General features: G+C 39.0%; 1 protein-coding gene across 6 annotated transcripts; it reads left to right on the forward strand.

The window, feature by feature from the left end:
* The first annotated feature begins 7,678 nt into the window (after positions 1-7,678).
* Lin28b (lin-28 homolog B) lies at positions 7,679-110,241 on the forward strand. Of its 6 annotated transcripts, none has more exons than XM_036169227.1 (6): positions 7,679-7,750; positions 18,817-18,865; positions 25,885-26,066; positions 78,499-78,683; positions 80,504-80,575; positions 105,230-110,241. In XM_036169227.1, the coding sequence occupies exons 2-6, from the start codon at positions 18,832-18,834 to the stop codon at positions 105,594-105,596; spliced, it is 840 nt and encodes a 279-aa protein (XP_036025120.1). In that variant the 5' UTR covers positions 7,679-7,750; positions 18,817-18,831; the 3' UTR covers positions 105,597-110,241. The 6 variants fall into 6 exon arrangements, with proteins under 6 accessions (XP_036025120.1, XP_036025119.1, XP_036025118.1 ...); XM_036169226.1 differs by lacking the exon at positions 7,679-7,750 and adding an exon at positions 8,157-8,510 and having other exon boundaries at positions 18,750-18,865; XM_036169225.1 differs by lacking the exon at positions 7,679-7,750 and having other exon boundaries at positions 18,553-18,865.
* Positions 110,242-117,817: the final 7,576 nt, after the last annotated feature.

Genomic DNA, 117,817 nt, shown 5'->3' on the forward strand with positions numbered 1-117,817 from the left:
TTTTCCAGAGTGTATTTCTGGACTCTTTACCAAAAATCAGGTGTCCACATATGTATGGATTTATGTCTGGGTCTCTAATTCAATACTATATATCCATGTATCTGTTTTTATGCCACACGATAAGGTTTTTATTGCTATAGCTCTGTAGTACAACATGTAATCAGGAATGGCGAAACCTTCAGCAGTTCCTTTATTGTTCAGGATTGTTTTAGATACCCTGGGTATTTTGTTTTTCCATATGAAGTTGAGAATTGTCCTTTCAAGGTCCATGAAGAATTGTGTTGGAATTTTGATGTGGTTTGTGTTGAATCTGTAGATTGCTTTTGGTAGGATGTCCATTTTTCTCAAGTTAATCCTACCAATCCATGAGTATGGTTGGTAAGTTTTTCATTTTTTGATACCTTCTTCAATTTATTTCTTCAAAGATTTGAAGTTTTTTGGGTTTGTTTGTTTGTTTGTTTTTCAAGAAAGGGTTTCTCTGTGTAGCTTTGCGCCTTTCCTGGATCTTGCTCTGTAGAACAAGCTGGCCTTGAACTCACAAAGATCCACCTGCCTCTGCCTTCTGAGTGCTGGGATTAAAGGCGTGTGCCACTACCACCCAGCCCAAGATTTGAAATTTTTATAATACAAACATTTTACTTGCTTGGTCAGAGTTACCTGAAGATATTTTATATTATTCTAGGCTATTGTTGAAAGGTGTTATTTCCCTGATTAATTTCTCAGTCTGTTTGTCATTTGTATATAAGAGAGTTATTGATTTTCATGAGTTAATTTTGTATCCAACTACTTAGAGAAATTTTCTCGTGTAATATTGTTGAAAACATTTTCTGGGCTTTGGAGCTGGGTTTTCTTCTCCTTCCTCTGTTCCTATTATTCTGTGGTTTGGTCTTTTCATAGTGTCACAGATTTTCTGAATGTTTTGGGTTAGGAGCTTTTTAGATTCAACATTTTCTTTATGGATGTATCTATTTATTTATTTATTTTTTTTTAAAATCTTATCGTTAGTGCCTGAGATTCTTCTTTTCCATCTCTTCCACTCTGCTGGGGAAGCTTCCCTCTGCAGTTCCTGTTTAAGCTCCCTCAGCTTGTGTTTTCCCTGTTGCTTTTGTTTCTTTGTTCAGGTCTTAGAGCAGTCGGCTTCCACTGTTGCTTGTGTCTTCCTGTATCTCTCTAAGGGATTCACTCATTTCCTCCCATTGTTTGTGTCTTCCTGTATCTCTCTAAGGAAGTCACTCATTTCCTCCCATTGTTTGTGTCTTCCTGCATCTCTCTAAGGGATTCACTCATTTCCTCCCATTGTTTGTGTCTTCCTGCATCTCTCTAAGGGATTCACTCATTTCCTCCCATTGTTTGTGTCTTCCTGTATCTCTCTAAGGGATTCACTCATTTCCTCCCATTGTTTGTTTGTGTCTTCCTGTATCTCTCTAAGGGATTCACTCATTTCCTCCCATTGTTTGTTTGTGTTTTCCTGTATCTCTCTAAGGGATTCACTCATTTCCTCCCATTGTTTGTGTCTTCCTGCATCTCTCTAAGGGATTCACTCATTTCCTCCCATTGTTTGTGTCTTCCTGTATCTCTCTAAGGGATTCACTCATTTCCTCTTTAAGAACCTCCATCATCATCATATAGTTTGTTTTATTTATTTACTTCAGTCCTGAGTGAATATTCAGGGTCTGCTGTGGTGGGAAAGCTGGGCTTTGGTGGAGATATATTGCCCTGGCTGTTTTGACTGTGTTCTTACCCTGGCATCTAGGCATCTGGATTTGGGATGGTTATAGATCTAGGTGTTGGTTTCTGGATTTGTCTTTGTTGGGTTTCTGTTTCCTCTCTGGAGTTTTGGAGTGTGCTGTGTGCTTTTTGGCTGTGTGCTGCCTGGTAGGAAAATTTCTTTGGACTTGATAGTTGTGGCCACTGGAGGTTCCAGGTAAGATGTGTTTCTGGGTATTTGGAGCTGACACTTAGGAATGGGAATAGGCTAGAGGTCTGAAGGGGTTCACAGGAGGGAAGAGGATGGAGTGTTCAACAGGATCTGCTTACTTCATCTCTTTGAAATGGAGGCATACTGTAAAGAGGGATCACCACAGAAAATCCATTGTAGCGGGGATAAGACTGGGCATTGGATGTAGAGGAAGAGAAGGAGAAGGGATCTCTATACACAGCCTACCTGCTCCCCTGGCAGGAGTGGTCTGGAGATTAGCAGAGAGAGCCTGTGGAGTTGGAGGCTGGGATATAGTAACAAGTGGAGAGGAGATGAGGGGGAGAAGGTCTGCGGAGTCTACAGAAGGGGAAAGGAGGGCTGCAGCAGGTGTTCTGCAGAAATAGGATGAGGATGGGAGATTAAGTTTGGAGAAGAGGAGGGAGTGGTGAAGGTCTTCAGTTAGCTTACCTGTTTTCTTAGCCTGTGCAGCTGTGTGTTCCCAGGGAATGCCTGCTGGTGCTGGGGGCTGGGATTCTGGGATGAGCTGCGGGGAAGGAAGGTTGGAAGAGAAGGTCTTTTGATCCATTGCGATGGAGTCAGAAAGGAAAGGGAGACCACAGTAGGTGTTCTGCTACTGAGCTGGGGACGAAGCTGGGGGATTGGAGCTGGAGGAGCAGAAGGAGAGGTGTGGGTCCACCTTCAGTCCACTTGTTGCCCTTGGAGGAGTGGCCCTTGGGTTAGCAGGGGGTGCCTGCTGGAGCAGGGGCTGGGACAAAGCAATGCATGAGGGGGAGTGAGTTTAGAAGGGGAAAATCTGTGGGATCCAGAGGAGACAGGACAGGGAAGGTAGCCCAGGTGTTCTGCTGCAGAGCTGGTGATGAGTCTGGGGGGTTGGATCTGGGAGAACAGAGGGAGAAGGGAAGATCTGCAGGCAGCCTCTTTAAAACACTATCTTAAAAAGTTATAGGGGTGGCTGTCAGTCTATATAACACTATGAACTACAGTAATATCCTTTCTGTGGAATAGTCTCTTTTCCTTGGTTAGCTTACTTGACCAAACTAACTGTTCAAAAGAGGCTTCACTAACTTCCAGCTAACTACCATACAGTACCATGAACCATGTTTTGTGTTGCTTTGTTTTGAGATTCTCTCTATAACGCAGACTGGCCCTCAAATCTTGATTCCCCCTGCCTCAGCCTCCTGAGGGCTGGGTTCACAGGTACACACGATCACAGGCAGCTATGTAGTTGTTTTAAATTGTGTGTTGTTGAGCATTCAAGTACATATAGTGCATTTGTACATGCATGTATATGTGTATATGTGGAAGCCAAAGAGCGGCCTTGGGTAGTGTGCTGGTTGGCTTTTGTCAACTTGATTCAATGCCTGGGAGGGAGAAATCTCATTTGGAATTGTCTCCATCAGATCGGCGTGTGGGGTATCTCCCTGATTGCTGATCGATGTGGGAGGGGCTAGCCCGCTGTGGGAGGGGCCATCCACAGGCAGGTGGGCTTAGGCTGTGTAAGAAAGATATCCAGGAGGAGGTAAAGCCAGGAAGCAGCCTACCCTCTCTGCTTCAGACCCTGACTCAGGTTCCTTCCTTGAGCTTCTAACTCAGTTCCCTTGATGATGGGCTAGACTGTAAGCCACATGGACTCTTTTCTCTCCAGGTTGTCTTTGCTCAGTGTTTTATTACAGTAGCAAACAGCTTAACGAGAGCAGGTCATCTCAGTAGCTCTGTCTACCTTTCGTCCATCTGGATACGTTCTCCCTGGCCTGGAGCTCTTCAAGTAGATCCATCTGGCTGGCCAGAGAGCCCCAGGCATCCATTTGTCTTCCCGGAAGCACAGGCACCGTGCCTGGCTTTTTCCCGTGTGGGGAAGGGAGAAGAAGAAGGAGTGCCACAAAATCAAGGCCATCCAGAGCCACATGGGGAGCAACTTTTCTGTTGCAGTGATAAAACACCGTGACCTGGGCTACAGCGTGAGTCGCTGTCTCTAAAACCAAACAAAACCAAAAAGCAAGTTTTCGAAATATATGATTAAAGAAAATACCTCCCAAGACTGGGGAAGATGGCTCAGTGGATAGAGTGGATAGGTTGCACATGTGTGATGACAAGAGTTCCGATCCTCAAAACCTATGTAAAAAGCCAGTGGGCACACCAGACTGCCAGTAACCAGGACTCACGAGGCAGAAACTGGATCTTGGGGGCCTGCTGGATATCTCCAGTAGCTTGCAGCAGCAGTGAGCTCCAGGTTTATCCAGAGATGCTGCTGTGATTGAAGAAGACGTCCAACCTCAATTTCAGGGCTCCACATTCATGTGCACATGCGTGAGTGCACGTGTGTGTGTGTGTGTGTGTGTGTGTGTGTGTGTATAACACACACGTGTAAACATGGATATACACATGTACACACACCATATATACATACTGTGTTTGTTTAAATGTTAATGTTCCCCATAGGTCCAGATGTTTCAAGACTCGGTCCCCGGTTGCTGGCTCTGGGTAGGTTCAGGAGGTGTGGCCTTGCTGGAGAGAAGAAGAAGTCACAGAGTGGGCTTTGAGATTTCAAAGTCAGGCATCATTCCCAGTTTACTCTCTGCTGCTTTCTTTCTGGTCGAGATGTGAGCTCTCACCTTGCTGTTCCTGTTGCCCTGCCCACTGGCTCCCCACCACAGTGGACTTATTTCTCTAAAACCATACGCCCAAATTAACCCTTCCTTCTTTCTTTGGTCATGCTATCTTATCACTGCAATAGAAAAGTAACTCATATATGCGAAAACATTTTCCATAGAAGTAGCACTAATCATTTATCATACTGTTATTTTTTTACAAAAAACTGATCATTTTTAAAAAACCAAAACTACGTAAAAAGCATATAATGTTCCCACCCCTATACCCATCTACTCTGATTTCCTGTTCTCATCCCAACATACTCTTTTAGTTTCTTAAGTATCTTTCTGAGTGTTTTATATGTAAATAAAAACATACATGCATATTCTCATTGTCCCTACTTTCCTCCTACAAAAGTAGCAATATGGTGTTTGGTATTTGACTTCCTTTTAATTTTAATTTTAATTTTTCTTTTTCGAGACAGGGTTTCTCCATGTAACTCACAGAGATCCACCTGTCTCTGCCTCCGGAGCACTGGGATTAAAGGCTTGTGCCACCATGCCCATCTGGCGTTCAGCTTCTTATACTTAAATATTCTCTTCTTTCCTACTAGGACACAGGAGATTTATATCCACTGAACTAATGTACAACTGCTTTAAGATTTTTGCCAGTTCCATAAGTAAACACAAGTTTATAGTATTTTTATGACTGTTAAATGTCTTGCCAATTCCTCATTTTTCTCTTTTATATGTGCAGGGACACTAACCAAAAACCTTAGTTTGTGTAGCTTTTAACTTGTAAGTTTGAAAATAGGGTCACTTATATTAGTTGATAGTTACATAGATTAAAATAAAACTTCTGTGGTTTGAGTTCCTCCTTTCACTATGATAAATGGAAAATAATCTATATAAATATAATCAGTTCTTTGTAGAAAAGATGCTCATTTTTAAACTAAGAAGCAAAACTATCCAGTTAAAACAGCAGTGTTTGTGATAGGTTGCATTTTGTTGTGCCAAAGTATGTTGCTGTCTTAATCCTAGTAACTTTGGTAGCTTATTTGGTTATGGAATCTTTGCAGGGGAAGTCGACCCATTAAGATGGGTCATACTCTAACATGCTGCGTCTGTATTGAAAGGGGAAATATGGACAACAGAGGGTCGGTGTGGTGACAGCAGAAAAAGCAAGCTAGGAGAGGCTGGGGAACGGAGCCCTCTTCACAGCCCTGGGAGAGGACTGACCGGCATGCACCTTTATTCCCCACCGATAGCTTCCACGGCTGCGAGACAATAATAGATCTCTGCTGTCTCGGCAACCTTGTTTATAGCACTTGGTACGGCACTCTCAACCAACAAAATATTATCCAAAACCCTCCTTTCAATACTGTCTAGAGGAGGGAAAACACGTGAAAAGTCTAGCTTTTCAACATTAAAGCAACACTTGTAATTCATTAGTGAAATGATATGTTGTCTGGGAGTCTCTGTTTGCCAGTCATAGAAAGTTAAGGGCAGGAGAGATGTAACATGCTACATTTTCTAGTTCCTAGATGTCTTGCTGAGGTTTGAGGTTTATTTGCTTGTTTTTATGTAGTCCAAGTGAATCTGTAACTTAAACATATTTTACTTTTGCACTCGTATATAAACTGTTGTAGGCATGCAATGCTAAGGCTAAGAGAGAGCCTGTCGACAACCTTTGGGAACGATTATTAGATGTCATTCTATGATCAAAGCATATTATCACCAGGACTCCAATTAGAAATATTCTTTTTAGAAAGAAATCGCCAGAGTCCTATCTTCCTACTTTTTTTTTTTTTTTTTAAATCTACTTTGGTATTGTTAAAGTATTTGTAAGTTTTATACTAAAGTCTATCATCATTTCCTCATACCCAACATGAAATAATACCTTAAAATTTTAATTGTTCAGTTTTCACTTCTGTTTTGGCCATGTGATGCCATGATTTAATTTGAGATAAAAAAAAATGATGACTTGTTGGCTGCTTAAGATGTCAACTCTGGGTTACATTTTAATGTTTTTTTTGGTTCATGTCAGAATCCTCTTAGGACTAAATAGATATTACATACATATCTAACACACCTAAATTATACTGAAAGTGTTATACTTTAAAAGTTATTTTAAAACAAATTTATATATGTATATATATGAATAATTTGTAGACACCACATATAAATAAAGATTACTCTAGTGCTAAGTCAGCATGTCACATTTCATACGGTAATACATAACAGCTTTGTTTTCCACTTTTAGCAATTAATGTCTGCATCCCTTCCTCTAAATTATATTTAAGGTCCTACTGCAATTATTGATACAGTGATTTTAAGTATCTAAAAGAATCCTTTCAGGCAGGTGAGATGGCTCCGAGGATGACGGTGCTTTCGGCCAACTCTCATCACCAGAGTTGGATTTCAAGTGCACACACACACACACACACACACACACACACACACACACACACACACACACAGCCTCATTTCTGGCCACGGACGTTACGGCTTTTCATGGGACCATCAGTGAGTCTACCGATTTGGGGGTCGAGCACACATTTTACTGGGCACAGCGAACGCCAGGTCCCCGCGGGGAGTCACACGCGCTTTCTCCCGACTTGCGGTGCGCTGCGCGGCCCAGCATCCCTCGCCGCCGCCGCAGCGGCTCGCCGCTGGCCAAGCCCGCTCCGTCCTTCACGGCCCCGAGTGAGCGCGGCGCTGCGGGGGCGAGCGCCGAGCCGCCGCCGCCACCGCGCGTGCTCCGAGCCAGCCGCGGGGCGCGCGACCGACGCCAGGAGGAAGGCGGGGCCGCGGCCCGGGCGCGCCCACAGACAGGCCTCGGGGGCGCGCCCCGGAGGGGGGCGGGCCGGCGGGGAGGGAGGCGCGCGGCCGCGGCCGGGGGCGCGCGCGGGGGCGGGGGAGAGTCCCCTTGCGGCGGCGGCGGCGCGCGCGCGCCCGGGCCGGGAATGAATGGAAGGTTCAATCTCGCGCGCTGGGCGCGGGCAGCCAATGACGCGGCTCGGGGAGCGGCGCGGGCAGGTGTGTGCGAGCCTCCGCCGGACGCAGGGCTCGGCTCCAGCCGCTGGGGCCCACGCCGCCCGGCAAACCCCACCCGCCCCCGGGGACCCCGCGTGCCCTCCGGCTCGCCATGTGCGGGCGCTCGCGGCCCGGCTCCCTCAGGAAGTGACAGGCTTCGGGGCGGCGCGACCATGAAGCCGCGGAGGTGAGCGGCCGGCCGCGCGGGCGCGGGCGCGGGGCGGGGCGGGGGTGCGCGCGGGTGCGGGTCTCGCACGTGAGCGACGTCGAGCGCGGCCCGGCGCGGAGGCGCGAGCGCGGCCAGGGCGATGCGGCGCGGCGCGGCGCGGCGGGGCGGCCGTGACGGGTCCCGCGACCAGTGGCCGCGGAGGGAGCCCCGCAGCCCTCCGCCCGCGGGCGGGCGAGCGGGCGGGCGGCCCATGTACTTCCGGGTTCACACCTCCGAGGCCCGGCTCGGCGCGCGGGTGGGCGCGGTGCAGCCAGCGCGGCCGCCCAGGCTCGCCGTCCGCGGCTCGGGCGGGCTCGGAGCGGGCGGCGCGGGGCCCTCTCGGCTCGCTCGCTGGCCCGCGCCGCGGCGGTGCGGGCGCCGGGAATGCGGGCTGCCCGCCAGGGGGCGACCGCACCTGCCCCTCGCGCCGGCCGCACACCCGGCCGCTTTGTGCCTGCGGCGTCGGGGAGCCCAGCCGTGCCGCACGGTCTCGGGTGGCATCAGTTCATGCATTCGGTTTCAGGATTTGAAGAGAGCCGAGAAAACCAGATGTCGGTGGTGTTGGAGAAAGGATAAAACGCGGGAAGAAATGCAGCAGCGTTAACTGGCTGCGGGCTCTTTATGAGGATTTGTAGTCCGAAAACTTTTTTTTTTAATTGAACGTTGATAAATACTGAGAATTTCCGAGTAACAGCTTGCAATATGTATTTAGTTCCCTTATTGCGCAAATATCTTAAATGTAAGTAATAGTAAGTCCGCCATTTTGGATTGTTTCATGTAACAGGGTGAAATCTTAGGTGCCAGCGTTTCTTTGAGTTCTTTTCTATGATTTTTTATATGTAGGTTTTTAAGGTTGTCGTGTAATATTGCTGTTCACAGACGTAATTTCTCCTGTAAAGATTTTTATGCTTAGAATTGTAAACGCAAGAGAGGAATACATCGTGATCCTCTTTTATTGTAGGTCTTATTTCTTGGTCAAAAATACTGTGGCAGTGAAGGGGACGTAGTATCACAACGATATAAAACATTTTACAGTATTGCCGGAAAACAAAAAGTTATTTTTTTCACTGATCAGAAAGTTATCTTTTATTTTCTTATGTGTGCAGATTAACATTTAGTTGAACAATAATGAAAAACAGCCTTTTAAAACAAAATTTTAAAGCCCACCAGTAAATTATAAAATACCACGATTTTATCACATCTTTCAAAGAAACCTTTTAGAATTAAAATTGAGTTATTGGAAATTGTGTCACTTTTTGTAAATTTGTGAGATGACATCTTCTTATTGTGTGCATCTGAGTAGATCTGATAGTGGACCTGAATTAATCTAAGTTAACAAAAGAATATGCTGTAACAATCACTTCTCCATTTAAATTAGTAATATGATCCTGTTCATCTTGAGGACAGTTGTCAAAGAAATACTTTTTTTTTAAAATCAGATATTAAATTGACTTATCTTTATGTGTGGGAACTACTGAAGTCTAAGTGCCTGGTTTCTGAAAGACCTTTAGGAATTAAACTGCCACGGGCTTTTTTTCTAGCACAAGAGGAAGGGGAAGATTCTCATGAGTAAGGAGTTTTAGACCTTCCAAATTTGCAAGTAGGATCAGCTGATTTTGTTTTGATAATAAAATAGCTTAAGTGTTTAGGAATTAAATATATTTAGTGCACATTGCTGATACGAACGATCTGTTTATATATACTTTGCAATAGATTTGAAACCACATGATCTGGTGATTATATTACTACTTACCCTTTTCAAATAATAGAGTATATTTTTATATATGTTCTGTGACCAAATTTCTTTGAAAAAGAATGAAAATTTGTTCTGAAATTAAACATGAGTTCAGTACACAAAAAATTTACTGGGCTGGGGTCTTTGTAAATGAAGTGAACTGAGATTTAAAACGCTTATGTTTAGTTTTCAGAAGAACTTATTTTAAAAGGTGTTGCACATGTTAAGTTCCCAAACCCACCAAACTTTGAGTAAATATAGTGGGTAGAAAGTTTTATTTTTGTGTTGATCCTAATGAAAGAAGAGGTAGGTGTATCTTATCCGTTTGAAACCTTAATAATGATTAGTATCTGATCTTGTCATTGTAACACATTGCTATAATACTTTACAGTTCCTAGAGGAGAAAATGTGCTCCCAAATAAAAGAGATGTCCAAGGCATTCTTTAGGTACAGGGACTGGTGTCTTTAAAATAATTGAAGTGATACCACATTTTCCCCAAGCTCTGGTCAGGGGATGATTTATAAACATTGTAATTTATAGTTGATTACGATAAAAGAAAAATAAGAATATGGAGATGGTCAACTTAGAAGTAATTAAAGCTACTGATCATGAAAGGAACATTAAACTATTTCCTTAGGTAAAGGCTTATTTACCTAATGAAAGGTAGGTAATTTTGTCTATTTAAAATTTCTTTTTTGTTTTAAAATTGCCAAATGGTTAAAGATGTTGTATTTAAATGCTTTAGAACCAGTCCTGATTTTCTTGCCCATCAAAAGTAATCTTAATTTCTTTATAAACATTGTTTTTGATGAATTACAAGGTAAACAAGAATGTCTAGCTTGCCCAGCAGAACAATGGAAATTATTTTTACCCAGATACTTAAAGTTGATTTGTTCATACATATCTGGAAATATGATTTATAGGATTACATTGGCTTGAGAACTTACCATGTATATGCTTAATGGTATGCTGAATTTTCTGGCAGGTTGGCTCCAGGTCGCTGACCACAGTGCTGAATCAAGACAGCCATGTTGGTCCCTAGTCAGTCTAACTGAAAGCTGTACACAGAAACTGTGTGGAGATTTAAGTAGAATTTAGTATGTATGTCTTCTATATGTAATTTCATTTAATTAATTTTTCATCCAGTTGTATTGTACTCATCCAGAAGATGTGATAAAGAAATGTTATCCCCAAAGTATATTAATTTACTGTTCAGCATTGATTTTGAGTAATATGTGTGAACTCAATAGGATCAAAGCTAGAGGTTTTCTCATTCTTTGAAAGCTGCGGCTTCCTGTGACAGAAATAAGCCAGTGAATTAGCTAAAAAAAATTGTGATTCTAGTTGATGGAAGTGCAAGATTATATATGAATTTTTATTTACAAGTTTTGATTGAGGTTTACATTTTAACACCATCAAATAAGTATCAGAATGTATAGTTACCAAATACCAAATTATAAACTACATGTGAAATAAATTCTACTTAAAAATAGTAATATGGGCAGTTTCCAAAAGAATAAAAATTTTGAAATAGTCTTAAATTAGCACTTTGAAGAAATTAATTTTCTGTTGTTTGACAAGCATCAGGGGCTGAGAGCTTACAGTGATTGATGCATTGTGTGGCAGAGGAAACGATGTAAACAGTCAGAGGGAATGGACTGTAGAAAGTATCTGAAGAGGAGTGTGTTCGTGAACACACTGACTGTTTTAGCAAGAGAAGTACTATTTTAAGTATAGAACTTTGACACTAGTTTCTAAAAACAGAATGGATTGATATGCAGGGTGATCAAATGCAGGGCCAGAGGTGACAAGCCAGGACAAAGGGCGTGCAGCTCTTTTTAAGCAATTCAATTTCTAGTTTTTCCCCCATGTTTAAACAAAAGCTTACTTATATAGAAAGAAGATCTAGTGTTGAATGACTAGTTCCAGTGATGGAAGAATGTGGCTCAAATTGTTCAGATATTTCAAATCTATGTTGATGTTGTTGTTTTGTTTTGTTTTTTACATGTTAATGAACGCCAGAGCTGCAATGTTACTTTTTTGTTTTTCAGATAATCCCTTTATGCAACAATAGCTTAAATTCTTTCAAAACATTTCAATTACAATATTTTAGACTACATGTGAGGGTTAAAAATATTTTTTGGGTAGATTTAAAATTTTAGAAAAGAAATCTATAAATGAAGAAAATAGTCCTGGTTTCACCCTCTTAAGTAAAATGCTGTTGATTTTTATATAACATGACATTATTACATTAGGTCATTGTCAGTCTCGTAATTGTAAGCATTGTTTTTGTTATATTAGAATGTTTTTAAAAATGTGTATTCAAACCATTTGGAATGTGCTCAAAGTTCTGGTATTTGTTTAATTCTGTCTCTGGCAATATAAAAATTTAAGCATTAACAGTGTATTAAAACTAAAAATATGTCAAATAAAATGTTGTTAACATTGTAATTAAGTAGAACCATTTAGTTTTTGTTGTTGTTGTTGTTTGTTTGTTTGTTTTCGAGACAGGGTTTCTTTGTGTAGCTTTGCGCCTTTCCCAGATCTTGCTTGGTAGACCTGGCTGGCCTCGAACTCACAAATATCCGCCTGCCTCTGCCTCCCCAGTGCTGGGATTACAGGCGTGCGCCACCACCGCCCGGCAAGAACCATTTGGCTTTACTTGGAATCACTTTGTTGACTCCATAAGAAGCTATTTTAAAGTTATGCTGGGGCCTTCAGAAATCTGTGGTTAGCTTTATAAAATGGAGAGTTTGCCACTGTTTGATTTTTCTCTTTGATCTACAACAAATTTTACCAATATTTCTACTCTTCAATGTGACTGAGTTTAGTTATATGAAACTGTTATTTCATCTGTTAGAAAGTAAACATTTGCATTAGAAAAACCATTATGCTATATCTTATTTGCATTGTAACTCAACTGTATTGTTTAAAGAGTTGTGTTTAGCAGCTAACATTTGTTTCATGAGCTTTACCTTCACATAGTCCTGACAGTATGCTGCCTGACTGAAGTTTTTGTTTTCTAGAATGAATTATTTATTTACAGCATATAAAGAATTGGTAGACATGAAGCCAGTAAAATTTCAGATTGCAAATTGACTCAAAAGTTAAATTAATCTTTCTGATTCAGCAATATTGTGAATATTGCCCCCTTATAATGTATTATAAGTTAACTCGGATACTTTGTACATAAAAATAATAACAACAATTATATATATATTTTTGGTTTTTCAAGACAGGGTTTCTCTGTGTTGTTTTGGTGCCTGTCCTGGATCTCACTCTGTAGACCAGGCTGGCCTCGAACTCACAGAGATCCATCTGGCTCTACCTCCCGAGTGTTGGGATTAAAAGCGTGTGCCACTGCCGCCTGGCAATAATTAATTTTTGACTGATTTTTTTTTCAAAGGTAACATAAATTTTTGTTTTTGTTTTTGTTTTTTGAGACAGGGTTTCTCTGTTTAACAGCTCTGGCTGTCCTGGAACTCTTTTTGTAGACCAGGTTGGCCCCAAACTCATTGAGATCCACTTGCCTCTGCCTCCTAAGTGCCTGGCTTCTCTGTTCTTATCTTAATTTTTAATGTTTCATAACATTCTCATCTTAAAATTTCAGTAACCTAAGATTTTTCTAAACTGTAAAACTGCATGTATTTGTGTTTCATTTTTACAAAGTTATTTGAAGTCTTTACTGGATAAATAATTTGTCCAGTTATTGCTAAAATTATGGTAGGATATTTAGTTGAGTTACAAGGTAATTTATTCTGATTTTAGGTAAGATTTGAATTTAGTCAGCTAACTAAATTTGTAACAAATGATTACAATATGATTTTATCAAACATTTTTTAGAGCATAGTTTAAGATAAAATTCATCATTCTACATCTAATATTGTACTTATATGTGTATGTTATATTTTAAGTTATTGTTAGTGAAAGTAAGTATTATGCTTTATTTAGGCAGGTGGGTCTCTCTTGAGTTCCAGGCCAGCCTGGTCTACAGAGCTATTTCCAGGCCAGCCCAGGCCAGAGCTGTTACACAGGGAAACCCTGTATCAAAAAACCAAAAAAGAAAAAAAAAAGAATACATTGTACATTGTTGTCTATTTTGCTTTCCAGAAATGTATTTGATATAGTAAATTGGAGATGTATTGTAAATAGACTAATTTTTGCTGTAAGCTGTAGGTTGAATATTTACTAAGTCATTATCTTTATATCAGTTTAGTTAGTACCGATAATTAAAAATATCTAATATCTCTAAAAAGGTTGGGGAATTATGGAGTAATTCTTCTATGGTGAATATTATTCTTGATTCCTAAATTGCTTTTTGCTGACATAAAGCTAGCTTCCGTTTTATTAATATTAGAAATAAAAGTTAAACAAAATTTGGAATAATATATTATATACTAGTATTTTTTAAATTCATGACTCAGTTTTGTAGGCTTAACAGTTTGTCAGTGTTTGAATGAAGACTTAATTCAAAATAAGAATCATTTTCCTATGCAGTTAATTACCATAGTGGATTTTAAAATATAAATATTTTTCTATATTTTAATGAAAAACATAGAATTTAGGAATAATTGTAATGCATAGTGATTGTAAGTAAGATAGTTCTAAATCACAAGTGATGTGTGTTTGTGCATATATGTGTGTATGTCTGTCTGTGGATTGAACTCAGGAGCTCATACATGCTAGGCAAAGTCTACCATCTAAGCTACATTCTCAGGCCCTATATATTTAAAACAAACTAAAATTGAAATTATATATGTATTTTATAGGTTCAATACTCAATAATCAACTCACTTTCTTATGAAAATATATTTTTTTCCCTGTCATAAAAGCTTGGAGAATTCTTTTTCTTTTTTTAGCTTTTTGAGACAGGTTTCTTTGGGTAGCTGTGGCTGTTCTGGAACTAGCTCTGTACATGAGGCTGGCCTCAAACTCATAGAAATCTAACTGCCTCTGTCTCCCAAGAGCTGGGATTAAAAGCATGGGGCCACCGCCACCTGGCCACGGGAATTATTTTTTAAAATATGTTTCAAAGCTGAGTAGTATTGGGACATGCCTTTAATCCCATCGTTTGGAAGGCAAGGCAAGCAGATATCAATGAGTTTGAGGTTAGCCTGGTCTACAGAGTAAGTTCCAGGCCATCTAGCCAAGCCATGGCTACAGAGAAACCCTGTCTCAAAAAAACTAAGAAAAGGAGAAAGGAAAGAAAAGGAAAGGAGAAAGGAGAAAGGAAGGGAAGAAAGAAAGAAGAGAAAAAATAAATACAGGATAATCATAATGATCTAAGTGCACTACCATCTCTGCTGCCATAGAACCCAGTGAAGTTGGGAGAAGGAACATCTTTTCACAAGGCTATTCCAGTAGATTACAATCCATTATTACTGTAGAAGCATTGTACCCGGTAAAAAGTATAAAGAAGAGCTGCAAGTGGAACTCTAAATGATGAACAGAGTGTAGTCCAGAGAAACGGCAGAGAAATAAATTCCAAGATTTTGGTTTTAACTTAATTTTAATAAAAATTAATGAGTGTTACATGAAGTATTTTAGGAAAACCAGAATAATATTAAATAAAAATGCCCATATATAAAATATAAGTAGCTGTTTTTGGTACTACTAATATATGTATATAGTTAAATACTTATTTTCTTTTGAAAATGAATTTTATTTATTTATTTATTTTTGATTTTTCAAGACAGGTTGTTGCCCTGGCTTTCCTCGAACTTGTTCTGTAGACCAGGCTGGCCTTCAACTCAGAGATCCACCTGCCTCTGCCTTGTGAGTGCTGGGATTAAAGGCGTGCGCCACCACCGCCCTGCTGGGAATATATTTTAAATAATTGCATATAACATTTACCTATCTAATTCCAACAGTAGTCATTAAGTAAACAGTATATGGATTGATTATAATCCATTTTTAAACTTAATTCTATTTAATAACTTTTGTTTTTTATTGTGCATTAATATTTTGCCATGGGAAGTTTTGGGTCCCCTGAAACTCGAGTTGCAGACAGTTGTGAGCTGCCATACGGGTGCTGGGAGTTGAACCCTGGATCCTCTGGAAGAGCAGCCAGTGCTCTTGACTGCTGAGCCATCTCTCCAGCCCCCTATTTACTAACTTTTAATTTGGAAAAATGGTATGACATATTTGTAATCCCAGCAGCCTGGCTGAGTCAAGAGGATAGCAAGTTCAGAGCTAGCCTGAACTACAGAGTGATATCCTGTCTTCAAAAATAAGAGGAAAGAAAGGAAAATAGAAAATTGAAGACATGTAAACCTCTGTGAGCATGTAGGTTCATGCAGTGCCTTGTTCAAGGTCCTGGTTGTAGTACAGCAGACAAACAATACCCAAGCATTAGTCAAATATATGAATTTTGTGTAAGAATTGCATTTTATTTTTCTGTTGAAAGGAATGCTAATGTAAGAACCTAATAATCCAAAGTATCTTATATGAGTTTGTGTAATTGAAAATTATTATGAAATTCAATTGATAATTGAATTATCTGAGTATTATTCAAGTTGCTTGGCTCCCCCCCCCCCCCCTTCTTGGATACTTTGAACTCTGGATCTTCCCTTTATAATAAAGAATTTTTGAGCCAGGCAGTGGTGGCACACATCTTTAATTCCAGCACTCACAAGGCAGTGGCAGGCAGAACTCTGAGTTTAAGACCAGCCTGGTCTACAGAGCAAGTTCCAGGATGGCCAGGGCTACACAGAGAAACCCAATCTTAGGGAAAAAAGGAAGGAAGGAAGGAAGGAAGGAAGGAAGGAAGGAAGGAAGGAAGGGAGGGAAAATTTGTTATTGACACAGTCTCAGTATGTAACCTTGACTAGCCTGGAGCTAGCTGTGTAGACCAGGCTGGCCTTAAATTTACAGAGATCTCCTAGCCTCCGCATTCTAAGTGCTGAGATTAAGGCATTGGGCACCATCCCTGGTGCTCTGGTTCTCTCTCTCTCTCTCTCTCTCTCTCTCTCTCTCTCTCTCTCTCTCTCTCTCTCTCTTTCTCTCTCTCTCTCTCTCTCATGTCTGGCAGTTCATAACTGCCTGTAACTCTAGCTCCAGGAGCCTGACACCCTCTTCTGCCACTTTGGGATCCTGCATGCAAATGTGCATACCTACATGCAGACACATACATAAAAAGGAAAGTATGGTCTTGTTCGAGGCTGGCCTCGAAATCAAAATCAAGGTTCTCCCAGGTCAGCATCCTGAGGGCCTGGCTATTGTTACAACTTCTGAATTAAAGAACAGTGTCTAGCCAGTTCTGTGATAATGATTTTGACTTTATTAAACCTGACATTTATAATTTCCTCAAATTATTTGAAAGTTTAAAAAAATTAACCTCATTCATTGTATTTGCACATTGTTAACTATGCTGATTTGACTTTTTATGAGTATAAGCAAATAGAGGGGCTAAGTACAGGCTGTGGTTTTTAAAGGCGTGAGCCGAGGTCTTACCGAGATAGTGATTGACAATAGACACATGTAACTCAGCTGAGCAAAACAAAGACTTGAGATATACCCAAAGTAAAAGAGAGCTTATTTGAATAATATTTACTGAAGTTTGCTAAAGTTATAGCCTGTCATTATCTTATTTTTGTTGTAAACACAGGATAACTGAAGGAGTAATGTACAGAAGTTCATGAGCTTTTTGTTTGTGTTCTTTTATTATTTTCAAATGTTATTTGGCTTGTTCTTAAACACCCCCCCCACACACACACACCACACAAATAAATAAAAACAAACAAACAAACAAATAAATAAATAAACCCCAAAGTCAACACAGTGGAACTCACTACCTGGGAAAGCCTTCTTACCTTTTGAGAAAACATTAGATTGCAGCTAAATTATTTGCACCTAATAGGGTGTGTGTGTGTGTGTGTGTGTGTGTGTGTGTGTGTGTGTGTGTGTCTGTCTGTCTGTCTGTGTGTGAATATATAGCAGATACAGAGTCTAAAACTTAGGTAAGGAAAGACAAACATTGAATGTATTAGGTGACTAGATGCATGTTTAAACCAAGCTGTTGTTCAAACTTTAGTAACTACATGCCAACTCAGTGGCCAACAGGATTTTCTCTTCTGAGTGCTATTACTTGTGTGGCCTGTTCATTACAAATTTCATTGTGTCGTAGCATATGTTAACAACTATGCTAGAAGCACCAACACTTAGATTTTTATTTCCATCTATCCATTTATCCGTCCGTCCATGTATCTATCCATTGGTGTTTCAAGGCAGGGTTTCTCTGTGTAGCCCGGGCTGTCTTAGAAATTGTTCTGTTCTACAGACCAGGCTGGCCTCAAACTCAGATCTGCCAGCCTCTGCATCTGGAGTCCTGCAATTACAGGTGTGCGCCACCACACCTGGTTTAATACTTAGATTCTTAAAATGAAGTGTGGGGTTTATGTATTTGATGTCTTTAACTGTAGTTAATTATTAATTAAAATATATTGTTATTCAAGTAATTTTATCTTTAAAATGTATTTGAAAGCTGGGTGTGTTGGCACACAATACTCCAGAGGCAGACAGATCTCTGAGTACAAGTGAAGCCTAGTCTACAAGGGCAAAGACAGCTGTGGCTATAGAGACCTTGCTGCCCCCACCCAGAAGTATTTGAAGCTAGGCACAGTGGGTCATACCTATAATCCCAGAATTTGCCTGCAATCCTAGGATTTGAGAGACTGAGGTAAAAAGATTGCTCTGCATTTAAGCCTATCCTGGGCTACATAGTTGAGACCCTATCTCAAAAAATGAGAAAAAACAGTGTTTGAGTGTAACAGCAGATCTAGTAGTAAGTGGTGTAGGGTTACAATTAGTTTCTGGAACATGATTACTTTCTTATGATTATCTTCTAAAATATATCTAAATAGTCGTATTGTAGTTTAGGTAGATTTTTGACTGAGTAATTGTGAGTGCTTACACCTTTAATCCCAGCACCTGGGAGGCAGAGGCAGGTGGATCTCTGTGAGTTTGATGTCAGCCTGGTCTACAAAGAGAATGTCAGGATGGCCAGGGAAACCCTGTCTCAGAAAACCAAAACCAAACAGACAAAAAATTTAAAGCTACATTAATTAAATTGTGATTATTACAACTGAATGTTCTTGTTTTATTTTTTTAAGCAAGTGTCCCTTGATAGACATTTACAGATAAGTTTATGGCAAGTGGTTATCTAACTCAGCGAGGTGATTTTGTAAAGACCAGTTTGTAGGTGAGCTCACAAAGTTACAATACTGTCATTTATTCTTTTCTAGTGAGTCGTTAGTTGCGGACGCAGAAAAGGCGGCTCCTGTAGTACTGACTTGAGCTCTCTGATTTTAGGGACTTCAGAAGACGATGAGGTCGTTCAACCGGGTTTCGGCAGCCCCAGGTCAGTTTGTTTTTAAGTTAAATGTTTTATTTAACTTAATGCCTTGAACGATCAGTAGAGGAGGATGAGAGGGCTTGACCAACCCTAAGGATTTTTCTACTTGGGCAAAGCTGGCATCATATCATGTGTACTCTATCCAGAATATTCCGTCTTTCAGACTGTTCTTCCTGCCACGGTTGTGTGGGCTGTGTTTTCTGTGGACCCTACCTTCTGTTTGACAGTGCTTGGTTTGGGGATTTTTTTCTCCATAACTTGAGCAAGACAGATAACACTTATGAAGACAAATCCATTGCTTATTCTTTTCTGTGATTTCCAATAGGTGCTAACAAATATCTATTGAATTAAAGTTCAGCTATGGTGGTGTTTTCAAATAATTCATTGTATGTAAAGTGGACTTTCAGAGGAAGTTTCATTTCATTAATCCAGGGAGCTTCATTTATTTTGCTCTTTATGTATAGCTACTAAAATCTGCTTATTATCCTATTGTAAAATGAAATTGGTTGAAGTTAAACCCAGACTTAAGACATGGAATTTTATTTTCTTATATTATGGGGTTTTTTTTTCAGTAATATTTTTTGATAATTGTGTGGTACTTTGGCATTTTCTCTAATGAATTAAAAACCTGTCTTGTTTTTCTTGTCTTGTTTTTGAGGGAGGGTCTTACTATGTGGCTCTGCCTGGCCTGAAACTTGCCTAGCAGACAAGGCTGACCTGGAGCGTACAGAAATGTTTGTGCTGCACACCTGGCTCTGACTGAGTCCTAGATTAGTGTATCTTTGAAGGCACTCCATAAGAGTTGTGATATACAAAATTCATAATGATTCATAATAAAATGATCGTCTTATTAAGTTTACTAATAAGGATTGTATAACCAGAGAAAGAAAAGATCAGATATTTAATGGAGAAGCCATAGCCAGTGCTGCCTTTGGCAAACACTACTTTTGTGGAATAAAACTTAACATGTTGATGATGCGCTAAGTGAGTTTCATGAAAAAGAACACTGTTAAAATTTGCTACAAAATGTTAATATATCATTTCCTTTCTTCTTACTATTGATTGTGGCATTTTTTTCTGGATGTAAACTAGTGTTTTCTGTTTGGAAAAACTGTTCACACCAGTGTGGTAAATGACTGCAATAAAGTTTCTTGTCTGTTTCCTCTTGATGAAAAGGGAGTTGGAGACGAAGGGAGGCTAGGCTTTAAACAGAGAGGCTTGACTGTCAGGGGACCCTGACTTCACACTGTTGGTGGGGAGACTGAAGCCCCAACTATGTAGTGAGAGACCAGCGGCTGCCAGCTTGGTGGGGCTGGGCGGTTGGTGTTTCTCTAGGATTTGCTTCCCACCTCGCTCCTCCTATCTTTTACTCCCTGCCTTTCTCCAGCTTCCTGTTTCTGCTATGCTAGGTGAACTCCCCAGAGGAAATATTGAAATCATCCTAAGACGCAGACCATACTCTTTTCAGCTGATTGTTTGTTTTTGTGAGGTGAGGTTTTGAATAATTAACCTGTAAGTGATTTTAGGGAGGGAGAATGCACATGTGCACACTGTGTTTCATCTTGTGGACTCAGGCATTTCCATTGACTCTAAAATGCTCTTTGAATTCTGAAGTATATATGTACAAGTAAAAGACATGGAAAATAGTGCCTATCAGTTTTTTTCAAATTAAAGTTCTTTTGTGCTATTCTGAATAATTATGGAAAGCTTATTTACTACTAGAGGATTGTTCACAAAGTTACCATTTTAACTAACATAGTTTAGGGAAGTGTTGAACGTAGCTTGCAAAATGGGACAAAAGCAATACTCAATTTTTATTTCTTTTTATGGAAAGAGAAAAATGTTACTATAGTGGAATTTTGCTAGTTTTTCAAAATAACATTTTATAAAATATAACTTTAAAATAATACCCTGCTTATGAATTTTATTGTTCTAAATTTTGTTTTCCAGCAAAAGAACCTGACAAAAACCTTTACAAATACCTTGTTTTTGAAATATAAAAGTACTTTGAACAAAAAAATCTTAAGATTTATGGTAACGAGTTCCTCTGTTTCTACAATAGTCCCCTAGCACTATAGTTCAAAGGGCATTTAAGAAAAATTTTAAGAGATTTTTGACAACTGTGAGTAACTCTAAAAAGAAAAATTGCATTTTTGTTTTCCAGTTTGAAAAAAAAAAAGAAAAGAAAAAAACTGAATGAGACCGGAATTTTGCTTTTGGAAACAAAAACAAACACGCTCGGGTTCTGGGGTGCCTTTGCTGACTAGCTCAGTCGGGGCTGGTTTCAACTCTGCCTCCGGGTTTAAACCCGCTGGAGTTACTCCCGGCACTTCGGGGAAATGCAGGGAGTGGGTGGAATTGGATCGATTTTCTGAGACCCGCAGGTCGGTAGCCTTTGCCCAAGCTGTCCGGGAAAGATCACGCGGATCAGATGGGCTCCCCAAATCCACAGGCCTGGAGTACCCTCCCGCCCTCCGCTTTCCAAAGGAGAAAGGCACTGCGGATGTGTTCCCAACTGCAAGCTTCGCAGTTTGCTCATTTTAAGCGTGGCCGGTGGGGGCAGGGGCGGGGGCGGGGGCAGTCCCTTTCCGAGTTTCTCTTGAGTCTCCGCTGGACCTTGCTTAGATTTACAGTGTTCTGGCATCTCATAGATAAAGAAGTCAAATTATAAATGATACCTGCATAAATTAAGTAAAAAGTCTAGATTGGACTAATGTTTGTCCTAGTGGAGAAGACAAGGGTTTTGTTTTGAAGAGCACAGTGACAAGTGTTGAAAAGTGCCTTCCTAAGACAGCAACAGCTTTGGAGTGACTGGATCTCTCGAGGGAAGTTGGTGGAATAAGGATAACGAGTAAAGGGCTAGGAGAATCAAAGGTGGTGAGCAGGTTGCTGGAAGAAGAAAGAAAGGGCAGATGGGCTTGGGGACCCTGGGGGCAGGAGCCGCCCAGGAAGGTGCTAGCTGCTGAGACTAGGACTGGAGACCTCTCCTTACTTGCTAGAGAACAAGACAAAGTCTCAGCTGTGCCACAGCCCCTCACAGTTTTCAAAACAACCAAAGCACTGTTCATGATTTAATAGAAGTCACACAGGAACTAAAAGTGAGCAAGGATGGAGGTCCTTGCATTGTGGTGTTGGGGAGTGGCTCAGATGAGAAAATGTGTACCACCTTTAAAAGTTGGAAAACCTAAGTGTGATAACCAAAGGACACATGATAGATTGCTTTTCATCTGCTCCCTCCTGTCTTGAGTTGAGGAGTTAGTGTAGGACTTGAGCTAATTTTAAAGACATTTTGGAAGAGCTATGATAAATCAAGCTGTGAAACATTTGGCTTTTGAAGGTTTAAAACATGCATTTTAGTCAAACGCAGGTCTTTCTGGCACTAAAAACAAGTAGGAAATGAGAAAAAAATTAAAACCAGAAGACTTGCGAAGGTGACAAATTGAAAAGCATTGTAGGAGACTCATAAGAACCATTTTATGTGAAAGAAGCATTCTGAGCCTTAAGAGCTTATGGTCAGTTTATAAAAAGGCTCAAAAGATTTGGGGACGGGGCAGGCAAGAATAATCTACTTAAAAGACAGTGCCATAGTCCTGAGTTGATGAGGTTGTGTGTCTCCTTCTCCCCCTTCCCAGCTTCCTTCCTGCTTCTTTCTAGCCTTCTCTTCCCTCTCTTTCCCCCTCTATTCCCCAGCCCCAAGGTGTGTAAATGGTTGTGCCTTAAATTCTTTGTGAATGAATTTTAGAGATTTTCTCAGGGTTCCCAGTTGGAAAAGCCTTCTACATAACTTGAAAGGCTGATGTCCCTTTCAGGAAATGAATGGATTGATAACCTCTGACACCAGTGACCAGTCTGGTGAACCCTACCTTAATGCTTTGAATACTGGAGGCCTCTAATCAGGCACAACTGAATCCCATAACTGTACTATCCAATGTAGTTCAGCAGTGGTGTTCCTACTTTATACATACTATGAATATATCTGAAATTTGTCAAATTTAAGAAGGCAAGGACTCAGAATCCACTTATTGTTCTTTGATTCTTACTAGTAAACACTTACAAATAAAGCAAACTTGTAGATACAATGTAATTAACCATAAACAACCCAAAATTTACAAGCCTGTTAATTTTATGATACTTTTGCACTATCCCAATTTTCATGAATACATACATATTCAGGTTATTTGATAGTAGATTTTTTTAAAAGTAATTCCTTAAATTACAAAACAAATACATTCAGAATTATATATTGTAACAACTTTTGTAGTAATCCATTTCTATTATTAAAATAGAGTTTAGTAAATCCTTTAGCAAACAACCTCTTCAGAATGTGGGACTTGTTACACTTGGAAAATGGTTTGGACTTTTAGGTTTTTTTTTCCTCTCCACCAGCTGGCACATTGTTATCCTTCTCAAAATAAATAAAAGCTTGCCTCTTTCCCCAGAACAATAAAAGAAAGAAACAGATGAAAAAAAAAAAAAAACTTTCCAAATTGATCAGTTTTGATTGACACCATTTATCACTAACAGCTGAAAATAATTTCTTTATGCACTGATTATTTTCAGATCTGAGCCAATTAGTTTAAATTTGTTTTTAGTTTTTCAGTATGAGAAGGGATTTTAATAGGTGTATGTGGATTTTTCATAATCCTAACATTTTAGTTTGTGTGAAGCACTGTTAGAGTGTGGGCTTGCTTGAGAGATGGGGTGAGGGGTGCCGGCATGGGGGAGGGTCAGCTGTAGCTTTGAAGAAGGGAAGTGGTATCTACAGTTTTTCTGTAAACTGCTTGTTTAAGAAAATGGGGGGATGGGGCAGCAAAAGACTGGTGGGAGCCTTATAATGTTTCAAAACAGGTAACATTTTGTATTTTAAAGAAATGAGACATTTCTAGTTAATATATAATATGTAATATTTTAAAACATTCAATAAGGTAGTTAATATTGTTATAAACACGATAAATCCAGTTTGAAAAGCAAGAAGTGTTTTGATGCAGGGGGCCGACAGGAAGGGACGAGGAGCCCACCTCGTTGCAGTTTCGTGTATTTGACCGTTCTCCTTGCTGGCAGTAGACTTGTAAGATGTCAGGGTCCAGTTCATCTTACACCGAATTACCTTTCCCCATGTGCCTTCTCCCTAGGCCAGCAATGCAGGCTTTCTTCCAAGGCAGCCTCTCCCGCATTCTCTTCACCTCCTCACGCCTCCCCTCCCCCTCCGCCCTGAGTCCCCTGCTCTTGGGGAACAATCACCACTGATTGAGGTTCACTCTATGTTAGACTGGAAAACTGGGCTGTTATTTAGGAAGTCATTAATCACATCTCCTCCCCCGGAAAGAGATGGCGGAGAAACCTGTGAAGTACAATTTCTTACTATACCTCTCAAAAATATTCTGAAATGAGCAGCATTATTTGATAGAAAATTAATAGCGGATTTTTTTTCCAGTAGGATTTTATTTTAAATTTGAAAAAATTTCAAATTGGAATTAGGAGTGCTTTTGCCTTTTAGTAGGTTTATGTTACCAATATCTGAAATTAGTGGTTAATTAAATTTAAATTTGGGCTTAGGAATTACATATTTTCCTCCACGAATTAAATATTAAGTTAACGTCCCTAAGGTAGTTTGGTGCTGTGGAATAGCAGATTGCCTGTGGGGTGTGTGAGTGGGGGAATCATAACGTCAGTTGCTTTATTTAAATGGCTCCCCCTATGAGATTAGAGAGGCTTGTGTGTGGAGCACGCGTGTGCACAAATACCGACTGTCGCTTTTCTAAACAAGGACCCTTCGTTGTGTTTAAACAGTACAAAATTAGCATTCTGATTAATCATGAAGAAGCCTCCCAAGTTGTCTTTAAGATAACATGTTTGAGTTTTCCGTGTTCATTCATAAATTATTTTGATGTCAGCACAGATGAAATGGCGATTGGTTATCTCTTCCTCTTGCCAGCCCCTTAAGGATCCGAGGTGAAATTAGTAGCAAGAAAGCATGTAATTGACAAAGTCACGTGTGCTCAGGGGGCCAGAAACTGGAGAGAGAAGAGAAAAAAATCAAAAGAAGGAAAGCACATTAGACCATGCGAACTAAATTTGTGATCGCACAAAATCAAGATGTTAGACGGATGCTGAAGATCACTCCGGTCCAAAGGGAAAGTTTTCATCTCTCGAGTTGGAAGCCGAGGGCCGGTGGGGCAACATGGCCGAAGGTTAATTTTCTTTTCTATTGTTTTACTGTGATTTCTTTCTTCTTTTCTCCCTAGCTTCTCCCCACTACCCAGTTTCTCACCCCTTCTCGCCTGTCCCCCTTTACCCTAATAACTGGGCATTGCTTCCCCACCCCCTCATAGTGCCATGGGGCTTCGGCAAAAACCTATTGTTACAGATCTCCAAAATGTTTTGTACCGCCCACACCGATTCACAACTTGAAAAGCTTTCAGGGGGCTATTGTTTGAATTGTGTGCGTGTGATTACGCGTAGTTTCAGTTAGTGAGACCAAGAAAACTTTTATACACCTGCCCCCTCCCCCATTCTACCCTAACTTTAATTGAAAGTTAGGGGGAGGGGAATGAATGCACATTGCAAATAACCCGGGATTCCCGTCTGCCGCATGTGCATTAACCAGTAGCCAGCCCTCCTCAGCATTTCTATTTTCTCTTCCTGCTTGCTAGAAAAGCCAGTCTCGCTGGAAAATTACTCTGTGTAAATTGGAATAGTATTAGGTCAGCACTATGAGAGTGGAGTGTCACAGGCTGTAGCTGTAGAACGTTAAGGAGCAACGGAGATACATGAAAAAGTATGCGGATGTGCAGAAACGTGCAAGCTGGTGTGAGTGATGCAGCACTGTGGCTTCCTCTCCCTGGCTTTGCTTTTAACCCTTTTGTTTTAGATATTTTTTAAAGCAGGAAAACATTAACCACCTTTTTGTTTTCTAGCTTCTCTTCCTCTTCCCACAAGCAAAAAAATACATATATTTTTTTTTCTTCCGTTGAGCACAATGTAGAAATGCAGGCTAACCGACTTTTTGTCCTATTCCATGTCAGGCGGGGCAAGCAAAGGTGAAGAGCCAGAAAAGCTGCCTGAGCTGGCCGAGGAGGAATCCCAGGTTCTGCACGGAAAGGGCCACTGTAAGTGGTTCAATGTGCGCATGGGTTTCGGATTCATCTCCATGATAAACCGAGAGGGAAACCCCTTGGATATCCCAGTGGATGTATTTGTACACCAAGTAAGCCAGACTTCTTAATCCCCTCTTTGCCTGGTTCAATGTGTGGGAGTTGGTCTGTAATAATAAAAAATGCACTCTTAAGTATATTGAAAAATGAAAATATTAGTTAAAATCAGGCGATTGTCCAGTTTTTAGGGCATGTGTACGAATTCCTTCTAGGATATGTTTTTCTAAATAGGAAGTAGAGCCTGGTATTTTGCTGATTGGGCTTGGGTTGATGTTGTTTAATAAATCTTCCCTTCATTGGACAATGAAATTTAGCATCCAGTATTATTGACTTCATATTGCCTATGCCTAATGAATGAATGGGAAATACAAGAAGAGGCACCCGTGGATCCTTGAAAGTTTTTAAAAAGCCAAACAATTTGCTTGTCGTAAGAAAGTATAGCTACTCTCTGTTCAGATACCTGTAATGACAGTATCACCTGTACTGTTTTAACATCTATAGTCACTTGCAGGTTTATGTCAAAATAATTTAGTTTTATAGTAAAATGAAATAGGAAATTGATAATGAAGAGTGGATTTAAAGAAATGCCAGAAAAGATTCTTGGTAACCACACCTTTAAGAACTGTTCCCTCGTGCTGGAGAGATGGCTCAGTGGTTAAGAACTGTTCCTTCTTAGGTTATTGATCCAGGAATACTGTCTCTTTAAAAAGAGACTGAACTTAAAAAAAGAAAAAAAAGTAGCCAAAGGCTGTTTAAAACCTGATAGTTGGTTACATGGTAAATTTCTACAATTGCATTATAGTTTTTTAAAATGCTTAAATACCAAAGGGAAGATCTTTGTTTCCCATTAAAAAAAATTCCCCAGGAAACAATAAATACCTTTTTCTCATAAATCCATTTCTATTAACTAATTGCTTCAGAGTTGAGAAGAGTTTACAGTTTGCAAGTAAAGGAAATAAAAATTCTCTGCTGAGGTCACGGATAGAAAGGCTTATGAGGAAAGAGGTTTATGTGGTTTACTATCTAAGTTAAAAGGAACTGAATGAATTGTACACTGCGTGTTGACTGGCATGGATCCATGTCTGGAATACTAAAGTTACTCTGCTAAAAGTTGGATACTGTGTTATTTGTTCTTAGTAACGTTTATGCGGCACTCCCCAAAGAAGACCATTTTCAATCCACCTATAACCAGGCGGAGCCTAGGAGACCATGCTGTTTAACCTGTTGTGCTCCAGTGCTTTGGCTGGCAGCCTTTGCTGGGGGATTTGTTTTTTCCTTTCCCAAAGGCCTGGCTGTTCACTGTGGAAGGATAGGCATACTCTGTGAAATGGAACAATTTAAATAGGAAATAGGTGCCTGGATAGAGCCTATTAAGTTTGTATTGCATATTCTGTTGTATTTTTTTTTCTTTTTGAAAATTTCTTAGATTGAATAACTAAAATTGATAAATTATTTTCTTGGGCTCTTCTTCCCCTTTCAACCTTTTTTAGGTTGTTAAATTGTTTTTTATGATGTCATAAATTTGTTTTATAGATGATAAATGAAAAAATAGCACTTTTTTCTTTGCTTGATCACACCTTGTTATAATTTGGTTTTATTTGTTTTGGTTTTAAAATATATTTTAAAAAGAAATAGAAATATATTAAAATACTAGCCTTTTTATTAAGCAGTGTGAGCACTTAGACCTGTGAAGCATCCACTTTAAGCTATTTGCTAGATATGAGATTAACATTCCTGTGTACATTGAATTAAAAATATATTGCTGGGAAACTTCAAATTCTATTGCAGTTTCTATAGTATAAACATTGCTTTTTAGTACCCCTCATATACCTCTGTACATGTGAAAGCACAGTGCTTAAATGAGGACTCTTAGCTTTTAAAATTGAGATTGACAAATAAAATTGAGATGCACAAATAAATTATACATTTGTGAAGTATTACATTGAAGAAGGCAGAATTCTTGCTCATTTTAGTGAGACAAAGTAAAAGTTAGATGGTTGTAAATGAAGTATTTAGGGAACTGTGAACATCCCTATACAATCAGGTTGTGATTCCAGACTATAACATTTTAAAAATGCTTTTTAATCTAGTTATTAGTTTTACTATATAAACATTTTCAAAATGCATGACAACTTTTTAGGTTAAATTTCCTTCATTATATTTTTATACTAGTTTGCTATATAAGAATAGGTATAAATCATAATTAGAAATTTTAAATGTTCAGCTAGACCAGTGTCTGTGAAGTATTTATGTCAGGTTGGCTTTTACGATAGTTTATTATTTTTGTGTGTCTGTAGGTGATGTGTGTGTGTGGTTGTGTGTGTTGAAGTGCTGTTGTGGAGATCAGAGGACAACTTTGTGGAGTTGACTCTCTCACTCTAGCTTGAAGGTGTTGAGCTCAGTGTCCTTGGCTTCCTGATACTTGGCTTGTTTGTACCCTAAAGTACATGTACCATAGTATTCCGAGCACATTTCTAATATTACACATTTGAGGAATCAAAATAAATGGTTTTAAGGGTCCTTAATCTTTAAAATTGATGCCAAGGGACCCAAGAATTTTTTATTTCTTAAAGATATTTCCTACAAAGAACTGCATATCCTCTTTATTTCATAGCAAGTGAGTTGTTTTGATAGGCAGTTCTTTGTAGTAAATTTTGTATGTAGCTCTGTAAATTAGGTATATGATTATATTTAAAATCTGTTGACATTAATGTAATTAAACTTGGAGTTCTTGTGATATCTAAATCCTGAAGTTGGACATGTACATAGGGGTGTGCTTCCCCTGTCTTTAGATAACATAGGTAAAGGGAGTTAGATTCAAGTGTTGATAGATAGTGACCACTGGTGATTTAAAATGACAATCTTCATGTGATTTCTACTGTGAATGTGTTTTAAGTGATCATGTTTTTGTGGTTAGAAAATTGACCTATGAGGTTGGGCAGTGGTGGCGCATGCCTTTAATCCCAGCACTCCGGAGGCAGAGTCAGGCAGATCTCTGTGAGTTTGAGGCTAGCCTGGTCTACAGAGTGAGATCCAGGATAGCCTCCAAAACTACACAGAGAAACCCTGTCTCAAAATCAAAAAAAAAAAAAAAGAAAGAAAGAAAGAAAGGAAGGAAGAAAATTGGCCTATGTATTCTGGCTCATTTTAATAATGAATCATTCATTGATGATGTTCAGTAACACATTTTATGAAGAACTAACAATGGATAACTATTAAATTTGTGAATTTTGTTACATTTCATTTCTTTTAGTTATGCATGCTTGGCAAGCATTTTGTTACTGAGCTCTGTATGTCCCCATCTAATAGGAACTGCTCAAGAATCCAGTGCAGAGCACAAAGTACAAGTATTCCTGGTCAAGGGTCTTGCCAAGAAAATTGATCAAACTAGAATACAATTATTGTGTGAGTGCCAATAACTAATACTCCTATCAGCTTCTTTATATCAGTAAGTTAAAAAACCACCTCTAAGATCAGATTGTAGGTAGAAATATGTTTTAGTTGCCCGGGCAGGGTCACTGGTGTTTTTTGTTTTTTTTGTTTTTTGAAATACAAGGTTTTAATAAGATTGAACATTTTAGAGGAATTACATGGTAAGTAATTTGATATTGATGTGTACATTTTTCTTTATATAGATTTTGATACTGATTTCCCAAGTCTTTATCTCACTCATGAAAATAAGATCAATTGCATGTGATAGATAGTTCTTCCTGACCTCTTCGCAGCCTATATCCCTGGTGAGGCTTTTCACATGTTACATGGTAGTGTGTTTGGGATTCTTTGCCATTGAATATGTCATAAAAATTTTAATATAAACTTTTTTTTTTTTTAAGCCTGAGACGTGGCTGAAGGGTTAAGAACATTTTTGCTTCTTACAGAGAACCTAGGTTCTGTTCCCAGCACCTACATCAGGCAGCTCACAACTGCCTGTAAGTCTATTCCAAGAGACTTGGACACTCTTGCAAAGACAGAACCAAAACACAGCAAAAGACATTTTCTGGGCTGGAGAGATGGCTCAGCAGTGGAGAGCACTGCCTGCTCCAGAGGTCCTGAGTTCTTCTCAGTTACTAGTATTTTCTTTTTATAGTCTTTAAGTTATATTTTCATCTTCACAAATAATATAAATATTTGCATTACAGAGGTTTCATATGTTTCATGTTCCTCTTATTACTTGGCTTAGGAAACACCTCACTAATGGAAATTAAAGAATTAAAAGTAATTATGGCTGAGTATACTCATGCATGCCTGAAATCCCAGTTCCAGGGGAGTGGAAGCAGGGGCATCGTTTAATGTCGATAGCTAGTTTGTGCTACAGCCTGTCCAAAACAAACAAGGAAACAGAAAAAAAAAAAAAAAATTATAGTAACCAAAAGTGTTATTAAGTCTTATTAGCTATTTAGAGATGACTGACATTTAAACACATGAAACATTTAAGTGCTATGCCCAGGTTAGTCAACATTGTATTTAATGTTAAACTGTTGGAGAGCATGCTCAGATGATAAAAGAACTTGCTGTTCATGTTCAGTTACCAGTACCCATGTGGGTAGCTTACAACCCATTTTTGACTGCAGCTTCAGGGGATCAGACATTCTCTTCTGGCCTCCTGGCCTCTGTGTATTTTGCATGCACACATAAAGAAAAATAAATAACTACATCTTTTTTAAAACCTCAAACATTTGAAAGGATTAAAAATATTTAAACCTGACAGGATGACACACACCTTTGATCTCAGGAGCAAGAGGATCTCTGAATTTGACCCCAGCTAACAATGTAGAGTGAGATCTTGTTTCAAAACAAACAAACATAGTTCATCTTAATAATATATGAAGACATTTACTTCAGTGTTTTCTCATTTCAGGGCCTTTTCCTAATATTATGTTGCTAATGAATCACATCTAACTTTTGTCATATATACATTGGCATGATTATATTTTTCACATGCTGAATATATGTGATTATTGTTTTCAAGGCTGTTTAACATGCCTCTTCCCCTTCCTGATGTGAAGAGTTTAAAAAAATTGGCCATTAGTCATACTTGTTTTAAATTGAGAAGTAAGTTGGGCACCTGTTTAAAATGTACCTGTATTTCATTTTAATTGAGAAGTAAGTTGAGTACCTTTTTAAAATGTACCTGCATTTCTTACATTTCCCACTCTGTTTCCTGCCTTTCTGCTCTCCCTTCTCCTGTTCTTTCCCCTTTTAATGAGCCCAGAGCCTTGTGCATGCCTTTTAAATGACTGTTCAAAACACATTAAAAAAAAAAAACAAACAAAAAACCAAAAAAACAACTAACTAAATAGGTAACAACCCACTTTATCTAGTGATATCTAATATGCCTTTCAGTTACCTCTGAGCTTTTGGATTTCATGAAAATTTAAACACTTCTTAGCTCATATTCAATATAGTAGGGAAAAACAAGTCTTTTGCAGAGCATAGAGATTCATGCCTGTTGACCCTATTTTGAGGGGACAAAGGTGTGAAGAGCCATCTCTCCCCAGCTTCCGAATTGGTCTTCTTTAAGCATTCATTAAAGTTTGGTAAAATACGTTGCATAATATTGATAGCTTAATTTTTATTACAGTGAACTTTAAAATTTTTAATCATAGTTTACAATAACTAATATTGTTTAATGTGTAACAGTTTTATGATAAGTAATCTTGTTTCATATATAGCACACCTATAGTCCCAACAGCTTGAGAGGCTAAGGTAGGAAGATCATTGGGACCTAGCTGTTCCACCTAGCTAGGCCACAGAGTGAGACCTTATCCAAAATGTTCCAACAGTATGAACTGTTGGAAGTATCAGGTGGAAACAGGTTTGGAAACAACTTGACATGTAGATATTTTTGTTTGAATAATTTGTTGTTCTGTGGGATTTTTACCTGGTTTTTAGGTGTTTATATTGAGATTATTTTTCACTATGCTGTTAATTATTTAATTATGTGTGTGACAAGAACATAGGCTAATAGAATGATATAGACTGATTAAATAAACAAATATTTAGTCTTAGTTTATTGGATATTTGGGTAGGAAGGAAGGTATTTGTCAATATAAGATAATTTGGGACACTAATATAATACTTTGTATAGGGATATTGTGCAGATTCAATGTTACCATATATGAGACTTAATAGTTTTGCGGATGAAAGGACTTAGCATTTATTGTTTACTGTGTGGTGTTAGTGAGGGAACCTGTGGGTTTGGGAGTCCTGGGTGCCATGTGGTGCCTTCAGTCTTTTGGTTAGTCACTCTAGTAGCTTCAGTGCTCACATGCATAAAACGTGGTTGGGGCAATCTCCTATTTTAGAGAGGTAAGGTTAATTCCATTGACGATGACATCATATCTGTGAAAGTAATTTAAAGCTTTTAAACAATATCAGATTATAGTTTTAATCTTTATTGGAATACTATGTTTTTCAAAAGACATTACACTTGTGTCATGAATTTTTTATTTTTGTTTCATCACTGTTTTTGAACCACAGTTTATATATTCACTAACATTTATGGATCCTTTGCACGTACACATGTTTAAATGAGCTTTGACAAATTGTATAACCACTACTCTCCTCATAGTGTGGAACCTTGTCATCATTTCAGGGAGTCCTCTTTTGCCCATTTATAGTCACTGGACTCTTCAATTGACCAACTATTCATCTCTGGTGTCTTTTTAAAAAAATAACTGATTTGTTTTTATTTTATGTGTATTGGTGTTTTGCCTGCATGTATGTCTGTGAGGATGTTGGATCCTGGAGTTACAGACAGTTGTGCGCTGCCATGTGGGTGGTGGGAATTGAACCCAGGTCCTCTGGAAGAGCAGTCACTGTTCTCAACCTCTGACCCATCTCTCTAGCCCTCTCTATGTTGTCTTAACTGGTTGACTGGCCAGGTTCCTTTAACCTGTCTCATGTAAGAATATATATCTTTTGTCAAATAAAGTCCATATAGACTTCCATTTTTTTTTGTAGGTATTTTTCTTTAGTAATCTCAACCTGCCTGAAAATTACCATCACATGAGGGAAAGGCGAGATCAGTTTGTATGTATTTTACTGAATTTACTCTTAACTGACTTATAATCCTTTTCCATACAGTATAAACTCATGGTGTACCTCATTAACATGACTCAGGTTATGATTAGGATTATTCATACTGAATTAAGAAGATTATGTTTCCTTGTCACAGATACATATTTAATTTAAGAAAATGAGTACTCTGTGTGATGGTTTGAATAAGAATGGCCCCACAGGCTCAGATATTTGAATGCTTAGTCCTCAGGGAGTGGCATGATTTGAAAGAATTTGAAGGATTAGGAGGTGTGGTCTTGCTGGAGGAAGTGTGTCACTGGGGGTCAGCTTTGAGGTTTCAAAAGCCCATGCCCAGTCCACTGTTTCTCTTTCTCAGCCCTCGGATCAGGATGTGTCTCCCCAGAGCCATGTGTTTTCCATGTTGCCAACCATGATGATAGTGAACTAATTCTGAACTGTAAGCAAGCCTCTAGTTAAATGCTCTATTCTTTATGAGTTGCTTTGGTCATGGTGTCAATTCATAGCAATACTACAGTGAATAGAACGCTAAAAAATGGTGGTTCTTTAGTTTTTCTGTTTCCATAGTCTTTGCTAGTCACTTATTGTAAAGCACTCACTGTTGAGTGATATATTAGAGGATTCTCCTCCCTCCCTCCCTCCCTCCCTCCCTCCCTCCCTCCCTCCTTATCTATCTATATCTATCTATCTATCTATCTATCTATCTATCTATCTATCTATCTATCTACCTACCTACCTACCTACCTACCTACCTAAAGTTTTGGCATACTTGGGGCTGGAGAGGTGGGTTAGTAGATGCAAGCATGAGGACCTGAATTCTGATCCCAGCACTTACTTAACAAGCCAGGCAAGGGCCTGTGCACCTGTAAGCACAGTGCTGTGGGAAGTAGAGGATCACACTGAGGCTTACTGGCCACCAGCCTAGCTCCAGATTCAGAGAAAGACTCTGTCCCTAATAATGGGGTCATTGACATAGCAGGACACCTCAGATCCTTTTCTGGCCTCCGCATGTTCACACATATTCCACATATTTACTACATCTACACACATACATTTGGCACACTTTTCAATAACATTTTTTATTATTTCTCATAAAAGGAAGAGTTTATTTTTTCTTGTTTACCATTCATTTTGTTATTTACAAAGTCAGATTAAGAGGCTCTTCACCGCTGAGTCATCTCTCCTCGGGCTGGAGAGATGTGTTGGTGGTTTAGAGCATGCACTGCACTTCCAGAGGAGATGATTTCAGTTCCCAGCACCCACATCAGGCAGCTACCTCTAACTCCAGCTCTAAGGGATCTGATGTTGTTGGCCTACATGAGCACCTATACACACTTACACATATACATAATTAAAAAATAATAAAACTATCTTTTAAAAAAGGGCTCTACTAATTTTATTTGGGAATAACTGATAGAAAACAAATCTTAGGACTGGCGTATTAATTCATGCCTATAATCCCAGCACTTGCGAAGCTGAGGCAGGAAGATCACCAAGTTCCAGGCCTGCCTTGGATACATAATGAGTTTCTGGCCATCCTGAGATGGTACATAGTGAGTTCCAGGCTAGTCTGGGTTACATAGTAAAACCCTGCTTCAAAAGCAAAAACAACAAAAAAGTAAACCTTAAAAAAATTTTTTTAAGCTAGATTCAGAGGCTGGAGAGATGAGATAGCTCAGTGGTTAGGAACCCTTGTTGATCTTCCAAAGGACTCAGATTCGTTCCTAGCACCCACGTGGCAGCTCACAACTTCTTACAGTTTCAGGAGCTCTGATGGATTTGGACTCCAGGCAAGTGGAATCAAGTGTACACACACATACACACACACACACACACACACACACACACACACACACACACCACTCTTAAAAAATATTGAGTTAAATACACTGTTCTTAATAGTCTTCTAAAGTGTAGTTTTTAGATTTCATGCAGAAAAACTTGCTCTTGCCAATTTATTTTCGGCACTAACAATATACCCTGTTTTTTACTGGGTTGTCTTTTTAAGTGTTTTATTAGGATTTTTTTCTTTTAAATATCAAATTTAGCATAAATCTTTGACTTTTGACTTTTGTTAATCTTAAAGTAGTACTCTATTTTAAAATACCATTAATTTTCTATTCACTGTAAGATTTTTATTTATATTTATAGTTTGTGCTACAGGATATAAAGATTTCATGTAAAATTTCAAATGGCTTTGACTTTGGCCAGACTTTTCTTTCCTTCACTTAGCAATGAATTCCTTCAATTAGTAACAATAATGACTATGATGTTTATAGATCCTACAATGCCTAAATTCTTTCATCTTAACATGCATCAAATGCCTTTTCTTTAGGTCAGTCAGTAATGAAGGTGTGGCAGCATAGTTGTATCTATCACTTTAAATACTTAGGCCAGTGATAAAAAGTTTATATAAGCTTTTTCCTAAGTATGCTTTCATTGCAATATAGAAAAACTGGTGCTTGCAAAGTAATTATGCTTTTCCACACTACCTTACCTTAATTAGATTCAATCTTACAGACACATGCCTGACACAGTTGGTTCACTGGAAATTGTAAATCTTAAAGTGAATGAGTCTTTTTCATTTTTTAAAAAAATTCCTTTTTTTTAGGATTGGTTAAAACTACAGCCAAAATTCTTTGGTAGTGTTGACTTCATTTTTATCAGGTATTTGGTGAAAAGAGCTTAGTTGGCTACTGAATCTAGGAACTTGCACATTTCTCCCTTTTATCTGTTTCCTCCCTCACACCCTTGAAGGTTTGAGTGGTGAGGAGGAGTTTGTGCCCTTTGGCTCAGGTTGCAGGCCCTCTTGATTGAGTCAGAGAAGCCTCTGTCTTGGGCTCTTCTTTGCTTATCTTTTTTTGCACTTACTTGTAAATCCTACTTTCTGTTCTAGGAAAAATAAAAGTAAAAACAAACATAAAACACATTCTTTCTGTTGGATTTTTAGAAAGCCTTTAGTATTAAATAGTAGTTGATGCTTGATTGTGATATCATGTGAATTAATTTTGCTGTCTTGTTTCATTAAGTTGCAGTTTGTGATTTATATAATTTTATTTAAATAACTCCTGTTGGCAGTAAAAACATGTTGTAGGATATTTGCACCTTTGAAATGTAGTGACAACTTCTAAGGAAATTGAATTAGTTAATTTGGATTATAAAAATGTCCCAAAATATTTTTGTGATGTATTTAATTTATCCTGACTTTGAACTTTACCTAGTCAATGAGTTTATGAACTATGCCAATAATGGTGCAAAGATTTTACATCTAGACTCAGATTTAAACAAACACAAAACACTTTGTTCTTATCTTAGTATCCCCTAAAAGTATACAGCTCTGGTTCCAGACCTCAGGACCACCCATCACCCTGGACATTGGATACTCCTATTTACTCAAGAGGTTTGTGAAGTGGCTGTGTGCAGTGGGGGATGGGTGTGTGTCTGTGCCGGGAACCACAGTTAGATGATTTTATTCTAGCAGAAGCATCAACATTGCATGGACTGCAGAATTTATATTAGATACTTGCTGTTTCATGGCAGTACTGCTTGTGTTCATTTTTTGTGCTTTCAAAGCTTTTAGTGGACTACTTGTAACCTCAGTCCTTACAGCTGTCTAGCTTGTAGGCCCCGTCCATTGGCCTTGAGTTAATACCCAGCTTTTGTTTCTTCCTGCAGAAAAACAAGAAAGCTTTGCTTTCTCTTTGATTGCTTAAGTTTAGTGACTTCTTTATCCAGTCACTGATTATACTGAAGTGAATCTCAGAATGAATGAAATGTCAGGGTTTTAATTTGATAGGAAATGTTTATTGAAATGTACCTTTTAATTTACTTGATATTTATATTGATTTGTACTTTTTTAGGAGGCCAAAATATTTATTATTGAATAGAGTCCTTAAAAACAACACTTAAAAATATTATGTGTGTGTGTGTGTGTGTGTGTGTGTGTGTGTAGTGTGAGAGAGAGTGTGTGTGTGTGTGTGTGTGTGTGTGTGTGTGTAGTGTGAGTGGGTGAGCCAGTGTGTGTGGAGGGCAGAGAACGAATTTGACTCTGTTTTCTTCTTCCACGTTTATGTAGATTCCTGGGATCAAACTCAGATAGCCAGGTTTGTGTGGCAAGGATCTTTACCTACTGAGCGATCTTCTTGAGCCCTAAAATAATAGTTTTTAATTGGTATTAGCATATTCACTTTTCTGTCAGTTATCTTTTGGCATTATTTGAGGTTTCTAAATTGTAACTAATTTCTCAGAACTTAAAATATAAGAAGATAAATGGAAAAAAAGACAACTTGATACAAACATACAAATGTGTTAACCATGTCTGTATTTCTCACTCTCCTTTCATCACTGTAAGACAGTGTAGCCAGGGTTAGAGAAATACATCTATTTCAACCATCATTTGATTTTGGAATTAAAAGAGAATAACTGCCAATCCTGATGTGGTGGCTTACTGAAAGCCATTAAATATTTAGACTTTGAAGCTGTTTTGGTTTGTATTTAGAGTTCAGATACTTGATTTGTATTTTAAACAGTATCACTATCACCAAATAATAAATGAAATTTGTGAAACAATAATTTCCTTTTTTGTTTTGTTTTGTCTCTTCAAGACAGGGTTTCTCTTTGTAGCCCTGGCTCTCCTGGAACTCACTTTGTAGACCAACTCACTCACAACCAGCTCTAGTGGCTCTGATGACACATAAAACCACCTTAAAAAAAGGAAGTTAACATTTTCTAGTAAGTGCTGTTAAAAGGTTTAGTCAAGGGACGAGGTATATGGGCAAAGAATATGAGTATGAGGATGAGTGAGTTTGGTAGAGACAGGCTCTGAGTTGGATTGTCATGTGAAACAGGTCCTTTAACTGCAGTAGTTGCTATAGAAAGGATTGGACTCCAGGTTTCAGCTGATGAGGGCATCAGGAACCTTGGAATTTCTTACTTTTTTATCTTTCCCCAGGTGGGTAAGTGTGCCAAGATAATACATGGTTTTACGATGGAGAATTCATGAGTTGGAGCAAGGGATGTTTGGGAGATTGTTTTGTTAGGTGATGACTACATTTCCATTCTTTCTTCTTCTAGTCACTATCACACCATTGTGTTCCTGCAAATAATTTAGAATTTGTGAGATTCAATGTTAAATATATATTCAAAATCTCATAATGGAATAATGCTTTCAGAGTAGAATTTAATGGTTTAAAATAAAGTTATGGGTTGTATGTGTTTGTGCCTGCATGAATTTATATGCTCCACATGCATGTAAAGAGCCTGCCGAAACCAAAGGCTACAATGAGCCTGTCGAAGTGGAATTATAAGTGGTTGTGAGCTATATGATGTGGGTGCTAAAATCTGAAATTGGGGCCTTTACAAGGGTCCAGAGTAGATTTTATACAGAAGAGTTGATTATTTTAATTTATTTTTCAGTTTTAAATTGTAGGTTAAAGGAATTATCCCAATTATTAATTCATTTTCTGTTTCCCAGTTGTTCTTCACTGTGTCATTATGATGTGGTCTGCCATCAGGAATCATTGCAGCCCTGAGTGTGTCTTTGTTAGGCTGCTCTTTTCTCTACTCTTAGTCCATTTTGAGAAGGAAGCCTGAGGTCCCGACTCTAAGAGAGACTGGGAAAAAGCAGTCTCTCAGCTGCAACCGTATGTCTTCAGCACGGGTGTGCCATTCCTTAGAGAAGGAGTTAACAGCAGGTGATGAGGAATGTAGAATTCTAAAGTAATGTAGAATTGACTTACTTATTTGTTTATTGGTTTTTTGAGACAGGGTTTCTCTGGGTAGCCTTAGCTATTCTGGAACTCTGTATGTAGACCAGGCTGGCCTCAAACTCAGAGACCCGTCTCCTGATTGCTGGGATTTATAATTTATTTTTGATATAACTTCTTATTGCTGTTGGGAAAAAAGGAATCTATTTTTTATTTTTAAGCCCTGTGAACTCAAATCTGGTCCTTCTTAAGTTTAGTTAAACATTTGGTTTCTTTTTTAAAGGTCATTGTCAGTGATTTCCTTAACGTTAAAGAGAAGAGTTTGTTCTAAATAAGTTCATTGGATAATCGGGTACTTTTATAATTTTTATCCTTTGCTATTTCCTAAATTCTCAAAGGAGAGAGATAGTGAATGCTTTACTCTGCACCTTGTCATTGGTCCTTTAAAGGTAATGTTGATGGGTTTAGCATGTTCTTACCAGCAAGGCTCTGAAAACATAGGCTTATAATACACAGATATGGATGGACTGCTCCCTTTGAGAGACTGTTTATGACACACAGTGATGACCATGGTGTAAGACTTCTGAAAGGCCCTTGCTTCTTCTGTTGTGCGGGAGATAGTTCTGCTAAGCATGTCTTCTCACAGACAGCCATGTACGTTTAGTTAGGTCTGTTGTCCTTGTGTACAGTAGTTTGAAGAATTTAAGCAGTATGATTCTATGATACTGTAATCTTACAATTAGCTGAAACAAGATTTTAGATGTCATAATTTATATATGAAAAATAAATGATTATATAATACTTATTTTGTTACCAAGGAAATTGGGATTTTTCTCTCTTGTTTTGGTTCTTAGTCTTGTTAATAAAGAATTTAGAAACTGACTTGAAAAATCTGAGGACAATTTTATTAGAATTGGAGAGAAAAACAACAGGGCAGGCAAGCTATAAATCTTGACAGCTGCCAGGAAAAGGGAAATGGATAACAGAAGAGAGAAAGCTATGCCTTTTATTTTAGAGTCCTAGAAATGAGACAGGTTCAGTAATGGAGGTCAGCAAGTAGCCACATGATTGAAGGTGAAGGAGAGCTTCAGAGAAGAGTGAGAAAGTCCAAAGAATCAAGGGAAGCATGACCTTATTCAAAAGGAAAAGATACAAAGAAGAAAAAGAGAAAGCTAGATTTGTGTGTGTGTGTGTGTGTGTGTGTGTGTGTGTGTGTGTGTCAGAAAAGTGAGTAGGCTGTGAAGTGCTTGGTGGAAGCTTTGCAGGGCTTGCGAGGCAGAAGGGAGCAGTAAGCACACTCTCTCAAAAGGGGTAACTGTTCCTCCCCTCTCCTTAGCATGTCTTTAGGTAAACCACCATTCCTAAGGGGAGTAGACTCTTGTCCAGGCAATTGACCGGCCTAGCTGAAGTACTCTTAGGAGGAGACCATCGTATGCCATCTTCTAATCAGATTCTCATGTCTCCCCAGGACCATCGGCATCTCCTGCATAAGGAGAGGTAAAGCTGGTGTTCACCTTTCTAGTATCACCAGAGAAACAGGAGACAGAGTCTTGAGATGACATGAGGAAGGTGTTCATCCTGAACAGTCTGTATGGCTGCTAAAACACTTAAAAGAATTAAACATAATCTGCTTATAGGCAAATAAAAGTAACAGTTAGCTAAGTAGATTTAAGGTAATGTAAAGGTTATAACTGTACATGTAATCTTCTAATAGAATCATAAATAAAAAGCAGATTGTAATCTAGCATTTTTCACTTTCAGTCCCAAACCTTGACCATACTGACATTTATATTTATTTGTCTTAGCTATTTAAATTTTTTTTTGTCTGTGGCAGATTATAGGTGTGCTTGTACCACAGCAGCTGTGTGGAGGCCAGAGAACCACTTTCAGGAAGTTAGAGCTGCAATTCTTGTTAACCTCAGTTCTTTGTCTTCCACCATGTTGATTCTGGGTTTCCAACTCAGGTTGTCAGGCTTGGCAGCAAGTGCCGCCCATCACCTGTGGGTTGGTTGTTTATTTGACGATGGGGTCTCATTCGTGGCTAAGGTTGGTGGGAACTTTTTATGTACACTAGGCTTGCCTTGAGCTCACAGAGGTCCATTTGCCTATGTCCCCCAATAACCTGAGGCTCATTTTTGCTGCTTGTTAACACTAAATTGTTACAACTATTGATCTCTAGGCATAGACCCCACTTTGCCACCAAATAGTAAGTGCTTCCTAACTAACTACCCCAAACCACATGTGTAACCTGATCTCACGTCTGTTCTGTCAGTTGACACCCTTAAGCTACATCCAGTCTGTATTGGAGTAATGTTGATAATCTTGATGTCACTGATGATAGGATAACAGTGAGCCATGTAACTTTTTTGTTTGTTTGTTTGTTTGTTTGTTTGTTTTTCGAGACAGGGTTTCTCTGTGTAGCTTTGTGCCTTTCGTGGATCTCACTCTGTAGCCCAGGCTGGCCTCGAACTCACAGAGATCCGCCTGCCTCTGCCTCCCAAGTGCTGGGATTAAAGGTGTGAGCCACCACCCCCTGACCTGAGCCATGTAACTTTTATAGAGAGCTTAGGTATACAAGTACCATGTATTTTTTTTTTTTTTTTTTAAGATTTATTATGTACACAGTGTTCTGTCCACATGTATCCCTGCATGCCAGAAGAGGACACCTGATCTCATTCTAGATGGTTATGAGTCACGATGAGGTTGCTGGGAATTGAATTTAGAGCCTCTGGAAGAGCAGCCAGTGTTCTTAGCACTTTTTTGTTTTTTGTTTTTGTTTTTGTTGTTTGTTTTTTTTTTTGGTTTTTCGAGACAGGGTTTCTCTGTGTAGCTTTGTGCCTTTCCTGGAACTCACTTGGTAGACCAGGCTGGCCTTGAACTCACAAAGATACGCCCGCCTGCCTCTGCCTCCCGAGTGCTGAGATTAAAGCATGAGCCAACCCTGCCCAGCAAGTACCATGTATTTTATCGTTAATAAAGTTTTTTAACTCTGAAGCATAGTCGTAATTATTATCCATTTTTGCCAATAAAGAAAGTAATCATAGAATTGCTAATTGCCTAATTTCATACAATTGGGTCAGTGGTATGATTTCAGATCAAAGCTCTTACATCTCTGGATTCCCATCATATTTAGCAGTTTTAATTTTATGTTAATGTGCTCCTTTTGTGCCAGGTTTGGAGGTTCAATTGTGAGCACAAAGCAGGGAGGGAACTGGGGAGATGGCTCAGTAGATAAAATGTTGGCTATGCTGTAAGGTCTGATTTTTGGATCCCTACCCCAGCAGAAAAAGTCAATGGTGGCACGTGCCCCTGTAATGCCAGCAGGGGGCCAGGAGAGGCGCAGACCCCAAGAGCTCACTGCCAGCATCTCGCTGCCTGTGCGTTCTGGATTTGATGACTATTTCAAAACATGGTAGAGAGCTACGGAGGAAGACATTCATGTTGACCTGCATGCATGCTTGCTCGTCCCTCCCCTGTAGTTTCTTATGGATCGCAAAGAACAGAGAGATAATTCAGTCACAATAAAATAAAATTAATACTGCTATAGCTTGATGAAGAAAAATTATCCTTTGAGAATAGGATGGTGAGGGACCTAAACTAGTCTTTGCTAAGAAAGACTTTTTTGTTGTTCTTTGTTTATTTGTTGAGATAGAGGCTCACTATAGCTCTGGCTGGCATGGAACTCATGGAGATCAGGCTGGCTTTGAACTCTGCCTCCTGAGTGCTGGGTTTAAAGACATGTGCCAGAATACTCAGCAAGAAAGCTTTTTGGGGGGCATAATATTTGTGATGAGGAATGAAGAAAAAGAGAAAACAAGCAAAGGAAAGAGTTCAGTAGATGCCTTTTGAAGATTAGCTTTACAAGGTATTAAGTTCTGTAAGTTGGTAGTAGCTAGTCCCTGTCTTCAGACTAAGCATTACGTCTTGGTTGCCTGTATTCTTAGTAGCAGGGAAGGCTATTTTACAAGGGAAGCTAATCTTTTTGAGATGATTGATGAAATTTCTAGGATGTGTCTCTGGAAGAGGATTCTACATTGTTAGTGTGCCATGGTGTGAGGGTGGGAAATCCTCCAAGAGGGCTAGTGTGTGTCCAGGGCAGCTCAGGCTGGGTGGGTGAGTGTGAGAGGGCATGGTGGAAAATGGAGTTTAAGTAATGGAGGCTAGTTTGTGAGCAGCTTTCTTCTCCTTCTAGGCCTTCACTCTGAGTGTTTGCTATATGTGGATTTCCGTAAAGGATTCATTATTCCCAAAGCATCATTGGCCACTTGTGTCTTGAATAAAATCTAGACTTAGACAGCCATGCTGTTTGTACTCTGATTCAGTCTTTTGCTTTATTTATGTGCTTATCAGGTCCAAAGGAAACTCCACTCCCCCAAATTCTGGCACCAGTTCCCCTCTACCAAAGGAGACATTTCCTTATCACTGTCGGAAGGGACAGATGGCTATCTGTGGTGCCTGTTATTATACCGGAGTGCATGCTGGCCTCAGGCTCCTTCAGTGTCACCGGTGTCTAGGTGTCCCCTACTCTCTACTCTCTGGCTCAGACGCTTCCCTTCACCCTGGGGTTTCTGCTATGCTCTCCCTTTTTTGTCTTCCTCTCTTGGCTCTCTCTTACCCTTCTCTCTTAGGCTCCTTTGCCCTCCTTCTGTCTGTCTTCCTCCCTTCCTCCCTCCTCCAGTCCCTCTCATGTTCCTCCCCTCTGCTCTGGACTCTTCCAGACGCCTCTGGCTGTCCTCTCCCTCATATCTACAATGAAAACCTCCCCATCACCCATGCCTTAGAGTGGTCATGGGTCATGTTCTCAGTCTATACGATGCTCCTCCCCCATAGTTTTTATTTAAATTGCTTTTATTGTTGAAATAAGATCTGCCACCTTGTGACCTAGTCTTCTGTTTGTGTCAAGCAGCACTACGTCAGCCCCCAGTTTATTCCTGAATGAGTCATCCCTATCCTTCGGAGCCAGCACGAGCTGGGGCACGAGCTGGGCCCTTTCTTCAAGACATTTGTCTGGAACTTCATGCTTTCTTCTTACAAACTCAAAACTCTGTAAATATTGTGTCATTTGTTCTAACTTCCTCGTGTTTTGTTTTCTTGTTTCTTTTTTACATAGTTGACTGTTTCAGTTTCTCTTTTTTTTATTTTTATTTATCTTTTAATAAAATTTATTTGTTTTAAATTTTAAATTTTTTAAAATTTATTTTATATGTATTGGTATCTTGCCATGGGTGTGGGGTTCCCTGGAGCTGGAGTTACAGACAGTTGTGAGCTGCCAAGTGGTTGCTGGGAATGGAACCTGGGTCCTCTGGAAGAACAGTCAGTACTCTTAACCACTGAGCCATCTCTGCAACCCTGAATGTATTGTTTAAAGATTATTCTTTAAATAAAAATAGTGCAAGTTTTTTTTTTCATATACATCAGAGGATTGGAAAGTGGGATTTTAATTTTGAAATTTTCTTACATTCTTTTTAAAAATTTTTTTATTTTCTATTTTTTGAGATTCTAGTCACATTTCTCCTTTGTCTTTCCTCCCTCCAAATCTTTCCATATACCCCTCTTTGCTCTTTCATTCAAATTCATGGCCTCTGCCTTTCTTTTTTTCTTTTTCTTTTTTGAGGGGTGGTGTTCTAGATAGGGTTTCTTTGCCAGCCTGGTCTAGAAAGAGAGTTCCAGGACAGACAGGGCTACACAAAGAAATCCTGTCTATCCTGGAACTCTCTTTGTAGACCAGGCTGGCCTTCAACTCACAGAGATCCAGCTGCCTCTGGCTCCTGAGTCCTGAGATTAAAGGTGTGTGCCACTACCGCCCAGCATATGGTCTCTTTCTTTCCCTTGTTTTTGCATGCTTAAATGGATATGGATATACACACAGATTCCTAAATAGAACCTACTCAGTCAGTTTCTGTGTGAGACATGGTTTGCTCTGTAGCCCAGGCTGGTCTTGAAGTAGTAATCTTCCTTTTTCTACATTCCCAGACCTGACCTATCCATGTCCTGAGATTATAGGAGTGTGCTACCACATCTGGCCTAAATTTTATCTTTCAAATAGTGAATTATGTGTATGTGTTTATGTCTGAGTATGTGATGTGAGTACAGCAGCCACAGAGGCCAGAGACATTTGATCCTTGGAGTTAGAGTTATTTGTGAGCTGAAGAACATAGATTTAGGGAACTGAATTCAGATCCTATTTAAGAGCAGTCTGTTCTCTTTGACCCCTTTTTTTCAGGCTTTTAATTGGAAATTATCACATCAAGTTTCATGTTCTGAAATAGGCAGGTGTGTGTGTTTTCTTGTAATTCCTACTCAGAACATTGCTCTCATTGTTCTGGCTAGGGGATTTGTTGGTGTTGTTTCTTTGTTTTGTTTTGTGACAGAGGCTTACTGTTTAGCCCAGGTTGGCCTTAAACTCAGTCCTTCTGCGTATTGGGATTACAGTTATGTTTCATCATGCCCAGCTTCTCAAAAGTTTCTTGAACCAATAAAAACTACATTAGGAACCCTTATATGCTATCCTTGCCTTTCTCTGGATTAATGATGTACATTTTGGGAAGACAGCTAGACTGATATCTCAGAGAAAAGTGTGGACTCTTACTTAAGAAAGCCTGGTATTTGACTTCCTTTTAACATTTCTCTAGCATGTTCATTTTAATTATGTACTGAGTAATAGAGAAAAAAACCTTCCATTCAGGACATGTTGATTTCTGTTCTTTTTAAAAAAAAAAAACAAAACATGAAAATTGGTGGCTTCTGTGTTAGCATTATTATTGTTTACCAAGTAGCATTATTATTGTTTACTAAGTCTAAATTATCTGCAGATTATTGGAGGTGAAGAATCTATCTTTCTCTTTGTTTCTCTCTCTTTCTCTCTCTCTCTCTCTTTCTTTCTTTCTTTCTTTTTTTTTTTTCAGTTTTTGAGACAGGGTTTCTCTGTGTATCAGCCCTGGCTGTTCTTGAACTCGCTCTGTAGACTAAGCTGGACTCAAACTCACAGAGATCCACCTGCCTCTGCCTCCGAGTTATGGAATTAAAGGTGTGCACTGCCATGTTCAAGCAACCACCTATTTTTTTTAGTACTAATTGTAAAATCAGAGAGCATCTAGGTAGATGTTCAATAGTGGTTGTAAGTAGGATTTTCACTGGGAAGCTATGATGTAACATAAATGTAACAGTGGAGATTATAGACTTTGAGATCCTGGATTTGAATTCAGACTGGTGTTTTACTAGCTGCTTGAAGTTTACCAAATTACCTTACCTAAGTTCTCCTATCTATGGAAATTAGATAGCAATATCCATTTTATAGGGTTGTGAATAATCAGAGCAAATATACTTTGGGTTTTTAGTCCAGTGTCTTAAAAGGGGAATAAAAGATATCCTGCCTTTCTTTTAATTATACAAATGTGTGTGTGCTGCAGTTGATGTAACAGAGATGTGTGTGGTGAAGGAATGGCTGAGCCAAGACTTAGTAGCAGATAGGTACAATCTCACCACACCTACAAAATTAAATTTAATGAACACAATTGTGTTTGGGGCTGAGGCCTGGTGCTGATGGTATCACGTGGCGTTCTCCTCGTGACTGTTGTAATACAGGAGTGGGAATGAGACTCGAATGTTTCTGGTTCGTCTGAAGGCAGCAGCCATGTACTCTATTTTTAACAGAATAACCTTTCACTCTTACGATTCTTAATTTTATCTGCTTTGTTCTATTCCTACTAACTGTCAACTTTATCTTCCTAAATTGGTTTCAAAGATACACAGACATATGTGATCTTTTCCATAGTGGAGAGATCCTATGCTGGTCTGGATGTAAGTGTTTTTATAATGTGCCCTGCAATATAGAATTTCAAAATCTGTTGAAAGAATAGCTTCCTTGGTATTAAAGGAAACCACCTTTATACTGTTTTTAAATCTTTCTTTTACCACAGTGATTAATTCATGATGTGTTCATCCAATCCATGTGTATTTGTCACCTGTTAGACTTGTATCTTCTCTACTCCACACTGATGTTTCCTGCTCTGCACATGGACTGGACTGATCTCTTCATAATGCTGTCCACCTTGATGTTTATTTTCTTAACACAGCCTCTGGGAGCAATCTATAACCTACGATTCTTAATTTTGTTCTTACCGTATATTCAAATGCATGTTAAAATTTGTCAATTTTTTGCTATATGTTTTATGCTATGTATTTCCTTTCCTCTCCTGTGGAGATAATGCCAGATAGGCTTGAGGCTGGATGGAACAGCAGGCTCTGGAGCAGTTATTTTCCTAGTAAACTATGGCATCACACAGGGAAGAAGACAGAGCATCCACATTGTAAGCGTAGCCCAGTGTGGTTTGCTCCGTGCTGTCATTTCCCATCTCTTCTGAAACACTGCTATTTAACAGTTATTCCCTTCATACCATCAGCCCCAACCCCCCAACATCCCCTCCATGCTTAATGACACCCCTGTTCCCTCTTCCTGCTGTAAAGAGCTTCTGTAGGAAATCGGTCATCAGTGTCTTTCTGCTTTCAAGTCTTTTAACACTGGTGCTGCCTGCTAAGAGGAATTGACCAGGTTTCTGCGATCCTTGTTAGATTCTCTGATTAATCAATTTTTCTTTGAACAAACGATCACTAACCTGAAATTCTGTCATTTTCCCAGAGCTTCTTAGCTTGTATCTGCCTGGCTTCTGGCCCTTTTGTTATAAACTTTAACTTTGGCTTTTACTTAATCTCATGTAGAGAATGAAAAACTATTTCACTGTAAGTCATGTATGCTTAGTGGTTCTAGCTAATTTGAATAGTTGCATTATTCAGTTTATAAAGCTGTTACCTATTCAAATAAACGTAAGTGCAAATTAAAATGAGTATAATTTTTTTTTGTAATTCCTATTTACTTTCCAGATAAAACCAAGGGAAAGTAATTCCAACATGCTTGAAAGAGACTGTGCTGCCAGAGAAGAGTACAAAGGCCTCCAGAAAACTGGAGGTGTGTTGTTTCTCTAGAAAGGTGATTGTTGCAAGTTAAGGCCAGTTTCTGCTAGAATAGAACAGTCTGGCTATGAGGTGAGACCCTGACTCAACAGGTCAAGTCAAAGGGCCAGAGAGACAGCTGTGGGTGAAGGTACTTGCTGTCAAGCATGGTTATAGGAGCTTGATCCCGGGAGCTACACCCGGGTGGAAGGAGGGAATCAGCTGTACAGCTGTCTTTTGACCTCCCCATGTGAGCTGTGGCACGAGTATGCACACAATAGTGTACGAATATACGCATATATAATAAGTAAATAATTTTTAAAAATCCAGAACGAAAGAGGTATAAACCAGAGATGGTGAGTATTGCAGGCTACATCTGTGAACCCAGCACTAGGAAGGCTGGATGAGGAGGACTGCAAGTTCAAAGGCAGCCTGAGATTAAAAAGACAGTTTCTGAAGAAGAAAGAAAATTTATGGACTAACAAGACTATGTAAAGTACTATTGAAAATCAATAAAGACCAGTCAATTAAAATACAGTGAAAAGCATCAAAACAGCCCATGCTGAGTTTTCCTAGATTACTGTATTTGACTAAATTCCCCTTTTCCTATAATTGGTTTCACAGCTTTTTACTTTTTATCAAACCTAGTATAAAAATAGTTAGGCTTAACTATTTCTCATTTTCTTGTCAAAGCTTGTATATCATACAAGCTTTATTCTAAACAGAATTCTATGTTTTTCTATTTTTCAGCTTGTCTTTTTTAGTCTAAGAAGTTTTTTCTTTACATCTACAGTTTATCACTATGGAGTGGTATCTAATGACATCACATTGTTAACACTGGCTGTGATTGAAATGCACTACAAATCATGGCTTGATGCATTGTCTTGTTTATTGTCTAGATACTTAGAAAGTCATTGTTGCAGACTAAATTTAATAATGTATGTTGTCAACAGCCCTTGCATTATAAGTAGCATATATTTAATTTTTATATTTTATATATTTTTATGTGTATTAGTGTTTCCCTATGTGTATGTCTGTGCACCATGTACATGCCCTGCCTGAGGAGGCCAGAAGAGGGCATTGGACCCCTGAAACTCAAGTCACAGACAGTTGTGATCCACCACTGGGGTGCTGGCAATTGGCCCTGAGTCCTCTGGAAGAGCAGTCTTTAGAGTGTTCTTAACCACTGAGCCATCTCTCCAGTCTCTAAGTAGCACAAAATTATAGAGAATAATTTTACATTATTCAAAAACCGATAACCACTTTAGCAAAGAAATTGTGTGGAACATTCTCAAGCAAATAAAATTGTGACATGTCTTCAGTTTTGTTACTTTACTTTTGTCATTAGTATCAAATATGCCATTAAACATTCATGGGAGAATCATTACTTGCTTATCAGTAGGGTTGGAGATAGAAAAAATTTAAAAGCATCTGATGAGAATCAATGTACCACATGAGATTTACATATAGAGTTTTGCACATTTATCATTCCCTGTTAATTGTGTGCTGTCTACTTTATATCACTAAAATTTAAAAGTAGGTTTTATTTTTGGATATTTGCCAAATTGCTCTTTTAAAAGATATATTTTATTTTTATTTATATGCATTTGGGTATGTGTGTGTATGTGCACACATGTGCAGATACCTGAAAAGGCCAGAAGATGCCAGAATCCCTTGGACTTCTTCAAGTTGCAGGTTGTCATGAGTAGCCCAATGTGGGTCCTGGGAACTGAAGTTGGTTCTTCTGCAAGAGCAACAAGCACTCTTAACCACTGAGCCATCTCTCCAAGCTCCTAAATCACCTTAAAATTTTGTTTTAGAGAAGGGAACTATTGAGAATCCTTGGACACAGAAGTCCCTCATAGCTTTAATTAAAATTTTCAGGTTCTTCGAGGAAATTCATCCTATGTGTTTTGAACATTTTCACCCCCTTAAACTGCTCTTACCACCTTCTTAGTTTTCCGTCGCTGCCCTCCTGCTTTGACTGCTTCTTTTCTTCTCCCAGCTTTCTCCATCGAGTCCAGTTGTGGTTTGCAGCTAGGCTTGGGACTGGGGACTGCTCTGCTGTGTCATCAGCTAACAGGTTACACCATTCAGTACAAGACAAAACTGACTCTTGCTGTTGCAGCAGCTGTCCAGATGCTAACAGCTCCTCGGCCAATGGTGGGATTACATATTGTCCTTCCTACCCTCTGCATTGTGCATGCCATCACAATTGCTGTTACTTGTATGTACACATGTTCTGTTGTGTCTGGGACTAAACAGTGTTTCCATGAGGTTATCCACGACCTCTGGTTCTTATAGTCTTTATACCTTTCTTCTGCAAAGGTCTGGAGCCTTAGGGGAAGTTAGGCATGTCTGATTTGGGGCCGAGGACTCTATAGTCTCTTGTTCTCGCACACCTTTGAAAATTTAATGGTACATCAGTAACTAAAATTACAATCATTTGTGTACAAGTGTTTGTATTTTAAATCACCATGTTCTTTAATTGTAGAATAAAAAGTAGATAACAAATTCAATAGTTTGTAGCATTTTTAGCTTACAAGTTGAACAGAGGAAGTGATAGCCAGGACCATGCTAGTGTGATACTTGGTGCAGTGCTTCTGGTCAATAAGCCGAGAATAAACATTTATAGAAAAGTGTTTGGTACGCAGAAGAGAAAGAGAAGGAGAGGGAGAGAGAAGAGAAGAAAGCAAAGATGGATACTTAGGATCACTGCTTCAGAATACAAATTTACTCTGAGACTATCATTGACTCTATCCTGTTATATATCTGGGGAAGTGTCACTGGCTATAGCTGGATCCAAGAAACTGCTAATGAAACCAAGTATTTCCCCTATTTTTCCTCACCTGTTTTTCTTTGTTAACCTACTCTAACCAAACCCCAGCTTCCCTCACCACCACAGTGCATCAAACCCCAGTGAGGTTTACAAAGGCAAAATATATGTTTAAAATTATTTAGATGTTTATAATGCACTTACTTTTTTTTAAAGTGTAGAGGCACTTTTTTTAAAAAAGATTTATTTATTTATTATGTATACAGAAGAGGGCGCCAGATCTCATTACAGGTAGTTGTGAGCCACCATGTGGGTGCTGGGAATTTAACTCAGGACCTCGGAAGAGCAGTCAGTGCTCTTAACCTCTGAGCCATCTCTCCAGCCCCCAGTACACTTAATTTTTAAGTTACTGATTTAACTATATGCTAAATAGTAAAGATTGATAAATAAATAAAACATTGGCCATCAGCCAGAAATTACCCAGTGTTTTAACCAAAAGAAGCAGGTTCCATGAAATAACTTTTAAAGGGTGAGGGAGAAGCAAGAGACTAATATTCAGTAAATGTGCAAAATACATCCCATGTCCTTAATTTAGAGATTAATAGTAGAATGTATTATATATGAAATGAAGAAATATGTTTATTTTTGCACAGTCAAAAGTTTCCCACATTTATTAAATTAGAAATACTTCTTTTTTCAAAGTGTGCTTAATAATATCCACAGAGCTCCTTGCTTAGGGAATATGCTGTGGGGCATTAGCCACCACCATTCAGCCTTAGCACTGCGGTAAAGAGTGTTCGAATTAGTTCACTTTTCCTGTGCTAACCCTGTCTATTTCTACCAACACTATGTACAGATGCCTTTATGTAACGTCTATGTATTTGACCTTTTTGGTGAAGTTGTACTTTAAATGTCTTACATCCTATTTAATATTAAGAAAAAGACAAATTTTAAAATATTGTCCCTATGTTTGACAACCTTCTTAACTTTTCTTATTCTTATGTATAGATTTAAAAAATACATGTATGGTTATTCCATGTTCAGAAAATAGTGTTTTAATTTTCCATCTCAATATCTTTATTGTCCTTCCTTCTTTCCTTCTCCCTCCACTCTTCCTCCTGTTTTTCTCTCCTTCTCCTCCTTCTCTGACTTCGCCATTTTCTCTCCTTTCCCAGTGTACCCCTACCTTTCTTCTGTTCCATTGCACTTTAGTGCTGAGCTGTATTCTTGGCCCCATTTTGTGTTATTGTTGCTGCTTATTAAGACATTGACTAAAGCCAGATGTGCTGGCATAGACTTTCAATCTGGCACTTTAGACACGGAGACAGGTGGATCTCTGGTGTGTCTGAGGCCAGCCTAGTCTTCTTAGTGAGTTCCAGGCCAGCCAAAGCTCTCTAGTAAGACCTTGTCTCAGAAACAAAAGCAAGCATACAAACAAACCAACCCTTCTGTGCTGGCTAGTTATATGTTAGCTTGACACAAGCTAAAGTTGTTTGAAAGGAGGAACCTCAATGAAGAAAATGCTGCCAATAAGAGCAGGTTGTAGGCAGACCTGTAAGGTGTTCCCTTAATTAGTAATTTGTGGGAGAGGACCTAGGCCATTGTGGGTGGTGTCATCCCTGGACTGGTGGTCCTCGATTCTATAGGTTCCATAAGAAAGCAGGCTGAGCAAGCTGTGAGGAATAAGCCAGTAAGCAGCACTTCTCCACAGTTTCTGCATCAGCTCCTGCCTCCAGGTTCCTACCCTGCTTAAGTTCCTGTCCTGACTTCCTTCAGGGATGACTATGATGTGGAAGTGTAAGCCAAATAAACCCTTTCCTCCCCAACTTGCTTTTTGGTCCTGGTGTTTCATTGCTGCAAGAGAAACCCTAACTAAGACTCCCCCCCACACACACACCAAAAACAAACAAACAAACAAAACCAATGCAAGACCAAACAAAAAAAACCCTCACATTGAGTAAAAATGGTTTATTATGGACATTTTTGCCTGGTTCTCAACTTAGGGATAAAATGTTTAGTAACTGATCAAGATACTAGCCACAGTTTTTTTAAGTTACTAAGTTATGACATTTCCCTTTTATTCATAGTTTACCAGTAGTTTTGGGGTTTTTTAAAATTTTTTTCTTTATTAAGAAATTTTCTACTCATTCCACATACCATCCACAGATTCCCCCCTTCCCTCCCCCTTGCCAGTAGTTTTTATGAGCAAATATTTTTAAATGCCTTTCTGTATTTACAGAGATCACAGTATATCTCTTATTACTGTGTTAGTAAGTGTTTCTCTTATTACAAGTAGGTTGGTTTCTGAATGTATAACTTTCTTTACTGAATAATTGCAAGTGGTTATGGTCTATTCTCATGTATCACTGTAACTAATTTGCCAGTATTCTGCTTAGAATTTTTATATATTGTATTACTTATTTTCTTTTTTGTGTCAACTTTGATACCAAGGTAAAACCTGAATTTGTTAGAATGCCTTTTCTGATTCTTGAAGGAATCTTTTGAATACTTGCTTTGTCCTTGGGTTGGAGGGACTCACATGGTACTTGGCCTGGAATGTACCTCTCCCATCCACTCCTCCTGGTTTTGAAACAGGGATGCTCTGTGTAGCCCTGACTGGCCTGTAACTTGCTCTGTAGAGCAGCCTGGCCTCAAATGCAGAGACTCAGCCTGCCTCTGCCTCCTGAGTGCTGAAATTAAAGGTATGTACTGCCACCACCTCCTGGTGAGCTTTCTTTCTTTGTAGGAAGGTTTTTAATTAGTGGTCCAACTTTTAACTAGATACAGCATTATTTAGATTTTCTGTTTATTTGTAAGTTGTAGTTTTTCAAGGGAATTATCTATTGAATATTAATTTTCAAATTTTCGTTATGAAGTATTGCCTAAAGTACATAAGGGGTGACTTATTCTTTCCTTGTTCTGTCTTCCGCAGCACTCGCCATGCTCTCATGCTCACTATTGGAAATTTCAGTTATTTTTTGTTGCTGTGATGAACACCATGGCCGAGTCAGCTTACAGAAGGCAGGTTTACTTGGAACTTACAGCTCTAGACGGCTAGTCTGCTACTGTCATGGCGGGTAGCACGGTAGCAGGCAGGCGTGGGGATGAAGCAGCAGCTGAGAGCAAGCATCCTGACCCACCAGACAGGAAGCACAGGACAGTGACTATATGAAGAGGCTTTAAAAGCCCACCCCTAGGGACACACCTCTCTCACCAGGGGCACGCCTCCTTATCCTCCACAAACAGTTGCAACAGTTGGAGACCAAGTGTTCTAACATGAGCCTGTGGGGGCCATTCTCACTCAGAACCACACATTGCTTTCCTCCTTCTCTCTCCTCCACTCCTTTTCCATCTTTGTTCTCCCACTCCATCCCACTCAGAGGTGAAGGAGCACACCCTGGGACTTGTGCATGCCCAGATGGTGTTCTGCCACTTCGCTATGTTCCTGTTCCCTCTCTTTTTATCTTGATAGATCTTCTAAGTGGAAGTTTGTAAATTTTGTTTTGAGTCTGTTGACTTCTTCTTGTTGTATGTGTCCTTTCGAATCCACTGATTTCAGTTCTTTCTGCTTTTACTTGCCTACTGTTAAATTTGTTATTTCTTAGCCTTTTATTGAACAACAACCTTAGATTGAATTTTAGACTTTTTTATTGAAAGTGCTTTAATGATACATCTTTCTGGACTGGAGAGATGTCTCAGAGGTTAAGAGTACTGGCTGCTCTTCAGAAGTTCTGAGTTCAGTTCCCAGCAACCACATGGTGGCTTACAACATCTCTGATGAGATCTAGTGCCCTCTTCTGGCCTGCAGTCATATATGCACACAGAACACTGTACACATAATACATAAATCTTAAAAAACCCTAAGACACACCTTTTCACTAAGCTACTCTAGCGCTCCCCACCACTCACTTTGCTGTGCTGTTTTCAGTACCATTCACTTTAAAGTACATTCTAATTTTCATTGTGATTGCTTCCTTTGACTCATAGGTTTTATTTTGCTAAATTTGCAAGTATTTGAGGATATTTTAGCTATTACTTGTGTAGTTGATTTACATTTAATTCTGCAGAGGTCAGAGGGTATGCACTCTATATTTGTATATGTATAATTTTAATCCCTTCAGATTTATTGACACTGGGTACATGTTTCAGAATGTAGTCTTGTATGTACTTGAAAAGGGTATAGTTGTTTCAGTGAAAGCTGGTTACTCACATAGTTCAAATATGCATTCTTACATATTTTTGTTTGCTTTAAAAAATGTTAACTAAGAAGCTCATTTGAATATTCACAAATAGTTGAAGGTCTACTATTCCTTTTCAATTCTGTCAACTTCTGTTTATGTTTTTAAACTATGTTATTGGGTAAGTGGAATTATAATTAACTTTTTTCTGTTCAATTAGCTTTTATTGTGAAATACTACATTTCTTGCACTTTATTTTTATTTTATGTATGGGCGTGTTTTCCTTGCATGTGTGTCTGTGCATCATTTGTGTGTCTGGTGCTGTGGAGACCGCATGAGGTTGTCAAATCCTCTGGAATTGGAGTTACATACAGGTGGTTGTGAGCTGCCATGTAGATGCTGAGAATTGAACCTGGCTGTGGGAAAGAGCAGCCAGTGCTCTTAACCACTGCATCATGTCTCCACCCCTCTTAATAGTTGTTGCTTTAAAAGTCCATATTTCTCATGTTAATGTAATTATATTGGCATTGTTTTGATTGATATTTTGTATGTTATATCTTTGTATTTGGGGGTGAGGTCTCAGATATGCCACAGCAGGGCTATGGAGATCAGAGGATAACTTTCTGAGTGTATTCTATTCTTTCACCATGGTGTGGGGTACAGGAATTGAACTTGGCCCATCAGGTTTACCAAAATTGATGGAGCATTTCTGCCTGCTAAGTCGTCATGCCGGCCCTTGGTTGGTAGGTCGGTCCTTCCTTCCTTCCTTCCTCCCTCCCTCCCTCCCTCCCTCCCTCCCTCCCTCCTTCCCTCCTTCCCTGCTGACATTGTCGGCCAAATGAAGGTATAAGACTCTTGGAGCTTGAGTTATTGATGTTCGTGAGCATGTGTGCTGAGGCAGTATGTGCTCTTAACTCTTGAGCCCTCTCTCCAGTACTTGGGAGGCAGGCACAGGCAGCTGTCTGTGAGTTTGAGGCCAGCCTTGTCTGAGGAAAACAAAAAGCAAAGCAAACAAACACACCCCAAAGACTAATAAAATAATTATCAATAGTTCTTAAATTATTTGTTTTTAGCATTTGTTGACCTTGGGGCAGGAGCTCAGCAGCATGGGCTGCTCTTACCTGGGTTTGACCCACAGCACCCACATGGCAGCTCAAAACTTGTTATAACTTCAGTCCCAGGAGATCCAGTGCCCTCTACTGGCCTCCAAGGGCACGAGTACTCACCTGTAAGCAAAACACCCATACACATACATAAAATAAAATAAAAATAAATTTTGACAGTTACCAGTTATAAAATAATTGCTTTGTTTTTCTTTTGCCTGTTGTGTCATGTTATGACTGTTTATAAAATTAGTTTCTTCTTATGTGTTCATTTCCTCTTAGAAGCTAGTATCACTAATCATTCACTGGTACTGACACTTAGAGCCACCTCATTTAGATGACTATTTATGAAAGTGTTGATGGCTGTTGGTGTAATTTGTAAAATATTTTATTCCAAATATATTTTGTTTCATAAGAGTACTTTATCTGCATTTTGGAGTCTTACATATGAATAATGAGTAAGTTATGTATAAGCTGGAAATGAATGTATCTATGTTGGATGTTGTGCATGATCATGGTTCTCTTATCATTTTAATTATATTTTTATCATTAGTTGAACTTAAGTAGAAAATTGATAGACTATTGGAAAGGTAAATGCAAAACAGGAAAATTTGTAATACATAGACCAATGTGTTAACATTCTTTGAGTAAAAATATTTATTCCTACAAATTAAATAGAAGAGCTGGAAACATTGCTCAACTTTTAAAAATTAAAAGGATTTGGAAAGTGAAATTTTAACTTGTTTTGATGTTAATCCCTAATAATGCAATGATGCAGGGAATTAAGTCTCATACCTCCTTACAAGTATGTATACTAACTTGCTACTTGATTACTTTGTCAAAGTATGTAAATAAGGATAGAGGTACATAAAGGTAGTTACTGTGGTACCTTTTATAATAGCTAGGACTTAGAAATAAGTAAAGACTCATGAACATCAGTTAAATGGAAGACTGGGTAGCCAGTTTAAACATATGAAGTTCTTAAACAGATTTTTAAATGGTTCATTAGTCTCCTTATTTTCCTTTGTATTATGTTGAAGGCCTCTGAGAAAGAAGAGAGTTAACTGATCACTTCTCCATTCTTCATCCATTATGGCTTTGTCTCATTGTGTACATGTGCATATATGTACATTTGGATGCATGTGCACATGTGTGCCCACACAACAGTGGGTATTATATCCTGTTGCTCTCTACCTTCTTTTCTGCTTACAGATTCCTTGTGTTAAAAGCCTGAGTTACAGTTGCTGTATTACTCTTCGCTGTCATGATATACTTGAGAAGCATTTGTTTATTATGACTAAAATGAAATACCTAGAGCCAAATAACTTTCTAAAGAACATGACTTAACTAACAATTCTGGGAGCTTAAGGGCGTGGTGCTGATGGCTGCTTGGTTCTGGTACAGGCTTCATGGCCTGTGACACCACAGGGGCAGGGTATGCAGAAGCAAGAGACACATCTCCAGACAGGAACTCAGAACAGAGAGGACCAGGTTTGTGTCAGTGTTCCATGAGAACTCCCTACCTGGCTTTATGCTGTCAGGTCTCAGCTCCCTTCTTGGAGCCATCGTGTGAACTCTTTGTTAGAGGACAAACCACATCCGAGCCAAAGCAGATAGTAAACAAGAGCAGTGATCGAAGTTGACCAGATGTCCACTGTTAACATGTGTAGATCTGCTAGTAGGCAACCCTAGCCTTGAGTTACTCCGAATTTTTAAAGCGGCTACTGCTGCACTTCTGCTGCTTGTCCCGTGTCTTCCTGCTTTACCCATGGAGGCTGTATAAGTCATTTGTCTTTAGAATGCACTAATCAGGTTTTATACTGGAAAATAGAATCTTTTTTTTGTTGTTGTTGTTTTGTTTTGTTTTGTTTTTGAGCTGAGGATCGAACCCTTGCTAGGCAAGTGCTCTACCACTGAGCTAAATCCCCAACCCTCGAATCTTTTTATAATACATCCTAATCCAGACTTCCTCCTGTCCATGATGTTTGTGGTTGATTTTTTTATTGTGGTAACTGATTACTGTTGAACCATCCATATACTGTTCCACTTACATCTCTGTGAGAAAGCCAGAAGTCTGAGTTGCATTCATAGTTGCATGCATAGATTTCTGTGCCTAGTCTTTGTTTCAGTAACAGGTAGTGCAAACCTAAACTATTGTTTACATTTGATGGATGGCAAAAAACAGTACTCTAGGGGAAGGGACAATGTGCAAGAGAAAGGAAGGGGTATTAACAAAGTTCCCACATGAAAGAATGGTTATAGAGGACAAGGAAATGTAAGCGCAGGGAAGCATGCTCCCCTAAGTGTCCAAGGTGTGGGAGCTACTGGAGGGGGTATTCTGATAGACATCAGTCTTGAAGGGAAATCAGGGCAGGATTGAGGCAGGAGCAGAATCTATGGAGGGGTGCTGCTTACTGGCTTACTCCCCCTGGCCTGCTCAGTTTGCTTTCTTACAGATCCCAGGACCAGGGACAGCACAGCCCACACTAGACAGGGCCCATTCACACTACTCAGCAATGAAGAAAGTGCCCTACTAGCCCGTCCCCCAGGGTGAGTGAGGCCATGGGAGTCATAGGAGAACCTGCTGCTGCCACTTTATTAAACCATTACAGTTCTCAGCTGAGTTCTAAATGCCTTAACCACATGGAACTGTACCTCTCACTTCTTAACAGAGAACCTTCTTTTTGCAAAAAAGGGGAGCATTACAAAAAAATCTAAACTAGTTAAAATGTTCAGAACAAGTGATCGTGGTGCTCAGCCCTGATTGGTACATTCCCCACACAACTCCTGCACCTAAGGCTGGTGGAAGAGGAAGCAGAAGGATTGTAAGAGCTGGAAGAATAGGGACTTTACTGTGAGATTGTATCTCCTGAAAATGACTGTGAAGCTTCATCCATGCTATGGCAAAAATATGGGTGTCTTAACAAGACCTGAAGAAATATACCACCAATAGACAAGCTAAAAATGAAGGGGGAAATCCCCCCCCATATACACACCCATGGGCAAAGAACTGTAAGCAACTAAACAGTGCTGCTGAAATCAGGAGAAGGAATCTTCCCCAGGGAGGAGCCCCTCATTGGTTATCAAATACTAAGTGGTCAAACCTAAAATCATACAAGTAACACTAAGCAGACTGAACAGGGGTGTGTCTGTGTGTCTGTATGTGTAACAGTAACAAGTAAGGAAATATAGGGCTATAGGGAGGGCTCATAAAAAGCACTGGCTGATCTTCCCTATACAACACGGCAGCATACACTAGTCTGTAACTTCAGAAGATCATACACCTTTTTCTGGCCTGTGAGTATGAGGCATGCATACATACCTATATGTACATGCAGACAAAACACCCATAAACAAAATAGTAGTATTCCAGTGTATGTATATATGTTTATGCATTTACATACACACACACACACACACAAGTGTTTATTATCTATTCATCTGTTGATGGACAACTAGGTTAATCCCAATTACTTGCTATAATAAATAAAGCAGCAACAAACACAAGACTGCACCTCTCTCCCCCCCTCCCTCCTTCCCTCTCTCCCCCCCTCCCTCCCTCTCTCCTTCTCCCCTCTCTTTGGTAGAGTATGCGGTTCTCTGAATATATGCCCAGGGGTGAAATAGCTAGATCCTATGGTAGTTCTGTTTAATTTTTTTGAGAACTCTCCAAACTGGTTTCCACATTTTCTGTATTAACTTGCACTCCCCCAGCAGTGAATAAGGGTCCTCGTTCTCCATGTCTCCAATAGCTGTCAGTGTTGTTGGTGATGCCATTCTGATCTGAGTGAATGGCATCTTCTAATAGTTTTAATGTGCCTTTACCTGATATCTAGGGATATTGAACACTTTTAAAACATACTTGTCTGTACTCCCTAATTTGAAAACTGCCTACTTAGTATTTTGCCTATTTGTTGATTTGAAGTTTTATGTCTTTGTAAGTTCAATTTAAGCCCTTTCTCAGAAGTGTAGCCAGCTGGTAAAGTCTCCTCCCATTCTGTGGGCTGTGAACTCTGTTGTTTGTTTCTTATTTCCATGTAGTCTCACCTGTTGATACTTGGGGTTGGAGCCTGTGCTGCTGATGCTCTTTAAAAAGTTCTTGCCTACTCCAAACACCTTGAAGGATAGCCTCGTGGTTTCTTCTAGAAGTTTCTGTTTTTAAATTAAGGTCTTTGATCCATTAATTGATTTTTGTACAAAGTGAAAAGTAAGAATCTAACTTCATTTTTCTGCAGATAGAAGTCCAGTTTTGCCCCATTTATCGAACAGACTATTTTGTTTCCAAATTATGTTTGTATCCTTTATCAAAAATTAACTGGGCGTAGCCTTGCCATTTTGTTTCTGGGTCCTCGGCTCTGTCCCATTGGTCTTCCTGTCTGTCTTCTGCCTGGCGTAGGCTGTCTTTGTCACGATCGCTCTGTAGTCTAGCTTGAGGCTGGGTCTCTCTATCGTTGTTACTGCTCCTTAGGGTTGCTTTTTTGTGATTCTGCATGTAATCTTAGGTTATTTTTTCTAAGCCTGTGAAATATGACATGGGAATTTTAATATATAATGCATTAATTTGATATGTATACAAGATTAAATACTCCTCACTCCAAAAGAAAAATGAAGCTAAAATTTTGCAGGACAATGGATGGACTTAGAATGTATAATATTAGGCGAGGTCACACAAGCTGAAAAGAAACTAAATGTTCTCTAATATGTAGAATCTAGCCAATAATTTATATAAACAAATTACATGTAGGTACAGTATAACATGAAGAAAAAGATCAAGAAAGGCTAAATATAAGGAGATAAGTAAGGTCTGAATGCAGGTAATGAGCATGAGTTATGAGAGAGGACGTAAGGCTAATTGTTCTCTAGTTCTAATTCTGTTAGGGATTTTTTTGTTATTGGTGATCAAGTTCATGAAATATATTTGATACTGAAAGTGTAAAATTTAATGTGAAGTGTCACAGCTTCTGTTCTGTATGCCTATTCTAGGTAGATGTAGTGGAGCATGCTTTTAACCCTAGCACTTTCGAGATAGAGGCAGGTAGATATTGCTAAGTACAAAGCCAGGTTAGTCTACAAAGTGAATTCCAGTCCTGTCAGGGTTATCTAGTAATAATCCGTCTCAAAGCAAAACAAAACAGAAAAACAAACAAAGTCCAAAGCCTATTTTTAATTGTATGGAAGTTAATTGTATAGACTTTGAATTAATTTTGATATGTGTATTTTTTTTATTTTTTTACAAGTTGTTTTATTTTGTATTTAAGTGTAAAAAAATTAAAGAAAAGGGACCATGATCGAGAGGGAGAAAGGTGAGATGGGTTAGTAAAATTAAAAAATATTTTAATTTTAATATGTATTGAAAATAATTAAAAAGAAAATGCCCTGGAGACTTGCCTACAGGCCATCTGATAGAGGCATTTTTTCAATTGAAGTACCTCTTCCCAGATAACTCTAGCTTATGTTAAGCTGATAAAAAAGTAACCAGTACATACAGTGAGCAGTAGATATGTTAGCTGGTAATAGTGAGGGTATGAGCTCTCTTAATATTTAGATCAAGTAACAAAGTCAGTGTGGAAGTCTGTCGTTGGATGTATAAAGCAGAGCTCAGCAGAGAAGTGTAAGCTGGATATGCTATGATGGATGTTATCACATAAGTAGTATATGAAACCAAGGAATATAATGTACATAGATATTTAAATATATAAAATATATCTATTGAAGACAGCATGGAACATTTGCACACTGATAATTTCACAAGTATGTGGCTACAGCAAAGGGGAATGACCACATGCATAACAAGGAAAATTAGGCCTGAGAATAAGAATACCAAATTCACCTGGCAGTGGTACACACCTTTAATCCCAGCATTTGGGAGGCAGAGGCAGGCAGATGTCTGAGTTTGAGGCTAGCCTGGTCTACAAAGCACATTCCAGGAAAGCCAGGGCTACAAGTTATTTGAAACTCTGTCTCAAAAAACAAAACAAAACAACAAAGAGCCAAATTCCACATGAGTAGGCTGAAGATTGAAGATCTCACTGGGTTGACCCTAGTGAGAACGTTCTCCTAGGTGGAGATTTGAGAACAAAGGTCACTTTACCAAGGGCAGAGGAGTAGATAGATGAAGAGGCTGTAGAGACCATGTTTTTAGGGATCTCTCACCATTGCTATGGTTTTAATGTTAAATTTAACTTTACAATGTGTTCTTTCCTAGACAGGGTCTCACTATGTAGCTCTGGCTGTTCTATAACTCAATATTTGGAACAGGCTGGCTTCTAACTCACAGACATCCATCTGCCTCTGCCTCCCAACTACTCAGATTAAAGGTATGTGCCACTATGCCTGGCTGTGCAAAAAATTATTTAAACATCAAATAGTTCTTCAAAGCATGGACAAAAATAAAGCAGAGGGGCTGGAAAGCTGTCTCTGATTAAGGACACTAACAGCTCCTGCAGAGGACTCCATGGTTTCTAGCACCCATGTGGAGGCTCAAACTGTAACTCTACCCTCTAGTTTCAGGGGTCTGGCACTCTCTGGTCTCTTTGATGCCAGGCATGCACAGGTGTGCATACATACATACTGAGAAACACTCACACATATGAAACCCAAACCAAACCAACCACCACCAAGGAAGAGCACTTCTCTGCCCTTCACTGCTCAGCCTCACTGCCTTGCCTGTCCTGCCAGCAAGTGTACATTCTGTAGGTGCTGCTTTTGGAATTTGCTGTCGGGGCTTTTACTCAGTCTTCCGTATCATCCACAGGTTTCCTACTGCAAAAGGCCATCTCTTCAAATAGTCATCCCAACAAGCACCAAGAGCAGAAGTTTGGCTAAGGAAACATTTAAGGGGCTAGAGAGATGGCTCCATAGCTCTTATGGAGGACCTGAACTCAGTTCCCCATATCCATGTTGGGCCATTCACAACCATCTGTAACTCCAGCTAAAGGGGTGTCTCATACCTCTGGCCTTTGGACACCTTCAACACACACACACACAGAGACTATATGTATTTAAAATATATTTAAAAGTAACATTTCATATTTACTTATTTTAGCTGCAGAAATATTCTTCACAGCATAATTATAATATATTGTAATGGATTTTCTTTTTCAAATAGCTTTTAGGAATGAACATAACCCTAACATGTTTGTGGCCTTGGGTTTGGCCCTTGTGTTGGCTATTTTTATGTCAACTTGACACAAGTTGAACTTATCAGAGCAGAGAGAACCACATAGACATTGAACATTAGTGTCATTGACTGATCTAGAAGGATCCTTCATGTTCCTCTTGAAGTTAACCCATCACTGGACTATCTCTATAAGAAACAACTGGTCTTTTTATTTTTCTCATTCAAATAACTATTCATTTTTCCCTTTATTCCTTTCTTCCTTTTTTCATTCATTTGTTCCTTCTTTCATTTCTTTCCTTTTAAATATTTCATTCATTTATTTATTTTTTGAGACAGGGTCTCACTATGTAGCCCTGGCCATCCTAGAACTCACTATGTAGATCAGACTGGCTCCACACTCACAGATATCCACCTATCTTTGCTTTTGGGATTAGAAACATGCACCACCGTGCCTGCCGGCTTTTACCATTTTTTTTTTTTTTTAAATTAAACCCATAAGTCAGTTTCTTCCCTTTTAAAACTCGAAATAAATGAGGCAACACATTCTCTACTTGTTTTTAATGAAGCGTCTTTTACTAGGTAATACGAACTGTCAATTTCCCTGTATGCTTAACTGAAAAACCTGAGTTCAATTACCTGTGTCCACATGGTGGCACACAACAATTTGAGACTCTAGTTCCAGGGAAGCCAACACCTTCTTCTAACTTCTGTGGGCACATGGTGCACATATATGCATACAAGCAAGACATTTGCACACATAAATAAGTCTAAAAAATAGACTTCTGTTTCAGTGTTCATTCGCAATATCATTTTGGAAAAAAAACAATTGCTGTACATGTGTTTGCTTACTTCTATGATCTCTGTTCTTTCCATTTTTGGTCATGCTCATTCCTGTCGGTTTTGATTGTTACAAATTTATATTATTATATTTTGAAGTCTGGTACCATCATGTCTTCTTTCCTGTTGTTTTGACAAGACTGGTTTAGCTACTTGGAGTTTTTTGTGGTTCCATGCAATGTTTAGGATCTGCATATACTCAAGATAGACAAAATCCTATCCCTTGCCAGGAGGCTGATCATAACTGATAGCTATTGTGAGAGGGGAAATCAAGTTTTTATTTTTGTTTTCAATGAAGTGACATGCTATATTAGTCACACTCCAGAGCAGGTCCCATGCACAAGATAGTTCAGCTAGCATGAAGTAGATGCCTAACAGAAAGAGCATGAAGTTGGGTGGGTAGGGAAGTAGGGGAGGGCCTGGGATGAGTTGAGGGAGGGGAAAGAAAATGACCAAAACATTGTGTAATTTTCTTAAAATAATTAAAGACATTATTAAAAATGTCATTGATATTTTGATAGAAATCCTATCAAATGTATAGGTCATTTTTTTGTCAGTATGGACATTTTAATACTATTACTTCTTCTAACCTGTGAAAATGAGTATCTCTTCATAATTTGTGTATCATCTCTAGTTTCTTTTTCAGTGCCCTATAGTTTTATAGAGCGCTTTCACCACTTTGTTCTTTGATATTATATTTTTATTTGAGCTTTGTTTATCTGTACATTAAATAATTTGCTGTTGGCACACAGCAGTACCAATTTTCATGACTTACAACTTTGTTCGTTTAGTATTCTTATGTAATGTTTTTCATAGACTCTTTCTTTGGAGATTTTCATATGTAAGATCATGTCATCAACAAAAAGAGGTGATTTCATTTTCTCTTCCTTCTGACTTTGCGTTCTCTTGTTGAATTGTTCTGGCTAGCACTCTCAGTATTTAATCAAAGTGGTAGTAGATATCCTGATCTTGGTCTGTTTCTCACCAAGGACATGGCAGCTTTTCCCAGTTTGATGTGATGTTAACTGTTGGCTTATTAGAAATGACTTTTACTGTGTTTAAGTATGTTTCTTGTATAGTTTTGTTCTTATCATGTTGAATTTAGTCAGTTGCCTTTTCTGCATTTTATTAAGAAGATGTTTGTTTTTTTTTTCTTCTGTTGATATGGTCCATTGTGTTTATTGATTTGGCTATGTTGAGCCCTTCTTGCATACTAGTGTTTGTAGCTGGAGTTTTCTCTGGTCCTGCCCAGCCTCACAGACCCCGCAGCTGCTTATAAAATAATCACGCAGAAGCTTATATTAATTAAAACTGTTCAGCCATTAGCGAAGGCCTAATACTGACTAGCTCTTATAACTAAACTCAGCCCATTTCTGTTAATCTATATCTTGCCACGTGTTCCATGGCTTTACCTGTGTGCATTACATGTTGCTCCCTTATGGCTTGCTATTAGCTCTGACTCCCAGGTAACTTTATTTATTAACATACAAATAAAATCACATTTCAGTACAAATGAAATATCACCATATCCCTGGACAGCAGGCTGGCGTCTACTGACTCAGCCTTCCACTTCCCAGAATTCCTCTTGTCTGTTTATCCTGCCTATATTTCCTGCCTGGCTACTGGACAATCAGTGTTTTATTTATCAACCAAACAGAGCAATACATTCACAGCATACAGGACATCCCATAGCAGGTGTTGGATCTTGTTTTATTGTGGTGAGTCTATAATGTGTTGTTTTGCTAGAATTTTGTTGCAGATTTTTACATCTGTATTCATCAAGGATATTGGCTAGTAGTTCCCTTTTTAAATTGTATGCTTGTTTAGTTTGCAGATTTTACATTTGTGTTCATCAAGGATATTGCCTAGTAGTATCCTTTTTAAATTGTATTTTTGTTTGGTTGGGTATCAGGATAGCCACACTTTGTAGAGTATGTTAAGACAAATTGGTATTGGTTCTTCTTTTTTAAAATATTTGATAGAGTTAGTATTAGAATCATTTGGCTTTAGAGTTTCCTCTGATGGGAGACTTCTTATTGCTGAATCATTTTCATTATTTGTTATTGGTCTGTTAGGTTTTCTGTTTCTTTGGTAAGCTATCTAGGAATTTTTTCTTTTCTTCTGAGTTGGTATTTTATAGTTCAAACTAACGACAGTTAACAGCTTAATATTGTTGTATATATATTCACAAACATTAGGTAGAGTATTTTGTTGTTGTTGTTTTGAGAAAAGGTCTCCCTGTGTAGGCTTGGCTGCCCTGTAACTTACCTGTATGCCAGACTGACCTCTAACTTCATCCTTCCTGGCTCAGTTACCTGAGTGCTGAGATTATAGGCATATGCCACCATGCCTGGCAAATGATAATACTGTTTCTAATTCATTCCTCCATGTATTTTCTTAAGTTGTTAGTTCTGCTGTAGCACTGTTATTATTATTTCTTTTACTGTAAGACATCTTTGATATAATACTTTCTAAATTATTTTGCAGTTTTGATAGAAATGGCTCATTAAAAAAAATTAAATTTGTTAGTTGTATTTGTTAGTATATAAACCAGTAGATTTTTATATGTTTATCTTGATTCATCATACCTGATGAGTTATTTATTAATTCTTAATAGTTGCTTTGCAGGTTCCATGGGATATTCTACACAATCATATTATGTATAAAATAGAAACACATTGCCTTCCTTTCTAAATGTTGCTGCCATTTTGTTGTTGTGATGAAGTCAGAGCCCCCAACACACGGCTGCAGAGAAAAGGGGATAGTGGGCACTGCCTGCCCTCCTCTCCACTCAAGGCAGGTGTGCGGTCCTCCATTATTAAGTCTGAGTCGCTGTTGAGTTTTCAGAGAGTTCCTCTAGCGTGTTGGGGATGTTTCCTTCTGTTGTAGGTTGCTGGTAGTTTTTATTGAACTGTACTGTACTGCAATTTTGATTTTCTATTTCATCTTGTGTTAATTTTAGAAATTCAAAAACATCAGTTCTTGTTTAGCTTTTGTAAGTTTCCATGTGTTCAACTCTTTCAAACCCTGCCCATTCTTTGGAGGTTTTTTGTTTTTGTTTTTGTTTTTGTTTTTTTGAGGACTGTGTTGCATAAACATAATTGAAGAATGGGCAATGGTACAGAATATTACTGGACCAGAGGATGTAATAAAGTTTCCAGACTACAGTGAGAAAACCTACCAATTCAGAGTCTTAACAGTTTCCCTCCTTTGAGATAGGGCCATTTCTGAATGGACTTCCTGTGAACTACTGCCAGACAAGATAGATCAGAGACTTTCTTAATGGTTGGAAGCTCCAAGGCAAATAGAGAGTAAAATGTTTTAAATCTCTATGATCTTCCTTGTGGAAAATAAGACAACAGGTCACTGGAGACATGAGGAGGTCAGAGGGGAAGAGTTTGGGGGTTCTAAGGCCCCCAGACACCACAATATCATTCTCTTCACATAGGAGATAACAAGGGCTGTGGGGATCATGAGCCAGGGACCATAGATGAAAACCATAAAACCTGTCACATTGTCAAATTTTCAACGAATTAACCATTTCTTCTGAGTTGTTGATTTTACTGGCATTTATTTTTTTTTAATCCATCATGTTTTTGGTATACTTTTTAATGTAGGATTGGTGGTGATAAACCCACCTTGATTCCTGACTTATGTGGCTTGTGTTTTCTTCCCTTTCTGTTTTTCTTTCCAGAGTCTTATGTATTCTAGGCTGATGAGGAAGATGTTGAACTTCTGATCTGCACGCCTTTCCCTCTAACCCTTGAATTATTTCAGAATGTAAGGAAAAGTTAACCCAAAATGGGATAAGCAGAAAATTAAGTGGTTATATATAAACCTGATCACAAAAGTAATTACATTATAAGTGAATTTAACATTATAATTAAAACTCAAGACTATTCTAATGGATAAAAAAGAGACCAGATTTTTTGTTCTTTTCTTTTTTGAGATAGGGTTTTACTTGTTCTGGCTGACCTGGAATACATTGTTTCTGAGGATGACTTTGAACTCCTGATCTTCCTTTTTCTACTTTGCAGGTGCTGGGATTGATGGTGTGCACCACCACTGTCTGGATTCTGTATTTATTAAATTCCTTTTCAATTCATCCATTATTTTTTTTTCTGTTTCATTTTGGCTCTATTTTGGGCTTGTTGTTATGTAGCTCAAGTTGGCTTGGAATTCATTCTGTGTCCTATGCTTGCTTTGAAATTAGGATCCTCCTGCCTCGGCCTCCCAATACTGGGACTAGAGTTTGGGTCAGCACTCTGTCCCATTGTGTTCTTTATTGAACCTTTTTGATTGTTCACATATTCTAAATGAGGTAATATTATAAGGGGTGAAAACTGGTTTTTATGTGGGTAATACTGTCTATTTTATTAGGTTTATAGTTCCTCAAAGAGCCATTGTAGAAAAATAAATATTCAGTATACTTATGCTAGTAAAATTCTTGTGTGGGGGCAAAAGAGAGAAATTGCTCTTAAAACCATGTTCATTCACAATATGCATCCTTAAACTGTAAACGTGAATTTACTTACTTTATGGGAAGCCAGAAGGGTATGTATGTACATATAAACCTTTTTTCCCAGGAAAATTTTGTCTGTGCTTCTGACATTCATCATATCAAACTTTGGGGCTCTTGAAGTCTTTCCTAAAAGAGAAAAAAAGATGCCTCTAGTTTTTATTCGCTTTTTTTCCTTTTGTTACAACCAGCCTGGTTCTGTCCTTTCTGTCTCAAGCATATATTGAGCCCATTGGAAGCATAAATTGGAAGCCCGTATTCTAGGTGGGTAAAGGTGCTTCCATGTAGCCTGATAACTTGACCTCTATGCCCAAAACCCACACGGTGGAAGGAGAGAACTAATTTCCAACAAGCAAGTTGTCCTTGGACAGCCTCATGAGAACTGTTTCATGCATGTGCCCACACTTCACTCACACACACACACACACACACACACACATAAATAAATGTAATTTAAAAATTAAAAATTGGACCAAAAGAAGTGGGAGAAAACCAACCTTGATTGGAGGAAGAGGGATGCAAGTTAATGGTGCTGGCTAGGCTAACTGATACGCAAATTGACAATTAATGTGCCCTTATACACATGAAATTTTTGTTATAGGCAGGTTAGCATTTTGTTCTAAATTATCTTCATTCCTTTGTTCATTTATTAACTCAATAGTTGTGATTCTCTCTTATATAAAGTATTTTTGTTTTATCAAAGAAATGGTATAGATAAAAATGTAAGCACAAACACCAAAACTTTTGCTTTATATAACTCTTATGTATAGATTTAAAAATTGTTACACTATATTTTTATAAAGATTTATTTGTTCATATCTTGGATGGTCTTAAAAAAAAAAAAAAAAAAAAACCCAGTCAGATATCAGGGTGAAAGCTGAAAGATCAGAGAAGCAGAACAGCCAGCCACTAGTTATTACCTCTACAAAAAAACTCAGTCTAAAGAGAGTGAGTTCCTGTTTCCTCACATCTTATATACTTTCTCTGGCCCGGTCTATTACTTCCTGGGATTAAAGGTGTGTGTGTGCTTCCCGAGCAAAGGCATGAGATCTCAAGTGCTGGGATTAAAGATGTGTGCTACTACTGCCTGACCTCTATGTCTAATCTAGTGGCTGACTCTGTCCTCTGATCCTCAGGCAAGTTTATTAGAGTATACAATACATTACCACATTTCCCCCTTTTGTCTAAAATAATAAAAGAAGGTTATAACTAATACAAGAAAAACCATATCCAATAAGTACAATAAATATACACAATATATACAACCAAGAATTACATTAACAACGTGTAGTCCATTAACATTTGACAGATTCAGAAAAAAATACTCCATTGTTTATTCTATTTTGGTGAGCTGGGCGGTAGTGGCGACCGCCTTTAATCCCAACACTTGGGAGGCAGAGACAGGCAGATCTCTGAGTTCAAGGCCAGCCTGGACTACAGAGGGAGTTCCAGGAAAGACGCAAAACTACACAGAGAAACCCTGTCTCAGAAAAAAAAGAAAAAAATGTTATGCCTATTTCACTCTGTACCATAACTTTTATTACCAACCAAAAACTATCTTCTGATGTCTTTCAAACTTGCCCACTTTACACTTCTGTAGTCAGTTTCTTTATGAACTTGTTAACAAGGAGAACTATTACTACTAGTCTTCAACTCCCTGAGACCCAAGAAGGAAGTACTATTAACTGAATGAGCAGGAAGTGCAAACGAGTGACTTCCAAAAATTGTGAGGGACAGTCACTCAATATTTCTCTGCAATGTTGGGGCATCCATCTCCGGCCTACAGGTCTAGTATATCGGACAGACTTATCTGTGAAGCAAGATTTTTCTAATGGGCTTTCCTACTTTGTCTTGGCAAAGTTTCCAATGCTTTTTTTTTTTTTTTTGGTGTCTTGCTTGTCCATTTGGACAGTATACTGTCAACAATCGATGTATGGGCACTTTCTTGCTCGGTGGCTAACTTTTGCCACAAAGAAAGTAAGGAATTTCTTCAATGCCCATCGCCCATCATCTTCTCTGAAGTAGATTGGTGCTGCCAGGAGCAGATATGCCTCATTTTCATAAAAATAAACCTTTGTTATTAAAATATCTTAGATGCCATATTCTGTAGATCTCTGAAGTGTTTGAAGATGACCTATCTAAAATATCTGTTTGACCTTAAAAACATACCTAACCTGACTACTTGTTCAATTGTAATAGGTGACTAAATACTAACTTGCATTTCTTTATATCCTAATTAGTTGGTAATAACTTTCAAGGACTAGCAATTTGCATTACATTGTTTTTTTTTTCTTTTCTTTCTTTCTTTTTTTTTTTTTTTTTTTCAGAGCTGAGGACCGAACCCAGGGCCTTGCGCTTGCTAGGCAAGCGCTCTACCACTGAGCTAAATCCCCAACCCTTGCATTACATTGTTAAGTGAGCTGTATAGGTATAATACCTTGAACAAGACTAGAAATACATGTACAGTATTTTCTAACACAATTAATCTCAAATTTGTATCAATATACAAAATTTGTATACAATATATAAGAATCCAATCCAGTGTAAAATATTTAAAACTATTAGTTGCTTCCTAAAAATAGATTCAATAATCTGCCTTTTTATCTTACCATATCCATATTCTCTCTTTTTCAGAGTAGATTCAATAATCTACCTTTTTAATCGTATCTATGTCCTCTTTTTTTCTTGTATTTTCTTTTTTGTTTCAAACAAGAACCCTAAATCAATCTCCTTTGCTTAGCCTTATCCTGACCATTAATAATAAAAACTTGTAAGCAACCATCCCAAACAATGATAATTATCCATAACCCATTGAATGACCAAAAATCACCTACCCCACCTCTTGGGGATGTGGGTGTCATGTTCTTAAAATTACTTCCTGCTGTCTGGGTCAAATGCATCTTCAGGGGATCCTAAAAAGAAAAATTTTGGGTTAATTATCAAGTCCTAGAAGAGGTAGCTGTATCACTTGTTGTCTAGTCTCTGCTTGGTGGGAAAGTGCAGGCCTTGTCTCAAGTCCTTAATTGAGTAGTCTGTGAGGCTGGACCATCTCAGCTAGCCATCTCTTGAAATTGTCCTCAGCAGTTTGTAGTCCAAAGCCAGTCTTTGAGTGGTATTTGTCAGCTCAGTAGTATTGTTATCGTCCTGATTGAATTGTCATTGTGAGGCCACATCATCTTTTTGGAGACTTCAAAGTCATTGTTAGACGTTGTCATGGTTCACTGCAGAAAACTGATAGAGACTCAAACCCAAAATCATGTACAGGATGCTGGATGAAGCCTTTTTTTCTAGAATTAGTTAGTACTTTATATGACCATTAATATATGACAAAAGTTTTAAAGTGTATATATAATCTATATATACATATATATTATAAATTTTGATATAAAATTCATACCTTAAGAAAAGTTTTAAAGAGTCAAAATAAAACCAAAGAATTATGAGATTAGTGGCAATAGAATAGTCCCTTAATTTTGATTTTTCTTCTGTCCCATGTCAGGTGGCTCTTCTGACATGAAACAGATTTTGGATTTTCCTTTAACAAGCATGCTTGGGTTTAGAGAAGGAGCGAGCCACACTCCAACTCCAAAGCCAGCTTTAATTTTTAATTGAGCTGGGACTACATGAAGACCATTTGCATTTGTCTGTAGAGAAGAGCAGAAGCAAACATTTAGAAAGACTTAAGAAATTTTACCCTGTTAGATATGTGATATACCAATAGACAAATTTACTCTTTTTCTTGGGACATTTTTTCTGTATGGCTTGTCCTTTTTCTTCATATTATTTTTCCAGTGTTCTTCAGATTCCTTAGCCTTCTTTCTCCTAAAAGACAAAAACAAAAACCTTCCCCAACCCTAACTTTGGGGAGATTCTTTTTTGGCAAGTTATATCTGATCAAATGAAAAGCATTTGTTAGTGGTATAAGTTAGTTTAAATTGGATGGTGATGATGGTTGATGAACTATCACCTCTTCTAATTAAGAAGTCTCTCTTGTTCAAATTGAACTTTTATCAATTTTGATGGTATCAATAGCTTTTCTTCTCCTGTAGAAACAAAAGCTTGTCCCCAGCGTAACACAGATCCTGGTTTCCATTCTGAGGTCAGCACATCTTTAAAGTACACAGGATGATTTAAGTCTGTAGTTTTTTCTATTGTCCAGTGTCTCCCTTCAGCTGTTGTTCCTTTCTCACTAGCATTGAGAAAATTCAAGTTAATAGAGCATTATGTAATCTATTTCTGTGGGCTTTTGTTATCCCTTTCTGTTTTTTTTAGTTTATCATTTAGAGTTTGATTTGATCTTCCTATTACTCTTTGGCCTGTAGAATTGTGTGGTATACCTGTAATATGCTTTATTTTGTAATAAGCAAAATATATTTAGTTTTACCAAAGACATATGCTGGAACATTGTCAGATTTAATTTTTACAGGTATACCCATGATGGCCGTAACTTCTAGCAAATGCATGATTACAGAATCAGCTTTTTCAGAACTCAGAGCAGTTGCCCATTGAAATCCTGAATAGGTATCAATGGTGTGGTGTACATATTTTAATTTTCCAAATTCTGCAAAATAAAACATATCCATCTGCCTGATTTTATTCCTCTGAGTATCCTTTGGGTTACATCTTGCTGGTAGTGGACTGTAAAAAGAACAAGTAGGACATTTCCTTATAATGTCCTTGGCTGTTGCCAGGTTATGGAAAAATCATTTTTTAAACCTTTCTTATTGACATGTTCTTTTATGAAATTCTGAGGCCTTTAGCACATTTCTTATCAATAATTTATCAATATCATTACCTTTTGCTTGAGGACCTGGCAGACTCATATGGGATCAGATGTGAGTTATATATAAGGGATGCTTCCTATTCCTGATTTTTTTTTTTTGTAATTGAATAAATAACAAAGTTGTAAAGGATAAATAGCTTAATATTTGACTGACTCATCAAGGATAAATCAAATACAAGTCTATCAATATTAAGGTTTTTACCAGGATAAATTCAGCAGTTTCAATATTTAAGACCATTCTTTCAGCATACTCAGAGTCAGTACTGTGTTGAGTTTCCGGAAAATCCATTAATACCACCAGAATGGCATATAATTTCAATTTTTGGACAGAATTATAAGGACTTTGAACCATTTTATTTAAATATTCTGATTTGTTACCTGACTTTCCCTTTTGGTTTGCATCTGTATAAAATGTAAGGAATCCAGATATTGGTGTTTCATGTACAATTTGAGGCAGGATCCAATCAGCTCTCTTTATAAGTTCAATTCTATTGCTTTTGGGCTGTTTGCTGTTAATCTTTCCCAAAAAATTACTGCAAGCTCTTTGCCAAGGTTCACTTACTGCCCATAATTTGTTAATTTCATCATTAGATAAAGGTATAACAATTTCTGCTGGGTCTATTCCTGCTAATTGATGAAGTCTCAGTTTTCCTTTTAAAATCTATTCAGATCTTTTCCACATAAGTTTTTAATTTTTTACTCTGTTTATTTGGTAGGAATATCCATCCCAATATAATATCTTCCCTCTGCATTAATATTCCTGGAGGAGAATGCTTAGAGGGTAAAATATCCAAAACATAACCAAGCTGTGTATCCACACGATCCCCATGTTACCCTGTATTTTCCTTTCCACCAAAGCCAGTTCTCTCTCAGCTTCACCTGATTGTTCTCTTGGACTACTTAAGTCCTTGTCACCGTCTAAGGTTTTGAACAAATTACTGAGTTCATCATTTTTTGCCCCAATAGTGGTTTGTAGATTGGAATTTTTCCTAATAATCTTTGAAAATTGTTAAGTATCAGTAATTGATCTCTCCTTATTTACACCTTTTGGGGTCTAATTTTTTGTAGCTCTATTTTATATCCCAAATAATTAATAGAATCTCCCCTTTTTTTCTTTTAAGGAGCAATTTGTAATCCCCAGCAAGGCAAAATTTTCTTTACTTCTTCAAATATTGTTTCTAAAGTATCTACATTTGAATTAGCTAGTAAAATGTCATCCATGTAGTGGTAAACTATAGACTGAGGAAATTGTTTACATATTACTTCAATGGAAGGGTGTGTGCCACCACTGCCTGACCTCTGTCAAGTGGCTAGTGCTGTCCTTTGATCCTCTGGCAAGTTTATTAGGGTACACAATATATCTCCACATTTCCCTCTTTTTATCTAAAATAATAAATATTTACTTTTATTTTATGTGTATGGGTGTTTTGCCACATGCATGTAAGTACAGCATGTATATGCAGTGCTGACCAAATGGTGTTGGATCCCCTAGGACTAGAGTTGCAAAGGGTTGTGAGCTGCTGTATAGGTGCTGGGAACTGAATTTGGATCCTCTGCAAGAGTAGTAAGTGCTCTTAACCTGCTGTCTAAGAAGGCAGTAAAACTCGAGTTGAGGCTGACAGGCAGAGTTAATACAGAGACAGCATTCAAGGGCATCAGAGAGGGGACTTGGTGCTCCATGAGCTCTGAAGAAACTATTATACTTATTCTAGTAGAAGATACTGGGGCTGAAATAGGGAATGGCAATCCGGTAAGATGGATATGACAAGCGAAAGAGGGGTCATGACTTCAGTATGCACAAGATCAGTAACAGTAGATATCTAAAACAGTGGAGCCATTCATAAAAATTAGTAGATCAGAGTTAAAGGTTGATTTTGACATAATAATATAGTTCTCCCTTTCAGCAAATCTTTACCATTTACATTTGAGTTATTTTGATATTTAAACAGTATATTTGCTAAGAGTTCTCTTTAATTACAAAGACATGGTGATTAAAAAAACCTTTGTTTTAAAATTTTATAGTGTGTGTGTTGTATGTGGGCATGCCATATGATGTTCAGAGGACAGCTTGGTGGCAATCTCTTCTCTCTTCCCACCTGGTTGGATCTGGGGATCCTTAGGCCTGAGTGTAAACTAAAAACTATGCCTGTCTTAATGAAGAATAATCATTAAGTTGGTAAAAGTACACAAAGATACTGCGACTTTGCTTGTTACAGAAACAAAGTGTGAACGAACTTAGGAGAGCTGTGGCTTAAACAGCTGTTCCTTAGTTCTGTAGTTGATAGTCAGCTATTAACTCTACTTCTGATTTAAAGTAAGTGAGCTTGATTTAGTGGGGAGGGAGGGAAGAAAAGCTGCTTTAGAATTGTTCAAATGGCTTTAACAGAGATGATTTAGTCATGATCTCCTTCCCTCCCCATGTTCCACCAGACAGCAGAATAGGTCTGTCAAATTCCAGACTCCAGCCTGAAAAATTTCTCTGTCTCATGGCCTGTACCAGAAACAGGTTTTTTTTTCCTTTTGTTGTACATGTTATTTTCACAATGAATAGTCTCCCTTTGTACTAAATTTTGAAGTAATATCATTATGCATCCCATGTAATCATTTGGGCTACTTATAATTAGTTTCCTTTTTTTAAATATGGAATATATATTCTAAGATGCCCATTGGGTGCTGGAGGAGGATGCAGGGGAAACACTGGACCAAACCCTCTATATACTGTGTTTCCTTATTTAAGTAGTTTACAAATGCCCCTTTCTTCTTCACTAAGCACTGTATGCTTTGTGGCCTACCTTCTACAGTTTGAGAAGGAACAATGAATTCCTTTTCCTTTCAGCAGTGCTGTGGATAGATTTGTTTCATTGTCAGTCTCTGCAACCTCAGCTTGTGGATATTTTTATTCCCTTATTAAGTCATTACCAGCTGCCTTTAACATAAAGTACTCTGGAGCATCATCCTGGCATAAATGCATTGTCAACATCACTGTCCCCTTCGGGGCCATTGCAGAGGGGGTGGCTGGAGCAGAAGTGGTGTGGTGCCTCAGGTGAAGCTGATGAACATGGTGGCTGCTCACTAATGAGCAGTAGGAAGTAGGAACACAGGATTCTGAAGAATGATTCATCCTCTGCAGTGGGGTGGGCTGCCAGAAATTTCATCGCACTGTTCAAATTGATTTACAGCTTCAGCTTATCACTTATTTCTGAATGATAAGATTTAGTATTTTCTAACTACTGTTCCTTTGGTAATGGAAACTGTGGGAAGCAAACTGGGGGATTACTGTATCTAGCAGTCAGTTTATTGTTACTGTAATGAAGACAAATTTTATACATAAAAGGGGCTTATGTAGTTCGTAGTTCAGGATGTTCAAAGTCAGGTACTCAGATACTGGGGGCACTGTTTCTGCCTGCGGAAAGGTCTAGTGGGTAGTCAGCATCATGGTGGGAATACACAGCAATACAAGATATTGTACTACAAAACAGGATGCCAGAGAGACTGCAGTTCACAGTCTCTTTAGAAAGCCCGAGTCCAGCTGACCTGTGGTCCTAGTAGGCCCAGCCCCCAGCAACCACACTGTTTCCCAACTTGGGAGCTGTGGATTCGTGGGGGCAGGGTGCAAAACAGGTCAAAACCCTAGCAGATAGATGCTTTTAGGGTTGTGAACATGAAGTAATGATTTTCTGGCCTCTGATAAGCTAAATCAGACATTGCTGGATTAAGCAACATTAAGATTTTTACCCTGGAGATAGTTGGGAAGGGAGGACAATTCTGATACTAATATGATAAGGTGGCTGTTCCAAGGAGAAACAACATTTTACACATTCACAGGAGCACAAACCCTGCATTCACAATGTGTTTTTCAGGCCTGCTGTTACTAAGAACAAAGTGCCTGAGTTTATACATCAGCAGAAAGACCGTAACTGCTTCTTCTTTTGCCATACAATGCAGAAAAGTATTTACAAATGACAGAGTCTTCCATGTTAGATCAGAAAAGTCCTTATACACTTCAAGGTCTTCCACATTAGATCACAAAACCCCTTGCAAACTGTGAGGTCTTCCAAGTTGGATTTGCAAAATACACAAAAAGGAATCCAGACTGGTAAATAAAAAAAAATAGTCATTTAATTATCTTAGTACATTTTGAATCAGCATATTCACCTTGACAGAAAAAGTAATATTAAAAGAGTGAAGGAATGTTTGAAATCCAGGTTATGATTTTGTCATTGAGAAAAAATTTTAAAATAATAACTGTAAGTTATAAAAGTCAATTGTTGTAGTAGAAAATACTCGTGAAACATAATAAAGTATCATAGAAAACTTGGTGCTTTACAACAGAGCAGAGAAAGTGACTCCATGATTTAGTGTTTTGCTCTGTACTCCATTGCTGCAAAAATAAATATGAGTCTTTAAAAATTGTATTTCCTAAACAATACCAAATGGTTGTCCCTGAAAATATTCATATGAGTAACATTATACAGACTGGGCAGGATGTGTGTATAAATATGTATCACTAAATACAACATTATTGAATGAAATAGCAATGAATAAAGAAAGAGGCCATGAATTTGAAAGATAGCAAAGAGGGCTGGGAGGGAGGAAAGGGAAGGGGGAGATGATATAAATATAGTGTAATCTCAAAAATAAAAGAAAAACTGTTGGTAGCATTATGGTAGGCACATGTTCTTTATTCTTTTTTAGGCACAATAATATCACATGTTTATCTTCCTACATCCATACATGTAGCACTAAATACCTTTATTTTTTTTAAGGAAAAAAGATATTATTTAACATACTACAAAGAGAGCAGTGGGTAAGGCAGTAACAGAAAAAATACCTGCCCAGAGCTAAATAAAAATCTTAATAAAGATAATCTTGATAATATTATATTATATAGTTCTAGTAGAATTTATTTAATCAATGGGATTAAAATGTTCTTAAGGCTGATATAATTTCTTTTTCCAGACACTGCTGTAGTTGCTTAAAAAAAATAAATACTGTTTATATATAGTAGGATCTTCTTTTTAAAAGTGTTATTGCATTTATTTAGTGTGTGTGTGTGTGTGTGTGTGTGTGTGTGTGTGTGTGTGTGTGTGTGTATGTGTGTGTGTGTGATTATGATGCTAATATGGAGGTCAGAGGACAGCTTGGAGTCAGTTCTCTCTTTCCCACATGGTCCTGGGGCCTGAGCTCAGGTCAGGATGGTGGTATCACTTTGGCTTTATACTAGAACCTTTGTGGTAGAATGGATGGGACAAGAATGTGTACATTTACATTTTTGTATCACTAAATTGCTTTTTACAAAGTGGTATAGGCTTTTAACTGCCAGCATAGTAGGGTTTATCAAGCTTCAATAAAATAAAGCAAAACCTATACATTTGTAACGGATAACAGAATTTCTTGCTTTGATGATCTTAAAATTATTCAGATAATTTATAAAGCAGTGATAATCATGGTGTCTCTCTTTCCCCTACTCTTTACAGAGCAAACTATTCATGGAAGGATTTAGAAGCTTAAAAGAAGGAGAGCCAGTGGAATTTACATTTAAAAAATCCCCCAAAGGCCTTGAGTCAGTACGGGTAACAGGACCAGGTGGGAGCCCCTGCTTAGGAAGTGAAAGAAGACCCAAAGGGAAGGCCCTGCAGAAGAGGAAGCCAAAGGGAGACAGGTAACTGTGCGGCTGACTTGTGATTCAGTTGTGTTTGGGGAATATTTGTAAAAGTTTCTTACCATTTTGTGTATGGATTTTATGGAGCCTAGACAAAAGGAAATGGCATCACTGTAGCTGAAGACAGCGGGTCAAGAAGACAGTTCTGACTTGCAGTTAGATGGTCTTCAGAGTGCTGAGGCACAGTTAGCAGGAAGTGTGGGTAGTGCTATGGTCCCATTCCCCAGACTGTTGGAAGACCAGAGGAGGAGTTCTGACTCTCTCAGAAGAAATGCCTCTCTCTTTGTACTGTTTTCCAATGAGAGTATGCTTACTGCTTTGTCTGTTTTTAAAACGACAACTCATACTTTGAAAATTCAAACATTAAAAAACTAGGAAAGTCACTTGGAATCCCAAATGCAGGCAGAAGTCATAAACTATATACTGTTTGGTTTTTTTGTGGGTTTTTTTTTTTTGTTGTTGTTGTTGTTGTTGTTGTTTTAAACCATCTCTTGGATGTCATTAATTAATAGCTACATACATTCTCACTATATGAATCTGCCAAAATTTACAAGCATTGCTGTCAGGACCAGTGAATCTGTTTTCTGTGCTTTGAAATCAGCACCATTGTATCAATTTTTAATTTTTTTTTTTAAGAATTTTGCTTTTTTTTTTTTTAAAGATTTATTTATTATGTACACAGTGTTCTGTCTGCATGTATGCCTGCAGGCCAGAAGAGGGCACCAGATCTCATTACAGATGGTTGGGAGCCACCATGTGGTTGCTGAGAATTGAACTCAGGACCTCTGGAAGAGCAGCCAGTGCTCTTAACCTCTGAGCCATCTCTCCAGCCCCTTTCTTATGTGTACATTTTGAAATATTGTCTGATTATATCCTTAGAATAAATATTTACTATTAAAAATCCGGACCTCGCTGGATGGTGGTGGTGCACGCCTTTAATCCCAGCACTCGGGAGGCAGAGCCAGGCGGATCTCTGTGAGTTCCAGGCCAGCCTGGGCTACAGAGTGAGTTCCAGGAAAGGCGCAAAGCTACACAGAGAAACCCTGTCTTGAAAAACCAAAAAAAAAAAAAAAAAAAAAAAAAATCTGGATCAAAGATTATGTTCTGAAAGGTTTTGGAACCTGGTTCTAAACTGCTGTCCAAAATAACTACAGCAGAAAATACAACAAAAGTGAGATAATTTTCTGAATATTATTTAGTCTTTCTAATTACACAGTTATGGACCTCAGTGGGTTTTGTCTTTTGTAACATTTGACTACAGCAGTACGTATGAACTTTGATTATATAAGAAAAATGGAAAATCATTAGAATGAGTTTCAAAAGCAACATAATCTCATAATCTAATTTACCTCTTTATGCCAGTTGGCTTTCTGTTGCTATGACAAAATACTTGAGAAAATTAACTTTAAAAAGGAGACATTTCTTTTGCTCACTTCGTGACCGTTGGAAAGGAGAGAAAGCTGGCAGAGGCCTCGAAGGTGCATTCTCAGTAGTCTGTTTTTGCCAGCTAAGCCCTGTCTTCCTAAGTTCCTGTTACGCTATGAACCCAGTGATGTTATTAAAGTGAGCCACTTCCCAAAGGCCCTCCTTCTGAACACCACTGCCCAGGGGCCAAGCCTTCAGAAGCATTTAGATCTAAACTGTAACATTCCTTAAAGTACCTTTTGACAGCTGTTAGTTTAGTTAATTTGAAGAAGCAAGGGTGGGAGCTGAGAAATCAGTAAGGGTTTCTTTTCCTGTGTACCAGAAAGAGATGGTGGTGGTTTGGATTGGGGTGGTAGACATAGAAGTGGTCAGCGAAATTCCTATATGTTTTGAAGGTGGAGACGGCAGGATTTACTGATGGATCAGATGTGGACTGTGAGAGAAGAAGAGTCCAGGATGATTCCAAGGTTTGTTTGACCTGGGCAACAAGAAAGATGGAGGGGCCAGTTGCCAAGATGGGACAAACTGCAGAAGGAGCAACACATGGACAGCTTGTCTGGGGCATGAATAATATGCAGGAGGGTTACGGATTAGGTGGAAAGGTGCATGGTGTGAGTTCTAGGGCTGAAAGTAAAAGTTCAGCAGTACTCACTGAAATGATATTTATACCCATAGTGGAAAGAGGAATGAGCCCTGGGTCACTCTAGCACCGAGAAGGAGCAGTGAAAGAGAGTGGGAGGGCATCTAGAAGGGTTTTGTCTTGGAAGACTGTTCAGATGTGCTGATGATCATGATCATGATGACCACCGAGACACCAGCTGCTTAGCAACACAGAAGTGACTACTGGACATAACAAGAACAGCTCTGCAGACTGGTGGGAATGAAAGCTTGTGTGTCTTGTTCAGCAGAAAAGGACAGGAGAGGAAGCAGAAGCAGCAAATGCAGTATGGGGGCATTTTCTAAAGGTTACGAAATGACAGAATGGGTATGTGTTGACGGGAGGTGGGTTAATAGAAAAGGAGGAGTCAGCCTGCAGGAGAGAGGAGGCCATGGCTGCAGTGACTCTTTGGGTTAAAGATGAAATTGAAAGCACAGCTCTGAGGTCTGACTATAATGTGGGTGGTTTACTCTTAGCTTACAGGAGATGGAGTTAGATGATGAACAGCTTCTAAAAATGATGGGCTGTCAGACAGGTGCAGAAGCTGGCTAGGAGGTGGGCTGTCAGACAGGTGCAGAAGCTGGCTAGGAGGTGGGGCTAGGAATAGAAATTTGAGTACTGAAGTCAGTAACAGCTCCAGAGATTATAAATCATGGAGAGGAAACCAATGGCTGTGACTTAGAAATAAATGAAAAATGATCAGTGGGATGAGGAATGGATTACTTACAGTCTTAAGGCATCTCCCCCAACAAATTGCTTACTAATTACAAAAGTAAATAATAGAGAAGTCTGTCCCATAACATCTTGGTCACATGGTCAAAGATAAAAATGATCAGTAATGGGAATACTCAAAGTATATGGCATCTGATGACAGAATACTGTACAACGTGACTTCCATGACAGCCTTGTTGAAGACGGATAACCTCAGTCTAACTTTAAGGGACTGGTGCACAAATGCAGACTACAATCCAGATTCCTCCCAGTGTTTCAAAACTCATACCTCTCATTCTGCTGGTGCCTGTAGGTGTCAAGGTAGACAGAAAGAATGTGGTTAAGTTGAAGTGCCAAAGACTTAACGCAGGACTCCTAATGTACACGCAGTGCAAACAGAGGAGAGCATGTGTAGAGATTTGCACTGCTGGGAGCCGCTTTTGAACCTCGAGTTTGCAAGACTGAAAATAATGCCGTTAGGGCTGGGGATATGGATTCATGGGGAAGCTCTTGCCCTGTTATGTGCAAGGCCTTGGTCTTAATGCTGGGTAGTTAAAAAATTAAGTTAAAGTAAGTAGTTGATTTGGTTTACTGAAGCTTGAAAAAGGCAGGCTTCCCGTTAATTCTTTTTAAGAAAAAAATTAACATTGGTACATTTTTTTATGTTTTGCTTGTTTGGAATATTGATTTTATTTTATTTATCAAACTGTCATAACAATTTATATTTTCATGGACAGTTCTGTGAATGCTCACATGCATACGTTGCTCCTCTCACCTTTATGATTTACTCAGAACAGGCAATTACACTCGACATCTATAGAACCGTGGCGATCAGTAATGTGTGCTGTCATATTATGACTGGTTTTGTTTTTGTGGGTGGCATATGAATGAATTTGTTTCATAACCTTTTGAAATTTTCTGTTTTTCTTCCATAATCATGCTTTTGAAATTTATCAGCAATGTTGAATGTATCAGTAGTTCATTCTTTTATATTGTTGGGTAATATTCCATTATTAGGCTATAACAGTGTCTGTCTAGTTCATCTGTTGAGGGATTTGGGTATTTAAAGTTGTGGCAGTTATGAACAGAATCTACAAAGACTCATGTATGAGTTTTTATGCACATTAGTCTTCAGTTTTGGAGTGGAACAGCTATAATATACTGTGGTCGTGGGTACGTGCTTACCTTGGTTTTGCAGAGGAGTCACATTCTTACTTAATTCTGTCAGCAGTGTGGAAGCCACCTGCTATGCATATTTGCCAGTAATTGATGTTTTCAACTGAACATCAGCTTAGCTACCCCGAGTATGTGGTGGTCATGGTTGTAATTAGGGCTTATTGTTGTGGTTATGGCTGCTGATGCTGAGCATTGTTCAAGGCATTTTGATGCTGCTGACTTTATCCTCTGGCAGCGGTGGTTCATGCCTTTAATCCCAGCATTTGGGAGGCAGAGGCAGGTGGATCTCTGTGAGTTTGAAGCCAGACTGGTCTACAGAACATGATCCAGGACAGGCACCAAAACTACATGGAAAAACTTGTGCCTTGAAAAACAAACAAACAAACAAACAAAAATAATAATAATCCTTTGCTTAAAAGGTGGACTTGGTGTCCTCCCTCTCTAAAATCAGCACATGGGAGGTAGAGACAAGTGATCTCTGGATTTGAGGCTACCCTGGTCTACAGAGAAAGTTCTAGGACAGCCAGAGCAACACAGAAAAATCCTGTCTCGAAAAAACAAAAAAAAACCAAAAAACAAAATAAATAAAAAACAAAAAGAAAAAAGAAAATTCTTATTATAGTTAGATGTTTTGCATTTACTTACTGATCCAATTAGAGTTAGCTTTGTATTTAGTTTAACATTTAGATTGATTTATTTTTATTTATGAATCATATAACCTGTTTAAATGTTGTCTGTTGAATGTTCATTCTGTATGGTTAAGTCTTCCACATTAGAAAAGATTTCTTACAATTTCAGATGAAATGATTAATTTCGTATTTACTGTTTAGTTTGTTTTATGTTCATCTTCAGAAGAGTAAGGAGACAAAACCCCTTGTAGCTTTCCTCATTATAAAATGAAGGTGGCTAATGAAAAATTGAAGACCTTATGGTTTTTTCTTGAAGCCTAGTCTTGGTACCTTTCTCTAAAGAACACAGTTTTCTATGAAAACAAGAAGTCAGTTTTAACAGTGAAATTTGTAGTCAACTAATAAAATGATAATTTTGACTGCCATTATATTTACATGAGTTAATATTGTCAAATTACATTATGGAATTATTTCATTATGAAATTTTAGTTTATACTTGCAGATGTTTGGAATGGCTAACCAGACTTGCAGTGAGACTAACGGACGGTCTAGAAATCTCTGTACAGATGAAATGACTTGATACTAAGTGATTAGTAAATGGAATACATAGAACTTTTGAGAACATTTGTAGTGAGCTCACACACAGAAGATAGGTCTGTGGTACAGCTGTCTGGCTCTAGGACTTGTGTGTGTACAGTTTCTCTTTCCTCTTGTAACTGTCCCCACACAGTGGAGTGACTGGTGTCTTTGTCCTCAACCTTCCCCGTCTCCTGACCCACCACACACTGGATGGGAATGGAAGCCTTTTCTAACAGCCATGCATTGAATTCTTAAAGTAACTGCGAGATTATTCCAGTGCTTCCAATTAATTTGGTGCAATATTTAATTTTTTAATCCATATCAGCATATTAGTACTTTTTAAAAAATCTTCTATATAACTTAAAGTAGTATTTTGTTTCTAAAGAATATTAATTGCAAAGGTTTTTTTTTTTTTTTTTTTTTTTTAAGTGGAAATTCAGGGAATTCCTTTATTTGGTATAATTAAAGGTTTTTATTTACACTGATTCTGAGTTTGGCATTCCTAGTAGTCCAGTATTAAAATGACACATTGTGATATACTGTCTTTATGGTCAAAAAGACCAGGGTGAGTATAAATAGAATCTAATTATATGGTATCTGGTTTAAACTCAACTCAGAGTTACACACACACACACACACACACACACACACACACACACCTGGTTTTTACATGAGATGTATGATAGTTAATTTTTACAAAACTAATTTTGTGGACTCAAATTATTTTAAATTTGTAAGAAAGTTTTAGAGGAGATTCAGGGTTGGGAAAGTTGGCAGGCATTGCTTAATGAAGAGTTGCATGTTTTATTGACCATGGAGACATTTCCCTGATGCCCTCTTCCACCCTTAGAACAGGAAAGCTCCACAGTGGTACTGGTGGACCTTCTCTTCCCCGGAGTCTAGTGCTGTGTCTTGTGAAATCTTAATAGCATTCCTGAAAATAATAAGGCATGCTTAGGCTTTGTTGTTTTACTTTAAGAAGTCCATAAGTGGTATTATTTTCATGTTTATTGTATCTCAGAAGCTATTTCCAAAAGAAAATTAAAATGCTATTTAGGTGCCAAAGATATTTGAAAAGATGTAAATCGACAAATTCCAATAAATAACTGTTTCACCCTGATAACTTGTGTGATTAGATTTAGGAATTTGCTGTTTAGTAGGTTCCTTTTGTGGCAGAGAAATCTTTCAGGCATGAATTGATAGGCCAGAGCCTTTGAGGTCTGTCTGTCCTGACCTATGACCCCTATTCTTACAAGATCAACATCTGAGGGCAGGAGATTAAGGCAGTTTAAAGATTGGAATGGTAAATGGAATGGAAAAATTAGCCAGCACATTTTGGGTGCAAAGCATCAAAGTCATCAAATAACTTGCTTATTTTTAAACCTGGCTTATGGGTGTAACAAGCTAATTTTACCGTGTCTGTTGGATTCTGAAAAAAAGTTTAACTTTAGGGTACTGTTATATCATTAATACATGTTAATTGTATGATATAGATTACATTTATACAGCTTAACCCAAAATATCAGGAAATGCAAAATAATTTGTCTCGGTGTCATTACATTTTAATCTGTGAACCGGTTTGGATATTTATTTTTGAAAAAAAAAACATTTCCTAATATTTACTATGAAATACTTATTAATAATGTTGAATAAAATGGGAATGCTTCTACTGTCTCATAATTTGAAGTGATCAAACTATAGCACGAGGTATACACTGTTGAATTGCAAGAAAAGTAGATTTCTTAAAAGGTGAAGATAGAAAATAGAAGAAAAGCATTGACCAGGTGGAGACAGTTGCGTCTTTTCTTCTGCTTTGTCTTTTTGAGACTTTGCTAGTTAAAGTTTTGCATCCTGCTTCATAAAACAATCTTTCCTAAGCTTTCTAGTTACATGCTTTTCATATAGAAATTCCAAAATTTAGACTAGTGGGCATGCCTTTCTAATTCCCATGTTGGCCCTTTGTTAGAAGCGTCACACAGCACTTCATTGCACATTTGTATCCTGGGTAGTTGTGAGTTTGCATCCTTACTTTTGAACAACTGCTAAGTTCTACAGAACTCTGGAGAACTGAATTGTTGCGTCTAAGTTTTTGTTAATTTATGTAGGTAGCACTCAAGGAAGTTAGTGAAACCAACAGTTTACCCAAACCCCTCCTTCCCTCCCCCCTTCTCTCTCTCTCTCTCTTTGCACTTTTAAAAATTCTGCCCCTCCCCCATTTTCCGTATTATAGACCTAATTTTGGGGTGGTTTTCCTAGTCCTTTCTTCTTACGATTATTTGGCCAGAGGTCTTTTAATGAGGCAATTAGAGTTGTTTCCTCCATTCACATTATCTTAGCAGATGCTTTCCCTGCTGTGACCTCTGTTCAGACCGAGCAGACAATGTGCCGTTCTCATCACCCTCTGCCAGACACTGTGTGGGGCTGAGCTTCATCTTGGTGTTGCATAGGTCTCCCCAGATGTCTAATGGGAATGGTTGGATGACAAGTGGCAAGCAAAAGAATTTTAGGTTCTTTTTCTGATCATTGTTTATTTGAAGTGTTATAAATGCATAATGTCTCTAAGGGAAAAAATTGCAAGTATAATAAGGACTACATGATTTCAGTGTAAAGTTCTAGTGAGAGGTGGATATTTTAAACTGTGAGAGCCTTGCAAAAAAGGAAATCTAGTTAGCCTCTAATACTAATTTTTGCCACTTGGATGATAACCTACTACCACTGGACCAGCCTTACATATGTTTTAAAACAGCATTATGACATTGTTTAAAATATCACATTTATTTCGATGTTTTAAATTTAATCATAAATTCTTATATATCATATTTCATCATTGTGGTGTTCAGTTTGTTCCTGAGAGAACAGAATATAAAGTGTGACCAAGTTGAATATTAATTAACAAAGTTTCCATATTTATGCTCTTAAGTCCCTCCACTGAAATAGTAGGCTTATATTTTTAACTTCTAGACCACGAGGGAATAGCTAAAGCTCCATTAGTGAGAGACAAAGCTAGTTCTGTTCTCAGGAAGCTGAAGTCCTCTCCAAGATTCTTCCTCATTTATACTAGAACTTTACATTTTCAGTTTGGTTAAATAGATTAAGAACATGAACTACGCTCAAAGAAAATGTTATTTTTGTTGCTATAATAAGATAATTTTAAATTAATAACATATAACACAAAACATAAAATATCTTCATATACTTCTCAGAAATAGTAATTAGATAGTAATTAGATAAAACAGACTGCTGTTTTGTAAAATCAGATTTATAATTAGTAAATTTCCACTTAATTACTTTTTTTAGAAAAATGCATTTTTACATATCAGATTTTTAAAATTATTGGTCCTTTGAGGGCTAGGTAGAAAGCTTAGTCAGTAGAGTACTCGTTTTGTAAACCTGAGGACTTGAGTTTGATTCCCAGAACCAACCTACAAAATCATGTGTGGCTGTGTGTGTTCAAAATTCCAGGGAGTTAGAGATAGGCAAATAAATCCCTAGGACTCACTAGCCAGCTGGTGGCCTGGCCTCCCCCGGGGGAGTTCCAGACTAGTGAGAGACTCCTGAAAACAAGGTAGAGGCTGCAGAGTTGAGGCAACAGGTAAAAAGCACTAGCCACGCAAGCCTAGTGCTGGGACTTAAGTAAAACGCCAGATTCTGTGGTGTGCATCTGTAATCCTAGTACCTGGGAGGCAGAGGCAGGAGACCAGCAGAGCTGGTTGTCCTGGAGTATAGAGTTGGCAGCAGAAGCAGGAGAGACCCTGACTCAACAAGGTACCAGGTGAAAACCAGCTCTGCAAGTTGTCACTGGGGCATTACCATGGCTCATTGAGTAGAGGTATTTACTGACGAATCTGACAGCCTGAGTTCGAGTCCCAGAACCCATGTGGTAGAATGAGAAAACCTAATCCCACAGTTGTCCTCTGACCTCCACACATGTGCTGTGGTACACATGCACACACGCACACCTGCACACACAGAAAACATGCGTGTCTGATGGCCTCAACACACATTCCTGTCTTTCCACACTTGCACATGAATACAGATGCATGTATAAATTGTTGGTACAGTTAATGTGAGCAAAGAACAAATATTAAATCTGAAAAAAAAAATCCATAGAGGAAAAAAATGTTCTTATGATCATCTTAAGTCTCAAAGAAGTCAAGGAAGAATTGAAGAATATTCATTTTGAAGTGCTTTGTTAAGTCTTCACTGGTTGTTATTTTAAACTGGGTGTTAGTAAGGGGAAAAAATATCAGATATCTTCCTTGCTTTTAAGAGCAGAAGACCACCCGGCGGTGGTGGCGCACCCTTTAATCTGAGCACTCGGGAGGCAGAGCCAAGTGGATCTCTGTGAGTTCGAGGCCAGCCTGGTCTACAAAGTGAGTTCCAGGACAGGCGCAAAGCTACAAAGAGAAACCCTGCCAGAGAGAGAGAGAGAGAGAGAGAGAGAGAGAGAGAGAGAGAGAGAGAGAGAGAGAGAGAGAGAGAGCGCAAAAGACCCTCATTAGGATATAGAAAAATGCTTAGAATTAGGGGTTGTGGAGAAGGTCCAGTGGGTAGAGTTGGATCTATAGAACCCACATGATACTTGCACAGTAGAGCTCCAGTACTCCTGCAGTGAGACAGAGAGGTGAGGACTTGAGAATACTCAGGAGCTTGTAGGATAGCTACCCTGGGTACTACCATTTTAAGCAAGGTGGAAGGCAGGGGCTGACACTAGAGGTTGTCCTCTGTGGCACATGTGCACAAAAATACACACAGCTCAGGGTCTCTAAACATGAAAAAAGTCTTTGTACAAGTTCTCTAAAAATGTAGTCATTGTAACATTTGTAACCTGCTTTCTCTCCTTCGCAACTGGAAATCTGCAAAAATTGAAGTCTATTTCCTGAGAAAATTATACTGAGGAAAATTGAATTACATAGCCATCTTTATGAAAGATTGTTCTAGTATAAATTGAACACACAAGTTGAACTAAGGACATCTTAATATAAAGAATGTAAGGGCATAGTCCATATCCCAAGAACTTACTATTAGATTCTTACTTTCTTTAAAACAAAAATGTTCCTTCAGGGTCCTCAGGGGTCCAATTAATGTGTAGCAGGTGTGAGGTCCTGGATTCAGTTACTAGCCCCTAGGAAAAGTGGTCCACTTTGCAACTGGAATTCAAACTGTACCTAAGAAAGTGAATCTGATAGAACTGAAAGACTTTATGAAGAAAATGACAAAGGTACATTAGATATGGGAGCAGACCTTGTTCATGAATACCAAGGTTTGTTGTTTTTCCACCCCTTCTCTGTAAAATGATGCTGCTGAGTTAGTTTTCTGTTGGCCATCTACTGCTGAGCATGCAGGCTTCCTGTAAGAGTAGTTTTTTCCTCAGTGAGACTCCCATGTAGAAAGCTAAATTTTCATTTGCAAGTGGTTATCAATTGGATCTAGCTCCTGAGTCCTGGTGACAAGTGTCCACTTCTCCTTTTAGCTTTAGGACCTCATGTGAACAACCCACACAGGCCCTTGCATGCTACCTCAGTGTCTGAGTTCATGAGCTAAAGCTCATGTTTAATCATGCTGGTTTCGAGGACCGAGTTTTCCTGGTGTCCTCATCTCTGACTCTTAGGTTCTTCCTGCTTCCTCTTCTGCTGTTCCCTAAGCCAGAGGGGGATGCGATGGTGACATCCCCTCTAGTTTTGAGTGCTCCACAGCCTCTCTGCCTCTCTGCCTTGTCTACTAATGTATGTCAGCGCTTTTGAAACATTTATAACATTATTTTGTTATGTATGTAGACCTATAGCATAGATAACATAAATATACCAAAATATAAATGTATTTTATAAAAACATAAATAAAATTAAAATATAAATATATAAATATAAAATATTATCTATATATATATTTCTCTTTTTGTACCTTACAGGTCCTTTGCAGTTTCCAGTTTTGTGTTTTTATGGAATTCTGAGCATGCGAATGAGTTGATCTCAGTATCTGTAGTGCCTTTTCTTGTGCCCTTTTCTTTTTGTTTGTTTGTTTAGCCCTGTTCTGATGTGTTACTTTTTGTTTTTTATTCTATTCTATTATTTTTTAAAAATGAACAAATTTTTTTTGTACTTGGGATTAAATTTAACACCAAAATATGGTCCATGGTGAGTAGTGACTCCACCTCTGAACTATGTTTCTTGCCCAAGGCTCATTTTTTTCTTTTTCTCTTTTTTCTTTAGTCTCTCTCTCTTTCCCGGTGTGTGTGTGTGTGTGTGTGTGTCTGTGTGTCTGTGTGTCTGTGTGCTGGGAATTGAATCTTGGCAAGCATTTTACCCCTGAGTTGTGTTCTTAAAACTCAATATTTTAAAGGAGCTAATTTCCCAATAATTATAAATTCCATGTAATTCTTCTCAGTTTTCTGCTTAATTCTGCTCAAAATTTCAAAAATTCTAATAAGATAAATTAAGCATGTGTGTGTAATTACTTGTTGCCTAGCCAAAAAGCAAACAAAACACTGAGACAGTGTGTGTGTACAAAGTGGTGTTTCTTCCAGTGAGATGGTGTGTGTTTACAAGGTGGCGTTTCTTCTTGGAGAACGAGGTGAAGTGCTCAGTCTTCTGGGAGCCAGAAAGTGAAGTACTTCCAACTAGTCCCGAGAAAAGATCCTCTAAACCACTGCCTCTGGTTGTCACCTCTGGGGATGGTTGATAAGGACTTGCACAGGTCTCTGTTGGCTTATAGATCTAATAGTTGGGAGACAGTTTATGCACAGAATACCAGAGAAAGAGAGAAAACAGCTGGAACCTACTAAATGTGTTAGTCTACGCGCGCGTGCGCATGCGCACACACACACATTCACAGGGGGAGAGGGGAAAGGAGAGAGAGAATAAAATCTTAAGAGAAAAAGTGAAATACACACCCCTAGGGTTCCCCAGCCTTACCCTGGGGCCTTGGTGTTTCCCAGCAAATTCTCCATATAACTTTAAGAGACTGACATTGGACCCCTTGATTTAAGGATGCAGGATGAAGCTTTTGAGTCAAATAATTACTGATTCCAGGAATGAAAGTGGTCTCTGGGCACATGGGCATGTGAGTGCTCAATCACAGCATCAAGAGGGATATAATTCCCAGCAGTTCTCACAGAAGCCGAGGATTGATTTTTATTGATCTAGACCACAGTTTCCTGCTCTGGTTTGTTAACTATGAGTCACTTGGCCTCCCTATGCTGGAGAGTCTCAGAGCCCCATGCAAACCCTAAGCATCAAAAACATAGTAGGCAATGGTTCTCAAATTCTGTCAAATCAAAAGACAGAATTGATTGGGAGTAGGTTTTTATCACACACATAGACAGCCTTCTCAAAGGATCTAGCCCACAGGTGATCACCAGACAGGAGACACCCAGGGGACTGTCAGCTCTCCACTTCCTTCATTCCACATTCTTACTTCATCCTGTTGTCTGTCCAGTGTGTTCACTTCACTGTGCCTTTAGAAATTGCCTTCCGGTGTTTGTGTCTGTGGCCCTTTCTTCTCTCTATGCCAATAGAAACCATGTTGTCTAAAAACACACAGCATTCTCCCTCTGATTACCTTGCTCTGTGGATTATTGGTTTTTCATTGTGTCCTTTCTATTTAAAAAGACTGTATTATTTTTAAGTCTGTGTATGTGAATAGGCACATCTGTACCAAGGCATGTATATGGAGACCAGAGAATAACTTGCAGGAGTCAGCTCTCCCTCTAAAAAGTGGGTTCAGGGAATTGAACTCGGGTTGTCAGGCTGGGCAGTCAGTGTCCTTCCCGCTGAGCCACTTCACCAGCCTCCTTTTCATTGTTAATATGAACACAGAGCTGGCTTTCGGCTCTCCTGGGATGGTATTTGGAACTTGGAGCTATATTTGAAAGATGTGGTCTTTGCAACTGTGAGGTCACTGAGGAAACTATAACCTGCTTAGGGAGATCTTCAGGATGGAGGAGCAAAGGATGCCAGCCTCTCTCTGCACACCACACCTCGTCATTGAAAGAGCAAGCACGGTCTGCATGGAGATGTAGGGATTTTTGTTTTGTTTTTTTTAGATTTTACTTTGATGTGTGTGAGTTTGTGTGAGTTTGTGTGTGTATGTGTGTGTGTCTGTCTGTCTGTCTGTGTCTGTGTCTGTATGAGCCAGGTAGTGCAATTTATTACAATGCAGTTTGAGTAAAAGATGGTGTGACCTACTGAGATTTGGATGGAAGTGGTCAGGGTTGTAGAAGCGTAAGCATTTGACTGAGCTTTTCTGAAGTTCAAGGTAGAGGAAAGGGCTGGAGATAGGAATTTGGGAACCATCAATTTCTTGTTATTACAGTTCTTTTACGTGTACATAAAATTGACTTATTGACTTAAAATTTATTTTTTCTCATATATTGGAATAGACTATTTGGCTCCTTCCCTCTCTTTCAATTTGTTTATTCAAAGATATCTTTTATTATAGAAATAATATAAGAATATTTCATAAAACTTGAAAATAACACATTTTTAAAAAGAAAAATGCCGGTCTCATTACAGTCCTTGTTTTACAACAGAAATTTGTTTTTCCCACAGTTGTGGACACTGGACATCCAGGCAGGGTTGAGTTTCCTTGATGTGGATCCATGACTTGCTTCCCATTGCTTTGTTCATATTCTCTCATGCTTTTCTCTGAACACATACAACCTTAATATTTCTTCCTCTTCTTTAAGTATCTATTGTATCAGACATATGTTTTTAGTGGCCTCTCTACAAATAAGTCACACCAGGATTGGGACTCAGCATATGAACCTGGTATGAGAAGCACAAATTGATGATTACTTCTTGTGTTTTTCTTTTCAGTTTTTTTAATGTCTTTATGTTTTATGTGTCTCATTTAAACAACTTACAGCTGCATCTTACATTTTAAAAATCTTTTAAATTTTCATTTAAGAATTTTTATACACTATATTTTAATCATATTCTTTTCCTTCCTCCAACTGCTTCCAGATCCTCACCACCTCCTTACCCATGCAACTTCATGTTCTTTCTTTCTCTCAACAAGAGACAGACAGACAGACAGAGAGACAGAGAGAGGACGAAACAGGGAAAACAACAGCAAAAATACTCCAAAATGAAAATAAAAGTTTACAATCTAAAATAAAGAAAACCATTAAGCCAAAACAAGTAGCGCACACACAACAAAACAAACCATGAAGTTCATTTGGTGTTGGCCAACTACTCTTGGGCATGGGACTGCCCTAGGGTGTGGTTAGTGACACTTGATTGGAAACAACTGAATCTCCCTTTCCCAGCAGGTATCTATTGCAATGAATTTCTGGGGTGGGAAATTATTTCTGCTTCTTCTCAGTTCTGGGATTTTGTCTGATTTGAACATGTGCAGGTCTTGTGTGTACTGTCACGGTCTCTATCAGTCCTGTGTGTCTGTAAGACACTGCCTCCTTGAAGTCATCCACTACCTCTAGCTCTTACAATCTTTACTCCTTCTCTTCTATACTGTTCCCTGAGCCTTGTGGGGAGGGATTTCATAATGACATCCCATTTAGGGCTGAGTGTTCCAGAGTCTTTCTCTGCATAGTGTCTAGTTGTAGATCTCTCTGTTAATCACCATCTACTGCTAGAAGAAGCTTCTCTGTTGAGTGCTGAGTGATGCTCTGTTCTGTGGGCATAGCAATAGGCCATTAGGGGTGATATTTTTGTTGTGTTCCTTTAGCAGAGTAGCATTTGGTTTTCCCCTAGATTCATGACTTATTTAGTCTCAGCTCCTGGCCACCCAAGCAGTGTCAGGCATGGGTTCCATCTCATGGACTGGGCCATACACACAATCCAGGAGTTGGTCACTCTCTCAGCTTCTGCACCACAGCTTCACCAGTGTGTCTTTCTCTCTTTCTCTCTTTCTTTCTCTCTTTCTCTCTTTCTCTCTTTCTCTCTTTCTCTCTTTCTCTCTTTCTCTCTTAAGATTTATTTATTTATTATGTATACAGTGTTCTGTCTGCACATATCCCTGCAGGCCAGAAGAGGGCACCAGATTTCATTACAGATGGTTGTCAGCCACATTGTGGTTGCTGGGAATTGAACTCAGGACCTTTGGAAGAGCAAGCAGTGCTCTTAACCTCTGAGCCATCTCTCCAGCCCCCACCAGTGTTTCTTATAAGCACATTACCTTGGTAGATAAAAGTGTGTGTAGCTGGGTTGTGTTTACCTTTCTCCCCCTTAGCCATTCCTCAGCAGTGTCTGTTTAAATAAAATGATTGTATTATGCTTTGTTAATGGGGATTATACTGCACCATAGTGTTCTTATTTACAAAAATTATTTCATTTGCATTAAAAAAAATTAAAAAATAAAAAGAAATACAAAATGGAACGACACCCTACATTCAGTCAGAAAACCATGGATTAAAGCAGGACACCATGAACACTAGTCAGTAGGAGTATAGGCTGACTAGTGTTATCACCAGCTTGGCTTCTCTATGTTCAGTAAGATGTGTAGGTGTTGTCCTCAGCAACAGGCCTTACCATCAGTTTCTAGAGAGCAACCAATAGCTTTGACAATAGCCTGGATTGGGGGGGCGATTTTCAAGGGACCCCTTCAGCCAACAGCTCAGTTAGATGTATGTATGCCATTCCTGGCACTGGGGTTTCATTGGGTACCGATAGATGTCTAGTTTTGGCTTTATCTCAGCTGTTACTTAGTGATATAGATTTCTTTTATATATATATTATATTATATTATTATATAATTATATATATATTAAGAATCTTCTACTGTAGTAGGCTTGTTTTTTGTTTTTTTTTTTTCTCTTTCTTTTTTTCTTTTTTAATGTCTGTTGAGACTTGCTCTATGCCCTAACACATGGTCAATTTTGGAGAATGTTCAATGGACTGCCAAGAAGGAATTACATTCTTTAGTGTTTGGGTGGAATGTTCTGTAGATAGTAGTTCTGTTTGATTGATGACATTGTCTGACTCCAGCATTTCTCTGTCTGGTTTTTGTCTCACCACTGTCTTACGTCAATATGTGATTTTTGTTGTAGTAGTGTTTCCTTTATGAATTGGAATGCCCTTGGAGGGTCCAGCTCAGACCCTCTGAGTCCTGTGTCAGAAGTGCATGTTGTCTTTAGCAACAGGGACTTACCTTCAACCTCTTGGACACTCCCAAGGACAACAGCAATAGCCTATATTGTTTGGGGAGTCTCTTGGACTCCCCTGGCCAACAGCTCAAAAGAGAGTTTTGAACTCCCGGTCTATGGTTCTTGAGAGCAGTGTTTTCATTCAGGTGCTTTAACTTCCCTTATACTGTGTGTGTGTGAATGTGTGTGTGTGTGCGTGTGTGTGTGCGCGCGTGCGCACACGCTCGTGCATCTATACTATGTATACATACATGTATGTAATTTTAGGTAAATAAAAATTTAATTCCTTAGGATTCTTTCAAACACTCTTAGTGTTATTTTTCCTCCTCTTCTGTATCTTCTACTGAACTCACACCCTTCCCTCCATAGTGAAAGCCCCCCACCTTTTCTTATTTACTACTTTACATTACCTGTATCCTGTTATTCCCTTCTCTAGAGCTGCCTCCACCATGTTCTCTTTTTACTTCCCTGGTTTCTTTGGTCATTCCAGGTTACGTAATCACATTTGAAGATTTAAAGCTAGGAACTACCAATAGGAGGAAATATCAAATGTTTGTCTTTCTGGGTCTGCATTATCTCAGTCAATATGATCTTTTTCCTTTCCATCTGTTTACCTGTAAATATCATGATTTTACTTTTTTTTACAGCTGAATATTATTTCATAGTACATATGTGTCACATTTTTCATTATCCATTCTTTAGTTGGAGGACATTAGGTTGTTTCCATTTCCCAGCATTGTGAACAGAGCAGCAATGAACATGGCTGTGAGCAGGTGCTTGTCAGTCGGATGTTGAGTCTGTTGTGTATGTCTTAGTTCTGATTTATGATTAGTTCTGTATCTGTTACAGTTTGTTTATGAAATGTCCCCCACCAGAGGTCATATGTGGACTGCTTGGTTCTCAGCTTGTCAGAGCCTGCCAACAGCTGACTGGTATCTGGGTGGAGGTGTGCGGATTGTAGAGACAATGAAGAACACAGAAAAGAGTTGAGAGGTCTGTTGGTCAATGCTGGACAGCCCCGAGTTTATTTCCCAGCCAGCTTATATACACTCCTGAAGGAGAGAAGTAGAACAATGCACAGCGCAGGCATTCACCCACTATCTATCCCGTCCTTGAGTGAAGGAGCAGGCAGTTTCATTTTCTATCTCAATGTACTTCCAGCTGGCATCAGCAGCCTGCATCTAGCTAGATAGTGTGTTCCTTCCCATGGGCTAATCAGGACTTTCTCACAGCTCTGGAGCAAGCAAGCCTGAACTCTATTGACTCTAAATAGGCTTCACATTCAAGCTGGGAAACTGAGTCACTTGTGAAGGCATGAGCGGAAGTCTCTTGTGACCTGGGCACTCCCTCTGCACTTCTTCATCGTCTGGCACTGGCAGCGGGGCCACTGTGGGAGGGGTTTGGCCCTGTTTTATAACAAGCTACTTTTACTTCCAGAAAGTGGAACGCATTTAGTTATCTGGGTTTGAGCACATCTTTCCTTTAGGGGAAGAAACCAAACACACCAGCCTTTTCCATTAGCCGGAACAGAGTGCTTGTCTGAGATATTGATTTACACCCAAGAAAGATAACATTTATTTCACATAAAGATGTAACTTGTGACCTAGAATTCATTATTTTCTTCTTCCAGTGTGATACAAAATAGATAACTCTGAACAAATGATTTCATGCAGTTGCTGTAGAATCTACCAAGTGCTTTTAAATTTAATGAGATAAACTCCAAAGTACCTGGTTTATAACGCTCCCTAAGTGAATTATGCTGACACAAAAAAGGCTCCCTTTGGGCACCCCACCCCCGTGCCCCATGGTGTCCCCCTCTTCTCTTTTGAACCTGCTACTACAGTTTCCATCTCTACTTTGCAGTGACCTGACTGCCATTTGTCTACTGTCTGTCCCCAATTTTCCATCATCTTGTTGTTTTTATAAGATGATGGAAGGCTTTCAAGAAGAGCTGTTGGTGGGTTTTAGCTGGTTTCCAGGGTACTTTGGTACATTTTTAGTTGCTGTTACAAGCCAGACCACATCATTAATCAGAGCCCAAACACTAATAAACCTGAGGCAGTTCTAAAGATAGAAGACATGAAATAAGGTGACAACATAAACATGTGAATTTTACTGCCCAGCTGATTATCACCACGCCTGTCATTGGAGCCTAGTGTAAAGTTTGGCACACAGTGTATATTTTTAAGTACTCTTTCTTCTAGGAAAGTGACTGAATGAGTATTATAAACAGTTGAACCCACCAACCAGTAAGAGGTAGAGATAATTCCTCATCATATAATCGACTAATAAAAGAGTTTAGTAGTTGACAGGTAAGAAACTCCCCTTTGAACTTCTTACAAACCCCACCTTAGTTTAAATAGTCTGAAACGGAGATTAGAAGATAGCAAATTCATTTCTTCTTCCAGAAGTTTTAGTTTCAAATTCCATTTGTGTCCATGCCACCCAGAACTAGGAAACACAGCCATCCAAACATCTATGTTTTATTGTGCACTAAAAAGAGCTGATTGGCAATTATATTGTTGGAATTTCACTTTTATTTTGAAAATGCCAAGAATCTAGTCAAGTGGCCTAAGAAGAGAAATAAAGAATAGGTTATTGTTACCTAAGGATATTTTTTTAGAGAACATGCAGCTTAAATATTGGAGGAAGATCAATTTTTTAAACAATATGGAAAATAAATTTTCTATTAAAAACCAACCAAATATGCAAGACAATTTATAAACTGTAGTGATTTGAATGATCAGTGACTTCCATAAGTTCAGGAATTTGACACTTGACCCTCAGTTGGTGGCACTGTTGGTGGAGCTTATGGGACGTCTAGGAGCTGCAGTCTTACTAGCGGAGGTATGTTATGGGCAGGTGGGGAGTGTACTTTGAGAGTTCATAGCCTTATCCCACATCCAGTTCATTCTCTCTGCTTCCATACTATAGAGAGAAATGTGATCTTTCCGTTTCCTGATTGAGCCGCCTACTGCCATGCTTCCCTCAACATTGTACACTCTCCCTATGGAACCATAAAGCAAAATAAATTCTTCCTCCCACAAATCACTTTGGTCAAGGTGTTTTATCACAGCAACAAAGAGTGACTAATACATCTACCTAACAAACGTACGTGCATTTCAAGATTATATTTAGGCAACTAAGGATAGCAAATGAAGAGTTCCTATAGGAAATCTTATTAAGGTCAGTAAATGTTCATTTGTAGTGAAGATGAGTTTAGGGAAAGTAGCGGTTGATTAAGGAATGTTAAGCTTTCATCCATTTTGATGACACAAGTACCCATACTTTGAATCCGTTACTGATTCATGTACTTTTAATGGCATAATGGCCTCAAAACAGAAAAGCAAGTTCTAAAGTTAAACTCGGGAGTTTTATGTAGTATTTTAGTTTATATAGTATTTATAAAGTATTCCTCAGTGAGCCAAGATCTGTGATGGTAAGAAATCGAAAGCTTTTCAGCTACCACAAGAAATGGAGTCAGTTCCGTGTTCCATGAAAGAAGCAAGTCACAAGTACTTCTCTCGTTCTGCCTTTCTTCCTTTCCTTTCTCTCCTAGAGGCCTCAGTGACCTGTTGAAACAGCGTCTTGAAAGGTCTGCTGTGCTCCTCAGACATTCATTAACAGTGTCCCTTGTTAAGACTGCCAGTGTAGAGACTTAGGACTCAGGTAACTGCTGGAAAGCTTTGAGACACAGAGCACTGGTGCTTGGATGGTCAAAGATTCTGACTTGATGGGTCTGTCCCCAGAAGTTAATATTTTAAAAAGTGCTTGCTTCCAAGATTATAGGACTACTGTTGTTATACAGTAGACTGTCATACCACTGGCAATAATAGTGAAAGTTTATCCATAGCCTCTAATTTGACTTCCACTATTATTCCCAGTGGTATAACAACATTACTGTATTATAGAATAGAAATACATTTCTATAATTATAATTGCTTTCTTCATTATACAAACAGCATATTGATTCTTTGGTTACTTTTAAAAGGAACTAAAGTGTCTTATGGAGGAATGACACACTGCCTTACTATTTGCTAATCATTTACTCTTCATCAGCCTTGCTGTGCAGTTAAAGATGTATAAAATTATCTAGTCATATATAGTGTCTGAGTATATTTTATTGGTTTGCATGCAATTTTTTGTTTGTTTTTGTTTTTTTAGACAGAGTTTCTCTGTGTAACAGTCCTAGCAATTTATATTCACATTAGCCATCAGATTCTAATTGCAGCTCCTTCAGACATCACACCATGATGTCTGTCTTCTGGCTTCTGAGCAGAACTCTGAGTCAGTCTAACAGCACCAGTTATAGCCCATCCACCTAGACTTTTGACTGACTGATAGTCTCCAACCACTAGCCCCAAGACAGGGTTTCTCTGTGTAACAGCTCTGGCTGTCCTGTCCTGGAACTCACTCTGTAGACCAGACTGGCCTCGAACTCACAGAGATCCACCTCCCTCTGCCTCAGGAGTGCTGGGATTAAAGGAGTGAGTCACCACACCTTGCTACTTGATGTACAGTCTTAAATATGTGATTAAAGGGAATGGAAAAGCTCTCTTGCAAGTGGCAAAAGTTTGTCAACATATGAATATTGAAATATGAAATAAAACCTGCCCTTGTTAGGGAAAGTCTGGGCTAGACTGAAACCCAGCCTTTCATTTTGTAGAAAAAAGCATAGAGAGGAGCCCATATCCCAGGAGAGGTCTGCTTCAAATGTTGTGTGTCTGTAGCATAGTGAGAAGCCCATATCTCAGGGAAGGTCAGCTCCAAATTGTGTGTGTGTGTGTGTGTGTGTGTGTGTGTGTGTGTGTGTGTGTGCTCGAACGCGCATGCTGTGATGTGATGTGTGAATTTTGGTGTTTCAAATTCAATATAAGTAATCAATATGGTTGGAATCAACATTTTTATATAATAAAAGTGAAGTAAAATTTGTTATTTTCAATTAAAATTTCCTTCTAGGCAAACTCATAAGTCTTAATTTCTCTCTATGCAATATAAATATTTATGGAAATCAGGTTTTATTAAATAATATTTTAAAACTTCTAGTACCATATCAGAAACATAGTAAGTTCTCAATATAGAATATAACCATTAATATATCTATTATGATCATTTTAATAGTGTGGTTAGCCCTGCTCTATGTAGATTTCTTTTTCATGGGTATGGAGGACAGTAGACAGAGACTTTTGTGGCACAGGCTGTTGATTATATGGCCAAGGATGACCTTGCATTCTTGATTCTCCTGCTTCTACTTTCTGAGTGTTGGAACTATAGGTGGTCACCACTACATTCAGTTTGTTGGTTTTATTCAGTGCTAGAGAATGAACCTAGGACTTTGTGCATACTAGGCAAACACTCTGCCAAGTCATCTACACACCAGCCTCAAATTATGTCTTTCTTTTTTCTTTTCTTCCTTTTTTTATGTTTTTGGTTTTTTGAGACAGAGTTTCTCTGTAGACCAGTTTCTTTGTAGACCAGGCTGGCCTCGAACTCATAGAGATCCACCTACCTCTGCCTCCCAAGTGCTGGGATTAAAGGTGTGCACCACCACTACTACCCAGCTTTGCGCGTGTGTGCATTTGTGTGTGTGTGTGTGTGTGTGTGTGTGTGTGTGTGCTCACCCTTTGCCCCGTTTCTGGATCTTGTAACTGGAATCAAAATGGCCCATGGTAAAGGAACCCTTGAGAGGGCTTCCTGCAGTTTGGTCCCTGCAGTGCTTTCTAGTCCGATTTTAAGTCCCCATGGCCTCTCGTTTAGACATTGTATTGGGTCTTCTCATCTTCCATTTCCAAGAGTTTATCTATGCCTTTCCTATACCTCGTTCTCTCCAAAATTGCCCTTCCTCTTCTGCTATACTTTGCCTGTGCTCCCTGATAACAGCTCAGACAGGGATTTGAATTTCTTTTTAAATCCTTATCATTTCCAAACACTGGGAGTCATTCCAACATGGTTTCTCCATAATATTTTTAGACAGTCACCTGGATATCTATAGTATAACCACTCCCTGATTGTTTTAAAAATCACGTTTAGAACCAAGGGAAAACATACAACTAATAAAGACTTTAGAGGTATTGAAGTGTTGTTTACAAAAGAGCATTTTAATGTAATACTCCTAGCTCAGTTCTAATCATTATGGCTGATATCATTTGGAAGTACAATTTATTGGGCTGGAGATGGCTTAGCAGTTAAGAGCAGTTGCTTTTAGAGGACCTGGGTTTTGTTCTCAGTATTCAAATCAAGTGGCTCAGGACTGCCTGCAACTCTGGTTCCAGTGGATCTAACATCTCTGGCCTTTGTGGGCACCTGCACACATATGGTGCACATAAACTCATACAGGCACACATAAATATATCTAAATACAGATCTTTTTGAAAATTTTATTTTTAGGTATATATGTACGTACGTACGTACGTATGTATGTATGTATGTATTACATATGTACATACGTACATATGTATGTATGTTTGTATGTACATATGTATGTATGTACATACGTACGTATGGATGGATGGGTCTGTGCAAGTGAGTTCAGCTGCCAGTAGAGGCCATAAATGTTCCATCCTTCTGGAGCTAGGGTTACAGAGATTGTGAGCTCCCAACATAGGGACCTAAACTTGTGTCCTCTGCAAGAGCAGTACATGCTCTTAACCACTGACCTCTCTCTCCAGCCCTATAAATTAATCTTTTCTAAAAGAAAAAATACAATTTACTTATTCATTTATTTGATTAAAATAAATTTCCTAAGAATAATGGTTATATATAAATTCTGATTCCCAAATCAAAGTTTTAATTTTTAAAAACAGAAGTAACATAAGTTTGGATATGCTTTTAACACATATATGTACATATACAATTGCTTATTTCATAGTGCAGTGGAATAAATATTTTGAAAGGCTTAAGAGATTTGTGAATTTTTGTTTGTTTAATTTTGCCATCCTTTGTCTTCTGTTCCATCTACTAGTGGAATTCTCAATTAAAAATTTTAATCTTGATTTGGTAGTCTTAAAAGTATTGACTATTATTAATCTTCTATCTTTAAAATCTTCTAAATTATGTACGTAATACTCATAGAATGTGTGCTACCTCATAGGAGTTAAAGTATCTGTCAAGTGATTCCACGAAGGACTTAATGCTCTAAAGTCAAATTGGATATTTTTGTTAACCTTTATTCTTAGTGTATAAGAAAGTCTCCTTGGTGCCATTGGCTCAGCATTTTATAACATACTGAACACAGATGATTTCTTTGGTTTATTTTTGGATCTATTCCAAGGTCTCTGGCATGCTAGACAAACAGATCATTTTAGTTTTTAGGCCAGGCTGTTGGAATTTATAGCAGTATGACTATATTTTTCTTGTTATAGTCCTTTGATCATGACATCTTATGCCCTGTGTTTGTTAGGTTTGTAGCTCTGTGTGATATACTATTTTGATACCCACATCATAATATAAAATCCATCCTAATTAACAAAAACAAACTGATCTGGAGAAATATAAAGTGTGAACAAAGAGGTCTAGACCCACGTACAACATGCTTCACATGTGTGGCTATGGTATCATCTATGAGCTGACATGCAGCTGAACATTAACATTTTGATGTCATTCCCTTGGGATAGAAGGGTTTCCTAATGGGCTGTGATCTGGGTCCTTAGTAAAGGCAATTGCTGTTGCTTAAATAGAAGAGGGAAATAAACATTGCTCCCCCTTTAAGGCTACACATATATGTAGTGCATGCTCATCATCCAGTGTGGAAGTAGTGGGGCCTAATGTTAACACATACCTGAGAAGTCCAACTCCAGCATGCCAGAGAGACAGCTCCCTTCCTGGAGTCTGCCTTCTATTTTCTGTCTTTGAAAAGGAACTCATAGTTGTACTCTGACCTCAGGACATGAATGTAATGAAAAAAGATATCTTCCAGGTGGGCAAAAGACAATTTTAATTTAAGAATTTTTCTACTCACTATAGGAGAAAAGTATATGGGAAAGCAGTTGAGTAAGTGACATGGTCATATTCATAGGTGACATTTTCCAGTCTGTTTCGAGGCCTGGGTTTCAGGCTTTGGTGATTTTCATCATTTCCTTTTATCCTCTCACGTCATGGGTGGGGTACTTGTATCTGAATGGCAGTGCTTGCTAATTGACTGTGTTGTGTGTTTGAGCAGCAAGTACCTGGAACACTTTATTTCTTAACTTTTCTCTTTACTTTTGAAAATATGAGGTAGTTTATTAAGATAAATAAATGTGGGGGCTGGAGAGATGGCTCAGAGGTTAAGAGCACTGACTGCTCTTCCAGAGGTCCTGAGTTCAATTCCCAGCAACCACATGGTGGCTCACAACCATCTGTAATGAGATCTGGTGCCCTCTTCTGTATACATAATAAATAAATAAATCTTTTTAAAAAAGATAAATAAATGCCTACTTATTATTACAAAGAATAGAATCCCATCCTATCTGTTCTGTAAGATAATATTGACAGGTGGTTGGAGAGATGGCTCAGCAGGTTAAGAGCACTGGCTGCTCTTCCAGAGGTCCTAAGCTCAATTCCCATTAACCACATGGTGGCTCACAGCCATCTATAGTGAGATCTGATGCCTTCTTCTGGCATAAAGTCATACATACTTATATAGCATACAGATACATTAAACAAACAAATAAATAAATGCTAATATTGACAAATGGAGAAGCAGAGAATGGTCAACCTTAACTTCTGCTAATTTATAGCTGATCCTAGAAAATGAAATACTGAGGGTCTACATGCAGTGCTTGTTATGCTACTAATAATTGGTTTGTCTTTGAAGTGTAAAATAAGTGACTAAGCTTGGTGTTCTCAAACATACAAATAATTAGTCATAGTTTTTGTTGTCATATGTTTTAAACTACCTTTTACGTCTATCACATATTTTGCTCTTCATTTTTTAAAAAACACTGATTTATATGTGCTTTATAATGAGAATTATGGAATTATAAGTGTACTTGGAAAGTAATTTAATATAAAAACTTCTCAAAACAGTTGATTTGGAAACAAGTCAATGAGCAAATTCTATCTTTAAGACTCAGTTCAAAACTTTAAAATATGAGTGCTTCTTAGTGCCTCCAGTTTTTGATAATTCCTTTTTATTTTTCACATACATTGGTGTTTTGTTTGTGTGTATGTCTGTGTGAGGGTGTGGGATTCCCTGGAACTGGAATTGCAGACAGTTAGAAGGTGCCATGTGGGTGCTGAGAGTTGAACTGGGGCCTCCAGAAGAGCAGTCAGTGAGTGCTCTTAACCTCTGAGCCTTCCTCCAGCCTGCGTCTCTATTTTTAGAACTGTGTTTTGAAAAGGGACTATGATTGAAATTGAGCAAATGAATTTCTTTATTCAGGTTTTAGAACTTGGATTTTCCAGCCTCTGGTATGAAACCCTGTCGGTGTCCATGGTATACCTCAGATTTAAATAACAAATAAGAACGAGGTTTATGCTTACTTCAAGTTAGGAATGTTTACTCTAAGGGAAAGCTACTTTCTATAGGAGAAAAGGGCACCTTTTCTAGTCGCTGGCAGCATCAGAGCAACTGACTTGGTCTCCGTCCTCAGAGACTCTTGGCAGCGTTGCTGTGGTCTGGACTCTCACTTTCTTGCCTCACACTGAGTGATTCATTAGATACCAGTTTTGTATTTGTTTCTGTTTTACTAGACAGCGTAGGTATCAAATTTCCTTGTAAATTTTATATAACGGCAAAAATGTTGCTCAGTTCTATTAGCTTCTGTGGGTAAACTAATAAACACCGAAGTCTTTAAGTCCTAAAACTCAATTCAGGCTACAATTTTCCTAAATGTTGAGCAAGTTAAATCCTATCACGGCAAACAGCTATATTTTTATCCTCCTTTTTAAAGCCAGCTGGTGGAGTTTTGATTTATAGTTGACTGCCATCTAGTGGGTTAAACTATTCTTTCACGACGGCCCATTAAATTTGAGTGACTCGTTTCTTTATGGAAATGCCATGTTTTGGTGCCTTTTTAGCTGGCTGTTGTGTTTCATACAACTAATTCATACAGTGGCTGGAGCATTTTGGTGATGGTAACCCTTGAAGCAGTCAGTATAAACAGTGTAAATAGTACATATAAAGAAGTCACATTAAAGTAAACTGATCTCATTGACAGCTTTTGAACTTTGGTAATTAAAATTGATATCTATGTGAATTGTTGTTTTAATAATCACTGTTTTTTTTTTTTTCATTAGTTATAGTCTCTACCTACTTTTAAGATGTTTTTCTCCTATTTCTTTGCAGATGCTACAACTGTGGTGGCCTTGACCATCATGCTAAAGAATGTAGTCTACCTCCACAGCCAAAGAAGTGCCATTACTGTCAGAGCATCATGCACATGGTGGCAAACTGCCCACACAGAGTCGTCACCCAGCTGCCCCCCGGGTCTCAGGGGAGACAGGAGGCAGAGTGCCAGCCCTGCACATCGACTTCACCGAGGGAAGGGGGAGGGGGGCGTGGCTGCACATCACCCTTTCCTCAGGAGGCGAGGTCAGAGACGGCAGAGCTGCCAGACAGGTCACCCCAAGAAGTTTCTTCTGTGAAGGCATTTGTAGCAGCAGAAGAGCAGAACAAAAAGGGGCCCTCGATCCAAAAGCGGAAAAAACCGTAACACTTGCCAGCGCTTTCGACACCCGGTTGGGAAGTCTACCTCACGCAAGCACAGGGCAGTGGTATTCCAGAGAGCAGCTGGCCACATTTTAACTACTGCTGCGGAACAGACAAATCACATTGAAGCAGGGTGTCGTGTGTTGTAGAACTGAGATACTGCATATAGAATGTGCATAAGTGAGAGGGAGGCTTGGGGCTGTGTGTGTGAGGATTTCACATAGGAACGCAGGTATATACATATATACATTATACATACATACATACATATATGTATGTGCCTGTCTTTATACATGTATGTATGGAGACGTAAGCACATACTCTCCCTCAGATAATTGAGCATCTCCAAGCATTGAAAGTCCATGTGAAGCGTTTGAGGTGGTTTCAGAATTAACCCTTGGAATTTTTCCTAAATACCACTTATTTTATATTACATAAAAATAACCTCGTGACTGTTACCTTTCATGTGAACCAAAGCATGTTTCAGATCTCAGACTGCCAGTCAGATGGTACTAAAGATTTTGGGGATACTTGGTGCCTCCAGAGTCTGGATTCATCATTGTGTCCTGGTGCTGACTGATGGAGTGTTTGGCTGCGGCCATTTTCTGCCTTCTCCAGTTTGAAGGTGGTAACCTAACTTTAATGCCTCTGACTGCCATAAGTTTTTAATTTTTAGATACGTAACAACTCCAGAAAAGACAATGAATGTGAAGTTTCTGGGCTGATATTTCAGTTTTTTGTTTTGATTGTAATTTACACGCCTATTAAGAAAAATGAAGAGGAAGGTAATGTATAAATATCATGGTATGATCCTTTTCAGTGGTGTTTTGGTACCAGCTCTTTTACATGTTTCTGAGGTGTTTAGGGACCATGGAAACAGAAGCCTCCCTTGACTAAGCAGCTTCTGAACCAACACTTAGAACCGGAAGGTCTCCTTATTTACTACTGAAGCCTTAGAGGGAAACTAAACATCTGGGTATATTTTGTGACTGTTTTTATTCCCCCATAGAGTCCTCAGACCTGTTTCCAAAACAAACAACAGCATCATCGAAATGAATAAAATAGGGGGCTTAGAGTGAAAGGTAGATGCTCACAATTGCCGACAGATACAGCCCAGGATCGACACTAAACAGACAGTGTTTGGAGGCAGGCAGCCAGCATGCCAGGCCGGGAGCAGTCACCAAACGCCTCGCTGCTGTGTGGCTAGGATCCTTTATGTGATAATACTGATGGCAGTTACCTTGAGTATAGAGGCTGAAGTAACCGAGGTTATGGATTCAGGATGAGCATTCAGATGAATTCTCAGTTTGCTAACAGATTGGCTAGGGACTGATCATAGTATTGGTCTGTTTTCCATCTTGTTAAAAAAAAAAAATGGAGTTAGCCTGGTTCTAAATTTGATGAGCAAACTTTTGAAACATCACCAAGAAGGTACCAAGGAATTACAGTGAATAATTTTGGCAATAAATAGAATTTTATATGGGCCTGTTGGTATAAGCTCAGATAATCAAACAAGAGAGCATCATGACTCAAATGAGATGCATTCTACTGGGGATCCTTCCTCCTGTATGCCAGTCCTTTCCAGGTTACCTTGACTCTTTCGACAGTATTTATGAGAATTTCCATAGTGTTTTATTGACGTATCATTGTGCTGTAATGCAGAGCTTACTGTTGACGATATTGAATGTGATGTAGCCATAGAGAAGTACTGCCTTGCCTTATGTGAGGATTTCAAGCTTATTTAAATTATGTAGACAAATCAAAGTGTCACCCAAGTATAATGAACAAAGTAACAGTTGTACAAGCAAAATATGATAGGTCACTTTGAAAGTTCAAACCAAAGTTCCTTGACTATAGAAATGGGAAACTATGGACTTGAAAATTGGACATTCTGTTTACATATAAAAATTCAGAGCTGAGATCATTTTTAAAAATGAAAATAGAAAATTCTGAAACACTTGAACTATGGACCTTATGGGTGCAGTTGACATTTTTCAGCATCTGACCAGACTGAATTACTAAGAGCACATACCAAACCTATCTTATGATTAAAAGTTGGGGTTTATTTTTTATATGAAAATATTGTCATTGTTACATGCTCAGGACAAAGAATTTTGCTCAGGGAACGTACAATATAATGTTTTTTGTTGTTTCTTTACAGACTAGTCTATAGTCCTGCTTACTCAAAACAAGCCAAATAAATTAGGTCTTTATGTACGTACATGTACTTGTTGGTAACTACCTCTGAGTTTGACATTGATCATAATTCTGAATATCAGATATTGGTCCTCCTGTTTTTATTCCATGTGAAAAGCCTTGTAAAGCAAACTCTTCCACTCCTTGCAGATGTGAATCCACTGATATGAGCACTTTGCTCATTCACATGAGTGAAACATTCCGTTTACAGCAAATGGCTACCTCCTAGCTACTACATAGCACACCTTGATGCTGCTGCAGCCTTATAGGCTGCTGGTAATTCTCTGGTACAGACACTTTTAATCTGTAGCATAGATAGGCATTTACAACTGCATGTTTCTGGAAAATGCCTGTGAATAATAGGACTTTTCATGTTAGATAGCAGTCTCCAAGCATTTCCTTAAAGTTATCATGTATTGAGTTTAAGGAAGTATAGGCACTCTTTATCCTAAGCAAAACCACACAGAAATAATCTTGACCGTAGCTCTGCTGCCCAGAGGTGGCAGGAGGCTAACAGAAGCAAACATGGTATTGTATTTTGCTGACAAATGAATAAAGACTCCTACCCCTCCACTTGTGTCTTTGCTGTCCTGAAGGCAAAGCACACTGCAGCATTCCAAGCCCCAGGCACATACCTAACCAGCACCAGCTGCCATGGGGGCCACTGCCGGCCAGGAGGGAAGGGGTCTGTGGAGCACCATTTCTTCAGGGGTTCCTAACTGTGGTCTATGAATTGAGCCACCTTTTGACCCCTCCTCGTGTCAACACAAATGTAATTCCTAAGAATGGTGCACAGTCAGCCTTTAGTCTGCGAACTCTCCATTCTCTACACAGCAGGTCATGTGGAGACATTTTTATACTTGCGTTTCTAGTCTTTGGATGTATTTTTACAAATGAAATATTTAGGAAGATTTTTATCTGCTTATAACTTGGAAATTTTAGTGTGCAATCTAAAGGAAAAGATAAAGACATCACATTATTAGCATCAGTCCACTTCCCAAATATAGGATGTTTTTATTGCCAATTATTTTTGTACTCTGGCTCAGATTTATTTTGCACCAGTGCAGGCCTGCGTTGCCGCTGGTTGTATGTAGTGTGTGAATAGAAGCCCCCAAGTGTTAATAGACTTTTTAACATTCACTGTAAGATGAATTAGCCAGGATGTGGGGAATCTCATTAAGTCTTAAAGTTAATTTAAATTAATTTATCTGTTTTCTCTAAGAAATGTTTATCTTAAAATATATATGTAATTTCACCTTTGGTATAAAATCCAGAAACTTATGTGCAAGTGCAGCCCTGCCGACTTAACTTTTCTAGACGTCTTAATGAGATTTGTTTGTTTTAGAAAAAGAACAACTTGTTGAAAGCATCCAGTTCTGTCTTACATACTGTCAACAGCTTCTTCAAGATGTGCCTGTGTGAGTTGTGACCTAGTTGTTCATTAGCATGATAGGGTGACCTATGGCTCATTGTGGATCTTTATGCTTGGAGCAACGTACTGTACTGTAAGAAAGTATTCCAATATTTAATATGCCTGTGGCTTACCCCTTGTCAGTTCCCAGCTTGAAAATGATGGTGTGGACTACCTCGTCAGTCACTGTTTATCAGCCACAGGCACCTACCACCAAGCTGGCTTTAATTAGTGTGTGTGGTTTTATGGTGTTAACAACTCTAGCCATATAAAGACCAAAGTGAACCCTGATTTCTATATGTCTCTAATACAGTGTTTTATCTAGTATTTTAAAATTATCGTAGTTGATTGCCTCATAGTCCATTTTGATTCATGTTGTTTACAAGTGAAACATTTTAAAAATACACTTGAACTGTCGTTACAAAGAACAAAAGAGGAATTGATATTAGAATGGCATACTGCATTCTGTCACCTTGATGGACTGATCTGCAGACTTGAGCTTAGTACTGTCTTTTCATGCTGAATGTCTTACTCTGTTAACTATCGATGTCTTGAGGTTTAAAATTACATGATAGAAGATAAAAGATACAATGTTGGCATTTATGATGGGTTTGGAGATATTCTGTGTTGATTTCTATGATTGGGAAATTAAGTAAGTGGATAAAGGCCCTTTAGGATGAGTTCAAGGTTTCAGTGTGGTGGTAAACATGGAAGGTTTTTCTTCTGGAGCTTGTCTTCATCAGGATTGTCCAGTATTATCAAGCAGAGATTGTACAACTTGTTAATCAAGACACATCCTTTGTGTGGTCAGAAAGAATGTCATGAAGCTTATGAAAAAACCTTTTGGAGAAATCACTTTAAAATTTTCTTAACAGGTTTTTTCTAATTATGAAGGATTTGGAAGGAATAAACTAGTACCAGACATTTCCAGTGTTAGTGTCAATTGAACAGATGTGTGCAGTGATGATGCACTGTCAAAACTGATGGGTGAAACTGTTCTGTACGCTGTCCAGTCTCACAATTAAACTCATTTTCCACTCTATTCCTGGATGGCTGACTTTTATTATGATTTGTTGTTGTTTTATGACCCCTACATTATTTATATTTATAAAGACAGCTTTTAAATTATGTGTTTGTGGGTATGCATGGAGACCAGAGGCATTGGATCCCTTGGAGCTGGAGGTTCAGGGGTTGTGAGCTCCTGACATGGATGCTGGCAACAACTCAGTCTTATTCAGTGACTAGTGGACCTTCTCTCCAGCCCAGGGTTTTTGTTTTGTTTGATTAATTGAACCTTACCCATTTTAAGTAACTACTTAAAACTCCATAGTTTGAAGCCACTCATGTGCTCATGATCAGTGGATAGAACAACTCTTCTTAGGCTATGAAGAACTTTCTGTTATACAAAGTTTTTTGTTTACAAATGTAGTATTGTATTTTAGAAAATTGAATTTTTTTTTTTAAAGAATATAGGAGATGGGAAGATAGCTCAGTGATTAAGAGCACTGACCTGAGTTTAGTTTCCAGCACCCACATTGTAGCTGGAGAGCTTTTCTCCAGGTCCCACTAAGCCCCAGCAGTCTGGTAGCCCACTTATAAAATGAACGCACAGACACTTTTATTACTTAAACTGCTTGGCCATTAGCTCAGGCCTGCCACTGTCTAGCTCTTACTCTTATATTTAGCCCATTTTTATTAATCTATACTTTGCCACATGGCTCATGGTTTGCCAGTACCTTGCATCTTGCTTATCCTGGCGGCCGCTGGCAGGTCTCTTCACCTCCACCTTCCACTTTCCAGAATTCTCTTCTCTGCTTGTCCCACCTATACTTCCTGCCTGGCTACTGGCCAATCAGTGTTTTATTTTAACCAATCAGAGCAACACATTTGACATACTTGAACATCCCACAGCACCACATGGTGGCTTACAACCATTTGTTAACTCCAGTTCCAGGGGATCAAGTGCCCTCCTCAGTCCTCTGTGGGTGCTAGGTACAAACAAGGTACACATACACATATGGAAGACAAAAATAAATACATAAAAATAAATATTAAAAAAGAAAAATATGAAAATATATAATACCTTTACATGCAAATAACTTTTATTGATTTTAAAATGTGAAAAAACTTCTAAGATAGTCCTATGATCTAGAAATAACCAATTAACAGTTTTGTTATTTTTCTTATGTTAGACAGATGTGCATGTATATACACATGGGGTTCTACATGCCTACATTAGACAAAGTTTGGAGCTTGACATTTGACATTTACTTGGCATTAGATGTAGTTTGGAGTTTTTCTTCAACATTTGTTATACCTTGTCTTGTTCAGATAAAATTTGTTCAAGGGACTGGAGAGATGGACAGCTCAACATTGAAGAACACTGACTGCTCTTCCAGAGGACCTGGGTTAGATTCCCAGAATTCACATGGTGTCTCACAACCATTTTATTATATACTTTTAAAAAATACTGTTTTTATTTATGTGTATAAATTTGCTTATAGTATGTATGCTTACCTTGTTTGTGCTTGGCACCCTCGGGAGACATAAGAGGGCACTGGATGCCCTGGAACTGGAGTAATAGATGGGCTGTGAGCCACCACATGGGTGCTGTGAAGCACACCTAGGTCTTCCACAGGAGCAGCCAGTGCTCTTAACCACTAAGCCATTTTCAACTCCAGGGCATCCTAATCTCTTTTGGCCTCTACAGGTACCAAGCACACGACCAAGTAAAACACCCATACACATAAAATTCAAACAAATTATTCAGAAATACCAGTTTTGATGAATGTACATTTCGTTTGAAGTTGAGCATTGTCGGGTACATTGTCAGAAGGGGAATCCCAGACAAGAAATACTGTAAAAAGACCAAAACCACAGATGGGCAGTTCACAGCTAGGTAGTGAGTGAGAAAATCAACTGTGTACCTGACGGCTCACTGGGTGCCCGCACTGGAGGCAGCTAGTGTGACCAGGGGCATGAGGACAATCTCCTGACCCAGCACCCCCTTTGTTAGCTCCCTCAGAGCGCTTCCTATTCCCCAGGTGCTTTGGGAATAGAGGACCAAAGAGGAAGTTGTCTTCTGATCAGAGGAACAAGGAATTCAGGGCTGCCCGCTGCAAAGGTACATTTGAAAGACAAACCCCAGAGGAGGCTTCTAGGGAAGAAAGCTCCCAAAATCCTCAGAGATTCTTCTAAAAAATGACTGCATTTACTATACAGGGAGGCAGGTGTGCCATGATACACACATAGGAGACACAGGAGATTGTTCTCTTCATCCCTCAGGTCACCCACTGAGCTATCTCTCTGATCCCATATAGATTGGTTTTTTAAGACAATGACTGAATCTTAAGACTTGAAAGAACTAAGCCAGGTGGTGGCGGCATGTACCTTTAATCCCAGCACTTGGGAGGCAGAGGCAGGTGAGTCTCTGTAAGTTCGAGGCCAGCCTGGTCTACCAAGTGAGTTCCAGGACAGCCAGGACTGTTACACAGAGAAACCCTGTCTCAAAAAACAAACAGACAAACAGAAAGTCTTAGAAGAACTAGAAAGATGGCCCAGCGGTCAGGAGCACTTGCTGCTCTTCCAGAGGACTCTGGTTTCCAGCACCCAGGTCGGGTGACTGAACCATCTCTACTCTAGCTCCAAGGGTTTGATATCCTTTTCTGACCTCTGCAGGCATCACCTCCTGCTTACACATGAATAAGAATAGGATACATTAAAGTAAGTAAGAATTACACTGAAGAATAAACAGAAGAGAAATTATACCAAACCTACAATGTCTGAAGATCATTCAGCAGATGAGGTTAACAGGCTAGAAACAAGAAGGTTAAGTGCCCAGGAAGATGGGTCAGTGGGTGGATCCGGATGCTAGGGAAAACTGAACAGCACAGTATATATGTGTGCACCACCTAGCAGAAGCTTGGAAGAGCAGCACTAGTGTTTATTTGAAATGGGAGTACAGAGAAAAATAAATACAATGGAATCACTAGAAAACAAGCATTGAGAGTTTTCAAGATTGGGACTGGAAAGATGGTTTAGTGGCTAAGAGCATGGGCTGCTCTTTAAGAGGACTCAAGTTCAATTCTCAGCGCCCATGCCATAGCTCACAACCATCTCCATCCCAGGCCCTCTCTGGCCTAGCTTTTTTGTTCACTTTTATTTCATTATGGGACAAATACACGAGAGAGAACTAATGAGTGTGGGAACAGTGAGTTGCTGCATCAGATGTGTTTCCCTGACATCGTAGCTTGCCTGGCTGTGTGTTGCCTCGCTGTTAGCTCACTGGGTCTGAATATGGATGTCTCTTCCAAATCCTTATTGTGCATAGTGACTCTAAGAACAAAAGAAAGAGGAAACACCCTTTGCTTCCTTTCCTGCCTCAGTCCTTAGCAGGCCTGTGAGGGAAGGCAGGAGGGCACGAGAAAGGGAGAGCAGCTGTGTCACATGCGGCCAGTGTCACAGGAGCGGGAGGGGCTTCTCACCTCCGGTTTGGTAGCCAGCATGTGGAATGAGAGGGCACACAGAGGGAACTATCAGAATCTGTGTGTGTTGGTACCTAGAAATGAGTAACTGGTGTCCGAATGAAGTCCTCCAGACATGACTAAAAAGTAAGTGCTCTGCAAAGGCTGAACTTTCATTAGAAATGTGCGACCAGACTGTGGCACCTCTCAGCTGATGCAGAAAATGCATGGCCACCCTGTCTGTCCTCTCTGGGGAGCTACTCTGGGGCAAATACGATGATGTGATGTGTATGTGACAGGAGGATCTGATAAAGTGGGCAGGCCGACACGTTCCTGTAAGTAATGTCGGGTTTCTAGCGGGGAGACCGGAAGCCTAGGTCCTGTGAGCACAGAGGCTGTCCGCAGTCGGCCTGCTCTGCACTTCTGGGGCACTGAGCAAAACTCTCAGTCTCAATGGACTCTCGGCAAGTGTTCACAGAAGTCAAGGAAGCCAGGATGATCTGAAGGCTGAAACCTCAAGCATAGATGCTTGATACAACATCCATTGCAAGTCCCTAGAGCCTCCCTCCAGTCCCCTGCCTCACCCCAGAACAAAGCTACATTCACAATCTTTAGAGATCCCATTTCTTAGAAGCACCACACTGTTTCAGTTAGTAATTATTCCCACATGGAACCCATTTCCCATGAAGCTTTTTTCTTTTTCTTCTTTTGGTTTTTTGAGACAGGGTTTCTCTGCTTAGCCCTAGCTATCCTGGAACTCACTCTTGTAAACCAGGCTGACCTCCGCCTGTGCCTCCTGATTGTCCTGATTGATGGGATTAAAAGCGTGCACCACTACCATCCGGCATGAAGCTTTTCTCGAGGGAGTATGGTATATGACCTAAACCCTGCCACACAGAAAAGTGTGTCTCAATGCAGTCCATTGACAGCAGGCCTCTGCAAGTGTGAAGTTCCCGCCGCCGGAGTGGGGGATGGGCAGAAGTTGATGGGTGGTATTCAGATTGCAGTGAGGAGTTCTGCTACACTATCCCACAGCAGGGTGCCTAGAGGTGACACTTTTAGGCTGTATATCTCAGGCCAGTGAGATGGCTCTGTGGGTGAAGAGACTTGATGCCAAAGTTGATAACCAGTTCCCCACCCTCCAGCCTCACGGTAGAAGACACTGACTCACACAGGCTGTCCTCTGGCCTCCACATGTGGGCACACAAAACAAATAAAAATTGTGACAAAAGTTAAAATATTAACACAATGCACACATGCAGCAGACCATACAGATGAAAGTCATTTTTTTTTTTATGATTTAATTTAATTTTACATATCGGCCATGGGGTCCCCTGTCCTCCCCCCCTCACCCCCGCCCCCGCCTTCACCCCAGTCCAGCCCCCCCATTCCCATCTCCTCCAGGGCAAAGACACCCCTGGGGATTCAGCTCAATCTGGTAGATTCAGGCCAGCCAGGTCCAGACCCCCCACCCCCGGCAGGCTGAGCAAAATGTCCCCGCATGAGCCCCAGGTTCCAAACAGCCAGCTCATCCACTAAGGTCAGGTCCGGGTCCCACCGCCTGGGTGCCTCCCAAACACTTCAAGCTATTCAATTGTCTCACTTATGCAGAGGCACTGATCCAGTTGAGGGCTCCTCAGCTTTTGGTTCCTAGTTCATGTGTTTCCATGAGTTTGGCTGTTTGTCCCTGTGCTTTTTCCAACCTTGGTCTCAACAATTCTTGCTCATACCTCCTCCTTCGGGCTGGAGGGATAGCTCAGCTGTTAAAGGCTAGGCTCACAACCAAAAATATAAAAGTATGTTTTAAAATAATTTCTTTTAATTAAAAAGTTTTGACTTTTAAGAAACTGTAGAAAGGCTGTGTGTGGTGGTGTATGCCTTCAATCCAAGCACTCAGGAAGCTGACGCAGGAGGCTGGAGATCAGCCTGGGTGACTAGAAAAACCTGTCTCAAAAAAAAAAAGATGAGGGTACGAGGAAAGGGAGTGGGGTGAGGGAAAAAGCAAAGAGGGAAAGGAAGGAAGGAGGAAGAGTGCATGTCTGGAGTTGCACATTCTGAGCAGAGGCCACACTGTACCTCAGTGCCACCGGCAGAGGGCGCACTTACCACACTCTCCAAAGTGAGTCTTTGTATCACCTCAGCTATCATTTGAATATCTAAATATTTCATATTACTAGTAAACCTGCCTATGACATTTTCTCATATCATCTGGCAAGATTTTATTCTAGAACCCCAGCAAATGTTCAAGTATCTTACATAAAATAGGAAAAAAAAACCATCAAAACTCTGTAGTCCCCACGTACTTTACTTAGAATGCCTAGTACAGAGCAAATGCTGTATAAAATCATTCCACTGTGTTGGGGGTCTGATGAAATGTGCGAAAGCCTTCGCATGTTCAGTAGAGACATAATTTCCTCCACTGTAGAGAAACTGAGGCAGGGTCTCACTAGGTAGCTGCTTGGTTTGGGAGCCCACTGTAGATCAGACTGGCAAGAAAGAGTTCCACCTGCCTCTGCCTCCCAAGTATTAGGATTCAGGGCATGCGCCACCACATTCAAGACTGGCTTACTCCATAGACACGGATGCCAACTACAACCAGTCATGGTGTCGGCAAAGGGCAACGAGCAAGAGCACACTGGACTTCACGGGGGACACAAATGGCATCGGAGAGATGTGACTGCTTACCATGGTGAGCCCACTGGAAGGGAACGCTGGCGTGGCAGACAGTGGGTGGCCAATGTGCTCTGGCTGAGGTGTAAGGTAGAAGTGGCTAGATGTAGGAAGGGCCTTGATGGCTGCTCTAACAATATCAGCTTTGGGGAACTGACTGGAAAGAGGGCTTGACATTAAAAGCACTGACTGTTTTTCCAGAGGACCTGGGTTCAATCCCCAGCATGCACATGGGCAACTCACAACTGTAATTCTAGTCCCAGGGGACCTGGCATCCTCTTCTGACCTCTCTACAGGCACTGGGTATGTACATGTACACACAAATTAAATAATTAAAAAGAAACCATTAGCTTTTTTCTGCAGGCTCTATCAGAACAGTTTTTATCTAAGCTTGCAAATTTTCCAATTACTTTGATGCCAGAACCTGCAAGGCTCAGGAACTGGCCTGACTGGGAAGATGAAGGACAGACACACAGACATGAACAGAGGAACTGAGGTTGGGTTTCCCGTGTGCTCTGATGGAGACAGAGCAAGAGCAAGCTTGGAGGTTAGCTTGTTTATTTTATATATCTGAATAAAGGAAGTGGGTTTACTGTAGTCAGCTAAACAGGGATCAGGTCTGTGGTAAACAGTGAACAGGGATCAGGTCTGTGGTATACAAGGTATAACAAGGAGCAGGTCTGAGGCAGCTTTAGATAGTCTTCAGGAGGTGTCTATAAGGGAAACTGTCAGGCTGCAGTTATCCAGGAGGAAGCTGTGGCTGACAGTTCCTATATACACTGGTCAATCCTTTGTAAACACTTGTACTTGACCAAGGAAAGCTTTGCAAATTTCCATGGGCCTGAAGCACTGGGGTCCTTGACATGGCTATGTGAATGTCAACAATATACCTTCACTCAGGACTTAATCTGCTCCCTACACTTTGACAGCAGCACTGACGTCAATGGCATGAGCCTATGCGTGTTCTGATACATGAGATGGCAGAGTAGAGAATTAAGGTATTTATTATTTTGCTAAGAATAAACTTGGGGCTGGAAAGATGGCCCAGTAGTTAGGAGCACTGGCTGCTCTTGCAGAGGACCCAGGACCAGTTCTCTGTATCCATGGGGCTCAGATCTGTCTGTAAGTCACTCAGTTCCAGGGAATTTAACACTCTCTTCTGTCCTCTGAGGGCACCAGGCATGCACGTGGTGCACACACATGCAGACCAACACTCATATAATAAAATCAACTTTAAAAAAACCTTGGAGACATGGTGAAATAAACTGTGGGTTTCTAAAAACAAAATGTCCTCACAGTCTCAGGGCAGGGGCAGGAGCCTCTGACTCTTTCAAGAGACCTCTGAATTGTCAGACCTTTTGGAACTAGAAGGGATGCTCAGATGTGAATTTCTGTCCCAGAAGAGAAAGTGCCTTGGAGCTGTGTCCAGTCAACTGTTGACATGTCTTGCAACATTCTCTTACCCTAGCCAGAGTGAAGACAGCA

The sequence above is a fragment of the Onychomys torridus genome, chromosome 19 (assembly GCF_903995425.1).
Source record: "Onychomys torridus chromosome 19, mOncTor1.1, whole genome shotgun sequence".
Lineage (NCBI taxonomy): Eukaryota > Metazoa > Chordata > Mammalia > Rodentia > Cricetidae > Onychomys > Onychomys torridus.

What these genes read in the sequence shown, in the direction of transcription:
- Lin28b (XM_036169227.1), top strand. Translation starts at nt 18,832, where the DNA reads ATGAGGTCGTTCAACCGGGTTTCGGCAGCCCCAG. An exon ending in CCGGGTTTCGGCAGCCCCAG is followed by an intron (nt 18,866 to 25,884) that starts GTCAGTTTGTTT and finishes ATTCCATGTCAG; the next exon opens with GCGGGGCAAGCAAAGGTGAA. An exon ending in TGGATGTATTTGTACACCAA is followed by an intron (nt 26,067 to 78,498) that starts GTAAGCCAGACT and finishes TACTCTTTACAG; the next exon opens with AGCAAACTATTCATGGAAGG.